Consider the following 144,179-nt stretch of genomic DNA (forward strand, 5'->3'; position numbering starts at 1 on the left):
ATATGAACTAAGGCAATATCCAAATCGCAGGGGGGGCGTAATATTTGTTAAAGGCAAAATATGTATCAAACCATTCTAAAATAAAGTATTGTGTTGCTGCAGAATGCTTGTCATTATTTGTGCCTCAATTCGGAGCGCACAGACATTTACTATGGAAAGTTTAGATTCGATTATTTTTTCCATGTCCTTTTTATTCCAGTAAGCACTAAGTGGTATACATTCAGGGAATTCAGAATAAAACTAATATGCAACCAATCAAAAAATGCAAATGTATGCATACCTATATAAACACATGTGTACGCTATGCACACATACACGCGCAGATATGTGTGTTGCTAAGACGGCCGCCTTAACTGCAAGGTGCTGTGGGAAACCCTGTAACGTCGATATATAGACATATATGACATAGCCATGACAGCAAGAAAAGTAAGGGAGACAGAGATATGAGTAGTAGGGAGGAAAGAGGAGAGAAGGCCGATGAAGAAAAAAAAATGCAAATGTATAGAGTATATATGTATAGAGTGTATAGAGGACATAGAAGAGGAGGGTGAAAAGAAAGAAGTGCTTCAGGAGCCAATTATGGGGAGGAGAGGAAAGGAATGAAGGAGGGGAAGAGAAAAGGAAGGTAAGAAGGACAAAAAGAAAATGGGGCAGACAGGACAGCAAGATGAGGATTTAGAGAAGACAAAAGAAGAAAAACTGAGATTCAAAGCAAGAAAAGGGCGTGTGTCCTCGGCTGAAAGGCTGTGTGTCTGTCCAAACAGACTGAAATAGAAGCAGTCATTACTGCCTGTACTGCTGTGACTGTTAACTGACCGACCGACCGACTGACTGTCTGATAGATAGTCTGACTGTCTGATAGATAGTCTGTCTGATAGATAGTCTGTCTGATAGATAGTCTGTCTGATAGACTGACGACTGTCTGGTAGATTGTCTGACTGTCTGATAGATTGTCTGTCTGATAGATTGACGACTGTCTGATAGATAGTCTGTCTGATAGATAGTCTGTCTGATAGACTGACGACTGTCTGGTAGATTGTCTGACTGTCTGATAGATTGTCTGTCTGATAGATTGACGACTGTCTGATAGATAGTCTGTCTGATAGACTGACGACTGTCTGATAGATAGTCTGACTGTCTGATAGATAGTCTGTCTGATAGATAGTCTGTCTGATAGATAGTCTGTCTGATAGATAGTCTGTCTGGTAGATTGTCTGACTGTCTGATAGATAGTCTGTCTGTCTGATAGATTGACTGACTGTCTGATAGATAGTCTGACTGTCTGATAGATAGTCTGACTGTCTGATAGATAGTCTGTCTGATAGATAGTCTGACTGTCTGATAGATAGTCTGTCTGATAGATAGACTGTCTGATAGATAGTCTGTCTGATAGATAGTCTGTCTGATAGACTGACGACTGTCTGGTAGATTGTCTGACTGTCTGATAGATTGTCTGTCTGATAGATTGACGACTGTCTGATAGATAGTCTGTCTGATAGATAGTCTGACTGTCTGATAGATAGTCTGTCTGATAGATAGTCTGACTGTCTGATAGTCTGTCTGATAGATAGTCTGACTGTCTGATAGATAGTCTGTCTGTCTGATAGATTGACTGACTGTCTGATAGATTGTCTGACTGTCTGATAGATAGTCTGTCTGATAGATAGACTGTCTGATAGATAGTCTGTCTGATAGACTGACGACTGTCTGGTAGATTGTCTGACTGTCTGATAGATTGTCTGTCTGATAGATTGACGACTGTCTGATAGATAGTCTGTCTGATAGATAGTCTGACTGTCTGATAGATAGTCTGTCTGATAGATAGTCTGACTGTCTGATAGTCTGTCTGATAGATAGTCTGACTGTCTGATAGATAGTCTGTCTGATAGATAGTCTGACTGTCTGATAGTCTGTCTGATAGATAGTCTGACTGTCTGATAGATAGTCTGTCTGATAGATAGTCTGTCTGATAGATAGTCTGACTGTCTGATAGTCTGTCTGATAGATAGTCTGACTGTCTGATAGATAGTCTGTCTGATAGATAGTCTGTCTGATAGATAGTCTGACTGTCTGATAGATAGTCTGACTGATAGATCGTCTGACTGTCTGATAGATTGTCTGACTGCCCCTCTCTTGCCGAGTGTCTGACTGACTTTCTGCTGTATTCATAATGCCCTGTGGTCAGTTAGCAGAGAGTCAGACTGCAGGGTGGAGCTGCCTTCACTGTAACCACACGCACGCACACACACACACACACACACACACACACACACACACACACACACACACACACACACACACACAATCTGAATCTGAACTGTTTCAAATGCAGGCAATGCAGTTTTGAACTATGTGTGTGTGTGTGTGTGTGTGTGTGTGTGTGTGTGTGTGTGTGTGTGTGTGTGTGTGTGTGTGTGTGGACAGAGAAGACATACTGATGTGTATAAAGTAACAGCTTTACACTCATATGGGCATCCACCGACACAAATCTATGGATTCTAAATATCAGCCTGCACATGCCAGCAGACTGCTGTAGTTTATGTGAGGACAGAATGGCAGCGGAGTGCCAGTAAATGCAGGGACATGATTATGTTGGGTGTCAACATTTGAGGAGAATGAAGCAACTGCGGTGAGCTGATCTTAAAGGTCCCATATTGCAAAAAGTGAGATTTTAGGTTCCGGGTTCTATATAAATACCGTGAAAGAATCAAAACGCTCAATCCCAAAAAGAAATGCACACAGACCGTATTCAGAAACTATGCCTTTAAACGAGCAACTATACTATATATAGGTAGAAAGTGCCGTTACAGTCATTCCCCGGCTGCAGCGCCGAGAGCACAGATGCGGAAATCCTGTAAATGCTGACCAATCAGAGCCAACTGGGCTTTTTTGGGAGGGAGGCTTAAAGAGACAGGCGCTAAAACGGAGCGTTTCAGACAGCGCATGAATAAAGGTATATTCAGACAGACAGTAAGAAAAAAAGCATGTAAACATGTTCTAATAGAAACACAAAATATATAATAAGTATGAAACTGAAAATGAGCATAATACGGGGCCTTCACTGCATGCTTTTACTGTATGTCTTAGAGTAACGTTCCCCGATGACGTCCTTAAGGCTGAAACACATAGGCATGTTTTAATAATTTACCACCCAAGAGATATTAAAGGCTTTTTTTCATTACCCTCTTGATTGCCTCAGATTCCTTCTAATCTACAATAGGATCCCCAAACTGAAGAGCACCAGAGGGACACCTTCTACACAATGTTTTGAAGTAAATTTGATGGATCTGAAGTGAATTTTTAGGGATGAATTTTAACTGAACTAAACTGAGCATGATTTGAGTTAAACTGTACTGTACAGTAGCAGCCACTTTGATGTTGCTCTGTTGTCGACTTTGCACTTCCTCTCAGGTTGTAAAACCTGAATACACAGCTGTGTGTCATCACACACAGCAAGACGGCGCGTGTGTGTGTGTGTGTGTGTGTGTGTGTGTGTGTGTGTGTGTGTGAGAGAGAGAGAAAGAGGGAGGGAGGATGAAAAGGATAGCCTACCTGCTGCTTTCTCATTACTGCCTTTGAGATCCTCAGCAATGGTTAAACGTGTGTGTGTGTGTGTGTGTGTGTGTGTGTGTGTGTGTGTGTGTGTGTGTATATATATATATATATATATATATGTGTGTGTGTGTGTGTGTGTGTGTGTCTGTGTGTCTGTGTGCGTGTAATGGGCTCTTTATGAACGGAAGCTATTGGCTTTTTGAAGTTTTACGCTGTGTGTGTGTGCATGTGTGTGTGTGTGTGTGCGTGTGTGTGTGTGTGTGTGTGTGTGTATGAAGGGGCCTCCTGCTAATAGTCATTTACTGCAAGTGTGTGTATGGTAGGAATGGGAGGTTTACACCTAACTATCGTGTTCCACCTGGCTGTGTATGTCTGTCTGTGTATGTGTGTGTGTGTGTGTGTGTGTGTGTGTGTGTGTGTGTGTGTGTGTGCTTGTGTGTGTGTTCAGTGCTCCTGACCACCTGTTAATTGGCCATTCTGGGCCTGCTGTGACATCAACTTCCACAATAAACACACAACAAAGGAATAAGATATTAGCCTCAGTAGAAAGATTGTAAATTCCTTTCATTTAAAATGTGTTGTGCATCATTTGAACACACTGGCCACACGGCCATGACACAGAGCTGGATTTAAATGAGCAAAAAATCTCTTTTACTTCAAACACCAGAAGAAATTATTATATTTTAGTTACAATTTAAACAGCAAAGGTCACATGTGATCAATGTTCATACGTAGATCTGTTATTAAGTTCAACATGACTTATACAGTCCAGGCATTGTACGTTGTTCATTGTTGCTTATATAGATATAGGTACATACTAGTTCTATGTTTATTTTAATCTTTGTTCAGCTTTGTTGTTCTCAATTCCAGCAGTATATCTTTTTCTGTCTTCTTGAAAATTGCTCTTGGAACTGTGTAGTAGAGGGGGAAGAAGTATTGGCAGTAGAGGGGGAAAAAGTAGCAGAGCAGGGAGTTGTGTCTTGTCACACACCTCATGCTTTGGCTAAACTGCGTGTGTAGGCTGCGCACACACGGCGCAAGATTTTGAGTCACAGGCGAGACGGTGAGCTTTTGCTTTGGGATTGTTGTTGTTTCTTCACCTTTTTGGAGCCGGCACAGCTCTGTGAAAACGTCTGCTGTCAGCTGTTATCAGAGGACACAGGTGAAAGGAAGCAAGAAAAAAAAACAGAAATTCTTAAAGTGATCATTTTATTCCTTTTGCCTTTTCCCCTTTCCTTTATTGTGTTATCTATCTTTTTTGTGCACATTATAGGTTTACAAAGTGAAAAGTCCACCTCAAAGGGACTTACCATCTCCAACAGAAAACACTGTTCACAAACTGCTCCAAACAGCTCTATTGTAGTCCAGCCTTTACTTCCGTGATGAACGTGCGACACTTTGTAACACACGTTATAATGCTCGCCTAGCTGCTAGCGTGGCACGCCCTCATACTCTGCTTCTGACTGGCTAGTAGTCCTTACCTAGCTACTGCGCATGTGCGACTCCCAACAAAGATGGAACAGAAGTGAGATGCCTCACTCTGTAGCTAAAACAGAGAGCTCAACACACAGGGTGAAAAGAGGAGCTGCAGCAATGAGCAGTACGACAAATATATGGTGTTTTTTGAAAATTAAACCATGTAAACCTATTCTGATATAACCTCTAAATACAATTATGAACCTGAAAATGAGCATAATCTGAGCACTTTAAAACCAAACTGACAATACGCTCATTGACAGTCATTAAGTCATGTCCTGTATATTGGAAGTTTAATTTAAAAGAAATATAGAAAGTTTCGGATCCATTTTCTGTGTAAAAGGGCCGCGTAACACACCTTGCGTAAAAACATAAATAGAAGACGGTCCTATTTTTTACGCCTGTAGAGCGGACCTCCACGGTGGATGTGCATCACTGACGCGCTGCTCTCGTGCCCGGTGTAGCCAGTTTCATTGATTATAGTGAAAGCGTAGTGTTGGATGGTCCACGCCGCATACGTTACGCGTGCATTGTAGCCGTGCAATGTAGCCGGCCCGTCAGAGCCAACACAGTCTCACTCCCATCGCGTGAAAAAACGACGCTTGGTCAGGAGCCTTTGGCGTTTGTTATTGACGCAAAAAGTCTCCTTTAGCATCACATTTAGACGCTCTGGGTCGGGACCCTTGGCATCACTGTTTGATGCTCTCAGGACTCGCGTCTAGCCCTTTGGCGTCATATTTAGACGCGCTTGGTCGGGACTCTTGGCGTCACTTTTTGACGCTCTGGGTCGGGATGTACGTTTAACTGACATGCGACACAAGAACGGGACAGTTAGGGTTAGGAAAAGATCGTGGGTGGAGTTACAAAATGTACGTTTCAGTGACAGGCGGGAAAAGAACGGGACACCAACCCCCGGTCTCCTGGGTGAAAGTCCTGTGTTGTTTGATCATCCACCCCTCCCAACCAACCTCCTTACGCACATTTTTAGTCTTCCATACTACTCACTACACTTGTCCCTCTTAATACTACAACATCTTACTCTTTCAGGTCAAGGTGTTGCTCTACCTGGTACGTTCCATGCAGATGCTAAAGGGTGATTTTTGCGTCAGTATGTGACGCTGAGAGACACCGACCAAGCGTCAGTATTTTGCCCGTTGGGAGCGAGAACGGGTTGTCAGAGTTGTTGTATTTGTCGCAATAGAGGTTCCGTGAAACAGACCAGTGACAGACATAATAAACGCTATAGAAAGACTGCAAATTGGCCTTTATGATGTAATACATTATTTCAGTGGGTATGGGTGTGTGTAAAGGGGCCAAAATGCAGGCCTGTGGGCCAGACTGACTAAACTCTACTGCCACCTGCCACCTAATGGAAATTACAACTGAGAGAGAGAGAGACAGAGAGGGAGTCAGAATCAGTTTAATCTCAAACAACATTATAAAAGAATTTCCTGAGTTGATAGATAGATAGAGAGAGAGGGAGGCAGCGTTGAGATGAATGGCTGGAACAGTCCACAGTCTTCTTCTGTCTCTCTCCTCTCTCTCCGCCAATAAAAGAGATAATTGAAGGCCTCGCTCTGGTTTGGGAAGCAAAAGGAGGGACGGACGAAGAACGAGACGCAGCGATCGAGAGCAAAGAAGAAAGAGAGAGAGAGAGAGAGAGAGAGAGAGAGGGAAGCCACGTCCACATGTACTGTATGACTCACTCTCCTTCCCTCCCCCTGCTCTATAACTCTTCCTCTATGACACTCAACCACTCTCTCTCTCTCTCTGTCAATGAGGTCAAACTGAACTCAGAGCTGCACTGATTTCCACCCAGAAAATACTTCCTACTTCACACTTGGTACCATTTAGTGATAGTACTACTGATGGCAGTAATAGCAGTATCAATATTCCCTGCGATAGTAGTTTTAGTAGCATTCAGAATCAGTATCGACAGCATGACTTTTAGCAGCAGTAATTGTATCAGCACTTTAGTAAAATGTGGCTAAATATCAGGGACATGAGATGCCCCCGAGCAAGGCCAGGGGCGGAGCCAGACGTTGTAAACATTCAGAGCTTAAAGCTGGGGGGGGGGGTCTGGGGGCATGCTCCATTTACGGCAGCTGTATGCACTAATTTGTTTAAGCCATTTGATAAAAGAATGCCTAAAAATCTGTACATCATTTGGAAAAAAGCATAATAATTGCCAAGGAAAAGAATCATCCTGTAGAGCCTACATCCTGTTTTGTATCTAATTGTTCTCCATCTGTCTTCATCATTCTGAAAAAAAGAACACCACAAATGTTTAAATGTGTATTCAAAAAGTGTAATTATAATGGCTGTAACTGACCCCACACAGAGTGACACAAGGTACACTTCTTGCTTTTGGAAACATCGGAACCAATGTCTGTATGTGTTTTAATCACTTTGGTCTTATGAAATTCAACTCATATAACTCATAACACTGTATTCTTGTGTTTTACTTATTTTATACTGATATGGACCTGTGTGTCTGAAATAAAGGTGCATTGACTAATTTTCACTCCTGACACCTAAAAAAATGCTGCCTTTCTTTAAATAATTGTTCATTTCTTATACTGCACTGTAACTTTCTTTTCTCATATTTTATCTGTTTTTAACTGCTCTTTAATGTTTTATGTAAATCACTTTGAACTGCCCTGTTGCTGAAGTGTGCTGTACAAATAAAGCTGCCTTGCCTTGCCTAAAACAAGGCAAGAATTGTCTGATGTTACTAGTTTTAAGTTGCATAACAGGGTAGAGTAGGAATTCGGCGTAAACAGCATTACTGATCTTGAAACATATCTTTTGTATAGTTTACAGAATGAATGCCGAGGTTTCTTCAGCAACAGAACGTTTGCTCCATTGATTTACCGGTCTGAGGGGAAATGACACAAATAATAATAATAATAATAATAATAATATTTGAATAACCTAAAAGATTCGGTGGCTTTCGAGAAAAAGAAACCACTGCTTGACTTTAAAACCTCAGTTGACTGAGGGGTAGTCTTGCATAGCCAGACCTTCCTCCACAGCGCTGCGGAGGAGGGTCTGGCTAGTCCACACAGCATTCCGGGATGGGAGAAAAAGGTGCTCTCCCCCAATGTTTGGGAGCGGTAGACGGGACTCATATTGAAATAAAACAGCCAGCCGTCAACGCCATGGACTACATAAACAGGAAGGGCAAGTTTCCCCTGAATGTCCAAGCTGCATGCGACCACAAATACAGGTAGGCTTAATCAAGGTGTTTAAGCTCTCTTGCGCGCTCTTTCTATATCCCATGTATGTTTCACTGTATTGTCATTGTATAAAATTGTAAAGCACTTAGAATTAAAAGATGCTATTTGCTTGCCTTACAGATTCATGGATGTGGATATAAAATGGCCTGGAAGTGTCCACGATGCGCGTGTCTTCGCCAATTCCAAAGTGAACACCTACTTTAAGACTGGGAAGATACCTTCACTCAAAAAGCAGATAGTGGATGGAGAGGAGTCCATATCTATCTTTCTGTTGGGGGACCCTGCCTACCCCATTCTCCCTTACCTTATGAACGATGGACATAAATCTCCACGACCTGCCAAGTGCTATTTACGCTTGCTTGGTCCTCCACAACTACTGTGAGGCCTGTAACGACACTGTGGATCACCATGTTGAGCAAGAAGCCATACAGCGTGACAGGGATCTGCAGCCTCCCACCCAGACAAACAGCTATCTGACCGACTGTAATGAGGGAACCAAATATAGCATCCCAGTGGAGAAACACATTTTAAATTTTAACAACTGTGTGATCACAGAGAGTGACACTGTTAAAAACCTAGGTGTCACCTTTGACAAAACTTTAACTTTCCGTCTCTTCCTGTCAATGCTATCAATGCATGATGCAGAAATACTAATTCATGCATTTGTCTCATCAAGACTCGATTACTGCAACGCACTGTTCTCAGCCCTCCCTGCCTGTACGACTAAAAGTCTCCAGCTCGTACAAAATGCGGCAGCCCGAGTCTTGACTAAGACAAAAAAATGTAGCCACATTTCATCAGTTCTGGCTGCGCTACACTGGTTACCTGTGCAAACCAGGGCTGATTTTAAGGTTCTTCTATTGACATATAAAGCCTTAAAGGGACTTGCGCCTGCCTACTTAAGTGAGCTACTTACACCATAAATCCCAAAACGCCACCTTCGTTTTATGGATGCTGGTCTTCTGATCGTTCCAAATATAAAAAAAAGATCAGCTGGTCACCGGGCCTTTGCCTTTCGCGCACCCTCCCTCTGGAATGGTCTCCCATCCAACGTTAGGGAGGCAGGCTCAGTGGATATTTTTAAATCAAGACTTAAAACATTTCTTTATTCAAAGTATTATGGACATGTTTAAAATCCATAACTTTTGAACCATTTTTTTTTTTTATTTTTTCGTTGTCTTATTTCATGTCTTAACAATTTTAACCTGTGATATTCCATTTATATTCCTTTTTGTGTTGTTGATTTTATATTTTATATTTAATTCCGCCTTTTATATTGATTAATTTGTAAATTTTCAGTTTCTGTTGTGAAGTGTTCTGAGACCATGGTCCATGGTGATAATTCACTATAAATAACAATAAATTGAATTGAAATTGGAAGTGGAAAGAGAGTGAGGAGAACCCTCACCAAATACCTTGACCCTTAATGGCCTATGGACTAGACTCTGCACGTGTGGACAGTGACCAAGGTAGCTGACTACTGGCTGTACGTTCTCTACAGCAAGGTGAGCAATGGGTCCATGAGGACTCCGTACTTCATACAGATCAGTATACCTACTGTGTAGTCACATACAGCACAGCATTGTTAAAATGACTTTTTGATTCAACTAACAAGCCACTTGTATTCCTTCAGTTATTAGTCCACTTGATTAGTCCACATGAACAGTGTTTAATCTCAGGTGAGTTTCAACATCTGCTTGTTCAGGCTGCAAACTTGTTCTTTACTTTTTTTTTAATTGCAATAGACAACAATAAAAAAACAACAATGCAATGAATAATAAAGTGCCATATTAACTAAAGCACGGGGTCTCAACTTTTTTTTGCCCAGTGGTTGAGAAAGAATGAACTTAAGTGCTTAAACAGTAGGCAGGTTCTGCACAAAAACAATGTAACAAAATGTAAACAAACTTAATATAACTATGTCTATGAACTCAAAGTTTTCCTACAAAGACACAAGTTCAGTTTCTTCCTCATCGGAGTGTTCCCCCAGACAGACAGTGCAGGGCCCATTGGCTGTGCTGTGTACAAATGTGCAGGGCCCATGGGTGCTGGTGTGTGTGAATGTGCGAGGGCCATGGGCTGTGCTGTGTATGAATGTGCAGGGCCCATGGGTGGTGGTGTGTACGGATGTGCGGGGGCCATGGGCTGTGCTGTGTATGAATGTGCAGGGCCCATGGGTGGTGGTGTGTACGGATGTGCGGGGGCCATGGGCTGTGCTGTGTATGAATGTGCAGGGCCCATGGGTGGTGCTGTGTTGTAGTGGTCAGGTGGGGCACGGTTTGCTTGTGGCTGAGATGTCAAGTGTCTCACAAAGACATCAAAACTATGGCTTATTCTAATTTGAGCCTCTGCAATTGTGTCCAGCCTATTGCTGTTGCTCCTTTCAGCCTTATCCATGATATCTACAATCTTCCTCTTTATGTCGAGGTCTGCATTGAATCCACCTGAAGTTTGTGTCTGGAGCCTTTCACTTCTATGGCCATCGAGGCTTGCCTTGTAAAACACCGAGGGAAAGTATTAACATTCATTAGCTGATGATATCTTTGGTATTGACAATGATAAATCGTATGGCATGGTCAGTGGTGTAGTCTAATGTATTGCAGTGGGTATACTGTACTGTATATGTATGGACCTATATATATATATATATATATATATATATATATATATATATAGAAAATTATAGATATATAGAAAATTTTCAGCGTCAAAGACTTTATTTCCTGCATGCTGACACACTTTTATATTTATTTATTTACGGAGGAAATATCTTTTTATTTACAAAAAAATACAGATGACAAAATTATAATGGAAAGTATGTTGTTACATGTCATTGGGCATTTTTAAGTAGGTACATGGAAATCCTGGAGCTTTCTTAGTGGGTATACTGCGTATAGCTGCGTATCACGTAGACTACACCACTAGGCATGGTGTATGTAGGCTTAATGAACAAAAACATACCTGAAGTAGATTTCTCCACTTCGGGACTGAAGTCTGAGGGCTGACAATTGATTCTTTTGTGTTCGGCAGATCAGACGATATGATGCTCGCGTTTGACTCACTACTAGTCTCCACGGTGTCGTTCACTTCTGATGTTTCAACACCAGCCTCTATTGTTGTGGTGGCTGGCGACCCACCCCATATTTCGTTACATAAATCAAAATATAGAGTGATTACTCGCCCATGGCCACTCCGCCGTTGGGTATCCACAGCCTGTCTATACTTGGTCCGGATGGCTTTCAGCTTTGATGATATCTGACTTCTACAGATAGCGTCTTTCTCGTGTGGATGTGACGTCCCTCCAGGTACAGGATACCGCTGAAGAAATTCGGTCTGTATGTCTGTATATTTTGACTGGCAGGACTCCCAGTCCACACCCTGTTGGGTCTTTGTGGCTTTGTAATTTAAGGTTGTTTGGACCAATAACTCCACCTCCTTGTCTGTCCAGACAAAATAGTCAGCTTTTGTTGTTGCTGGAGTGCATACTACATTGAATTTCACACACTTTTGCGTCACCACGTGCATGCAGATTTCCCCCCCCCCAAAACGCTTGTCTAAACACAGAATAAAAAGTGAGAACGCAACGCCACTTTTGCGTTTTTCTCTTCAGATCGTTTCCGTGTAAACATAGCCATAGTCTAGCTGTCTGGATTTACCCTGCAGAGATCTGAGAAAAGGTTACCCATAGTCCTCATAAATCGCCTGGAGTTTAAAATGCCAACACAAAGAAAGAGGAAGGTAACGAATATCCGGCCTAAATGAGGGACATCCGGCCGAATTTCCGGCGGCACCTGAACAATCCCGGAAGTGGATCTTCGACTTTCAAGGGGCAGCCCTGTTTGAAACCTTCTGGTTTGTAAAACACAGTGTAAAATAAGACCCAGACCTTATTGGGTTCCTACAGGTTCAGGAAATGGGAAGCTCCAGGTTACGGGTCGTTAAGTTCTCAGAGTGGAAAAGAGCTAAATGTTTCATCTGGCGCCATCACTTTGTCAAAATTTGAATCTGTCTAATACTATTGACAATACTTAATGACATTCCCATCAGCCTCAGTCTCAACTTGTACGGGTGATTTGTGGTCATTTGCAAATGTTAACATACATGCTAAACATCAGCATGTTGGCATTGTTATTGTGAGCAGGCAAGCATGCTGACCATTTAGCTCGAAGCACCACTGTGTCTGAGTGCAGCCTCACAGAGCTGCTAGCATAGCTGTAGACCTTTAGCCTCGTTTAATAGAGCTCGACAGTGTGGTTCCAGAAGTAAAAATCCCATTTGTTTTCTCCATAAGGATTTGGATTATCAGTCATAATGTCTAAACCATCCGAGGAACACTGACCACGAGCTGCGACGTTGTGAAAGGAAAATTTCTGCCCCTGTGGAAGCCACACGTCTGTATGAAGTCAACCTTGTTTTAAGAAAAGAAATGTTTTATTCATGATCCTGTGGAGAAATACTACACTACACACAATCCCAAGCGTAACAGCGACGTCTCTCATTGGTAGAGATCGATGTTACCATGGAAATGTTTAGCGCACTCGCAAGCGGCTAGAGCAAGCTTCTACCACAAGTCTATGATTATTTTTGTACACAGTCTTGTACCTTTGCCCTTGTTTTGCTTTTATTGCCGTTTGTTCACGATTCATCTCGTAGTTGGTTGGCTTGGTTCCAGGCTTAAAACTCTTAATATAAGCATTTAATGAAACGCCATTGGAGATATTGAACGGGGAAAATAACTTGCGGAACCAGAGCCGTTAAAAGAGTGGGCGGTCACTGTTGAGCTCTACGTAACAATAAAATGACATGCTATCTCAGTAAGATGTAATAAAGTAATTTGGCCCTTATGGCTGAAATCTCTCTTCCTATCTCTTTCTTTTTCTCTGATGCAGTTCATGTTTCAGAAACCTGCACAGTTGACTGGTGAGTGATGCTGTAGAGTTTGGTGTAAATCACAGACAGACAGACAGACCGTCAGATGAACGGACGGGCGGACTGTCAAGGAGACAGACAGATAGACAGAACGTCAGACAGACGGACGGACGGATGGACGGGCGGATGGACAGTTAGACAGGCAAACAGGCAGACAGACGGGGCAGAGTCATACCTGCCAACACTCCCGTTTTTTCCCAGGTTTCTCCCGTTTTTTTTTTTAGCCCTATCTCCCGGACCCCTCCTGGTTTGTTATTTAACTCCCGTAATTTGCATGGCCCAAACTCCTTTATAAATAATCGGACCAATATGTTTGTCTAATGTTGACCAGTTGCCAGATCTTGTATGAAACGCATCCTATTCACATAATCCACACATCATATACAATTTTCAATCTGTCTGTCACCTCAACCTGGCAACCAACCTTTGCGGAAAGTTCAGACCCGAAAGCGAGCCGATAAAAATGGCAGGTGAAGGCGGTGTTAGTAGGGTACAGTACACTTAACAGTACCCCTCCCCCAGCCAAGGTCGGTCCGCCTTGCCCCCACACAAATCTCCCGGACTTTGAAAAACAAATGTTGGCAGGTATGGGCCGAGTCTTCCGACGTCAGGAGAGGGAGACCCTCTGGTCACAATGCAACATCACAGGAACACCCATCTGCAGCCAATCACAGGCTCGCAATAAATGCTTAGAATGTTTATACATTAGCAGGGCGTGTTGGCTCAGCTGTGGAGAGCGAGGCTGACCTTAAGTATTGTGGCAATCGTCCAAACAAAGTTTCTTTCTGCCGAGAGAAAGGGGGACACGGGACATGAAAGATAGAAAGAAAGAAAGAGAGAAAGATAAGAGAATGAAAATAAAATAAGAAGTGAAGTCTTGAATAAAGGATGCGTTGGATTAAAAAGAGGAGAGGAGGAGGCCAGCTGAGAGTGAACAAACGGAAAAACCAGACCGAGGCGTGACTCAGTACAGCCGGAGAAAAAGAGAGAGAGGAATGTTTAGCACACTTTATGTCTCTCTGTTGCACTTTCTCTGTTCCCCAACATGCAAAGAATATCAAACCCATCCCCCCCTCTCCTGACACACACACACACACACACACACACACACACACACACACACACACACGGAGCAGACAGGCTCAGGATGGAAACTATGAGCACAGTGCTGCTGCCAGACAGCAGAGAGAGAAATGATCCACAGAAGGAAAATATCCAGTAATGCTCTTACTCAGGTTATTCAACTCTATTCTATGTTTGATTCAATAAAGGGAAGCATGGACAATCACAGAATGAACGTTAACGTGAGATTTTGATTCGAATGCGGTAGCAGTATAGTGAGATTTTGAAGACACCCGTATGCATGGCTACACATCCAGACAACACCCCACCCCAGGGCTGACACAACTCCTGGCACAATATCATAATGATAATGACAAGGTGGTGTTAATTAGCATTAAACGCTAGCATGCAATTAACTCCCTCTCTCTTTCATTCAAGTTGAGTCTGGTGATATCAGACTGCGTTGTCAGACAGTGTCTCTGCTTGCCATTATCCTGCACTGAATAACAAATCTGGTGAAAACCGACAAACAGTCATAAGGCACGTTTTAGGCATGTTTGTCCTCATTGGACTTCGGAAAACTTGCCATCACTGCAAAGAGGTAGTTAGCAGTGTGTGCCCAAATGTTACCGCGAATAATGCCGGCTTTTCAAGCGATTCCACCGTCGCAGACAAATTTCTAATATCGGAATGAAATCCCGAGAGTCTTGCTAGAGTTGGGCCGCGCTCCCGTCGTCTCAATCGTTTGGTGTGAGGTGTTCATAAAACTCACTCCGAGTCGTCTTAAGTCTTTTTTCCCCGACTTGACGTTCCGACAAAAATCTAAAGTGTTTGATATAATCATACATTTTAAGTCTCGGTAGCAAAATCTTATAGTCTGTGATTAAAAACGCAGTGACTTTATGACAGATTGTCTTTAGATGTGAGATGGTGTCAGACTTTAGTCTTTTCAAAGTATTTTCAGAGTCTTCTAGTGAATGGTAGGCATAATGTGTGCACTGTTCTTACACACACATTTTTGCAAGCACTCCAGGGAGCCATTCAACTTCCACATGGCTGCAAAGTACAGTGGCTATAGTCCCAGAACACACGAGTACTGTCTTGTATGGTCAGAGATTAAGTGCAACGGTGTAACTCCATGCATTGCTAATATACAGCTCAGTACTGCAAGGCCACAGACACGATCAGCTACGATTCCCACTGTTCCTCTATGACGGAGACACAAAATGAAGATCTGCAATCCCTCCGAATATGATCTGCATCGCTGTTGACTCTGTATTGCCACTGTGTATCTGTGTGACAGAAAGAGCTAATTAGACTTGTGTGTGTGTGTGTGTGTGTGTGTGTGTGCGCGTGTGTGTTAATGACGTGTCATAACCTCCTGCTGTCCTCCATTTCCTGTGTAGTAAATCCACAGCCTCCAGTCTCCCATCACACCTGTGTCTCTGTGTGTGTGTGTGTGTGTGTGTGTGTGTGTGTGTGTGTGTGTGTGTGTGTGTGTGTGTGTGTGTGTGTGTATCTTCACCTCATGGTGCGCTCAGGCGCCATTTGCATGCATTTAAAAAGGCAATCCTGCTGTGTGCTGACTCAAGAGGTGATGTTGAATGTGGGTTTAACTGATTAGGCTAGGCTAACCAGGCACGCAGACCAAAAACAAAAATAAGTACAGAAAAAGAAGAAAAAAAAACACGGAGGACTGCAACAATTGGAGCGTTTTGTTTCAACTACCAGTGACAAGATTTTGATCCATGGACCATCATTATGTTATGGGCCCCGTAAACTGGCTGCAAACTGTCGTAAAAAAACCCACTTAAGATGCATATTCCCAATGCGCTGTATACATGTCTAAAGAAGGCCTATAACACCCCGAATAATACCGGCATATCCCATGTCTTAATCCAGAAAAGGCCTTATTCAGAATATGCTGTTTACATGACCTGTATCAAATTTGGAATATTGTCGTATTCGGAATAAAAGTGCAATATTTGTGTGCACGTAAACATACTCACTGATAACAATGTGAGCCAGACCACGTCCAAATGAAGTCTGACTAATTCTGGTTGAAATGCATTTTGTGTACTGTATATTCACACCTACATTAACATGTGTTAACACCTTTCATCAGAATACAGCTAACCCTAACCCAGAGCCTATAGCTTTCCAGCGCCCGGCCCCGCGGCTCCGTTAGCTAATGTTGTTCCCTGGCTGCTAGCCAGACCCACAGGCCAGGAAAAGGAAGAGACACAGCACACCGGGCATGGCAACATTTAGCCTATCTACGCTAGCTCTGCGGTTACACACCTACTGTACCTTTCCAAACAAACAGCGGTTAGGAGATAAGACTCTTCTACACACACACACACACACACACACACACACACACACACACACACACACACGTATCTTGTCAATCAGCAGTGAGGAGATAACAGTAAAACCATGAGGTAACCTCTTTTGCTAGCATAACTGATGAGTGATTATAATATCCAGGGTGCCATTTGTGAAAAAGCAAAAGGGGAGGGAGTTTTTTGATCATGCACAACGAAACAAAATCTGCCAGAATGAAATCCCCCTTTCAATACCGTGGATATAGTGTCACTCGGCCAGCCATGCCAAAACACTTATTTATGAACTTTAATATCCAATGGGAAATGATTGCAAAATAAAATAGCACAACGTGGCGTCAACATAAAACACAGCGCTTTCCACCCGGAGAGTGGAGTTGTTTTTTGGTTCCTAAACTTAACTGTCATCGCCAAATGACGCTCACCTTTTCTAGCTAAACTCCACTATCACGTCCCCCGAAAGACCGTCATCTGGCGGTGCCTGTAGCCGGCTCACAGTCACCTATTGGCAGCTAAACAACTGCCGCTGGTAGCGGGCGTCCCGGAGCTCTGTCGCGGCTAAATACAACCGGCAACTGCCACTAGGATTTTATCGTTCTATGGCGCTATAGACTGTTCACGTTACAGCGCTTTAGTTGAAAATACTTGAAATAGCTTGATCGCTTTGAGGGCGAGGATACATTTTCTCCCCACTGGGGATAATAAATAATTCAGCAGAGGCAGGGATATGTAGACCAGAAATGGGGGAAATCCCACGTATCCCCCCCCCCGGAAAATTGCACCTTGATGATATCATCTGCCAAAAAAGTGTGTCTTTTAGATTGTATTGTATTGTTTGCTATACATGAATCATTGTGTTGGATTAAATCCCCTTCGTTATACTCTTTAGATAAAAAAGCACTTTTGCTTTGTCTCAGTGCAACACTCCATATATGACATCGACAGTCGTTTGTTTCCTACCTTTTAAAAGGTCCAGTTTGTTCATTATCAAAATCTGTGCTGCCCGTTCACAAACTTGTCCTTTTCATGAATATTTACCACCACCATCAATTCCAAGTATTCCTTCTTGGCTTTGAAATTTTACACCGCATTTGCATGAACTGGAGTAGACGCACAATATTAATGCACCATCTTGAAATACATTAGCCGGTAAGACATACAGCACATAGTGCACATGGACATGATAAACTCACAGGTGCTGCTAATGCTGCTAATGGGTATCCTGGCCCCGGCAAGTTTGAAGAAGGAAACATGGAGGACCACACGTATTCAAAATCCAAATTTCAGGAACAGGAGTCTTCTTCTTTGCCCAGAAAAAGAAAAAGAATATTGAAAAGAGAAAGAGACCGGGGTTTTGAAGCGTGAAGGCTACCGTAGCTGTAATACGTACTTTGAACTGCGTGGCGTGAGAGAGTTGATTGTGATATATGATCTCAACGCTAGATGGGAGAAATTCCTACACATTGGACCTTTAATGCGACCCACAGGAGCATTTCATAAAAAACAGCCCCTTGCAGTGGCGGAAATATGTCCGTATATCTTAAACCAGAGAACGTCAGTCGGGGTATTGAATGTAAAGGTCGCAGTTTTAAACACGTCGTGAAAGAGTAACCAGTTTGGTTATGTTTAGGAACAAAAACTACTCAGTTAAGAGAAAGTTTTAGAAAAAGATCGTGGTTACTTCACTTCCGGTTACGCTTGTGACGCTGAACGTGACGTTCGTGAATGTGAAATAAAACTAGCCACGGTCACAGTTTGGTTACGTTTAGGCACAAACACTATTCTGTTAAGTTTAGAATAAGACCGTGGTTTGGGTTAAAATCAGACGTTACTTCACTTCCTAAAGTGAACTTTAGGAAACTTACGGCCACTAGAGGGCGCCGCCATGAGACAAGTCAATACAGGTCGTAATTGCTGCTTGAACAAACGACCTATGGGAGCGTTTTTCCGGGGTAGACAGGGGTCTCCCATATCCATAGTATGTGAAAGTATTGTCAAAGAAACACTGATCTCGGGTCATTTCCTCCGCTCTCCCTGAGTGTATTCTGTGCAACATTAGCTCACTCTCTGTAGCCAGCACAGAGCAACACAAAAGCATTTACTTTGTTCATTTCTTTTTTTCTCAAAGAGTTTGTTTGTAGAACATCTGGAATCATTCAGCCCTGTGTTGCCACGGTTACGACCAGGAGATGGACAAAGTGGCAGTGTAAATCCGCCTCTGTCCCCGGGATGAGAAAAAAGGCATGATGGGAAAAGCTAAGAGCACTCCAGACTGGGGTGGTCCTGGCTAGAAAAGAGTAAAAGGATGTCATGACTGAAGGAGTGCGTGTATATATATATATATATATATATATATATATGTGTGTTTGTGTGTGTGTCTAAAAACTTCCACATGGGAGCAGAGGTCACTCTGAGAGACATCACTGCTCATCCCCTGGAAGAGTTCAAAGGTCAGGGGCGGTAAAGTGTTGGTGTGGGGTGGGTGGTAGTGGGGTGGGGGGTGGGTTGGTGAAACAGTTGCTCAGTCTGACAAGATAAGAGCTTTCCCAGCTGCCTCAGCTCCAGGCTAACACTGGCTTACTGGTGTCTGTTTTATCACCCCTAGAGTACCAGATGGGCGGGGCTTTGCTGCATAAAGTGGTTCGCATGGCATCGGGTGAGCTGTCAATAACCACTACACGTTCTCTGTTTACTTTTACCTGAATTTTCATAAAGAGTTTGACTTTGGTTCTGCTCTTACCGTGCACGGCAGCTGGATCCTCGCCAGCGGTGGAAGAGGTATTCAGATCCTTTACTTTACTTAAGGAAAAGTACAGATACTACACTCTAAAAATACTCTGTCACAAGTAAAAGTCCTGCATTGAAAATGTTACTTAAGTAAACGTATGTAAGTATCACCAGGAAAATGTACTTAAAGTATTAAAAGTAAAAGTACTCAATGCAGAAAACTACTCACATTTTGGAAACTGGAAGCGATCAAAACTGTTCTGTCAATTAACTAAGTGTTTAATGGTCTAATCATTTCAGCTGGACTTGTAGACCTGTATATTGTTGGGTAGTTTAATTTATAATAGAACATTATATTTAATAATAGTGTTTTGTGTGCAAAAATCCTAATTTGTAAAGTAACTAGTAAACAAAGCTGATGAATGTAGTGGAGTGAGAAGTACAATATTTCTCTCTGAAATGTAGCGGAGTAGAAGTAGAAAGTGGCATGAAAAGAAAAAGACTCAAGTAAAGTTTAAGTACCTCAGATTTTTACTTAAGTACAGTACTTGAGTAAATGTACTTAGTTACATTCCACCCCTGATCCTCGCGATATCATGAGATCACGCGGGAATCGCGGGATCACTTATCACGCGAAAACTAATCTTGTCCGGCTTGAAGTAGTCTCACATTGCCAGACCTATCTCCACAGCGCTGTGGAGTAAGGTCTGGCTACACCACACAAACATTCTGGGATAGGAGGAAAGAAACGCTCTGGGTTGTTTGCATGTCTTTGAACCAATCAAAATCGTCTTGAGCGGCGCTAAGCTCCGGACGCAACGACGGTGGCTCTGCAATATAGTCTCGGGATGGAACTTGTTTTGGTGAAACATTTGCACCCAGTAAAAGAAAACGCCACATACAATATTAAATGAAGTTAACTGTTCAGACAATACAATAACGTGAGCTATTTAAATTAGCTGGATACATGGTTAAACCTCATTTGCTCTTACCAGTGTATCTCCGTGTGTACTTCGTCCACAGCAATCCCACCAATAGGTCCCAAAACTTCCCAGTTAGAGAGGAAATACCGTAAACATATTCTTTGTTAATTGTTCAATCATTCCCCGAAAGAACCAAGCAGGCCTGCCTTGTTCATGATCCAAATTTTCTTCAGAACTTGCCATTTTCAGCGTGTAGCTTGCTAGTTCGGAGTTTGTTGTAGTTTACTGAAGAGAACGGAGTTAGACACAACCACACATCGCCGGAACATCCGGCGGCGCTTGATGTTGATCCAGGCTAGGCTTTAAAGCAGCCATATTATGCTCATTTTCAGGTTCATAATTGTATTTTAAGGTTGTACCAGAATAGGTTTACATGGTTTAATTTTCAGTGCTCTCTCTCACTGCTGCAGCTCCTCTTTTCAGCTGGTCTCTGTTTTAGCTACAGAGTGAGACCTCTTTTCTTCTTCTTCTTCTGTACTATCTTTGATTGCACTTGCACATGCGCAGTAGCTCAGATGTAGATCATGTCAGCTAGCTAGCTCCATAGACAGTAAAAGAAAGGCTGTTTCTACAACTTCGGTCAGTTACAAGGCAGGATTAGCTGGGAGACTTCTAAATGAGGGTGCACATGGAAGTAGTTCTTTTATAGATTATGGTGAACTTGTGTGTGTTGTAGCAGTGCTTTGCTATTGAGAACGAGGTAGCATGCTAGCGCTAGCATGCTAGCGTTAGCATTAACGCTAACTACGAGCTAATGGTTGCGGTTAGCCTGCTGGTTTCGACTTGTGACGTCACAAGCCGTGCCGATTTTGAACAGCTCACCCAGAGACTGAAGGCAGGACACATTCAGAAACCGTATCTCACTCTAAACAGCATGGGTGGATTTTTTTCAAAGTTTGTATGTGTGTGGAAGCACCAGAGACACAACATAACACCCCAAATCCCAGAAAAAGTGATTTTTTCATAATATGGGCACTTTAAGTAATGCGTTTGTTTCCGAACAGCAGCAAACCGAACCAATCAGCATCCAGTGAGGAGCTACTGTTAGCTGTGGATGTCCCTTTTTTTCGGCCGGATGTCCGTCACCTTCCTCTTTTTTTCTTTGTGTTGGCATTTTAAACTCCAGTTGATTTCTGAGGACTATGGTTAACTGCTCCTCAGATCTCTGCAGGGTAAATCCAGACAGCTAGCTAGACTATCTGTCCAATCTGAGTTTTCTGTTGCACGACTAAAACTACTTTTGAACGTACACACGTTCCACCAAAACAAGTTCCTTACCGAGGCTATTTGGCAGAGGCACCGTGGCTCCGTCCGGCGCTTAACACTGCCCAAGACAATTGTGATAGGTTTAAAGAAATGCCAATAAACCAGAGGAAGTTTCTCTTCCATCACGGAATGCTGTGTGGACTAGCCAGACCTTCCTCCACAGCGCTGTGGAGGAAGGTCTGGCAACGCTAGACTAAGGTGTGTGTGACAGCCGGCGACTGTTCGTTTAAAACAACAATGGCGGACATGATGGACAAATGGTTTATCCTATCACCTGCAAGGTATTTTTTTAAGTGCCTGCCCTTTTCAGTTTCCAATGCCAGCTTCTAAGATGGTTCTGTGTAACAAACCATCTGGGGCGTCAGTTTACTTTAACCCCACCTGAGCCCGAAACCTTTCAAAATCACTACAACCACTTTGGACACATTATAAATGGATTGGGCTTGGGTCTGGCTATGAGATGGCACTCTGTCTGTCCATATGGGCCAGTGTAACGTAAATCCCTGCCTCCTGTGGGTCCTACATGTGTTTTGTCCATCATTGCCTAAGACCGCGCCTCATTGGCTGAGAGGTCAGCGACCCTACCAGCCTGTGAAAACACACAGTAAAGAGGAAAGTCAAGGTATGGATCCTCTCATCCATTGTAATGTTGAACATCGTCATCTCCTTCACACTACGCCCCAGCTCTTCGCACACAAGCAGCAAAGGGGAACTACATTTCCCAGAAGTCCTTCCTCTGATGCGGAACAAAGGAAACAAAGGATTGACGGGCTGGGAGAATTACAACTCCTGGCCCGTCACATGATGCCCTCTGGCCCAAAAAGACTTTTCTTATGGACTTATGTGGTGAGAGAGACGTCTGTATATCAGTGGATACATTTACATACATAACAGCATTACACCCCCCGCGAAATGACTCATTTCACTGCCAAAAATGGATCCATTCGGTACGATAACATCAAGTCTAGAAGAGTCGCACGATTAAATTATTTAATCCCCTTCAAGTTAGCGGAGCAGTAGTCTATATCAACAACATTTCATTTCCAGGATTGTTCAGGTGGTGCGGGCAATTCCGCCGGATGTCCCCAATTTTCGTCCAGATGTCCGTTACGTTCCGCTTTCTTTGTGTTGGCATTTCAAACTCCGTTTGATTTATGAGGACTATGGTTAACTGCTCCTCAGATCTCTGCAGGGTAAATCCAGACAGCTAGCTAGACTATCTGTCCAATCTGAGTTTTCTGTTGCACGACTAAAACAACCTCTGAACCTACACATGTTCCACCAAAACAAGTTTCTTCCCGAGGCTATTTTGCAAAGGCGATTGTGATTGGTTTAAAGAAATGCCAATAAACCAGAGCACGTTTTTCTCCCATCCCGGAATGCTGTGTGGACTAGCCGGACGGAGGAAGGTCTGGCAACGCGAGACTAGCTGAGCGCTAAACCGGAAGTAGCCGACTCGTCCAACAGAGGGCTCTAGTGCGCCTGCTCTATGGGCGGAAGTAGTGCCGATCATCCGGGTAATTTTTGGGTCCATGATGGCTTCATGCGCCACTGAGCAACTCTCAGTTCCAGGCCTTTCTGTGTGGAGTTTGCATGTTCTCTCCGTGTTTGCGTGGGTTTCCTCTTCTTCCTTTCCATAAAGACATGCATGCTAGGTAATTAGGACTACAGTTGAAAATTAGCCGACTGGCTAACACTGGCGCATTTACAGAAATGTTGATTAAAATGATTAATTAAAAAAAAAGGGGCTAAAAGCATGACCGAGGCACACTCGTCTTCATCACGTTCATTGATGTGAAAAAGCATTCAAAGCTTTGAAGGAGCAAACCTGGTCAGAACTACTTGAATTACATTATTAATTAGACTATTAATGGTACGGGACTGGACACAATATATCAGTAATTTTGATGTTGATGACCACACTAAACTCAAACCCAGAATGCTCGTAATTTCCCAACTCCAGGTTGGCTTGCGGAGGTAAAGTGAGGTGATGGCCGGCCCTGCCCATACAGCTCTCAGAATAAACTCCTCACTCTCAGTCTATTTCCAGCCCTCTTTATTTCTTCTCTTCCTCTGTCTTCGTGTCTGCCGTCTTTACATTTTCTCTTTTCTTTCTGCTCCGACTCTTTACTTCGCTTTTAACTCAACACATCTGCCTCTCAGAGAGGAAAGTGATGTACTCATTAGTGCTGGGACGATATGCGTTTGTCCCGATTCTATTCTTTTACGATACATGTGTACCGATTTGATTTGTCTATTCTCATCTCTTCTCACTCTGTTTCGTTACCTCTGTTGACCTCTCTATCTGTCTGTGTGTCAGTGAAGGAGAGGGAGAGAGAGAAAGAGGCAGGCTGCCCATCCTCGACGTGGCAGGGTGACGTTGCAGAACCCCAACAAAAAACTGAGAGAGAGAGAGAGAGTATGAGACAGAGTAGGAGGAGGCAGTTTCCTTTTACCTCAGTGTCTATTAAACATTGCTCCGTGGACTTGGAATCATCTTCAGAGCATTGTATATTTTAACAACCTTAGTCTCCTTGGGGAAAAAAACCATGTTACAGTAAAAGTCTGTGTAACTGAGAAATGCCGCTTGGTGATTGCAATTCCTTTCTGTTGTTTTATTTCTATTCAAACTGTAACTGGTGTGCTGTCTTGGCCAGGTCTCACTCAGAAAATAGATTTATTCCACCTCAAAGGACTTCCTGGTTAAATATAGGTAATATAAATACATAAACATTTAGACAGAGTGGCCCTGTAACACTCACGTACAACACGTATCAAAGTTTTTTTCAATAAACTATGGAACGGAGAAAGAAAGAAAGAAGTGTGCTTTGTGAATCACCTTTTTAGTTGTGTGTGTGTAGTTGTTTTAGTTAGTGTGTGTGTGTGTGTGTGTGTCTCTGTCTGTCTGTATGTGTCTGTGTGTGTATGTGTCTGTCTGTATGTGTCTGTGTGTGTATGTGTCTGTCTGTCTGTCTGTGTGTGTGTCTGTCTGTCTGTCTGTGTGTGTGTGTGTGTATGTGTCTGTCTGTCTGTGTGTGTGTGTGTGTGTGTGTGTGTGTGTGTGTGTATGTGTGTGTGTGTGTGTGTGTGTGTGTGTGTGTGTGTGTGTGTGTGTGTGTGTGTGTATGTGTCTGTCTGTCTGTGTGTGTATCTGTCTGTCTGTCTGTGTGTGTGTGTGTGTGTATCTGTCTGTCTGTCTGTGTGTGTGTGTGTGTGTGTGTGTGTGTGTGTGTGTGTGTATCTGTCTGTCTGTGTATGTGTGTGTGTGTGTGTGTATCTGTCTGTCTGTGTATGTGTGTGTGTGTGTGTGTGTGTATCTGTCTGTCTGTCTGTGTGTGTGTGTGTGTGTGTGTGTGTGTGTGTGTGTGTGTATCTGTCTGTCTGTCTGTGTGTGTGTATCTGTCTGTCTGTGTGTGTGTGTGTGTGTGTGTGTGTGTGTATCTGTCTGTCTGTCTGTGTGTGTGTATCTGTCTGTCTGTCTGTGTGTGTGTATCTGTCTGTCTGTGTGTGTGTGTGTGTGTGTGTGTGTGTGTGTGTGTGTGTGTATCTGTCTGTCTGTCTGTGTGTGTGTGTGAGAGAGAGAGAGAGAGAGAGAGAGAGAACAACACACGTTAGAATATAACCAAATACATTCAATCAGAAACCAGGTTAAACGTAGCAACATACATCTCTTTAACACACTTTAAGAATATCAGTAAGGAATTAAGCATGTATACGTCATATCCGTTATTAAAAAGAAATCCTTTTGTCATCAAGGAAAGGCTAAGATACGCTGCTTTTAAAACCCAGTCATGGGTTCATCTCCTTTGTCCTGCACAACCACTAAAAGCTCCTAACCCATGTGACCAGTTAATCCCCTTCCATCATGATGTAGCTATACACACGGTTACAAAAAAGTCCGTAGAAATACGGGCTAATATACTGTGTTAATATGAAGGAATTTTGTCTAATCATTTTTCACAGGTGTGTTTTCCGTATTTTGATTTATAGAGGATATACTGTAAATGTACAGAATTTTCCATTTTTGGATGAACACAAATGTCCGTACATTTAACGGAAAAGGTACCGGTAAATTTCGGCCAGGTTTTTCTACGGATTTCTTTCTTACAGTGCATGCTGAAATTTAGCCCATGTAAACCAGAAGTAAAAAAAAAAATAAATAAATAAAAAAAAATTTAAAAAAATGGTGCAATCCCACAGGAAAAATGGACTTCAGAGTGTGACCAAAACAACATTGACAGTGTTACTTACAGACGTAAGACACCCACCCAACTGTGTTTGGTCAACACTGTCACATTTTATCATTTCCTTTTCCTCTGTTTATTTCCTGAGATAAGTCCAAGTCTGAGATTTGACTCGTCGAAGCTGAACAGGAGAGCAGTTTAGTGACTTTGCTTTTGGCTTTGGGAAAACTTGAGATGGGGAAATTATAAGTACTGATAAATACAAATGTCTCTCAGCCAGGGGCGATTCCTAATTCAGAACTTTATAGGTGCCTGGCACCCTTTGAACGTCATTTTCTTTTAATGTTATTTTACTGTGCTAACTGTGCATTTTAACATAATTTTGGACCATCGTGGTAGGGGAAAACACTGAATGTTATAACTAGAAAGACATCAATCATTCTGAGAAAACTTCCTTGAATGCTGAGCCATAGGGCCACTACTACAAAGGTGAGGTGGTATTACAAATTAATTGGATATCCATCTATGGAAAAGCAGATATTTCCAAAAACTTTTGAAAACTTATGCAATTTTGACTAATGTCTCATAAGCACTATCTAGGCCAGTGGTTCCCAACCTAAGGGGGGGAATGCTCCTAAGGGGGGCGGCAAAGATCACAGGGGGGGCGCAAGTCTTTATCTGGCTTGAGGTAAAAAAAAAAAAAATATTTGCACATGTTAAACAAATTATGATAATACACTAGAATATATAATGTATACAAAAGTCTGTATAAAAACTATATATTTTTGTTCTCACTTAAACTTGTAGGCAAGCTACTTAGTAGGTCAAACCTCCAGGACCTCTTAACCTGGGACCCTTGCTGTCATCAGGTCAGCTGCTAGCTGCTATCATCCTCGTTTTTCCTGCCGCCACGGCATCACTATTTTATGAACGAAACATGGCGGAGAAACGTAAAAGTGCTGATAACTCCTATGTCTTAAAAAAGAAAGTAAGGGAAAGTTACCTCAACTTCGGTTTCGGAGGGGCGGGGCTCAGCTTTTCTTAGACATAAGCAGGGGGGGGCGCCAAGGAAAAAAGGTTGGGAACCACTGATCTAGGCATTAGATCCTGGATTTAGTTTCACGATGCTGGGATATTTCCTAGAGCAGAACTATAGCGACAATAGATGGCGGTACTGTAAAACTCTGCCCCGGCTGCAATTTGCCATTAAACAGAAGAATAAGACACTACCCTGTCAAAATGTACACACTACACAAGTGAGTACATAGTGTACACAGTGGACTACATGTTAGTCTACTCATGGAAGTATCCGAATTGAGACACACTGAAAGAAAATGATGGCCCTATCTTGCACCCGGCGCAGCGCAAAGCCCGACGCAAGTGTCTTTGCCAGTTTAAGACCGTCGCAGTTGTCAATTTCCCGTCCAGCGCCCACGTCGTTTAAATAGCAAATGCACCTGCGCCCATCCGTGCGCGTTGCTGGTCTTACAGGGAGGTGTGTTCAGGTGCATTCTTGGCGTATTGCTTTCCTGAGGCAGCGGAAAGTGATCGCGCCATTGACCAACAAAAACCTGGTCTAAAGTCAATAGCGCAGCATTTCATTGTTATTTTAACAGCAGATTAGTAAAATGCGCCTAGGCTCATGCACAGCGCGCATACTATGCCTGTTACACACACACACAGGGAAGCGCAGCAGCACACAAACATGCAAAAGATTAAAAACAAAAATATTACAATGGGAAATAGTTTTGGCATAGTGCTCGTGCCATATATGATCTGCTGGCGCGCTTTCACTTCACGTACGAAAAAAAATCTCTCCTTCCTGCTTAGTAAATCCTCCATCATAATAGCAATGAGCCAAGGTACAAAAGCGCCTGGCTTTTAAAGGGAATGGGAGATGGCATTCTGATTGGTTTATTGCATGTTACGCCCAAAACACACCTATGATTAAGTAAGACACTAAGTACAACCCTTTTGAACCACGCGCCTGGCGCACGGACCCTTTTTTCCACCGTTAAACTAGCAAAAGTGGATTTGTACACGCCTTACACGCACCTGCGCCATGCGCTTCACGCCGTGCACTTAGATCGTTAAAATAGGGACCTAAAGTCATGCTAGCAACTCTTGAAGCTGTATGTGGTGCTTAAAGACCCTAGACAGGCTCCAGTATGTCCAGAACTCTGCTGCCAGGGCCCTCACCCACACCAAGACGTGGCAGCACATCGCCCCAACCCTCATCCACCTTCACTGGCTCCCAATTAAGTCCCGCATCACATATGAAATCCTCCTTCTCACCTACAAATCCCTCCATTCCCTGGCCCCACAGTACCTCTCCGACCTCCTCCATCCATACAGACGCTGGTCTGCTCTCCATTTCCCACACCAGACTGTACCTTCGTTGATAGAGCCTTTAGTGTTGCAGCCCCATCCCTCTGGAACACCCTCCCTGCAGATATCCGAAATGCTACATCCCTGGACATATTTTTTAAAAAAATCCTGTTTACCACAGCCTACAACCTCCTTTAGCTTAGCCACAGTAATTCTGTAAAGTTATTATTATTATTATTATTATTATTATTATTATTAAAGCTAAATGCCAATGTCACCATGCTACCCAATGGTCACAATGACACTGCTAACATGCTGATGTTAAGCAGGCACTAATGTTCACCATCTTAATTTAGCATGTTAACGTGCTAACATTGGCTAATTAGCAGTGAACACAAAGTACGGCTGAGGCTGATGGGAATGCCTTTAGTTTTGCAGGTGTTGTGGTCATAAACCAAAGTATTGGACAAATTGAGTTTTGATCTGATCAGTGCACGTGATGAAATGTGAAGGGATCACCAAAGTTTTTAGGATTCGTCCTCCGGGGGGACCGTACATTTTTAAGTCCAAAGTTTCATAGCAATGCTGCTAGCATGGCTAACAAATGATGCTGCAGTTGGTGATGATCATGGATGTCTTAAGAGAACCCATTCCTATTCTTTCTCTCCTCTGTTGCACCCATATAGGGCTTCATAACATTTTTAATTCACTGATGAAGAATAAGTATGTACTGAAAAGTAAGAAACGGAGACATTTCTCAAGGTTGAAATGGCACACCTCGATTTAGTAAATTGCCAGTTTGAAACCACCACGTAGTTATTATGAACTTAGGACACCCCTTACACAAAAAACATTAGCAGTGGATTTGTAGCCCTGTAGGTAAGTGCTGTAAATATATATTAAAAAAAAACAGGGATAATTCAGCTTACTGAGCTGAGCCGAGAAAGACGAGGAGAGTAACACAAGAGATGACAGGAAAAACAGAGGGAGAGAGAGTGTGGGTCAAATGTTGGGAAAGTAATTCCTCCCTCTCCCTCTCCCTCTCTCCCTCTCTCTCTCTCTCTCTCTCTCTCTCTCCGTGGCAGTTTAATCTAAGCAGTATGTGTGTGTCTGACACATGAGGGGAGGAGACGGAGAAAGAGAGAGAGAGAGACTGAGGGGGAGAAAGAGAGAGAGGGTTTGCATTCTTTTCCATTGAGGTCAATGTTTTACAAAGCCTATTGACCACTGCCTGCAGAGTCTGTGTCTGTGTGCACGTGTGTGTGTGTGTGTGTGTGTGTGTGTGTGTGTGTGTGTGTGTGTGTGTGTGTGTGTTGACATATGAGAAATAAGTCATTTGATCTGCAGCATCATCAACAATCAGATCGAGGCGCCTTTTTACTTTTACTAAAAACTGTTGGACTCTCTTCCGTTCCGTTCTCTAAATGACGTGTCGGCATCGTCCCACGATTATGACATCACAGCCAGATGTTCTTGAAGTGTTTGGTCTGTGATGCGTTTCATCCTCACTTTCTGTCAGTGCTAATAATAACACTAATCACACGTAATATCAGTTATGTGTAGTAATGGTTTAACTCAAATAAAAAAAAAAATAAATAAAAAAACGCTTAAAGATATTTTGTAAATGGATTTTTATCTGATTTATGAAGGATTTCAAAGACTTTTAGTGATGTTTTATGCGTTTCTTTTGCTCTTTGTTGATTTCCGTGCACTCGCTTCACTCGGTCTTTCGCCTCCCCTCGATTTTGTTCCTCCACCTTTCATCTTCCCCTCCCTCTGTCGTTTTTCTCCTCCTCAAATGTCCCACTTTACTCAGATCCAGGTCCTCACTCTGTTTTTTTATTTATTTATGATTGTTCCTCCTCTCTATCCACAAGCCACACTGGCTGCTCTCTTTTGCTTGCTTTTCTCCAACACTTTTCCTTCTGTCCTTCCTTCCGTCCTGTTTTCTATCTGTCATTTTGCCTCTTTCCTTTTGTCCGCGACCAATCTTTTCCACCCTCTTTCTTTTTTTGTCTTTTGCTCTCCCTCCGCTGTATTTCTGCCTTTTCCATTTTCCCTCTCCCTCTCTCCTCCGCCTTTGTTTCCATCCTGTCACCATCGACCTCTCAACGCATTCTCACCAACCGGTTCGTATGATATCGTAAGAAAACGTACGCACAAAAGTATGTAAGTATCATCAGGAAAATGTATTACAAGTAAAAGTACACAAAGCAGAAAAATCCTCCAATTGTAGAACGTGTAAAGGATCCAAACAGCTGTGTGTTTAATGGTCTGATCATCTCAGCTGGACTTGTAGGCTGTTATTTTGTTGGCTAATTTCATTTATAATAAAAACATCAGATTTTATAAACTACATGTGTTTTGTGTGCAAAAATCTTAATGTGTAAAGTAACTAAAGCTGTCAGATGAATGTAGTGGAGTAAAAAGTACAATATTTGTATCTGAAATGTAGCGGAGTAGGAGTAGACTCTAAGAAATAAATAACAAATAAGTTCTGGCAGCTCATTACCGGGACGTTGTCCCGTAATTTAAAACGGAAATTTTGTGTTAAGCTACAGTAAAAATACAGATCATTTTCTGTTTGTTTTTTAAAGTTCTCTCATACTATCAATCTTTAATTCATTATAAGCTTTTTTTAAATGCTTTTCAATGCTTTTTTGTGACGCTCACTAATCCAAGTGTTGGATACCAATTTGCCATATTGGTGTTGTGAATATAGCTCACTACGTTAACAAGCATTAGTTATATCCAACACAAATTCAAATATGTAACACATGACCAACCCAAACAACATTTTAACCCTTCTGTTGTCCTCGGGTCAAATTTGACCCGTTTTCAAAGTTTCTATATCAGAAATATGGGTTTCTTTCAACCAAATTACCCAAAAATAACATGGATGGTTCCATAAAACGCTCTTTGCAACTGAAATTAAGGATCAGATCACTGATTTGGGGTGTTTTATTTAATTTTATAGCATTATCCTGACTAAACTATGACAAATTATTAGCCATCAACATACGTTCCTCTGATCTTAAATATTAGTCAAAATGATTCATTATTTCAGCTTTTTTCTAACACAATAATTACACACGATCATTTCATATAAATGAGGCTCATGAATTCCAAAAAGAAGTGTAAAACTAGTGTTAATAAGTTGGTGTTAGTTGTGTATATACTGGTGGTAATGGAAAGAAAGTGCCGAAAACGTCAAAATAAGTGAGAAAAACGTCAGAAAAAATCTTAAAAAAGGCTTAATTTTGACCCAGGAGTACAACTCAAGGGTTAATCTACTATACATCTACTGAAACATGCATGTGGTTCATTTTCCCACACAATTTCTAACCGCTGAAATCTGAACTGTAAATGACGTTCTATGGACATTTTCTGTTAAAATACACAGTCATACAACTGTTAATACACGGCTATTTCTGAGAGTTTATAAAGTGGCATGAATAGAAAAGACTCAAGTTAAGTACAAGTACTTGAAATGTTTTACTTTAGGACAGAACTTGAGTAAATGTACTTAGTTACGTTCAACCGCTGAATGTACATTTGTCCCCTTCAAAAAATATGAAGGACAACCCATGTCCTATAGGGCTGTCGCTGGTTCATGACTGGTCACCGCAGCGTGATGTCAGGTTGTGTTTCTCCAAAAGTTGAATCCGTCTCAATTTTAATGCAGCATTGAAGGAAAAACAAAAAGTGAATATTCGAATCCCAAAAATTGAAAATCGAATACCTACCCAACGAACGAATATTCGTATTCTATAGCCTGATACTCGGATCCAGCCCTACTTCGTACCAGTAAATTTCTGTTTTACAACGATTTCAGACACAGGAAATGAAGTGCATGACGCTCAAAAAGTTCTGGGGGGGAGGACCGGTTATAATGTGCCCCCCCCCCTCCGCCCAATGTTGAAACAAAACCTACACCCTCGTGCACAACTAATAGTGTGATGATTATGGAATTACGGCGACTTAAGACCAGTCAAGTGACATCTCCAACCTCCACTTTGACCTCAATCGGGGAAAAAAATGCAAATAGTCAAGAACCATACAAAAATTTGACTAAAATATCATAGGCAAATGAAAGAAATAATAATAAAAAAAACTAATTCTTCATTTCTATTTTTTTTGTAACCTTAAATAATCTAACCAAATGAGTAAAATGTGACTGTTAATGATTAATAATTTAATTAATATGTATTTAGTCTCGCATTGCCAGAAACTTCTCCACAGCGCTGCAGAGGAAGGGTCTGGCTAGTCCACACAGCATTCCGGGATGGGAGAAAAAAACGTTTATTGGCATTTCATTAAACCAATCACAATCGTCTTGGGCGGTGCTAAGTGCCGGACGGAGCCACGGTGCCGCTGCAAAATAGCCTCGGGAAGGAACTTGTTTTGGTGGAACGTGTGTACGTTCAAAGGTTGTTTTAGTCGTGCAACAGAAAACTCAGATTGGACAGACAGTCTAGCTAGCTGTCTGGATTTACACACACCCACACACACACACACACACACACACACACTATTTTTATCAGTAGCCCTGTAATTTGCCTCCATGTGGTCAGTGTGGATGGAACATGAAGAGTTAACATCTCTGTAAACGACTCCTCTCTGCTCTGGTTTCTCTCACCACTCCCTAACATGAGTTACAGTCCACCGCAGCAGTGTGTGTGTGTGTGTGTGTGTGTGTGTGTGTGTGTGCGTGTGCGTGTGCGTGTGTGTGTGTGTGTGTGTGTGTGTGTGTGTGTGCGCACGTGTGCGTCTCCAGTCCCTTTTTCCTCTCAGCTGGATTTGAAGAGCTGTTGGAATCAGCTGTAGTGCATTTATTTCATTTTCAGAGATGGAAGGAGAACCAAACTGCAGACTGCTATTTTTGCTCAGACAGTTGATGTGCAGAGCTACTTTAGCTCCCAGTGTTACGTTAGCATTAGCTCACTTGTTTCATTAAGTACACTTTTGTTCTGTGTGGGTAGTTTGCTGACGTGTGACTGTAGTTAATGATTTTGTCCCTCATCTGCCTTTTTTCCGTTTCTCTCCTTCTTTCCTTCACGGTTCCTTTCTGGCATGGGCTTCTTTTTCCTCATGTCTCCTGTTACTGCAGTCTGCATATTCACTTTGTGTCCTCCCTCTCTTTCTCTCTCTACACGCCTTAATCTCTCGCACACATGACGTCGCATATTTCCTTTTGTCCTTCTCTCCCTTCTTGCTTCCTTTGTTTACTTTGCCTGAAGTTCTGCAGTCCCGATTCTGTCCCCTCTCTCTCTCTCTTTGTTGGGTAATACAAAAACAGTCTTCCTATTACCATTTCACAACATGAACTATAAGAAGTCAATTAGCACAGGCCTTAAAACAGAAAAGGTTGAGAGTGGAGCTGCTGGACTATGGGTAAATCAGATGAAAAACTAAACTAACACGTGTTTATTGGGTAAAGCAGTAGCATGGATCCAACCTCCATCAAATGCTAAAATGTTGATGATTTTTTTTGTGTCTAAACGCTCTCAACTCTCGACAGCTAAGCTGACCACCGAGACAATCTGCTGGAACCTGTGTGCCTTGGACAAAAAAATAATTATACTCTTTCAAACACATTCCTCAACTATAGGCATCACCTGTCCTGTTAAAACACTTCAAATGACATGTTTCTCCACATCCCCTAAAAGAACCCTCTAAATCTCCCCCCCCCCCCCCTCCTCTCTGTCTCTCTCTCATCGTACCACCTGTGTGCTCTGAAGCAGGTGTTTCCCATGATGCCATATGGTCTGTAATATGTGACATTATGGAAGCAGAAGGGAGAAATATGTGAGGTTTTATGATCACGCCCCTGTTATTTTCTTATGATTAGAGGTTTGCCTACTGGAAACGGAGTGTGTGTGTGTGTGTGTGTGTGTGTGTGTGTGTGTGTGTGAGGAGGCATCATCACACACAGGCATTAAAGGTGAGGAAAGCGGAAGCTAGTTTTGTTTATTCCATCGTAGTCTATATATATAGTCACCGGAAATTCCGCCGGGTGTCACTCTTTTTAGGCCAGATTTCCGTCACCTTCCACTTTCTTTGTGTTGGCGTTCTAAACTCCGGTTGCTTCTCAGATCTCTGCAGTGTAAATCCAGACAGCTAGCTAGACTATCCGTGCAGTCTGAGTTTTCTGTTGCACGACTAAAACAACCGTTGAACGTACACACGTTCCACCAAAACAAGTTCCTTCCCGAGGCTATTTTTGCAGCGGCACCGCTGCGCCATCCGGCGCAAAGCGACGACGCCAAAGGCGATTGTGATTGGTTTAAAGAAATGCCAATAAACCAGAGCACGTTTTTCTCCCATCCCGGAATGCTGTCTGACTAGCCAAACCCTCCTCCGCACCGCTGTGGAGGAAGGTCTGGCAAAGCGAGACTAGCTCCATTGTGAATTTCAATCTGTCAGACGAATCAGTCAACTAATTCGAATGTAATGCCACATCCGCGGCAATATTCTACGCTCTCGGTACCTCTTTGGCGTCAACTCGCCTGGTCAGGACCCCTTGGTGTCACTTATGGAGGGTGGGGTTGAAAAATGTATGTTTAATGTGACACGCAAGACAACAATGGGACACGAACCACGCTCTCCTGGGTGAAAGTCCTGTGTTGTTTGTTTGACCCATCCTCTTTCGTTTGGCGTCATTTTTCAACATGCAGGGTAAATCCACTTAGTTAGGGTTAGGTCCGGGTCTGGGTTAGGAAAAGAGCGTGGGTGGGGGTTAAAAATATATGTTTAAGTGACATGCGGGACAATAACCGGACACGAACCCCGCTCTCCAGCCCAGTGCGTTCCATACAGACGCTGAAGGGTGAGTTCTGCGTCGGTATCTGACTCTGAGAGCCAGTGACCAAGCGTCAGTATTTGACGAGTTGGGAATGAGAACGGGCTGTACAGATGCAGAGATGTCACAAGGTCAACCCGAACACACACACACACACACACACACACACACACACACACAGGGTATACTGCACCTTTCCTCCAAACCATCAACTCCAATCTACCTAAATTCCTCTTGAATTTGGAACAATGTGTGGAACTGAAATTTGACTTTGTTGGATTTGTTACATTGGACTCACTGTATCATTACAACCTTCCATTATCCAGTATCTGCTGCTTACACAGGGCCATGTCACAGTGGCAGCAGATATCCTTCTCCCTAGAAGTGCTTCCTCTCTTCTTGGGGCACATGTGTCAAACTCCCGGCCCGCGGGCCAAACCCTGCTCATCGCAAAGTTTGATCCGACCCGCATATCAATTTAGGATCACACTAAATATTGGCCCGCCTACTTGTGCACCAAACCAAAAAAAAAGAAAAAGGAAACTGTTGCAAAGCAGAATTTGGCAGATTTGCCAAATTTGATTCTCATAAATCCCCACACAACCGGAGAGTTTGCATATATTCAGGCCTGTGAAACAGTGAGTCGGCTGTGTGGTGGCCTACTTTTAAAAATGTAATCATTGTTTTTGCTTGATTTGCTAAATTCTATGATGGCTAAGAAAGTTTATTTCCTGACTATTTTTTAGGGTTTTATGTCGACCAAAATGTATGGTAGAAGATGCAATAATACAGTCAAAAAAAAAAAAAATGTTTTTGGAAATAAAAGCATGTCAATACTCTACAGTATATGTCTGGTCCTCGATGTGATTCTCATATACCAGATGTTAGCAGGCCTAATGGGGTCTGCAAGCCCTCCAGCATGTTCTGGCTCTGCCCTCATGGTCTCCTCTCAGTTGGACAGGAAAGCATCCTAATTATATGCCCCCCCACCACCTGAATCGGCTGCTTTCAACATGAAGGAGCAGCAGTACGACTCGGAGCTCCCTCTGGATGTCCAAACTCCTCAAACTGTCCCTAGGGATACATTTACATTGATACGTTTTGGTTTTTAAGCAGAGTTGTACGGTGGCTGAAAGGGGCAAACGCACTGCAACTAAAAAAAAAAAACACGCAAATAGACAAAACACAAGCAAATTAAGAAAACATTTTCATTGATTTGACAACACATGCGCAGCATTTAGCAAACGCGCTGCAAATACACACAACACAGCCAAATATGAAAACACGCAGCAAATACAGAAACAATGCCAAATGAAAAGCACACAAACCCCGAAAACAAATGCAACAGAAAAACACTGCATCCAGTTTACACAACGGAAGTTCTCCAGGGCTCGGGGAGGGAACAGCTTGATCTTTGACCCCGCGGAGAGACAGAGACAGAGAGAGAGAGAGAGAGAGAGAGAGAGATGAGGTTTGTTTTGGAAACGGGAAGAAAAGAGTAGCAGAGGCGACATAAAAAGGTGCATATTCATTTTTACGTTTGGTCTTTTACAGTATTATAAAAGAGCACTGACTTCTACAAGTGCTTGCTAGCTAAGACTAGTTAGCCCATATATGTTACTGAAAAGTAGAACACTTATTAAAAATCTAATGAAAAAATTAGCTTCCGTTGTGTAGACTGGATGCAGCATTTTTCTGTTGCATTTGTTTTCGGGGTTTGTGTGCTTTTCATTTGGCATAGTTTCTGTATTTGCTGCGCGTTTTCATATTTGGTTGTGTTGTGTGTATTTGCAGCATGTTTGCTAAATGCTGCGCATGTGTTGTCAAATTAATGAAGATGTATCTTAATTTGCTTGTGTTTTGTCTATTTGCATGTGTTTTCTTAAGTTGCAGTGTGTTGGTCCCTTTCGGCCACCGTAGCTTTGAGCCAAAAGCGAACTCGGTACACACTCCGTGTGCTTTTAGCTCCAGTAGAAGGAGTGATCTGCGTTTAAACTAACACGCTCAAACTGCATATCTCATCAACATTCTTGTATACTGGGCTACTATATACTGCCATGGTAACGTTAGTAGCTAAGTCTCAGAGAACCAGACGTCATGACCCAATCAGGCAGCAAAACATTGGCGTCAGTGTCGGTGTTGCCAAAGGTCTTCGTGTGAGACTGCAACACAACCCCGCAGATTCCAAACCAAAACCGGGTCAAAAGTGTTTCCAAATGTCTCCGGTTTGGAGGCTCTGAAAAGCCAGAGCAGGGGGAATGAGAGGCGTAAACGTAGCAAAAGATATTCGTTTTTAAACCAAAACGTAGCAATGTAAATGTAGCCTAAGAGTACTTTTCAATCAAAAGGTTCCAGAAACTATGGAACTAAATCCAGGAACTAGACTAGCAATAAACGTTTATGCATTACTGCTTTTGTACTGTGTGGCTTAGACAAAGTCATCCCGTTCTTTACGTTCTCCGATGTTTAAATCTGATGTTTTTTGTGAATGAATGATAAGTAGAACTGCAGAGTTGGAAGAGGAGACTGAAAACCCCCAGAATGCTAGTATTGGAGTATTGCTCATTTGCCCCTCTTTTTGCAGTTTGTTATAGTTCTTTCAGAATAAAAGCTCCAACAGTAAAGCTTTGGTGTGCTACAGTAGTTAGAGGAAGGGAGAGGGAGGGCTGGGAATAGTAGTGTGTAATCACGCCTCAACATTTTCCTCCATCCACCGTGGCGTCCAGGCCACTCAGACTGCTATAAATACACAACAAATTAGAGACTCCCAATGTGTGCGTGTGTGCGTGTGTGTGTGTGTGTGTGTGAGTGTGTGTGAACTAATGCGTCTGCGAACTGACCACTGCGCTCTTCCTTTCCTACTTTCTGTCTCTCTATAATAGCCCATATCCTTCTCTTTACTCTTCCTCAGATGTACAGTCCGATGAAAATATCTGTTTTTTTCCCTCTGAAATCTAAAGAAATGGCAGAGATGTGTGGCATTCATTCAAAGCTGCAAAAAAAAACAAACCATGAATTTCTTTTTCATTCTGAAATGACGTGGCTGCCCTGCAGTGGTGGAATGTAACTAAGTACATTTACTAACTAAACTTACTTTAAGTAAGTACTGTACTTAAGTACATATTTAAGGTACTTGTACTTGACTTGAGTCTTTGCTTTTCATGCCACTTTTTACTTCTACTCCGCCACATTTCAGAGAGAAATATACTTTACTTACATCTTTATAAATACTATTTAAGTACATTTTTATCCCCAACTTGTACATACGTTTGTACATTTCTTTGTACAAGTGGATTGTACTTTTTGAATATTTGTTCTTGTATTCTATCCTATTTTTTTATGTCCTGTATGTTCTGTATGTGTGCTGTGTGTCTGCTATGTTGCTGCTGTAGCACTGCAATTTCCCAGTTTGGGATCAAAAAGTCTAATCTAATCAGATTTTTCTGCATTGAGTACTTTTGCTTTTAATAATTTGAGTACATTTTCCTAACGATACTTAGAAACGTTTCCTTAAGTAGCCTTTTCAATGCAGGACTTACACAGACTTAACAGAGTATTTTTGCAGTGTGGTACTAGTACAGGATCGGGATACTTCTTCCACCGCTGCTGCCGTGTCGACCCTTCATTGAGGAATAAAACTCACAGCGTCCCTCAGCACATAGCTTCCTTCTTTTCCACGCCACCTTTGCTCAACTTTTAACATACCTTTGTGTTTGGCAGCAGGTGTGATGGGGCGTTTAAAAGCCTCCAACCTTTTCATTTAGAGGCAGCGTGAAGAGAGAAGGGACACTGTGTGTTTTTACGCAGCCGCTCGTTATACTGTTAACATTACTACCACTGGTGCTCTTCTGAAACTTCGCTAAAACACTGTAACTTGGTTCAAAAACAGCTGTCAAGCTATGTTCTTTTCATTCCTGGCTGCATGTTATACTGTAGTTTGGTGTGTAGTTTCTTTAGCCTGTGGGTATGTGGCCAGTCCCATACTACATGACATTAGGGGTGCATGATGTGAGGAAAATATGCCATAGCGTTGTTCAATATCTGTTGGATATTGATATTACTTGTGATAAATAAACTGATATTTGAAGTGTACGCAGTTCTGCATCTCTGCTGCTTTGAGTATTCGGCTTACATCTAAGAAATTGCTTGTCGGATTTGAAACAAATTAAAGGAAAATATCTTTCTTCTTATTCTTTCATTGAACATTGAACGGAACACAAAAGGAAGCACTAAAAAAAGAATGACAGTTACATTTTAATGTGTGGTTTTCTACTGATATTTTCTTTCAACTAACACAAAAAATCTCGACGGTCTTTCAAGATATGTCGCAGCCCTTCGCGATGCGTTTATTGTGGCAGTAGGAGGTTGGGGGATCTGTAACTATCTCGGGAGGTCCCGGGACACGTATGCATGTATTTATAGAAAGCGACTAAAAACATCGAAACAATTGTCTAAAAAAAGAAAAACGATAAAAGAGACAAAAATTTCAAAAGGCGACAAATGTTGGAAAATGTGCCAAAGACTTCGGAAAAAAAAACTACAAAAGGCCACAAAAACGTCGAAAAATGTGTCAAAAAAATACTCAAAAAAGGCCACAAAAACCATTCACCATTTCCCACAACCCCAAACCCTCCGAAGGGTGGCTAGCATAGACTGTATAAAATATGGACAAAGTCTCGGTGAGTCTCAGGTTTTTGAAGAACCAAAAGCTCAAAGTGGGCGGTTCCCGGTGGCCAATTTATGCCACAGGGTTATATCGACGCCGTGGCTACGTACGTGGGTACGTATAGATACCGACCCTATGCCGTAGCTTGACGTGCACCTCTCGAAAAATTTAACTGCACGTCGCTCGGCAACATGAAATCAAGGAGAGGCTCTCCTTGATTTCATGTCTCTCTGAGAGGGTTAACATTTCCTGCTACAGATGTCCCACCGTGGTCAGAAAGCACAGGGGAGACACAATGTTTCTCATTATATGCCTCTAGAGTCCGAGTACTCTACGGAAGCTAATTGCTGTCACTCTCTCACTCGCTCTACCGCACACTCCCCACCCACACACACATACACACACGCCGGCCTTGCTATTCTCTCAAAGACACTCTTAAAGAAGTATAAACTTCAGCCCACTCATGTAGGCTACGGCCAAAGCTCTGCGTGGAGCCTCCGTAGAACTATAAATCAGCCTTAACTCCCAGCTGATCCAAAAATGGGCAAAGAGGTGGAGCGGGCTGAAAGAAGCCTACACACTATGCTCGCCTCCTGTGACAGCACCCACCTCACTCAAAGTTATGCATTCCCTTAAGTATGCATAACTTTAAGCCTTGATATCATTTAATGCGTAACAACCTATAGTTGTCATGAAGGGGGAACTTAGCTATAGAGAGCAAACCTATTTGGTTGAAAAATAATTAAACCTGTCTCCCTTCGGCCATTTCTTTCCAAAACACTTGAGTGCGCTGTCTTTACCCAACTCTCTGCATATCTCCACCAGAACAAATCTTCCCGACCAGTCTGGATTCAAGGGACGCCACCCAACAACAAAAAACGATAAAAGACTGAAGTCGGGACATTGGCTCTCTATACAGCTTGTTGATGCAAGGCATTCTGGGATATGTGAGTTGCGCTGAACATCACAAATAGATGATACACAGCAATTTAAGAAGATATCGTTTTTCTTTATATCACCGCTACGGCTGCCGTTCTGTTAACGTTAGCACTAATGATCCATTAAAATACACTGGAACTGATTACTACTGCAGTGTACATGCTCGGGGTGTGTGTGTGTGTGTGTGTGTGTGTGTGTGTGTGTGTGTCTGGTGTCGCTCGCGGCAGCAGGTTTTTTACACAGCAAAAAGATCAAGGAGAAGAAGCAGTGAGCATGGTGGGATGCCTGATGCGTTTACTGCTTCCTTAGAAACCAGAACCTCTTATTGGGCTGTTACTGTGTGTTTGTGTAAAGTCAGCGAGAGAGAGAGAGAGAGAGAGAGAAAAAGACGCCAGCATCACATTAACTCCCCTAAATGTGCTTCTAACTACTTCTATTAACCTTATATTCTTCCTCCCATCCTCATGTCCACTTATCCCTTCTTGTTCTTCATTTCTTTCCTATGTTATCAAAGTATCTTTGTTTCCTCTGCTGACACTCCATCTTGTTTCTTGCTGGCTATGTATACTATGTGATAGTGATGTTGCTGTGATCTCAGAACTTTGAAATTACTTTGAGTACAATTGTATCAACTTAAATAGCCAAAGCTCTGAAAATATGACCCCGACTTTCTCCTAACTTTAGAAGTGCACTACTCAATATTTTTAGATTAACAAGAGATCAAATGAGTAATGTGTAATGTGAAAGGGATCACTAGTAGTGATCAACACAGAGAATAGTCACCCAAATCTAGAGGAGGAGGAGGAGGAGACCAAAACAGAGTTGCATGAGGGTGAGTATTGGAAATAATATCGTCGGGGGGGGGGGGGCAATAAATACAATCCCAAGTTAATGCTAATGTAACGTCAAATCTTAGATGCAATGGCTACAACATCGATGAAAAGTAGATTGAAACAACATCAGCGTCAGATTGCCTGTCGAGGCTTTGTAGACACCAGTTCAGCTTCTACAACTCCAACATCAGTATATAAGATTGAAAAAAAACGCACACCAAGGGTTGTGGTGAGGTGCCTATCACTGGAGGTAGACTTGAAAATAAGAGCGAAGTATCGCACATTCTGGCTCCACGTGCATATTTCTATTTATCCGTTTCGGCCCTCAGGCCAGATTGTTGATTTGAAGAAGGCCTGAGGGCCGAAACATCGTCAGAATAAATAGAGATGTGCATTTTTTTTTTTTCTTTGGGCGCTTTTACGCGTATAGTTCGGTGGACGCGGTGCGATTCGGGGGTGAAGTTGTAACATTGTTGCATTTTTCATTTGGTTCGGTTTGCGTTCACGCTTTGTCAAACGCAGCAAACACTGTAAACACACGTGACATGGGGAGGGAGATTCAATAATCTAACCAATCACAAGAGACTTTTTGTCCGAGCCGGCTAACTTCCGGTTTAGCCCTATGCTAACTTGATTGGGATAAAATTGTGTGGATCTCTTAGACTTTCCAAATGTTATGGATCGGACTATTCCACGAACAATCCAGGAGGTCGCTTTAAATGGACCAAACGACGTAGGTGGCAAAGAAACCATATTTTTCAAAACTCCAACATCAGACCATGCCACAAAGTCAGAAGACAGCCATCTTTGAATGCAGCTCAGTAGTACCTGGGCCAACACACACTCACAAACACACACACACATCAAGCTGAAAGATCAGCAGCTACCTGGTTGCCACGCTGGCACCCCCAAACTCCTAAATGTCTTTATGTAGGCGTTTTAAAATGGCCCCCCTCTGGCGGTTTCCAGTATGACATCGGGGGGCCACAGGTCACCTCTTCCTCTCCTTTCTTCTCCTCTTTTCATGTCCCTCTTTCTCTCCCTCTGAGCAATTTTTAAATAGTCCTTCTTTCCATATTAGCTGCTTTGAAAGCCTATTAACTAACCCTCCCACTCCTGCACACCTCTAAACCCACTGCTGTTTTCTGTTAGCACTTAGCCACGTTAGCAGGGGGGGTTATGGATGAACAGGCTGTAGGGACTAAGAGGAGGAACTGCTTGGATTGGACCTGCACCTTTTTGAAGTTTTATGGTGGTGTTTTAATTTGGATTTCTGGGGGCTTTACGTTACAAAAGTTTATAGCCGCCTCTTTGTGCCTCGCACTTTGTTTTTCTCCTCGTCAGGAAGCTGTCTTTTCCACTTTAGCCAAAGAGCCGGCGTTCAAAAGCCAACCCCGCTTCCATGTTTATTAGAGTTTGGCTTCGAAAAATCATATCATGCTGCAATTATCTGACACAATGTGTGTTTGTCTCAGTTACGCTACGTTGCAGGTTAGCAGATGTTCAGACTGTAATACTCCTTTAAAACAGCACTGTGTTGCAGCACTTTGTTGCTTTATTGGGTCAAACTTTGAGCCTGGTTCTGTTTTTGCCAGACGATCCTGTATTTGTTTTACCACGGTGTCAATGCGGTGCCTCTATTGAAATGAATGGTGTAGCAGCATATTGCTAACATTAACCTGAACACGGCTTCACTCCTCCCACCAATCCAGTTCTGTACATTTTGCGACAGCATATGTGAAAGAGCGTTAACAACCTACAACGTAAGTGCATGGGTCTGTTGCAGAAAATAGGAAATAAGTGCTGAAAGAGAAACTGGACACGAGACTGGAGCATCAGTCAACAACCAAAAGGCTTCACAATCATCATCATCATCATCATCATCATCCCAATTTTAAAATATAGCTGCAAAAATAAAACGATTTAAACTCAATTCACCGGATTTTACATTGTGTTTTAGAAATGTTGTGTGCTGAACTTGCCTGATAGACAGAATTGTGAACTAGTTACTGTTAATGAACGGAGTGTTCAGTTCTTCACATCTTCAGTCTGACATTGCCTTCACTCTAACCGATTTCCATGGGAGAGGCAGATTCGATGATTTAACCAATCACAAGAGACTTCTTGTCCGAGCCAGCTAACTTCCAGTTTAGCCCTATGCTACCTTGATTGGGAAAAAAAATTGTGCGGCTCTCTTAGACTTTCCAAATGTTATGTGTTTTGTCCTTCAGGGCCACCGTACTCATCTGTATCGTATGAAGCTACAGCCAGCAACTGGTTAGCTTAGCTTGGACTTAGAAACCCTAACGCTCACTAATTGACATCTCATTTGTTTAATCTGTACAATAATTGAAGTGAAAAAAGGTCACGTTGTTATTGTACTATTTATTATATATAATATTTCATTTTGATGACAAGACTTCACAAAGTCACCGTTGTGATCTGTCTCTTCGTTGTTTCTGCTTTTCAAACTTTGATTTTCGGCACCTAATGTTAAGCTAGCCCTTCTCAAAATTCCTTTGCTACGGCAAAAAAAAAAAACTTCGAGCTAGCATGCTACACGCTGAAAATGTTTTGAAGTCAATTTGAATGGTGCAACAAGGCAGGCCTGCTTGGTTCTTTGGGGGAATGATTGTAAAGATTTACAGAGAATATGTTTAGGGCATTTCCTCTCTAACTGGGACATTTTGGAAGCGAATGGCGGAGATTTGCTGAGGACGAAGTACACGGAGATACACTGGTAAGAGCCAATGAGGTTTAACCATGTATCCAGCTAATTTAAATAGTTCACGTTACTGTATTGTGTCAACAGTTAACTTCATTTAATGTTGTATGTGGTGTTTTCTTTTGCGGGGTGCAAATGTTCCACCAAAACAAGTTCCTTCCCCGAGGCTATTTAGCAGAGCCACCGTCGCTGCGTCAGGAGCTTAGCGCAGCCCAAGACGATTGTGATTGGTTAAAAGACATGCAAACAACCTAGATCATTTTTTTCTCCTATGGCATAATGCGTCTGTGGTGTAGCCAGACTTTACTCCACAGTTGTTAAATCACATTGTCTCGTTTTTTTTCTATTTCTACACAATACAGATGTGACCTTTGCTGGCACAGAGCCGTGTTGAGTAATGGAAGTAATGGAAGCCCGAGTGATGGTGAATGTAAACTCCCGTGCTATAAACAACTGCACCAAAACAGACATATAAAAAAAGCCAGCCGCTCCATAATAATATAATATTCTGAAGTAGCCAAACTTACTGTACCTACACTCCCTCCTGCAGCACTGGTTTCCATCTCTGTTGCTTCAGGTAATCCACATTCATACCAACAGCAGGCTTGTTGTTCTGTGTTGGTTAGTTCCATAGATTCGTTATCCATGTCTATCTCTTCATCCTCCTCTTTCTCATTTTGTTCTTCCTCTTCCTCATATTCCTCACTGTCCTGTCTTTCTCTCTTATATACTGTCTTTGGTCTTTCTCCCTGGTGTGCTGGCTCAGATGTGTCGCTAACATGCTAGCAGTATTAGCGCTAATGCTAGCTGAAGCTGCACTTGATTTTAAAAACAAATCAGTCAGTTTGCAGTATTTTTCAACATCAGCCAACAGTGCTCTCTTATATTTCTCTCTCTTTTTCTCTGCCCCCCCGCCTTTTGTCAACAGTATAGCTTCCAACTTCCAATTTTCAACTTCCAACAACCACTCTGAGGCAGACAGTATATAAAGATGCAGACACGGTCTACTCGATTCTGTCTTGAAATTCCCAGAAGGCATTGCTTCATTTTAACTTTTGCAAACAAATATTCAAATAAAAGAAATGCAGGTAGATTTGTTTTATTTCAAATCATGCACGTTTACGTTTTTGAACATCTGATCTGAATAAGTCATTTTGCTACAAAATAATAGACACTAATGTAAAAGTTCGTGACTGTAGAGGGTAACCATGACTGTGATATCGAGAGACTCATATGTGGTATATATAATGATCAGATTACGTTATTACTAGACGTGAATGATTCCGGCAAATTTGAATATCGTATGGCCATAGGGCGTTATTATTGATGCTTGAAAGAGGGCCGAGAGAAATTATATGGGCCGCTGTTTACAATTAAGTGGCCGCATGGCTGTGACAATCATGCGCCTCTCTGATTGGCCGGCCGGCCCAAACGCCAGATTACCAGTCCGTCACTGAATGGAAGTAATGAGTACTGTAACTATATTATTTTGCTGTTAATTAGTAAAATAAGGGAATACTTTTTTAATGAGTAATTGATTATGGTTTTCAAGTAACTTGCCCAATACTGATGATAACCTGTGTTATTTAGTGAAAGGTTGTTGTTGTTGTTTATCAGCCAGTTTAATACATTGTACTTAAAATTAGTGTTCCTGGTTTATACCATCAAAACTACTAGAGTTTGCTGGGATGCTAATCATCTAAGCTGCCTTGATGCTTAATCATTGTTCTTCCTCTCTGGTAGACAGTCCAGTATGTTGACTTGCACACACACATTCAGCAGCTGGCAAAGAAGCCCAGCATGTTTAGAAAAGTCCTGAACTCAGTCTTTAATGTTTGACATAGATGTACTAGGATGGCTCCTGGCTCAGAATGGGCCTTTAGGGGGGGGACACTTGGGGGGGTCTGGGGGTCCTCCCTCGGGAAATTTGGAGCGTCAAAGACTTCATTTGCTGCATTCTGATACGTTTTAATGCACCACTGTATTGTGAAAACGATTTTATTGATGTATTGTTAGGTGTTTCGTGATTTTCCTTTGGTGCTGGCTGTGGCACGAAAAACCCTGCATGCTGATTTTTGAACTGAAAAGTGCTACCTGACATCCTTTTATTTTTGTACATGGTTGTTCATAGTTTTAAGCCTGTGGGATTGGATAAAAACCATAATTTCCTCATGAAGATTATATTAAAGAGGTTTGCAATGGAAACAGCTAGACGTTTTGAGAGGAAAATCCTCAGAAAAGAAGCCTAGGAGCTGCAGCAGATGACGGCCTGGGCCCTGCTGCAGCCACTGCTGGGTGGAGCTCAGATATCGACCAATCACAGCCAAACTGACGGGCCATGATTGGTCAATTCCGTGGTTGGTAGGTTCCACACTATTGGTTGCTGTGGCACTAAGACATTGGAGCTGCTGGAATCGGAGTTAGCTGATGAGATCTGCAGAAGAAGACACACACACACACACACACACACACACACACACACACACACACACACAATGTATTACTCATCACTGCCTACACACTGTAACAGTTTTGTGGCCTGGTTTCCTCTCTGTTGCTTTCTCTGTCTTTATCTATGGCTGTCCCTCTAATCTTCACTGTTTATTCTTCCTTATCAGAGATTTTCCTTCCGACAGAAATGGTGCGTGGTCACAATAACCAAGGCCCATAAAGCTCATTGTTGTAATGTTAGGAAAGTTCTGACGGACCTGGGCCTCTTTTAGGACACCGTAATCTTCTCTGACATGCACTTTCCCTTCCTATAATAGTTGAATGTAGGGTGTGATTTCTGCATTTGGAAAGTGTTTCTTCTTTGTATATTTGACTTTTCCCATACCTTTCCCATATTGGACAAAAAGTCATATTTAAGCGTTGTGCAGTGTGTTTATGAAGTGTGGTGTTGGGGTCTGGGTGGTAAAAGGGTGTGTGAGGTTTTAACTCTTATTGAACCTCAGCCAAGTGTTTTAGTCTCCTAATCTTAGCTATACTTAGTTTTTTTCCAACTGCTTACACACAAAATCTTTTCATGTCACACGATTTTTGAAACCTCTCACTCAAAGTGCAAAATTACCAGAGGTGGGACAAAGTCATTGTTATGCAAGTCACAAGTAAGTCTCAAGTCTTTGCCCTCGAGTCCCGAGTCAAGTCGAGTCAAAGATGAGGCAAGTCCCGAGTCGAGTCACAAGTCAAAGCCAACAAGTCTCAAGTCGAGTCCAAAGTCCTACCATTTTAGTTTCGAGTCATTTCAAGTCATTTCAGTTTCAGTGTATGCAATATTAAGAATATTTTCACTGCTTCAAAAGTCATAAGAAAGCCCTTTCTCTCAAGAAACTGAAGTCATATGCTTTATAGCAGTGGTTTTCAAAGTGGGGACGGGGACCCCTGGGTGCCGCGAGGGGGTGCTAGGGGGGCCATGGCAAGTTGGCATGAAAAGTATAGCAAAACAAAATAATTGAATAAATTAAATAACTAAAGTAAACCAAATTAAACCAAAAATAAGCTAAACAATATTCCCATTAGTTAAGAACTGTACTATACACTATAACTATAATAATCTATTGCATCTCTGAACATTACTACTATAATCGTTATTATTTTATTTTATTACATGGCTTGGTTGAATTCCAATGTAGAATGCGGTCTGTTATTTCTTGATAACAGACCGTTGCCATGAAAAACAGAGCGTTGCTATGGACGCAGTTCGGTTTAGCGGAAGCAATACAATCGTTTTTAAATCAATAAACTCCTTTTTAAATCAATATTTTGTGTCAAAGTATTTATTTGGTAGGTAGCCATGTAATAAGCGGGATAATGTATAGCGAGGCGGTAGTTATAGCGAATACAACCTGATATGAAAAGGGAAGGCTAATGGTGGATCTACTGTGACTGTGTTATGGTAACGTTACTTTAAAACGGACGTTGACATGATGTTGGCGAGGTTTTCCATCTGAGTGTGCTACACTCATGTACCTCATATAATCAGGGTTCAAAAATCCCTATTTTTGTAAGCATGAACCAGCAAGGGAGACGTGCGTTTACTGTGTCGTTGAGACAGTAAATATGCAGCAGCTAGTATGTTACGGTACATACATCCGATAAGGTGCTTAGCATTCGTTCAAAACTTACCTTTCTTTGTGCAACTTCAGGTGTCAAAGTTGGACGTTGTGGCAGCTCCGTCTGTAATCTTGTAACCCGCATGTTTTGCAAATTGCAACTCTTTTTTTGTCGACTACCTCGTAATTTTTATAGCCAAACGAAACTATCTTCGGTATCATTTTGCCAACTGGCGCGTTGTTGCTTGTGCTTCATTGGTTGTCTTGCAATGTGCCTGCTTAGATGCTGTCGAATCAAAACAACGTGGGACTACAGTGATTGGATGTCGTGCAGGCAGCGCGTGTGCTCTCTGCATGCATACAGGTGGTGCACATTTTTTTCACAGATGCAGATAAACTGAGAGCGGCGCGGCCGTGTGAACATTTTCTTCCCCAGTGGGAAGTAGCAAGTCTTCTCGAGTCAAAAGGTGCAAGTCCAAGTGAAGTCACGAGTCATTGATGTTAAAGTCCAAGTCGAGTTGCAAGTCTTTGTACATTTTGTCAAGTCGAGTCTGAAGTCATCAAATTCATGACTCGAGTCTGACTCGAGTCCAAGTCACATGACTCGAGTCCACACCTCTGAAAATTACACAGCAAATCTCCAAAACCATAAGCTATTTCTCAGCCTTTCACTCAGTTTTCAATTGCATAAAACATTACACACAATTCTCTACCTAAGACACAAAAATCTAACAGGAAGTGACTTTCCTTTTCTAAACACACCCAATCAAAATGCTACACTTATTTACCAGGGCGCACACACTCTCCTCACATGTGCAAACACATTATGTCATAACTGAACACTAACCAATCACTGCTTTAGTATATGCCTATACATAGGTCAAAGGTATTACCTGTTTTGAACAATGGATGCCAACAATAGACAGAGAGCAAGGGGAGTAGGAGGGAGAGACAGGGGACAACAACGAGGAGGAGGAGGAGGAGGAGGGAAGAAGAGGAAGAAGGAGAGCCATCTCTGATGAGATCAGGGCCACACTTATTCATCATGTGATCAACCACAGATTGACCAATGGGAGAAGCCCATCTTGAGTAGCTTTACAGTGGCGTCCATACTGCATGCAACTATCTAATTACTATTTCAGCATTAAAAATCAATCAGACTTTGTTTTGCACAAAGTGCATACAATCCCCCCCCCCCCCCACCCCGACACACAAGCACGCACAAACACACAAATATTTTCTGTTTTACTGTAACTTTTCAACCACTTTCAGCAGATGACTTTCTCTCTAGAACATTGTAAATGTAGATATAAGCCTATGAAAGACAAAAGAGCTTTAGATTTAGAACAACAGTGTGTACATGGTATATCCAAAAAGTTACTATTATGAAAAAAGTGTTTGCCATTTGATGCAAATGCTTCATTTTGAGATGTGTTTATGATATTTTGAATGCAGAGTTTCATTGTGAAGGAGATGTGAGGCATTTTGCATTTTGTGTGTGCAGTTTTGGGAATTGTGTGTAGAGTTTTGAAAAAAGGAGACATAGTTTTGAAAATGTGTGTAAGCAGTTGGAAAAAACTGTATACAATACTTTAACGGTCCCATATTGTAAAAAAAAAAAAAGAGATTTCAATGTCTTTTTTTAAAAATTTTATAAAGCAGGTCGGGTTGCTATATAAATACTGTGAAAAGTATTAAAACGCTCAAGCCACAGAGAAATGCACACAGTCTGTATATAGAAACTGTGCCTGTAAACGAGCCGTCAGGTCTTCCGTACGGTTGTGATGTCACACAAAAAAAAGTGCTGCTAAAGTGCCGTTACAGTCATTCCCCGGCTGCATTGATGGTGCAGAGACACAGAGTGCAGATGTGGAAAACCCCGAAACACTGACCAATCAGAGCAGACTGGGCTTTTTCGGGGGGGCTTTTAAGAGACAAAACGCCCAAACGGAGCATTTCAGACAGAGGATGAATACAGGTACATTCAGACAGACAGTATGAGAAAAATAACATCAACACATGTAAACATGTTCTAGCAGAAATACAAGTATGAACCTCAAAATGAGCATGATATGGGGCCTTTAACCATGCTGTGGGCAGATATTACAGGGAAAAAGGCATTAATAAAATTAAATTGAATAGTTTGACCTTTGCTTTCTTAGCGAGAGTTAGATGGCAAGATTGATGAACTCACAAGATTGTTGCACAATTAGTCACACACACACACACACACACACACACACTTAAGGTTATGAGGTTACAAAGAAATGCCTGAGGTTTTTAAACCATGCACATTTCCAGGGGACTTGTAATTTCTGCAAGTTGACGTACAACAACCTGTACAGATGCTTCGATTTCATCCAAACTTGATGCTCTGGCACGAGAGTGTGATGTCCCCATTCTTTATCCCGCCTGCAAAGCTCTGATTGGCCCAGTAGTTTTATTCAAGTGCTGTCAGTAGGCACAACATCAGACCTATTTGAATGGCTGAAGAAAAATCAAAGTTATGGGCAGCGATTCAAAGGTCTGGAACCGGTCTGTCTGTGAAACACTAACAAAGAGTTACACGTACCGGTTTTGCACTAATCTTCTTGTTTTGGCTGTATTGACCAAAAATCTAAATGACATAACTATGCAGTGATCAACACTTACAGTAGTACGGTCAGTGGAGGCCTTTCATTTCCCCAACACCAGTGGTGGAAGATCCTTTATTTCCGTAAAAGTACTAATACCACACTGTAAAAAAACTACTCTGTTACAAGTTAAAGTCCTGCATTGAAAATGTCACTTAAATAAAAGTATGTAAGCATCATAAGGAAAACGTACTTAAAGTATTAAAAGTGAAAGTACTCAATGTAGAAAAATCCTCCCATTTTAGAAACTGGAAACGATACAAACCCTAACCCTAACCCTAACCCTTGGGCAATTTGCCCAACACTTACCGATAGATCCTAAAAACCTCTCTTTAAATACGTTTTGATCACGTCTTCTCTTATTTTTGAGAGGTTAAATGTGTGTCTGTGACTGTAACAATGGAAAGCAATGGTAATAGTACTGTCTCTAGTTGAACTTTTACCAGTACCTGTGATCACAGCAGCTCTGCTCTGACAGACAGAACTGGCGTGGCGCCTCCTGGTGGTCACATTGGGTGACTGCACTCCTACAACCAGAACTCCCATTCACACACACAGACCCTGGATCCCTGCAGCCGCTCCGAGAAGCTGCTCTACTGGTGCTGCTACTACTGGTGTTACTGGGTGGACTGGTTTGGGACAGGAAACGGGAGGACAACATCACTGGGTTACTCGCTTAACGTGAGCAATCACCGTATGTGGGGAAACAAAACACGGCAGGTTTGGGGTGTTTCGGGGGGGGGGGGAGGGTCTGCTGAGGGTAGAACGGTGGAGCGAGCAGGGAGGGGAGGGGAGGGGGGCGTGGTTTTCAAGAGGAAGGGCGGGGTTAAAGAAAAAGGAAGGAGGTGTCCTGTTTCCTGACGGAAGGCAAAAGGAGGCAAGACAAAACACTCCAAGATGCTGTCTCTCTCACACACACACACACACACACACACACACACACCCTCAGCAAACAGAAGTCATTATCACAGACTGGCTCAGGAGATGTGACGAGGAGGGACTACAAGCGAGATTTACTTAAAAAAACTAACCATTTTCAAACTAAGGTTAACACAAAACAAACATTGGAGCGGATGCAGCAATGAAAGCAGCACGTGGATGTGTCATGTGTGCTGTGGTGGTGTTGAAGGTGCAAAACCAAAAGACATCGCTTGCAGGGCGGATTGGCAGCCGTTTGCACAGGTAACACGGCCACACAAGCCCATTTGGTGAGCCACAGATGAATGAGCCGTCTAGGGATGTATACTCCTCCTCGTCCCCACTGCTGTACTGCGCATGCGGGAGACACACACACATACACACACACACACACACACACACACACACACACACAGAGAGAGCTTCATTGATTTATAGTTAGATACTAATTATTTCAAAATAAATGAATAGGGTCCCCAAAGCTAACTATTGCTCCAGGGATTAATCCGGCCCCGTCTGTGACACTAAGACCCAAACCTACTATAGTAGCATATTATCACACACATTCGCAATTACCCACTATTTGGGCTCCCCGAGAAAAGAAACTGAATTACACCTGCACTCATGCACTGATTTCACAGACTTGCATATCAAGCTGACATGCAGGATTCACTTCACTGTTGTGCTTTGCTATGGCTGCAATGGCAGTCAACCCTAACGCAGTGCATTTGTTGCTTCTGTGTTTTAACTGTAATATACTGTATCTATTTGTGACACTCATGACAAATATAATTATATTTTTTTTTTGTGTGTGCTTCAAGCAGAGTTCACTTTGTTCACTTCACTCTCAGACCAAGACCAACACACAGGACACAGCATGATAGTTTGTGTTAAAACGTGTGTGTGTGTGTGTGTGTGTGTGTGTGTGTGTGTGTGTGTGTGTGTGTGTGTGTCTGACAGAGAGCAAAAAAATAAGGAAAGAGGAAAAAAAGAAAGTAAAGGAAAGCAGAAAGCGATATATCTTCTGCTCCGAACACATCACCCATGTTGTCAACCACAGACAGCCAATCAGGGAGGACCTGCCCTGCCTTTGGCTCCACCCACCTCACCCAGAGCTTCACACGCATGCACATCTGGTCTGCTGATGTTGCTCGCAGATCCACATCAATGGCAGGGAAACTTTTTTTAGTCAGAGCTCCCCACTCCGGTCGATGGCCCCGCCCCCTCTGAATTCAACCCTGAGAGACTGTCCAGACCAGCAGAGAGAGAGAAAACACACACACACACACACACACACACACACACACAGACAGACACACAGACAGACACACACACCTCCTCCCTCTGTCTCCTTGAAATGGAAAAATCAGATTCACCATCAGGTCATACCAGGAAATGAACGCGAGCTGGTTTTGGTGCGTCTTTCCTTAAAGTCTTCACTGCAACTACATGTAAACTCTCACAAAGTAATTTCAGAGCTACGGACGCTGCAGGACTTGAAAAATAAAAGTCACCACATATAGCTTTCCTCTCAAAGCTTCATTAATTATTTGTTGGCAACTCAGGGCAGCGCAACAAGCAGTTGTCTATCTACACATGCAGTGGACACAGAGCAACGTTATCATTCATTTGAAGATGGTCCCCAGACGAATGCAAATGTAATATTGCTGGACAGTTAAGTGTACACTGAGTTTATTAGAGATGCTGGAAAAAAAAAAGAAGCTTTGAAGACAATCTCACATAGCGGCCAAACGGTGGATTTGCAACTTCTGTGTCTGTTAAAGGATGCCCTATGGCCCAAAAAGACTTTTCCCTATAGACTTAGATGGGGAAAGAGATGTCTGTAAATCAGTGGATAAATTTTTTTGAGCATCCGACCCCCGCCGAAATGACTCAGAATTTGATCCATTCGGTCCGATTACATTTGGAAAGTCTAGAAGAGCCCCACTGTTAAATTATTTAATCCCCATTCAAGTTAGCGGAGAGAGAGTCTATATCGACAACGTTTCATTCACGGGATAGTTCCGGTGTCTGAGGTCTCGCCAGATGTCCCTCATTTTCAGCCGGATGTCCCATTACCTTCTGCTTTCTTTGTGTTGGCACTCTAAACGCCGGTCGATTCGGGAAACATCCTACGAGCTAGAACCGGCAATCAAATTATGTTTATCTTTTTTTTTTGGAGTAAAAATGTCATCACACACTCGACAGCCATTTTAATTCCAGAGCTCGCCTCCCTACATGCACATGTACCACCAAAACAAGTTACTTCCCGAGGCTATTCTGCAGAGGAACCGTACCTGCGTCCGGCCACGCGTCCGGCACTTAGGTCTGGCAATGCGAGACTAGCGGAGCGACAAATCAGACGTATCCGGCTCGAAATGTCTCTTGTGTGCCTGCTCTACGGGCCCCATAATGCGGAAGCAGCGCCGATCATCCGGGTAATTTTACCTACGGAAGTTGAACTTTTTTGGCTCTATGCACCACTGAGCAAATCTCACCATCTCATACAGTATGAATAAACGGCCCGGGGCTCTGCCTCGAACACTGCATCCAGGTCTTATTATACATCCATGGACTATATGCCTACGCTTCAATGTGTGTAGCAAACTGAATAACCTAAAATATTCAATGCTGAGTACATACTGTATCCACCAGCACCATCACCTCTCCACCTCCTTAAAAACAGTTCATTTCAAAATGCAAACAGACAAACAAAAAAGCCTGTACAGTATATTAGTCTGTACCGAACCAAAGAGTGGAGGCTGATGTACACACCCCCTCCCTCCCTCCCTCTTCCTTTCTCACAGGGTGTGTCTTTTCACCCCAAGCGAGGACTCCCCTGGAATGTGGGATGAAGGGAGGCAGCCAAATGGCATTACAGGCATTTAATGTGTTTCTATTGTTGTGTACTTTATTAGACCGTGTGTGTGTGTGTGTGTGTGTGTGTGTGTGTGTGTGTGTGTGTGTGTGTGTTTTCATGTGTCTAGGCAGCAAAAAAAGGCTTTAAGCCAACATCTAAACACTAAACAAATACACAGGCAAACATATGACAAAAAGCTATAGATATAGTCAAGCAGCATTCTGATTTCTAACCTGCTGAAAACAGCCAGCCCATCATCCAACTGGAAAGGTTGAGTCATCATTCCTACAAGATCCCAAAATCAGTGGTGGGAGAGGTATTCAGAAAAGTAGCAATAGAAGTCCTGCATTCAACATGTTTCTAAAGTAAAAGTATGTATTAGTAGCACCATTTCCTTATGAAGTGGCATGACATGGACATACTTAAGTACTAGTTACTATACAGTACACTAGTAAATGTACCGCATGTGTTGGCCCAAACAATGTAACATGTTATACCAGCGTTACAGTATGTTAGAGGTTAAATAAATGTCCGTAGTACGACCAGTTTCACACTCTTATTTTAAACAGGGCATTCAACAAACTGCAGAGGTTGTCAATAATCAAAAATCAATGATGACACCAGTGTTGTAATGTAACAAAGTACAAATACTGTACTTAAAGGTCCTATGACACGCTGCATTTTGGATGATTTTATATAGGCCTCAGTGGTCCCCTAATACTGTATCTGAAGTCTCTTATATATAGGCCTTAGTGGTCCCCTAATACTGTATCTGAAGTCTCTTTTATATAGACCTTAGTGGTCCCCTAATACTGTATCTGAAGTCTCTTTTATATAGGCCTTAGTGGTCCCCTAATACTGTATCTGAAGTCTCTTTTATATAGGCCTTAGTGGTCCCCTAATACTGTATCTGAAGTCTCTTTTATATAGACCTTAGTGGTCCCCTAATACTGTATCTGAAGTCTCTTTTATATAGACCTTAGTGGTCCCCTAATACTGTATCTGAAGTCTCTTATATAGACCTTAGTGGTCCCCTAATACTGTATCTGAAGTCTCTTTCATATAGGCCTTAGTGGTCCCCTAATACTGTATCTGAAGTCTCTTTCATATAGGCCTTAGTGGTCCCCTAATTCTGTATCTGAAGTCTCTTTTATATAGGTCTTAGTGGTCCCCTAATACTGTATCTGAAGTCTCTTTTATATAGGTCTTAGTGGTCCCCTAATACTGTATCTGAAGTCTCTTTTATATAGGCCTTAGTGGTCCCCTAATACTGTATCTGAAGTCTCTTTTATATAGACCTTAGTGGTACACTAATACTGTATCTGAAGTCTCTTTTATATAGGTCTTAGTGGTCCCCTAATACTGTATCTGAAGTCTCTTATATAGACCTTAGTGGTCCCCTAATACTGTATCTGAAGTCTCTTTCATATAGGCCTTAGTGGTCCCCTAATACTGTATCTGAAGTCTCTTTCATATAGGCCTTAGTGGTCCCCTAATTCTGTATCTGAAGTCTCTTTTATATAGGTCTTAGTGGTCCCCTAATACTGTATCTGAAGTCTCTTTTATATAGGTCTTAGTGGTCCCCTAATACTGTATCTGAAGTCTCTTTTATATAGGCCTTAGTGGTCCCCTAATACTGTATCTGAAGTCTCTTTTATATAGACCTTAGTGGTACACTAATACTGTATCTGAAGTCTCTTTTATATAGGTCTTAGTGGTCCCCTAATACTGTATCTGAAGTCTCTTTCATATAGGCCTTAGTGGTCCCCTAATACTGTATCTGAAGTCTCTTTTATATAGGTCTTAGTGGTCCCCTAATACTGTATCTGAAGTCTCTTTTATATAGACCTTAGTGGTCCCCTAATACTGTATCTGAAGTCTCTTTTATATAGGTCTTAGTGGTCCCCTAATACTGTATCTGAAGTCTCTTTCCCGAAATTCAGCCTTGGTGCAGAATTACAGCCACTAGAGCCAGTCCCAGAATGAACTTTCCTTAGGATGTGCCATTTCTGTGTCTGTAGCTTTCAATGCTATTGAGGAGGAGAGAGGGGAGAGGGGAGAGGGGAGAGGGGGGGGGGGGCAAGGTGGAGGGTGGGGGTGTGGCCTTGACCAACTGCCATGCTTTGCTTGTTTTCAAGCCATGATGTGTCTCTCTTTCTCATGGGTGGGCCAAATTCTCTGGGCAGGCAAAGCAGAGAAAGGGGAGGTAACCTTTCCCTTTCCCACCACTACTTTTCCTAAATAAAATGTATACTTTTACTCTGATATATTTCCCCCAAACATCTTCGTTACTCGCTACTTGTGAGAAATGTTTTCTTACGTTGGAGTGAAGTTTCTGTTTGCCTCTATGTTGATGTCAGACTTTGAGTGTGATATTTAAAAAGGTTTGGAAACCCTGACTATTATGCTTCACTATAAACGGAAGCCACAATAAAGTTCATAATCAATGTTTTTCTAATAATTAAGTACATTTAATATCAGAAAATGACTTACAGTGCTCAGCATAAATGAGTACACCCATGCTAAATTTGACTAAAAAGAGGAATAAAGAAAATCATTTTTTGGAAATTGATCTTAATGCCTTAATTAAAAAAATGAGGAAAAATCCAACCTTTAAGGACACCAATTTTCTTTGTGAATGAATAATGTATCATAAATAAATAAATGTTCTTCCTAAAAATACAGGGGGCATAAGTAAGTTCACCCCTATGTTAAATTCCCATAGAGGCAGATTTTTATTTTTAAAGGCCAGTTATTTCATGGATCCAGGATACTATGCATCCTGATAAAGTTCCCTTGGCCTTTGGAATTAAAATAGCCCCACATCATCACATCCCCTTCACCATACCTAGAGATTGGCATGGGGTACTTTCCATAAAATCATCTCTCAATGCAAATCAAACCAGCTATTAGGCTAACTGAAATAAAACCATGCCAATCTCTAGGTATGGTGAAGGGGATGTGATGATGTGGGGCTATTTTAATTCCAAAGGCCAAGGGAACTTTATCAGGATGCATAGTATCCTGGATCCATGAAATAACTGGCCTCTATAAATACAAATCTGCCTGATTCTATGGGAATTTAACATAGGGGTGTACTTACTTATGTCCCCTGTACTTTAAGGAAGAACATTTATTTATTTACGCTACATTATTCATTCACAAAGAAAATTGGTGTCCTTAAAGGTTGGATTATACATAATTTTTTAATTAAGGCATTAAGTTCAATTTCCAAAAGATGATTTTTTATTCCTCTTTTTAGTCAAATTTAGCATGGGTGTACTCATTTATACTGTGCACTGTAAGTTCAGTAAAGACGTCGTGACCGATAAGAACCAATCAGGCGGCGAAACGTTGGCGTCCAGACTGAACTCAAGAAGTGGTGTATGTATGACACGCCAATTTGTATGCCATTTTGGCGTGTTATCAAGACGCATAATCGCTTTTTAGCGTGTTTATCAACGCCGTTTGGCCTCCATTGACTTACATTACCTTGCAATTGCGTGTCAATTTACGCCGTAGCGAGTAGTATGAAAGCCCGAAAATCTGCATAGGGAGGTTGGTTGGGGTGGTGGATGGGTCAAACAACACAGGACTTTCACCCAAGAGACCGGGGATTGGTCTTGCGTGTCACGTTTCCTAAACCAAACCGTTGCTTCCTTCTTTTCCTAAACTCAACCCAGTTATTGTTTTCCTAAACCCAACCATCCCGTTCTTCTTTTCCTAAACCCAACCCCGTTATCGTTTTCCTAAACCCAACCAAAAAGCAATTATGTCTGCGCCTTGATAATACGCCAAAATGGCATACGAATTGGCATGTCATACATACGCCACTTATTGAGATCAGTCTGCTGTATAGAGCGTAGACATACATGCGGATAGCTCAAAATGCGTACAGATAACACGCCACTTGGCTTTAGAAAGTGACGTGTATGTTTACGCGAAGTCATGATGTCACGTTGTGGCGTCAGTGTCGGTGTTGCCAAAGGTCTCCGTTTGTGGCCATTCAGACTGCAACATAACCCCGCCGATTCCAAACCAAAACCGGGTCAGGAGGGTTTTCAAATTTCTCCGGTGTAGGGGCTCGGAAAAGCCAGAGCAGTGTGAATGCAAGGTGTAAACATAGCAAAAGATATTTGTTTTTTAACCAAAACGTAGCAATGTAAATGGAGCCTGAGCGCCTTTCTCCTCCTCTCTCTCTCTCTTTCCATATGTGTGCATTCATGTCCCATTAATGCATGCTAACTAACTTAGCTTCTTCCCCTGAAGGCTTTCTCGGCCTGCAGATTTCCCTGGATTGTGGTGGCACGTGGATCGTGGTTGCAGCTGCTGCAGTTGTCCTGCTCGAAGGCCACTGTTGCTACTGTTATAATTATTCATTGTTCTATTGTCTTTACTTGTGCTACTGCATAGTTGTCAGTGTTCATTGTGCCATTACGTAATACCCACTGCTATAATTAGTCATATTTCGGTATTTTTTGTAGTGAGGCATTTCTCTCTCCCTCTAGTTTCCTCTATGTCCTGCCTCTCTCAGTCAGCCTGTCTGTGCCTGCCTCCAGCATACCTCAAGTTCCAGCCCCTTTCTTCGAACAGTTTCCCCCTCTTTCCCTTCTTTCCTCTCTTTCTCCGAGCTTCTTTTCTTCCTGAAGGTGTTTCTTTTTTCTTGTCCTTTCTGTCCTGGCTTCATTCACTTCAGGAGGGAGTTACAATTATTGTATAACGCTACAACTCTCTATGACCACCCAAGCTTTAAACACACACAAACACCTGTAGGCCCATTATTATTAACAACAATAATAATAATAATAATAATAATAATAATAATAATAATAATAAGAAGAAGAAGAAGAAGAAGAAGAAGAACTAGTATTTATATAGCGCCTTTCATAAAACCCAAGGACACTTTACAGAATTACTGTGGCTAAGCCAAGGGAGGTTGTAGGCTGTGATAAACAGGTGGTGTTTCAGGAGTTTTTTTTTTAAAAATATGTCCAGGGATGTAGCATTTCGGATACCTGCAGGGAGGGTGTTCCAGACGGATGGGGCTGCAACACTAAAGGCTCTGTCTCTGAAGGTACAGAGTCCGGTGTGGGGAATGGAGAGCAGGCCAGTGTCTGAGGACCGCAGGTTTCGGGGTGGGGTGTATGGATGGAGGAGGTCGGAGAGGTACTGTGGGGCCAGGGAATGGAGGGATTTGTAGGTGAGAAGGAGGATTTCATATGTGATGCGGGACTTAATTGGGAGCCAGTGAAGGTGGATGAGGGTTGGGGCGATGTGCTGCCACGTCTTGGTTGTGGGAGGACCCTGGCGGCAGAGTTAATTAAGTTACACTGGTTTGAACTCTGCCTATACAAACACATAGAGACAAGCCTGGACAGGCACGCTGCTGTGGATATAGGATTACATACATGTAAACATTTGTGCAGGACATCCAGACACACAAATTAATAATAGAAATAGGTAATTCTAAACACAGAGAACAGTTCAAGTCCACAGAGTGGCTTAGTCATGCATGCCCACATCACAATAAAAGCGTACGACTTAGGCGACAAGTCCTTGAAACCATACATACCGCATAGGTCCTTTGTTCATTTGGCCCACAGGAGCGTTTCACACAGGGCTAACGTTGTGAAACGGTCACAGTTTAGAGAATAAGACGCCACACAATATCAAAAGAAGTGAACTGTTCACACAATACAGTAACGTGAGCTATGTAAATTAGCTGGATACATGGTTAAACCTCATTGGCTCTTACCAGTGTACTGCTGTATGTTTTTTGTCCACAGCAATCCCACCAATAGGTCCCAAAACGTCCCAGTTAGAGAGGAAATGTCGTAAACACATTCTTTGCAAATCTTTACAATCATTCCCCAAAAGAACCAAGCAGACCTGACTTGTTGCACGATCCAAATTTTCTTCAAAACCTGCCATTTTCAGCGTGTAGCTTGCTAGCTCGGAGGTTGTTGCCGTTTTCCGAAGCTAACAGAGTTTGAGAACGGCGGAACACAGAGTGTAAGCGGAGAGGCAAAGGCTGACATCAGGCGTGTGATGTCAGGCTTTATCCTGGAAATTCAGTTGATCCAGAATAGTACAAAACAAAACTGCTTGACAACCTCTGCACTGTACATATCACAGTAGCATTGATCCTGGTTGCCTGTCAAAACCAGTAATTACGTATCCTGTTTATTAGGAAAAGCATCTAAACATGTGAACCTTAAATTATTTTTAGCTCACTTTGCATACACAAAGAAGAAAGTAAGTAAAGAGAATCTCACAACTTTTACATACAAAGCAACAAAAAAAAAATATATAATGGTTTTTAACACTCGTTTACGTGATGAATAATAACTAAAGTAACGTAGACTCACTGTATTCAGGACACTTCGCAGTAGGCACAGTAAAAGTCCCATAAGATATCAATGTGTGAAAAGATAAGCCTTATTGGTTTGACCTGTCTATGGAGACAGGTCTTACACACATACTAAAGTTTGATTGACACATTTTGGGCAAATCATTCAGAAGAAATCTTGAAAAAAAATGTCCGTAGAGACGGTGTCCGGATTACCGAGAGGGCTCACGGTATTCCGGACGGCTGGGAATTTCACGTCGGACAAAATGCCTCTGTAAATGTGTGTATCCCTTCAAAAAGTTTAAATATTTGCAAAAACTAACTCATAAATATTCGACGAGGCCTTAAGAACGCTTCTGTCATTTTGATGGTGGGTTATCATGCTTCGAACCAGTACTTTGCGATCTTAAGTCTTCCCCTTCTGCCTGTCGTCCTGGGCGAAAACCCTCCCCTCGCCATTTTCTGAACGCTCATGGGCGCACTTTGTAAACTCACGTTGATTTCTCCTCAACGGTTGGCTCTGGAAACTGGAGGTTGGTCAGAGTCGGAAGAGGAGACAAGGATGACATATGTATGTATATGTTGCCTATAAAATTAAGTATTTATTTATTGAATTTGCAGGAAAAAAAAGCCAAGCGTGCGGAATACCGTGATGCGTCGGAAGTGTCCGGAATACAGTGAGCCTACGTTAAGCCTACAGTCAACAATAAACCGCAAGCTTCTCAAGACACGGTGGCTTCACCTGCTCTTTATTCTGCCGGTAAAGTGAATGGTGTTATAACCGAAAGCGTCAGCCCTGGAGGGAACTTCTCCCCTGTGCTTCCCGACTGTGGTCTGGAAGCCCAAAACAGGAAAGGTGTAACACACACTTCACTTGTTGTACAGGACATTTTCCAACCACACTGGCAACAAGTAAGGGAAAATGGTGCCTGTGTTGTGTACGCATCACCAGCAGGTGTGGCCTTCACATTATAGGGGAGCAGACTGCAGTAGGGGTTTCAAAACAAAGATAGTCAATACTGTTATGGTTGCTAAGCTAACCTTGGCTCGTGCTCCTAGGGACCCACATGCTAAAGGCTAGCCAAGCAGATAACATCAATCAACTGTCTCCTTTCCCTGCGTTTGACTTGAGGGTGAGTGTGACTCTTCCCTACGTCTGAGAGTGGTTGTGCTGTGTTTGTGACTCACCCCGCTACTTCTTGCCCGCGCCCCGAAAAGGCCGGCTCGCTCCAATGTCTCTCAGCTGAGGTCCCTGTTTTTGTTCAGTTCTTTACAAATCGTTGTGGGAATAACACCAGCTTCAGTTTTCTTTTGTTTTAAACAGTGTGTCTCCTTCTTCTTCTTCTTCTTCTTCTTCTTCTTCTTGGAGGATTCCGGCAGTGTCGACTCTGCTAAGCGTATTACTGCCCTCCACAGGTCAATGTTTGAACTAGATTCTTGCATACAGTCCTGCATCATGCAGGAATAAAATAACTGCCTTGGATATCAGTTTGATGTTTCTCACTGGGTCCAAACAAAGATGAAACAGATAAAAAGCCTCAACTCCAAGTCCTGTCAGTCTAACAAACGATTTCTGACCTGTACTTTTTACATTCTGGGAAAACGTGCTTCACTGTCTCAAGACTTCCACATTCACACAAGCCAGAAACATGTTACCAATGACCTCTTCCAGCGTGTCAGCCTGCAGCTTGTTGGGCTTAATTGCATCAAACACCACAGCCCTCATATGGGCACATGTTAGTCTGACCCTGTCAATCAGGCTGTAACCACACCTACTCCCTAACAGGCATGAGGTCTGTCACAATGTGGAATAGCTAGCCAACTATAGTCTTAGTGGAGGCACCCAACAAGGCCAGTTTTAAAAGACTACTTAGAAAACACTTAAAGTGCTCATATTATGCTCATTTTATATCAGAATAGGTCTATACAGTTACATTTTCCAAAAACACCATGTTTTTGTTGTACTGCACATTGCTGCAGCTCCTCTTTTCACCCTGTGTGTTGAGCTCTCTGTTTTAGCTACAGAGTGAGACATCTCACTTATGTTCCATCTTTGTTGGGAGATGCACATGCGCAGTAGCTAGGTAAGGACTACTAGCCAGTCAGAAGCAGAGTATGAGGGCGTGCCACACTAGCAGCTAGGCGAGCATAGTGATGGGCGAATGAAGCCTTGTGAAGCTTCTTCCTGATTGTATCGCAAAATGATCCGAAGCATCAAAGCATCAAAAACAACACAGTGACATCTGGTGGTCAGTCAGAAATGACAGCGGCTATGAACTCAACACATTCGAACAAAGCTACAACATGAACATAGGAGAGACAGAATGGACACATGCATATGGCATGACATGACTGAACTTGAATTAAATGACATGAACATGACTGAATTAAAAATATAAAGCCTATGTTTGAATATAACAATATAAATTACTGTGATCAGGATTTGAATGTAAGTATGTTTAATTAGGCTAAATATGGATTCAATAAACTGCAGCAACAATTCCATCTTCTACCGCTACGTAGAATTATGTACAGGTGTAGGTCAGTAGGCTAATTTCCATTAAAAGGCTAATCAAATAAATTGCAAGCCACACTCAAACCCCGCGATGTTCCAGTGAATTCTAACGGCCGTTGGTAAGCACGCAGCGACATGAATCCATGAATCCATGAATCCAGCCAACCCTTCCGGAGTTTCAGTGACGTTCGAAGCTTCGGACGTCATCAGTCACGTGCTTATTTCAATTCGATACAAGCTCCAACACTGCTTCGAACCAGTGTGCTTTGCGGGAGTGATACAAGCTTCGGTGCCTCGGTGTCAAACGTCCCATCACTAGGCGAGCAGTATAACATGTGTTTAAAAAGTGATGCACGTTTGTCACTGAAGTAAAGGCTACAATAGAGCTGTTTGGAGCAGCTGTTCTGGAACAGTGTTTTCTGTTGGAGATGGTAATGTTACACCAGCAGCGAATAGTGGACCCAAATGCAGAGAGGAGGCAGGCAGGTCAGAGAAGGTTTGAGCGCTGGGGTTTATTTAATCAAAAACAAGGAAAATGCGAACCGAGATAGTCCCCAAAAAAGCAAGGGCAAAAACTACTATACAAAAAATATAAAACACAAGGAAATGACAACCAAAAAACCTCAAGAGTCTCCAAAAAACCGGGAACAGATAAAAAAAGGAAATCCAGGGAGTAACAAACTAGAATTGACTGACGCAGGGAGGTAAAGCACACACAAACTGACCAGACGAAGACGCAAAACGATCTGACAAGAGACAGAGCAAACACAGGGGCTAAATAAACTAGGTAACGAGCAAACACAGGACAGGTGACACCAGGGCTGGGGAACAGGTGGAGCACATTAGACAATCACACAGGCGGGAAAACACAGGAAGCAAAACTAGACATGACAAGACAGAAAACAGACTATCAAAATAAAACAGGAAACAGAACATAAACAGGGAAATGCACAACAGGGAACAGAAAAATACACAACAAAATATACACAGACCACAATACACAACACAGGATACATTTACAAGACAGGGAACAGAAAAATACACAATAAATATACAAAAACAGGAAACATACAGAAAACTACAAACAGGCAACATAAATAGAACAAAATATAAAGCAAAATACTGAAACCATAACAGAAATGTCCAAAACCACAACAGGTAAGTCCCTTTGGGGTGGACTTTGGGCTTTTTCACTTTGTAAACCGATTACACGCACAAAAAAGATATATAACACTACAAAAGAAAGGGAAAGAAACAAAAAGCATAATATGATCACTTTAAACAATAACTAAACATTATTGAATCTGATGGACTGTAATTGTCGGAATGTGATGTTATTCTATTTGTCACAAATTTACACAACATGTACACGCTGACAAGTACACCAGGAGATGGACCCACAAATGCACGACTCAGGTGAGTAAAGTTCAATGGCTTTATTAGAATCCTAATAAAACTTACAGGTGACAGTGTCCCAGAAGTGACACGTAAAGGGAAATCCAAAACCAGGCAGCAGTCAAAATCCAAGGGAAACAGGAACACAGGAAAAAACGCACACAAGGAAGTTGTGCTCTGTGTGTGATCTTGCGAGATCTCGCGGGGTAGCAGCCGAGAGGAGTTTCCATCAGGCAAGTGTTATTAAAACATACTTCTGGTGTAGTTACAAACTTTCTAATGCCTCGTTTTATAAGTACATAAACTGTTTGTACTACTGTAGAAGTTTGGTATCATTCCGGGCATTATTAGTGGGGTAATTTACAAGATACAAACATGGATCCATTAGTGCCTGCACTAAGCTAACCAGCTGATAACACTAACTCGACCAACGTTATAACAAGGGAAAAAAGCTTATGGGGGGTTGTTTGGCTCGAGGTCAAGGTGCAAAGCAGCCTAGGGTGAAATTACTCCGAACCATCACTTTAAGTATAGTAGCGAAGTATTTGTACTTTGTTACAGTACAACACTGTTGATAACTTTTAAGGCTGTAATTGGCCTTGTATGGTAAGTGTGGTGCTACATTGCCCTTTAACGAGAATATAACTTTGTCTGATGGTTATGACTTTCAGAACTAGCAAATATAGAACAGAGGAGAGGAGATTGGGCATCCCCCTCTAGTGACCTACATGTTTTAGCCATTTTAGCCTTCACTGATAGTCAATGTGGACAGGCATCATGGGGAGACAGCTGGGGACATTGGAATAACACGTCTTAAAGGCTACGCTACCAGGACACCCTGCCCTGACAAATATATTTTACCCTTTTGTAATATTAATATTTTCTTTTTTACACACATATTGTTTAAAAAAGCATGAATGTCAAGGCCTCTATGTTTTGCTCTAACAACATTATAAAAAAAAAAAATTGATGTCTTCCTTACATGAAGCCTGATCATTGGTCATGAATGAACATATACAGTATAATGCTTTTTTTTTTTTTTTTTTTTGCAAGAATGATAAACAATTTAGCATTATTAATGGGTCTGAGGTTTGTAAGATATGAAACTCCCCAGACCAGATCATCTGGAACTGGTTTGCTTCCTGTTCCTTTTTGGAGCTTCATGGAGTTACACTCATCCATATTTGTGGGGCAAATCACCAGAGCAACATTTTTTAACAGGTTTAAAAAGAAAATTGTTCTCCTTGCTTTTTATTGGTGTAGTTTCTTTGTCTTTATTTCTTATTCTTGCTTTGTATATGCGTGAATGTTAGTTTCTTACAAAATCATTTCTTTTATTCTTTGTGAACAGTGTTTAAAAAATGAATTATTACAAGCCATTTGTGTTGTGATGTCTTGTGATATGTTTCATGGCTGGGATTTCTATTGTGTGTGTGGCAGTGCTGGAAGAAGTATTCAGATCCTTTACTTAAGTAAAAGTACTAATACCACACTGTAGAAAATACTCTGTCACAAGTGAAAGTCCTGCATTGAAGATGTTTCTTAAGTAAAAGTCTGTAAGTATCATCAGGAAAATGTACGTTACGTATTAAAAGTAAAAGTAATCAATGCAGAAAAATCCTCTCCATTTTAGAAAGTGGAAACGATCCGAACAGTTGTGTGTTTAATGGTCTAATCATTTCAGCTGGACTTGTAGGCCGTTATATTGTTGGCTAGTTTAATTTATAATAAAATATCAGATTTTATAAACTATGTGCAAAAGCCTAATTTGTGAAGTAACTAAAGCTGTCAGATTAAAGCTATAGTGCGTAGTTTCTGTCTCCCCCATGAGGAATTCAAAAGTAATGACAACAAAACTGTTGTTGCATTCACATGACACAAGCCCCCCCCCCTCCACGCAGTTGCTTTTAGCCAAGGAGGACAGAAAAACATGATGGACTCTTCAGAAGAGGTCATTATCTTCACTCGAGCGTGCGAAAGTCACCGGACAACACAATCTTCTGAACATAGCCATACTTAGAAATACAGAGAGAGTTGTGTGGAGCTGATAGACATAATTAGCTTTGTAGCAACTCACTTGGCAATGGCTTGAGTGTAACGGACATTCATAAAGTTATGCACTAGAGCTTTAATGCAGTGGAGTAAAAAATACAATAATTCCCTCTGAAATGTAGCAGTGTAAAAGTAGAGTAGAAGTAGAAAGGGGCACAAGTACAGGTACAAGTACCTCAAATTTGTACTTAAGTACCGTACTTAAGTAAATGCAGTTAGTTACATTCCATCACTGCTTTTTGGACCTAAACAAAGTCAAGTGAGCATGTCTCTGAGTGGGTGTATCTTTAAAGATGGGTCTTGCAGCTGGATCTCTCTCAGTCACCCTCAATGTACAGCTCCCTCTAGTGGATCATTGCATACACCAATTGGTTTTCCACGTGTACTGTTTTCTCCAGCCGTGAAGCAGAAAGCAGCGGAGTTGGCAAACTAGCCTTGCATTATGGGAGCTCCCAGCATGGCGTGGGCCACACTCTGACCAATCAGGTCACTTGGCTGAAGCTCGGCAATGTTTTAACTGGATGTGTTGTTGACCTCAGCCATCTAAAGCCATCCAACACCAGACCAGTCTCATGTAATTCTATGTTGCAGTAATCACACCCACAGGGAAGTCTACTTTCAGTATCGTGGTTTTCCCACATGGCTGAGTTTTAACTCTTAACTATGTCTTTCTAGCTTTATTCTACATCCAAACCAAAGTAGGCAAATGCACACGCACACACACACACACACACACACACACACACACACACACACACACAGTTTCTTAGTTGCTTTTCAGGATCATGTCTTTTACTCTCTTTGCACTTCACAAGAGTGGGGACCATTAATCCTATCCATGCTCTAAAAGGAGATCTCAGTGATACAGTACAGCATTATAAATACAAAAGATTGGCCCACAAAACTCAAGTTCAACGTCTTGCTCAGAATTCAAAATGGATTCTTAAATCGAAGCAGAGCTTTGTTTCTCCTTTGAAACCACAGAAAACACACTATACAATCCACCATACGGTGCCATTCGAGTCATACAAGATAGCCATCACACTTACCACTGAGTTGTATGAAAAGGTTGGATGGTCATCATTGGCATTTAGAAGCCATTGTTATACCCATGTCTTCATTTATAAGACCTTGCTATCTAAGACGCTGAAACACTTTATTTAAGTTCAGAGCTGATTACCATGACACCAGATCACAGGATATGTTGGGTTTAAATGTATCTTATTCCAACACTGAACTGGGGAACCACTGGTAGAATAAGCCCCTTACTACTGGAATGAGCTGCAATACAACTTAGAGAGTATATTTTCTAATGATATTTAGATATCAGTGATTGTTTAAATTACTGTGGCTGTGTGTGATGGATGGTTGTTTTGGGTGAATGAATTTTCAGATTGTGTTCTTGTGTATATGTAATTTAACTATCTAACTGTGCTCTAAAGATCTACTCGCATGGGTCTAGTATTACCGGGACTTCATATGGTTAAGAAATTACCTTATTACCATTATCCCCCGGATATGATGATGTCAAGGCTCTGTCTAAACTTTTCTTTATAATTGCCAACACCACCCAATATGACCCCAAATCATCACAATGCCAATGCAATTTTTACGAATTATTAGAGGTCTCCAGGTAATACTATTGCGGATATAGGGCTCAATTCAGATGTGGTAGAAAAGCACGCTTATCTCCAGAGATTTGTGGAAAATTCCCAGATTCAGGCAGAGTCAGGACCAGAAGGATGGCCACGGGGCCTACAGGCCCCAACCAGAGTCAGAAGGTAAAAGGTAGTTGGCTTATTAGTATCAAAACCTCTGCATTAAAATGTGTTGTTGGAAAGTCAATCAAACAACTACAAAGAGACGCAAAATGACTACAAAGAGACACAAAATGACTACACAGAGAAACAAAATGACTGCAAAGAGACTACAAAGAAAAAACAAAATGACTACAAAGAGAAACAAAAATATCACAAATACGCAAAATGATTACAAAGAGACGCAAAATGAGTAAAAAGAGAAACAAAATGACCACAAGAGACACAAATGACTACAAATAGAAACAAAAATATCACAGAGGGATGCAAAACGACTACAAAGAAAAACAAAATGACTACAAAGAGAAACAAAACTACAAAGAGATGAAAAAATGACCATAAGGAGACACAAATGATCACAAAGAGAAAAGGAAATGACTACATTGAGACATAAAAGGACTACAAAGAGATGCAAAATGACTAAAAAAAGAGACGTTAAAATTAGAGAAAAATAACACAATTACAAAGACAAACAAAACTACTACATAGAGACATACTGTAAAACGACTACAAAAAGAAGCAAAATGACTGCAAAGACAAATGACGAAAGAAAGTTTAAAACGTTGTTAAATGATAATTTGTTGAATATAAGTCTGAACACATTTTTACTCATTTACCAGATGAGGCCCCTTCTCCAAACTGAGCCCCAGTCTGGCCCTGCATTGTATACAAGCACACATTTTCTCTTCTCACAGTAAATAACACATGGTGGTTAAAGGTTAAGTCCAGTGTGTTCTGCAGTGATCTGAGAGGATTTCATTCCCTGCAGGCAAACAGAAAAGTAGTGTCTCGAAGCTGCAGGTGAACTAAGTAAAGTGTGTCTCATCCCACTGATGGATGATTTGCTGAAGCATCATAGCATCCCCTGGCGGCCATGTTGGAACATTACCATATGGTTCCACATGCCCTAAAAAAAAGTCACACAGCTCTAACACAAAGGGAAGGTTGATCATGATGGACCAATTTAGATTTAGGTACATAATGCTTACTAACAAAATGATTACATGCGCTATGGAATATTTATTAAACTATACTTACATTTCAAAATATATAAATTGAAATATAATGTCACAGCATGACTTTGCAAATGTATTTTATTTTGGATTTTTTTTTTATTCATTTACAGCTGTAATGTCTTTGTTCCACGTGCTGTACAAAAGGTAAACCCAGCAAACTCATGGGGAGAATAAAACAGAATATAAATATATGCCCCATTCTAACTATATGTACATTTTTATGACTGATGACATGATTTCTGAAACCCTAACCCTGACCTTTTGCACCTAATAAAAGATGATGTTGTTGTGAAATCTTACAGTAATCACAGAATTAAAACTGGAAAGGAAGAAGTAGACTTTCTTAAAGAATGACATTCATTGGAGAAGTTATGTTCAAGGCTTCTTGTAACAGATGAAGTTCCTTTTCCACATGCAGTCCATGGTCTCAAACTGTGTGGTGCCGTTCTTTACCAGGATGCCACAGCTTGTCTGAGTCTGGCAACTTTTAATATTCTGGTACTGCACTTGTTCTCCTCCCACCCACAGCCACTGGCCAGCCAGGTAACGCAGGCCCGTCCACACCTAGCAACAGTTAGCAGAGGGATGCAAACATAGAGGAGGAGTTGCTCAATAACACAAATGCACAACAGGTCCTCCAAACCATACAATGATATGGGTCGTTTGTTCCCTACCCCCTATTGCGACCCACAGGAGCGTTTTAATATAACAGCGCCCCTAGCGGAGGCGAGAATACTACCGTATATTTAAACCAGAGAACGTCGGGCGCGGTCTTAGACGTAAAGGTCGCAAATTTAAACACGTCTTTGACGTTGTGAAATGATCGCAGTTTGGTTATATTTAGGCACCAAAATCACTTAGTTAAGTTAAGAAAAGGTTGTGGTTTGGGTTTAAATCAGACGTTACTTCACTTTGGGTTACACGTGACGCTGAAAGTGAAGTTCGTAAAGTTAAAATAAAACTTGCCACGGCTGCTGTTTGGTTCTGTTTAGGCAGCAAAACTTCCTAGTTAAGATTAGAAAAAGATTGTGGTTTGGGTTCAAATCAAACCTTACTTCACTTCCTGATTGTTATGCACGTGATGCGGAACATGACCTTCGCCAAGTTAAAAAAAAATAATAATCACCGTTTACTTTTACTTTCAATCAAGACTCAAACCCAGTCCTGTGTTTGTTTGAACCATCCACCACCCCAACATACCTTATGATGTGGACATTTTGGTGCTCTTTAGTTCATCGCATTACTTCCTGCTTTGCTCCCGTCATAATTACCACTAGAGGGCGCTGTTATTAGAAATGTAAATATAGGTCGAAATTTTTTGCTTGTACAAACGACATCTGGGAGCGTTTTTCGGTGAAGGACATATCTAGAAAAGCGCCCTACCTCATTAGTGGTAGCATCTTGTGCCTTCTCTCGTGCGTAGACGTGGTCATCTGAAGTGAGAAGGGTGGCCAGGTCATATCGGTAGTTCTGGTAAACAGTGGCTGGCTGACTCGAGTCCACCGCCTCCAGAGTCCGGCAGTGCTTTAATGCCTGCTCCCACGTCTTGTTCTCCTTCACCAGAACCAGCGTCTCGTTGTTACACATCACACTGTGGGAGATCTCACAATGATCGCTCTCCCATTGTTGTACCTTGCTGTACTTAAAAGCACAGTCCTCACCATCTTTTGGTTCATCTGCAAGAATAGTAAGAGTAGGTACAGTAGGGTCAAGTGACTGGATTCCCATTACAAATATAGTAGTACTAGTCAGAACAAAAACTACTAAGAATGTAAATTTTTACATTTCCCCCCGACTAAGAAAATGATTGCAAAACCGTCTCCTCAATATAAGTTGCTACAATTGACTTAGCCATTAAACACTACAAGTGCATAAATGATTTAATGTGGTCATATATAGTGCTTTTATTAAAACACTTCATATGTTAATGGATGAACATTGTTTTTGGATATCAAGTACCAAAAGCAAGTGCCAAAATGAAAATGTGTCCTGTACTGAATCATGGTATGTATGTATATCAAATAAATAAATATAAATCCACAAATATTACCATCGGTAATGGTGTGGTGAAAATGATCAGACATTATTTCTAAAATCATTTTTTAGTTACTGTTCTAAAAGCCTGATAGCAAGGGCTGGGACGATATACTTTTGCCCCGATTCGATTCTTTCACGATACATGGCTGCCATTTGGATTTGTATCGCGATTTTCATTCATTGCGATTCATTAGTACTGAGTGTTGCGATTTTCTTTTCCTTCTTTAACAAGAGACACTATATAAGGGGTGTCAAACTCAGCTTCACTAAGGGCCACACTGGAAAATAAGAATCACATCAAGGGCCAGACCTGTTTACTTATTGATATGCTTTTATTTAATCGAAAAAGTCAAATATCTTTCACTGTATTATTGCATGTGTCATATAGTCTTCTCACGTACACTTTGGTCAACATAAAGTCCTAAAGAAGTCAGGAAAAAGTTCCTTAGCCATCATAGAAAAAAATGGAAAAATTACAAAAACGTCAGAAGAGTGACAACGTCGGAAAAAGTTAGAAATCGTCAAAAAAAAAAGATGTCAGAAAAAGCGACAAAAACTAGGTGGGCCAAAATGTATTGTGAACCTAAATTCATATGCGGGCCGGATCATAATCTGCGAAGGGCCGGATTTGGTCCACGGGCCTTGAGTTTGACACGTGCACTATATCGTGAGACATTTCTAAAAAGTAATTGTTTTCTAAGAAGGATGCACAGTCAGTCAGTCAGTCTGACATTTATTTCAGTTGTGACAAGGAATATAAGATGGATTTTCTGCATTTTCTGCTTTCGCTCTGTATAGCTGGAAACGGAGATGATGTCGTCGCCGGCGGCGGTACCGTATAAACGTTAAAGATTTAGGTCAATCATTGGTTTAAAAAAGGAAGAAGAAAAAAAATCACCATTCTAAGAAAAAAGAATCGGTTCTAAAATCGTCACAAAAATATCACGATACATAGGGTTTTCGATTTTACTCCCCACCCCCTATTACGTTCTAGCCCTGCTTACTGATTTCCCAGCTGGTGAAGTCGGCTATCTCGTCTCTTCTGGACCATTTCCACTTAGAGGTTGAATTCTCTCGGTACAGACCGATCCATCCCTGGCCACTGACAAAGTTCAGATTCTCTTTTTCACTGCTGATGGTGACCAGGTCTAAGTTTTGTCTTCTGCAGAAGGCCTGTGCCTCTTTCCAGGACGACGGGAAACTGTAATGAATGAAGTTGCTAGGTCTCAGGTTGGACACCCCAGGAGCAGGAAAGTGCAGCAACAGGGCCACTAGAATGCAGATCTTCCTCATGATGTTATACACAGGAAGGATTCCATATACCTGCAGTCAAATGCAGATTTCTTTTTAACATTTCATTAGATGAAATATGCAACAACAAAATGTTAATCAACTAATGGGGCTGGCTTGTAACTTTTTTTAATAATTCTTTTTACTTGACAGAAGCTCATTTAACTTGAACTACTTTGTACCAAAGACATATTCCCTCTAAACTGTTAATAATCAGGTCTTTGCTACGACATTCCCTTTTAAAAGGGTTGCTTTTGAGTATATTTTCGGTTTCTACAGCAGCACTCACCTCGGACGATGGCAGCAGGGAAGCCAGCTTTGAATCTCTGGGTTTTCAGGTACTGATGTTTCACAGTCGAGTCCATTAAATACTCATTTCACAGACTGACAGCACCAATCACAGCCCAGATAGATTCTGACTTGACCAATCAGAGCTATGTGCAAAACCTAGCTGATTTGCAGAGAAATCCTGCCACCCATGGCATTCACAAGGTCGCACGACATCCTCTCCGTCTCCGTCTCTTCCTGTCTCCCAGCTGAGTCTCGTCTCCCAGCTGAGTTCCAGCATCCATGCAAAGCAGAGCTTAGCATATCCTTGTGTTTGGTCCTTAGTCCTTACATTATGGTACAGTGAGGAAAATAAGTATTTGAACACCCTGCTATTTTGCAAGTTCTCCCACTTACAAATCATGGAGGGGTCTGAAATTGTCATCGTAGGTGCATGTCCACTGTGAGAGACATAATCTAAAAAAAAAAATCCAGGAATCACAATGTATGATTTTTTAACTATTTATTTGTATGATACAGCTGCAAATAAGTATTTGAACACCTGAGAAAATCAATGTTAATATTTGGTACAGTAGCCTTTGTTTGCAATTACAGAGGTCAAACGTTTCCTGTAGTTTTTTACCAGGTTTGCACACACTGCAGGAGGGATTTTGGCCCACTCCTCCACACAGATCTTCTCTAGATCAGTCAGGTTTCTGGGCTGTCGCTGAGAAACAGAGTTTGAGCTCCCTCCAAAGATTCTCTATTGGGTTTAGGTCTGGAGACTGGCTAGGCCACGCCAGAACCTTGATATGCTTCTTACAGAGTCACTCCTTGGTTATCCTGGCTGTGTGCTTCGGGTCATTGTCATGTTGGAAGACCCAGCCTCGACCCATCTTCAATGCTCTAACTGAGGGAAGGAGGTTGTTCCCCAAAATCTCGCAATACATGGCCCCGGTCATCCTCTCCTTAATACAGTGCAGTCGCCCTGTCCCATGTGCAGAAAAACACCCCCAAAGCATGATGCTACCACCCCCATGCTTCACAGTAGGGATGGTGTTCTTGGGATGGTACTCATCATTCTTCTTCCTCCAAACACAGTTAGTGGAATTATGACCAAAAAGTTCTATTTTGGTCTCATCTGACCACATGACTTTCTCCCATGACTCCTCTGGATCATCCAAATGGTCATTGGCAAACTTAAGACGGGCCTTGACATGTGCTGGTTTAAGCAGGGGAACCTTCCGTGCCATGCATGATTTCAAACCATGTATTACCAACAGTAACCTTGGAAACGGTGGTCCCAGCTCTTTTCAGGTCATTGACCAGCTCCTCCCGTGTAGTTCTGGGCTGATTTCTCACCTTTCTTAGGATCATTGAGACCCCACGAGGTGAGATCTTGCATGGAGCCCCAGTCCGAGGGAGATTGACAGTCATGTTTAGCTTCTTCCATTTTCTAATGATTGCTCCAACAGTGGACCTTTTTTCACCAAGCTGCTTGGCAATTTCCCCATAGCCCTTTCCAGCCTTGTGGAGGTGTACAATTTTGTCTCTAGTGTCTTTGGACAGCTCTTTGGTCTTGGCCATGTTAGTAGTTGGATTCTTACTGATTGTATGGGGTGGACAGGTGTCTTTATGCAGCTAATGACCTCAAACAGGTGCATCTAATTTAGGATAATAAATGGAGTGGAGGTGGACATTTTAAAGGCAGACTAACAGGTCTTTGAGGGTCAGAATTCTAGCTGATAGACAGGTGTTCAAATACTTATTTGCAGCTGTATCATACAAATAAATAGTTAAAAAATCATATATTGTGATTTCTGGATATTTTTTTTTAGATTATGTCTCTCACAGTGGACATGCACCTACGATGACAATTTCAGACCCCTCCATGATTTCTAAGTGGGAGAACTTGCAAAATAGCAGGGTGTTCAAATACTTATTTTCCTCACTGTATTTGTTGTATAACAACAAATACCATAATGTAAGGACTGTAAGCACACTTGGAAACCAATGGAATACCTGGGGCCTCATTTCTAAAATATCAGATTTGCGCCAAAAGTGGCATACGGACGAAACATAGGACGTGCGTACACAGAAAAATTCTGATTATAAAACCATGCGCATGCACCTCCTATGCCAGTTTCCCATTACAAATCACAATCAACTCTAAATGTGGCGCAGCTTTTGTGGCTTCATCTCACGCCCATAGTTGTCTATAAATTAGTCTACATCCACGACGTTCCTCTTCCGGGATTGCTCCGTTGCCGCCGGAAATTCCGCCGGATGTCACTCATTTCGGCCAGATGTCCGTTACCTTCCTCTTTCTTTGTCTTGGCGTTCTAAACTCCGGTGGATTTATGAGGACTATGGTTAACTGCTCCTCAGATCAGAAAACATAAGGGCTCCGGGCATAGAGATCCAACAGGACAGCTCGAGGAAAGTCGAAACCGGCTCGTAAGCCACTCGTCCTTGTTTGCCAGCCAGTCTTCTTGCTGCCTGTCTCCATTTGCCACATCTTCCAACAGTGCAAAGCCAGCAATTGTAGGATTGCAGGATAGGGTTGTTTTGAATTTCTTTAAACCAATCACAATGGTCTTGGGCGGCGCCAAGTTCCGATCGCAGTGACGGTGGCTCTGCAAAATAGTCTCTGGAAGGAACTTGTTTTGGTGGAACATTTGCACCCCGCAAAAGAAAACACCACATACAATATTAAATGAAGTATGTTGACACAATACAGTAACGTGAGCTTTTTAAATCAGCTGGATACATGGTTAAACATAATTAGCTCTTACCAGTGCCTCGCCGTGTGTACTTCTTCCTTAGCAATCTCACCAATCGTTCCCAAAATGTCCCAGTTAGAGAGGAAATGCCGTAAACGTATAGTTTGTAAATCTTGGCAATGATTTTGCGAAGGAACCAAGCAGGCCTGCCTTGTAGCGCGAATCAAATACTTTTTGTATTTGATTCGCGCTTAAAAATCTTAAATCCCCACTTTCTTCCCCAGTCCGTTCTTCTTCTTCTTCTTTTGGCTTTCCGGCAGACTAGAAGCCTTGCGGCATATTGCTGCCTCTCACAGGACAGTTTAAGTAACAATCGAAAGTATTGTCAAATTCAGTGAAATAAAAAAAAAAAAAAAAAGAAGAAGATAATTCAGTGTAGTCCCGTTGCAGAGATATAATCCACGACAGGTTCCACTATCTCATGTTGATATTCAGGAGGATTTAGTAAGGATCTCAATGTCATGTTCTGTATTCCCAAGTAACATAGCGCAGTGAACAACTTTTCTCTTTCATTATTGTATTGAAGACAATCCAAAAGTACATGTTGCTGTTTGCAGGTTCTACAAAGTCCATCCTCATGCTTGCCCATCATTGCTAGATCCCATGCAAGTCCACAATGCCCAAGTCTCAGCCTTGTCATTATTACGGAGTGTCTTCTTTCTTTGCCCAAATAGCACTGCTCTGCCTGTACCCTATTTTGAATTGAAAAATAATGACGACCCCTCTTTTCCTTTTCCCACTGCCTTTGCCACACTGCTGTAACATTTTTCTTAATGACAGACCGGCATTCAGATATCCCAACACATACACTTAAATCTTTTCAGTGCCATTTTAGCTACCTTATCTGCTATCTCATTCTCATCTACTCCAACATGGGCAGGCACCCACAGAAATCCCACCAATCCTCCAGCTTTCTCGATCTTAAACAACAGAGCCATGACTTCCAAGGTCTGGCCTGGCTACAAAATTACGAATCCCACTAGCGATATTACGAATCCCACTATGGCCACGCCAAGACCCGCCCTACGAAGCTGCTCGATTGGTTGGGGTTAGGCATTTCACCTCGAGTGGTTAAGGTTAGGGGATTGGTCAGGGGATAGGACCTGTACATGTAAGCATGGACACCTGGCCAATAGTAGTGTGTGAATGCTATTGAAGGGCGGGTCTTGGCGTGGCCACAATGGGAAAAAAGAAATATCGCGACCTGGCTACGCAATTGCTTCATATCAGTGTTTTTGGCAGCACTTCCTCCACCTACTGTAGTGCCTAAATTATAGCTATTAGCTTTGTTGTATAAACCGACACCCCCTCAGACAGTTGTTTGAGCTGTGCAATGTCAAGTTGAGGAATATAAAAAGCAAAGCCTGACTTCCCTGTTTCAGGATCTTGAGATCCATCTGTGTAAATCTGAAGATATGTCTCCCAATGCGTACCCAGCCTTTGTTTCACCAACCCCGGCTATACACTACTGTCAAGATGTTTTATATTTTCCAATATACTGAAGTCCATTTCTCGGGTAGGCAGCATCCATGGAGGTATAACTGCCCAGTACACTTGCGGGGCCACACATGCCTCTCCCAGTCCCAGCTTCTCCACCTTTTTGCTGATGTTAAACAAAAAACACTCTTTCTTCCTTTTCCCTGATGCCCACTCCCAAGCATTATTCAGAACTGCTTTTGCTGGGTGGTCTTCTTTACATCCCCACTATTTAACAACATACTGCATTGCCAGTTTCTCTCATCTAATTGACAATGGCACCCCCCCCCATCTCAACCAGTAAAGCTGGGACTGGGGTTGAACGAAGGGCCCCACAACATAATCTCATAGCCTTGGCCTGAATTACATCCAATTTCTTTAAGTGTGATTCAGCTGCTGTTCCATAACATATACAGCCATAGTCTAATCCTGACCTTATCATTGCTCTGTAAATCATTAGTAGTGAATCCCTGTCAGCACCCCATGTACTACCTGAGAGGGAACGCATTACATTAATCACTTCCTCACACTTATTAACAACATTATTGATTTGTTTTCCCCATGTTAGCTTCTCATCAAAGTGCACTCCCAAGCATTTGAAGTCCTTAACCCTTTCAATTGCATGTCCATACATAAATAGACCTTTACATTCACTTTTCTTGTTACCAATTATTACATGTTTTGATTTATCCACTGAGATTTTAAATCCCCACTTTTCACCCCAGCTAGTTACCTTTCCCCAGTCCGTTATTTTATTTAACGCCTCTTGTAATTTCTCTGTTATGTGTTTCTTCCCTTTTTTCTCTCCAAACGGTTCCATCATCTGCAAACAAGGAGAAAGGAATGCTTGATTGTAGAATGGGAGTCAGCTGGTGAAGCTCCACTCAGTACCGACACACCTGACTCTGCTTGAGTAATCACAGCCACACACACACACACACACACACACTGAGAGAGAGAGGGAATGGTTAAGCAGAGGCAGAGGCCATGGAAACAATAATTTGTTAGTCTAATCTTTTTTATCTTATTTGATTTAATTCTCCACCCCAGTCATCAAAGTTGCCTATTCTCCAAATAAGTTCAAATATATAATGAAGTCATTGTTGTCGTTAGATGTTACTGTTTGCGACATTTTCATTAAAGGAGACCTATTATGCTTTTCTGTATTTTCTGTCACATCTATAATTTTTACAGGTCTGATGTTCATAGTGAACATGGACGAAGCTTCAAATAATGAGGTTAACATATTTGATATGATATAAATCCCTGTGAGCCAAAACCTCCGATTTCCCACTGTTCTGAACGCTCCGGTTTCAACAGTTTTAACTACTCTCGGCTCTGTATGATGTCATACCGAGCCGGTTTTCTATATAGAGGCAAAGTCCCTCCCCTTCCCGGTGGACCTCATTGGACATTAATTCGGGGGGAAAAAAAGTATGGTAGTGAACGGGAAGAGACTAATTATTTTTTGATCCTGTTTGAATTGAGCCATGAATCCCAGGTTTGTCACACGCCCGCCCGCCGCAAGAGTTGTATTGTGTTGAACTTTTCCCTACGCGAGCGACGCGCCGTGCAAATCAATGAACAAGAGACTGATTTTTCTGTTTGTGAGTTCCCTAAAATATAAAACAATTTTCTTAACAGTTATCAGGACATCAACAGCACGAGACTGGATTTATCGGGTAACGTCAGTAATTATGACTATGCTAATTTAGCTAACTTTAGCTATTAACAATAACAGTCCGTGGTAAGGAAAGACTAGTATTGTCATTGTTTGTTATAAATCGACCTGTGATTAGGGATATATGATACCACGGTCAGCTGATCTCATTCAGTTGTACGGCAGGAATACAGTAGTGCACAGAAATCCCCATGGTTACTGAGCATTGATCGCCTGGCGTTTAATCGCGGAGCGTTGTCCTTCACGTGAGGAGCGTAGTAGACCCTGTGGATTCATGCGACTATGCAAGCGAAGTGTTGCTCCTTGTGTGAAAAGCCCTTTAGGAGCCCGATGTTAATTTCTCCCCAATTTGGGATTATATTCCTGCTTGAACATGTCCGTTCTAGTAGAAACACAAAATACAAGTATGAAAAAGTGTATTTTCTTTTGTTCCTACAGTGAAGGTAGGTCTATTAATACTCCAACTGTATTTGACGCTAAATTCAACCAATTACAGATATAAAGCAACACCACAAACCAATGGCCGTGTCCTGTCTGAGGCTCACGAGGTGGTTTCGTTCTAATGACATACCAGATGACTTGGTAAGCTAACTTGGCTAACGTTACGTTAACTTCAACCAGTGGGCATTATTCTGTACAAAATATGACACTGATGTAATGCGGCTTGGACGCTCTCTGCTTTGACGTGTCATGCTGCGTCCATGCTCCATGTATTTCTGCCGTACCTTTCCAATTCTGATGAAGCGTACAACCACTTCTCTAAACTTCGTCTAATCCAAAAATCGGAGTCCCAAACAGGGCTCTGTGATTGTCAGACGGTCTAAACGAGGTACTACCATGTCAGCAGAGCAACAACGTAATGCACAGCAGACTATAGGAAAGGTAGATTTTTTTCTTTAAATGTTTGTTCTATTTTAATATTTTTGAAGACTAAACAGAAAAAGGTGGGGATAGTTTCATTGTTTAGGCAGCAACCTGAAGAAAACAAACATACCCAGCAACACGGTGCAGGGCATGGAGAAATATATTATTTCAGACGGAACGAGATCGGCAAATGAAGTTAGCAGACAATTAGCATGGACTCTACAGGACAATATTCATAACCTGGATTAATTCTTTTGAAAAACCCTTGTCATCCTTTTGATCTGTGGACACTTACAGACTAGAGGAATATAAATAAACTAGGAATGGACGGGGATTGAGTGTTTAGGACAGCCTACAGGTAGGGAAGCGTCATCATTTTGTCCTTTTTTTCTTATTCTTTTTTCAATAGTATGAGCACTAAGATCATGAATAATGCGTTGGTGCTTATGATTTAAATAAAATGAACTTAATGATTGAATTGCAGAGAATTTTACCAACCAAACGATGTAAAGCATTAGCCTGGTCCTACCAGACTCCGGTACATTTCATTTGTACAGAGAGTCTGGCCACTCTCCATTGACAAGTGTTAACTTCCTTGAAGGCGGGTACTCTGTTGAAGTTTAAAACTATTGGATCTGCCCAGAGCCACTCTGGATCTGCCATAACCAATCGCTAATGTTTGGTCGTGACGTCGGCTTAGCATCGCTAGCGTTAGCCTTAGCCAACTCCTTCACCACTAACGGAGTGGGCTGGAAAATCTAACTTTTCCCGAACCCCGTGGGGAGGAGGACCACAACATCATGGCTACCAATAAAACTCACCAAATATTGTTCTTGCTCGGGCTTTAACTTCTGGATATTCGGCAGCATTGCCACAACTGACCGAATGGCTTCGCTCGCATCTTTCTCCGCTGCCATTACGGAACTACAACTCAAACTAGCGCACGACCTCAACGTCATCGTTCTCAGCCACTCCCTCTGTTCGCTGATTGGCCCGGTAAAGATTTGACCGGAAAAAAAACGGCGACCCGGTGGATTTTAACAGGTTAAATTACCACTTCAGTCTCGTAATATTACAACTTTCTCCAACTCTCAGATATCACAGATGGGATGAGTAATATTTTGATTGTGCAGAAAGTTTTTAACATGAGCAGACATTTTTGCAGAAACACATATGGGCTGTTGCGGTGTCCAGGATTAGATAAATTAATTAAAATGAATTAATGCATCATTGAGTTGAACAGGTATCGCATGCACATTTAAAGAACAAATTGACAAAAGAAAGGGAAGAGTAAATAATGCCTAAATGTTGGTTGACTCATCAGGTATAGCATTAAATGAGAAAAGTTGATCTACAGGAGAATAAATACTTAAAGGTATACGCAATGCCTGACAGCCTTACTGCATTGTCTCCCATTATATATATACTGTATATTTTTTAATTGTCACCTGTGTGTTTTCCTTTACATAAATTAAGACATTTCCACCATAAACGGATGCAGAAAAAGGCAGAAATTGGGGTTCGGGAAAAGTCTGATTTTCCAGCTCGCTCCGTTAGTGGTGAAGGAGTTGGCTAAGGCGAATGCTAGCGATGCTAAGCCGACGTCACGACCAAACGTTAGCGATTGGTTATGGCAGATCCAGAGTGGCTCTGGGCAGATCCAGAGTGGCTCTGGGCAGATCCAATAGTTTTAAACTTCAACAGAGTACCCGTCTTCAAGGAAGTTAACACTTGTCAATGGAGAGTGGCCAGACTCTCTGTACTAATGAAATGTACCGGAGTCTGGTAGGACCAGGCTAGGCAAAAACAAGAACTCACACCACTATTACAAATGAAAAATATAACTTATTGAGCTTTGCATTTTTTTGTTTATGATATCCTCTGTACTCACTGGTTTTGCATTAAATGTGTTCACCAATTGGGACAGGTGTGTGAAATTATGTTTATTGGAATGGGCTCTCTGAAGCGGAGTGTGCGGATAAGCACTGGTTATTATTTACAACATATTAACAATTGTATTCCATTTTATTATTCTCTAACTATTGAGTGACTGGAATTGAGTTTTTAAACTAAAATGTACCAGATATACGTGCCCATAACACAGGTTTGAATGTTGGTTCTAACACACCCACGCATTCAAATGCCTCCACAACCTCAGTAACCAGACAAACCATTGTATTTGATTAACAAATGTCTTTTCAATCACACACTCACCTTGAAAAGACTACTCTATAAATGCAGTTTAATGTTTTATGTAAATCCATCAACCCCAGCTTCATGAAGTAGGATTTACCTAATTTCACCCATGAAAGTGCATTTTGTAAAGGTTAAACTCCCAACTAAAAGAGAATGACAAAAGCCAATGTAAAGTATATTTGCCTGTATTTAAGTAAAATAATATTTTTGGAATATTTGGATACATTTACAAGTAAACGTGCCGTAAAATAAAATGTATATTGGTGTCAGTTTTTTTTTCTTCCTGTTTCATTTCTATCTATGGTTTATAGAGCCTCTGCAAGGGGGGCTGCGCTGCTGAGAGTTTATTAGTGTAATGTGGCGTTGCCCTTGACAATGAAACATCAGTTTGTCACGTTCAGCCATGTTTTATTATTTATGTTTGGCGTTGCACAACTGGAATGTTTGTAGGTCGGATTATGGACATTTTAAATTGGTAAATCCCCACCTCCAACTTTGACTGGAATGCAGCCGAAGTTCACTTTAGTAAAAATACAATGTTTGACAGGGGCTATCTGCTCAAACCAAGCTGGCATCACAGCTGTTGGCTAGTCATTCATACATAAATTACAAAATATATTTGGGATTCCTTCGGTCAGCATTCATAAATATCAAGATTCATTCAATTCCATTATCAGTGTGCCGCAATTCCAGTCAATTAGAACATTGGAGTACTTTGTTTTTCTCACAATATTTATTTATTTCTAATTTTAACAATTATTCTTCATTCCATCACACCACACATATACTCTGCCAAAAAGTAGTAACACTTCAAATGTTTGAAAAGGTTTCGCTGTTATTTCCACCACAGAGACCATTGGTGAGAATTAATCTGAAGATCAGATATTTAACCCTCCTGTTGTCCTCGGGTCAAATTTGACCCATTTTTTTCCAAAAAGTTTCTATATCACAAATGTGGGTTTCTTTCATCCAAATTTTCAAAAAATAATAACGTGGATGGTTCGCTACAGCGCTCTTCACAAGTAAAATTAATGATCAGTTCACTACTTTCATTGAATGTGGGTGTTTTATTCAATTTTCATTTTCATTTGAAGAAAAGAATTGATAAAAGAACATTGAAAAAAGTGACAAAAATGTTGGACAAAATCAAAATCTTCAAAAGCACAGAAAAAAAAAAAAAAAAAAGAATCGACCAATAACTTGGGAAAAGTGACAAAACGTCAGAAAAAGTGACAAAAATGTCAGAAAAAGTGACAAAAACGTGGCAAAAAAAGGAACAAATGTCAAAAAAAAAAAAAAAAAAAACGGGAAAAGTGACAAAATTTTAAATTTTGACCCAGGAAAACAAAAGGTTTTATGGCCGACAGGAAGACAACACAAGAGTTGCTTAATGGATTAGATATCAATTTGTTCAATCAAGAATTGACCCATGTACTGTATATTTGTAAAAGGCTGTTGTACCAGGTACATACTGTACTGTACTGCTGACATGAGAGATACCATTGAATTGCAAGATTTGTAAATTGTAAATGTTTGGTGCAAAGTTTTTTTCAGTAACAAACTGTATTGCCATTATATGTGAAATGCTTGCCTGTAGACAAATTTCATGTGTGCATGTTCTGAAGATCTGCTGTGCACTACCTAAATGACTTTCTAGGTTACCCTAGCAGTTCCTTTGAATGAATTCATTGGAAATGGACCAAATCAACAATGTCTCTATTTTCACTATAATTAGTGCCAATGTACATCTTTTTTAAGTTAAAGTGAATTTATTAGGAAATGATGGACCTTCCACAATATGTCGAGGAAACGCTTTACTCAAACTAGGTTTATATTAATCCAGAAAATAGCTCAGAGCAATAATTTCGACAAAAGATTTTTTTTTGTATATGTATTTCCAAACAGAAAAGAAGCAATGAAAACATTTGTAATTTCCTTATATATAAACTGGAGTGGCAAGTTGTATGTAATGCCTCGATTCTACAGCATGGTTCAGCTCGACCCGACTCACTTTTGGTACCAGGTGTTTTTCTCAAATTTTGTTTTCTTTGAGATCCTGGATCCTTTCATCGGAAACCAAACAGAGGAACGTCTGCACTTCGTCAATTGACCCCGGCGTTTTTTGCAGGCTGCCAGTTATTTTATTTTTTTTTTAAATCTGGGCCGAGTTACTCAAGAAATTGTGGTCGCTATTGACGTTAGCTTGGCTATTTAAAAAATGGCGGGATTGTGGAGGATGTCCCGTGTCTCTTTGACCAATCAATGGTCTGCAGTGTTTCACACTGTCTGCTCGCTTGGAACGTCAACCGAGGTGGTACCAGATACTATCCACTAAAAAAAATAGAGAATCATATATCTCGTGATTTTTTAAATTTATTATTTTCCCCACAATCAATATTATTGATTATGATTCACCTAAGTATTTTCTGTTTATACGGTACTGCTGACGGCGACTACATCATATCCGTTTCCAGCAAAACTGACGGAAAGCAGAAAATGCACAGAATCCATGTTATGTTTTTCTTTATAAATAAAATAAATGTCAAACTGACTGACATGTGACGTGCATTCTTCTTAGAAAACGATTATGTGTCATGATATGTTGTCCCTAGAGGTGTATTATTCAACTTTTCTTTTTGTTAAAAAAGGAAAAGAAAATCGCAACGCTCAATACTAGTGAAATCGCAATACATGAAAATTGCAATACAAATCAAATCTGCACCCATGTATCGTGAAAGAATGGAATCGGGACAAACGCATATTGGCCCCGGCCCCACTATCCACAGCTTTTTCCAAATGGAAATCCCCCAACAACAACAACAACAAAAATCAAGTTGAAATGAAATGGAAATGTGTCTTTAGTATGAGAAGCTCAGCAGACATGCCTCATCACATGCCAGTGCGATGTCACCATACAGTCTATGCATCTACTCTACGGTAAGTCCAGGACAGTTCATGGTCGGTGCCATCAGGAGTTGGCGCCGGTCCGCGGCCCTCTGATGATGTGGACCTTGGCTTCTTCATCCAGCTCGTCCATGATTCTCTCCTGTTTGACGGACAGGATGGTGTAGCTGACTGAACAAGTGTAGGTCAAAGGAAAGCACCATAACAAACTGTTAACAGCGCATTACGTGGTGGTGGCACGGAATGTGTGAAAATTCCGTGTGGCCACCACGGAAAACAAAGCCAATGTAAAGTCAATGAGAACATGACGTAGCATTAAGAGCAACTACGGTAGCGAGTATTATGTAAGGCCGAAAAGTAAGGAGATTGGTTGGGGTGGTGGATGGGTCAAAACACAGGACTTTCACCCAGGAGACCGGGGATCGTGTCCCGCATGTCACGTTTCCTAAAGTCGCTTTCTTCTTTTCCTAAACCCAACCGTCCCATTCTTCCCACGTGTCACCGAACCGTAAGCACACCCATGACCTTTTCCTTAACTTAAGGGGCCGTGTTTATTTAACGGAATTCTTCCGTGGGCCCATCACGGAATTTTCGGCAATCCGTGTTCATTTCATGGAATTCTTCCGTGGGCCCATCACGGAATTTTCGGTGATCCGTGTTCATTTCATGGAATTCTTCCGTGGGCCCATCACGGATTGTTTTGCGATTCCGTGAAACTGCCACAGATTTTGAGTTAAGGGGCCGTGTTCATTTCACGGAATTCTGTGAGATCAGGTTGCATGTACAGTATCTTATTGTGAGTTTTTTTTTCTGGGGAGCCAAAAAATGAAAATGTGCATTAATATTCTTAAACGAACTGGCACAGGGCTTGAATGACATCGGTGCCTGAGCTGGACATGTGGACGCAGATGCAATACACAGAGGACATTTCGCCAAAAAATATTTTGGTAGCTGAGGATGCAGCTGGCTGATAGCAACTAGGGCTTCACAATATACAGTATGTTTGTCATCGCAATATCTACTGGCGCGATAAGCACATCGGGAAAGTCTGCGACATATCGATAAGGACACTCGAGAGATTTTTTTGAGTTAGTTGAGAGGAAGTATCAGTACAAAACTACTCTTTAAAATGTAACTGTCACTCTTTTTTTTTTTTTTTTTTTAGTGCTGCCTTTTATACTCAATTCAATGTTTAAAATATGGAAATCAGGCGTTCATTTTGGCAGGCTTTGCAGCCTGCATTCACACAATTCTGCATTGGATGCCAGGCAGAATGGGGCTAGTGCGTTTGGGCAGCGGCGGTGGGGGCCGCATGAGGGGAGCTGAAAAAAACTGCAGCGAAAAGTTAAAATTGGAGAAAAGCAACTCAATGTCACGCTGAGGTGGCCAATCGTGTAACCGGCGATCAGAGTTGTCACTTGTCAGTCCGTTGGTCAGGTGGTGTGAGAGTCCCGTCTAGGAAACAGGAAATATCACCGTCTCTATCGCCGCCACAAGAAAGTTTTAAAAACACCAAACGCAAGAACCGAACAGCTGAATGTTTCGAGAACAAATTGTCTTCCTTATTCTCTTTTGGAATTAAGACGTTATGATGTTTGGATATGGGCCTTTGCAGGTGACAATAAAGCAGTTGTCGTGTCCTCTTGAGTTTGATTTGAAAGGAATGTTGTGTGATATTCTGGGTTTCTTAGAGTCAACAAATCCCATCAAAAGTCCAAAATCAATTGACTGACTTGATCCTAATTACAAGTATTGTGTAAAGAGTTCCTTCAGTACCATGAACACTTATTTTTCTCGTACACCGTCCTGCTGCCACAGATGTTCAATGTGGATTAAACCGCGGCTGAAAATAGTCCCCGATAAATGCAACATTTGCTAAAGCCTTTAGTGCACAACTGTTTGAGGACATTATTGAGCCTTTTTTGGAAATTAAACTATACATTTGTGACCAGGTTTTAAACATGCATGTCTTCAGTGGGCATGAACGGACTTGGGGCTGAGAATCGGAAAGTATCAGTTAGGACTAACACATTATTGGTCATTTCATGGGATTTGTTGACAGTAAGAAAAATATATTGAGTAAAACCATCCTTCAAAATCAAACTGCTTTGGCAGATATCACGTCACACTTTCAATTTCAGCTGTTCATATTAAAGTTAAAAAAAGTAAGAGCAAAGCAATGCTGTTTTTGAATCAATAAGGGGTTATTATTCTCTGTATATTATTATGGGCATGGGCTATACTCTGGCACCCTCTGGTGACAAAAAGTTATAATGCAAAGACGTGAATTTGATGTTTAGATTCGACCACATTAAACATTTAATTGACTCAATTCCAAAAATAACAAAAGAAAAATTCTTGATTATAGATTTAATTATGTTCCAATATACAGGGCAAGCTGAGAACAGTTACATTCCTGGTGTTTGATGAGAACTTCACAAATCTGCCCTGTTATAGAATGAACTCATTTAACTTTGTTGTTTTTGAGAGGACTTTATTCTCTATTTCAAGGGTTTTCAATAGGTGAGGCGAGGCTCCCATGGGGGGCCCCAAAGAGCCACAGGGGAGGCGCGACACGCGAAGAAAAAATAACTCTGTATGCATCTCTATTGATATCGGTAATTATGCGTGCGTGTATTAGCTTTAAAATGCATCGTTTGCTTGTCCCAAGTCAACAGAAGTCCGCATTAAGATAGGAGACAGGACCCAGCAACAAACGTAGGAAATGTGATCCTGAGTTAAAGTTAGATTTCACCTGGTCGGGGTCCGAGGCTGCACCTCTGCTGCAGTGGGACGGAGACTGGGAGAAATGTCCATCACGCGTTCATGGTTGTCTGTGGAGAGCGAGTTCCCCCAGATCTCCACTAAGACTATGAAAGTCCTAATCCCCTTCACCTCCACCTACTTGTGTGAGTGATGGTTTGCCGCACTGACCCTGATTAAAAACAAATACAGATCAAGGCTGCAGGTGGAGGACGACTTGCGTTTATTTCTCTCTGCAGCCCCGCATCCAACACCTCTGTGCATCAAAAGCACGGCCTCACTGTTCCCACTGACAGACGCGGCGTTAGCTGATTTTGCCGGGGCTTCAGCCCCGAATGATGAGCTCAACCCCGCATGTATTTTGAAAAGCTGAAAAACCGGATGTTGCTTAGTGTCCACTCTCGCTGTAAAAAGCTGTGCAGCTTCAGGTTTATAAAGGATGTGTCGCGTTTGAGCTCCGTGTATTTCTACTGTAGTTTCGGGTTTCACCCTTCGATGTAGAGCAGCGTTCAGCCACTTCCCTAAACTTTCCCTCATTCAGAGACCAGAGACCCAAACGGGGAGGGTCTGTCAGGAGGTCTGAGATCTACCATATCAGCAGAGCAATCACGTAATGCACAGCAGACTATTGTGCAGGTGAATTATTTTCTGAAATATAGTGACTTTATTCTTGTAATAGCCTATTATCACTTTATTTTTCTCAAAATATCACGGCTCCTCCAAACCTCAGAGAACACAGATGGGATAAGATCTATTTTGAATGTACACAAAGTTTTGAACATGAATCAGAAATCATGCTCAAACACATCTGAAATATTACAGTCCAGGGGTTTATTAATTCATTAAAATGAATTAGTGTATCATTGAGGTGAATAATTGTCATATGCACATGTAAGGAGGTTACTTCCTCAACAAAAGACGCAAAAGAGGAGGGAGAAGTAAATGATGCTAGGCTACATGTGTGCTGACTCAGAAAAAGGTAGAAATAGGTGCACAAAAATTCACCAGAATGCAGGAAATGAAGTGTTTAATGCTGAAACCGGCAGACCCCCCCACATCATTACACATGTTAAGCATGTTTTGTTGACTTGTGGATAGGCCCACTGATTTTATGATGAATGATTTTAAAAGTAGCCTCAATTAGACCTGCATGAAGTTGGAAATGATCGCAAAGAATCGTTTATGAATGCACTTTTTAAAAAGTTGTGGAAATAAAAATGTCTTCAAATACAATATTAAAAAATATTTACATTTTATCAGTTGTTATTTAAACTCAAACACACAAAAGATGGCATTTACTGCAGAGGGGTGTGTGGGTTAGGGCAGGCGGACGGGATTTTGGGGAAGGGGGGGCTCGGCTGTCCTTACCTACTCTAAGGGGAGGCTCACATTCACCCAATTTGAAAACCCCTGCTCTATTTCCTTTTCATTGCTTCGGCGAGTAACGGGTGCTTTTCAGTATTAATACATACTACTATAATACATGTACGTCACAAACGTTATATCTTTTGAGTGAGTTAAAGTTAGCATGAAATACCAATGCTTTAACTCCCTTGACCATCCAGTAACGTTAGACATAACATGACGATGTAGTTTAAGTACAGCTAAGAGAAATTATTTTAACATTTTTCTTATATCATTTGAGCCGCTGAATGAAGGACACAGTTCATATATTTTGTGTTACGTCAATTAGTTAGCTTACATGCTAACTATCTGACCAGAAAGTGCAGTGAAGGATACACAAGCCGACCACAAACGTTCCGATAGCCAGGCCGGTCAGCAGGTTCCGGCTGCGGATCCGCGATGCGTTTTGCTTCCAGTAGTCGAGCTCCTGTCGTCGGCGGAGGAGTTGTTTCTCCGCCGCGGTCAGTAGAGGTTTTGCGGATCCTTCTGCGCCTAGCTCCGCCATGACTTGTTTGGATAATCCGCTGCTTGAAGTTACATGAACCGGAATGATTCTTCTTCTTAAAAAAGAAGAAAAGAAAAGAAAAGAGCATACCGATACCGCCACCTACTGTATCGGAGTGTGAATACTGATTGTATAACGTTAGGCATCCTAGGCTACTCCTCCTAGCTCATTTTTAGCTCAGCATGGTCTCCTGTGGTTGTATTGTATAGGCCTTCTCATATGTTGTCTGTAAAACTGAAAGCTGTTATTGTATTCATATTTCAGTAGCCTGGACTGGGCTGACAGTAGCGATATGGCTTTTGTGAAGAAAAATATATAATTTTTGTTGTTGATTGCTGTCTTAAACTGTACAAGAATCGACTGGATGTCGTTGTTCTATCAATTGGGATTCATTTGAATAAAAAAATTCAAATTCACAGTCATATTTAAATGAAATATCAGATATGGTTTTGCTTCTAAAAACATAGCCAATAGCATCATGGTGGTGCTCAGAGTCAAGTGAGGGGAAATCTGGCTGAGACGTGATACTATTGATTAATTGAGTTATTTTCGGGTCAAGTTAAGCCTTGTGTTTTGTAGACATTGGCTGCTCTGATTTCCTTAAAACCCAATATGTAGCCTATAATGGTATTTAAGTGATGACTTTTTCTCTGCACCACACAAACTGTGCTTGAACATTTATCAAAGGTGACACAATATGGAAATCCCCATAAAGCACTGATATAAAAACAAGCAGGAGCATAGCACCAAATTCCAGAACCTGTAGGCTACTTAGGCACTCTTTATGGGCCCCTCCCCACCCTTGCAAACAAGGAAATATGTCATGTTTTATGGACTAGGCTATAGTATGAACAAATTATTCATTTGGTTTGCAGACAAAAAATGTACAGTATGTTCCAGTGACAAGTTACGCGAACGCTCAGATGTTATCATCACAGTAAGCTACGTTGTGTTAGCTAATGTAGTTGCTAGCTTAGATAGCCCATTGCTAATAGTCTACCTGAGAATACGGTCCAACGTCTCTCTTTATCTCGGCGATCCAATGGAGGCGAGTGTCCGCATTTCTCGGAAACCGATGGAAAGACCACCACAATTTTCTCGTCTTTGGTAGGAGTTACAGCCTGGTACACAACAGTAGGGCTGAACGATTCATCGTTTTCAAATCGATATCAAGAATGGAAAGAACGCCAGTAGCTAATCGTGAAGACCGCGATTAATCAAATGTGCAATATTTAGTCGAATGTTTGATTTAACATTTTTTATTCCTCTTTTGATTATTATATTTACTGTTCTTTCACAAGATAAATGCTGGAATAATGTTACATATCAGAGATGGTTTACAGAAATGTCCTATTTTCAGTGGATTTTTCATTTACTTTTTATTACTTTATTTAACTTGATCGTAGAAGGTGCAATATGTAACTAAAAAGAAAACGCAAATCGATTCGTGATCGCAATATCTGGCAGAAAAATCACTATTACTTTTTTTCCCCACATCGATCAGCCCTACACAACAGTATGCCTTGATAGACATATATGGGCTGAAATATGTGCCACCAGAAACTGAATTTGAATCATTTATATTTGAATTTGAATTGCTAAACTTGAATCATTGCATTGAAAAACTGAATCTGAATAGTATAATTTGAAATTGAATTTATTTGTTTGGAACTGAAGTCTAATACAATTTGATCCTCGCTGAAAATTCAACTCTCTATATATCTTCACATTCAGTTCTCACAATTCAATTTCAAGTTACTGTGACAGACATCCGGGTAGTTGAAGGATGAAGGAAGAGCAATCGAGTGCAGATCGATAGAGTTCAGTGGCGCAGATACACAGGACTCCTCTTCGGCAGTTGTTTTAAGCCGCTACAAAAAAAGAAAATGACAAATTCATATCAGTCTGTATAAAAAGTTGTAACGTTAAGTACAATTATTATTTTCTCTTTAAAGTTGCAGTTTTTTTTTTTTTTTTTTAAATTAATACAAAGCAAAGTGAACGGGAAAAAAAAACAAGTATTTTGTTTCACTTTCTTCTCTTCCGGATGGAGACGAAGGGCTCAATCACTGTTGAGCTCAAAATCAATCAATCAAAAGAACTTTATTTTTCCCGTGAGGGAACTTCGTTTGTGGTCAGGCACATTCAAACACAACATCCAACAATACATAGTCCATATTAATCATACCAGAGAATAAATAAATGCTAAATACTAAAAGAATACTAAAATACTAAAAGACACACTACACACACACAGCAGCCAAAACCACCTGTCGCCACAGCAGCGCCAGTGCAACTATAATGCCAGATCTACCTACTGTATGGCTGGCTACAACCATCTGCAACATCATCAACGGCTGCACTTAAAGTCTCTTGGGGTCATATGGGACTCGGTTGTTCTCCATACTGCATCATGTACTATATTTTTTCTGTTTTGTTATATTAGTAGGCTACAGACAACACTAAGTATCATTACTTAATCACAGTATATATTATTCTGGTGTACACTGTTGACATGACTCCATGCTATTGATTATACGTCACTTTAGCTTGCCACTACCTCATAACTTTGCCTTAATTGCTCTTGTATGGTTCATTTATCTTCTACTAGTTGCATTATGCTCATTTTCAGGTTCATAATTGTATTTAGAGGTTATATCAGAATAGGTTTACATGATTTAACTTAAAAAAAAACCCCACCATATTTATGTTGTACTGCACATTGCTGCAGCTCCTCTTTTCACCCTGTGTGTTGAGCTCTCTGTTTTAGCTACAGAGTGAGACATCTCACTTCTGTTCCATCTTTGTTGGGAGTCGCACATGCTCAGTAGCTAGGTAAGGACCACTAGCCAGTCAGAAGCAGAGTATGAGGGAGTGCCACGCTAGCAGCTAGGCGAGCATTATAACGTGTGTTACAAAGTGACGCACGTTTGTGAACAGTGTTTTCTGTTGGAGATGGTAAGTCCGTTTGGGGTGGACTTTGGGCTTTTTCACTTTGTAAATCCATTAGATGCACAAAAAGATATATAACACAAGAAAGGAAAGGGGGAAAAAGCCAAAAAGCATAATATGAGCACTTTAATTATTCTTAATTTGTGTTGCAATCCCTGCATTTCCCCCTCTTTTCAACAATCGGCTTATCTTTATTTTAGTTTATTTCATGACCCTGCTCACAAACTCACCTGTACATGGGTCATCTGTTTTTCAATATCAATGTTCCTGTTACAGTAAATCCTACAGGCAAAGTGTACTGCTTCACAGGAGTATGAACCATTCGCTTTTTAGGTTTTGTGTTAAATATTGTGCAGTTTGTTATGAATTACTCATTACTTATTTTGACAAGGTAATTAAAGCCATTTAACAACCTGCAAGTCTCAGCTCTGGTAAATTTAATTGTACCGTTTTTTTTGTTTTTTTTTTATAAAAAGGTTACAGGGCATGAAAAACCTATTTGTCTTGATCAGGGTTTTAGTTTGTAAAAAATATGAACATGGCTTTAATAATATGTATCATATTGCTCTGAAAAAACTACAATGATTTAAGAAATATCAGTGATTCTTATCAACATTTATTGAATGATTGTATATGTCGGCAGACATTACAGGCACCTATTCATGTAAGCAGAGAAAACAATGGTCTGTTCTCTCTTTTGTCACTTGGATTATGCAGGTGATGGTGCAGAAACAGGGATGAAGTCCTTGTAGATCTCCAGCAACTCTCTTTGTATAGTGTGCTCCCTATTTATGACAAATTCATAGACATCAACACATAAGATATTAGGTGTACATAGTTTTTTTTTTTTAACATAATTACTGTTGCGGCTGTAAGCAGTCCAACAAAGTGCTGCCGCGAGGGACTGAACACAGAGATGCATAAACGCACTGTGACACGCTCGAGATTGTATTGCAATGATTTATTCCTCCACACGTAAAATACAACTAGTACTGCAGTTACCAAATGTAAAGTTACTTTGTGAGTCGAAATAAGTGCGGCGGTCAACAGAAAGTGTTCGCTCCCAGGCTCACCCCCTCTCTGTCCAAGCCCAAAAAACCCAGGTGAACAGGTGAAGCAAACAAATATATAATGTTATCACTTCCGCTCAAACCGCGATGAAAACGCCCACTACCTACAATATAAGTGCGCGATATAATAATCAATAAATAACATAAATGAGACCATAAACAACATGCAATATGTGGCTCTTCCAATTACTAATCTCTTACCTTCTCTGCTTTCGTTTTTGTGGACATCAGTGATTTTCTCTCCCGGGCCTGGTTGTACACCCTGTGAATTTATGCAAGATAAAGAAATGATAAGTGTATGTAACTTGATATGTGTGTAGTTGTAGTATTTGAATTACAATTACATTATTATCAGACTTACCAAAGATCTTGGTTCGTGCCACTGCTGCCTGCCCTCTGCACACAGGTGAGTACACGGGGAACCAAGGGGAGTTTGAGTTGGGAGTTATGTGCTGACTGGAACAACACAGTGGCTGTACAGCACTGGTCCAGGCACACAGCGCAACTGTGTTTCAGCTCAACAGGGGGTACTGCCGTCCCACATGGAAGAAGAGAAACAGAAATAAAATACTTATTTTCTGTACAGTTTACTTTCTATTGATTTCATCACGGTACAAAATAAATAACTGCTATTTTAAATAGTGGTGTATTATACTAGTGAAATTGTACTTTTTATACAGACCGATATGAATTTTATAAATGTCATACTAATGTTATAAGAATTTAGAGCAATATCTGAAAAACACACAACAGTGAGCCGGGGTGAAATTAGTTTAATGTGAAACGTCTGCCTAAATTAGCTCTCCAACATACCCTGAAACTTTACACGGCGCTATTGAAGGTAACGCCCGCGAAAACCGACGAATGTCAAACATTAAACTAACTTCACCCCAGTCAACAGTGATGCAAAAACTAACGCAAACAATCCAGTTTCTTGTGTTCTATTAGTTATGTTAAGGTTTAGGTTTTACTATTGGCTCTAACATGTCTGAAATTAGCCAAATCCACAGGAACATGGTTAACCAAACGAGAAAAAAAAATACAAAGTGGGGTCATTAAATACACTCATACTGTCCACCATCTGTCGTTCAATCTAGCTAAACTCTATAAAGAAAATGTTATTTGTTTACGGACATTAAGCTAAACTATATGCTAGCACCATATGCTATGTGCTTAATTTATATGTTACTCACCCTCGTAGTTGTGGACGTAACTCGATATGACCCACGTCAAGCCTTTCTCCCGTTTCCCGGTGGGTGCAGGTGGAAGTGCGTTGACCATTCTGTGCACACTGTTGACATATATAGCTACTTATCATAAAGGATTGGACGGCAGGGGTAAATAAACTCGGTTACAGAGTAGCCGCCCACAGGGGACTCTCTAAAGTAAAGCGAACGCACCCTCCACGGGGCAGGGATCATTTCATTGGTCAACACTACACTCGGCATTCTATTGGTTGGTGAATTTTGACAGGGTTGTAACACAAAAAAAAAAAAAAAATCAGAGAGCGCAGGAAAAATGAGGCGGGTATGGCTGCAGCCTGGAGCGTCCCATGTCAAGCCGTCCCGTCTCATGCCGAGGCGTGTCCAACGGTGAGTTCAGAGGGTCAAAAATACGAAATCTAATTATTTTCCAGATGGAGATACGGGTAAGTTCATGGGCGTCAGATTGGTTTGAAATGTGTTGGTGACAGAGACGCAAATTTGGAAGTACATTTCCAGAAGTGCTGGGTACAATGACGCATTATTTTTTTTTTTCTCTTTCGAGCAGGTCATGTTTGAAAGACGCTGTCCTGTAGCTAATGAATAAAAACGTGGTTTAATGTACGTAAACAATGATTACCAAATGTCTCTCTCATATTGCTCCTCATAACCACTGAAAACTGTCAAAAAATCCAACCCAAAGTGCAATTATTAAGGAAGTTATCTGACATCTGACGCGTTTCTGCTTCACATTTTCAGCAGGGCAGCAGAGCGGCTGTGGGTTGACTCCCCACGGTTCTCATAAGTCATAAGGTGAAAAAGCTTAACGTGGTTTAATGTACCTAAACAACGATCAATCATCACCACATTTCTGGTTAGATTTTTTGACAGTTTTCAGTGGTTATGAGCAATATGAGAGAGACATTTGGTAATCATAGGTAAAAGCTTTTTCCTCCCATAGGCGCCAATGAAGAAGAAAATGTTAATGTGAGAACTTAATCGTTGGATTTCGGTTTAGTTCTTTTGACAGGCTTAAGTGTTCATTATAAGATATGGCCATGAGAAATTTGGTGATGATTGATCGTTGTTTAGGTACACCGTACATTAAACCACGTTAAGCTTTTTCACGTTAAGCAGAATGTCCCGAGAGAGAGAGAGAGAGAGAGAGAGAGAGAGAGAGAGAGATGGTTGGGAGGGGGGGAGATTTTTTTTGCATCTGTCGCTCAAGAATTATATGTGTTATGGACTTTTTTTTTAACTAAATTGAGCTAGAGGTTTTCAAAAAAAAGTGGTGGGTACAAAATGACTCATGACGAAATCTGGTAGGTAGGCCTACCCACTGTCCCCACACCGAAATCGACGCCTATGGCACGTTTGTTGCAATCAATTGAAAAACGTTTAAACTGTAAAGTTTAAAGTAACAATTTTAGCCATACATATAGTTTGCTGATTTCTGGATGTTATTGTTGTGTCCCTGATGTTAACGTACATTTGATGAAACCTGCATCAGCGTTGGTTGACATTTGTTAGCGAATATTATAACTCTATACCTAGAGCAATTTATGGTTGCAGACAAATATGGTTTCTTTGTGTGATTTTCCTTAAGGTACACTCAGTGTCTTAAAAAAAATAAAGTATTAAAGTAGTAAACGCCAGCTTTTTAAAAAAAAATAAAGTATTAAAGTAGTAAACGCCAGCTTTTATTTTGAAAAGTAGAAGCTCGGTGACGGCACCAGGCGGGACGGCATGAGACAGGACGGCATGAGATGGGACGCTCCAGGCTGCAGCCATACAGTCTTGGGAAAAATCCGAGAGGAGAAGATTTGCAAGTGCACAGAAGCAGCCAGAGTGCGAGGAGAAGGGCAAAAGCTGAGAGCAGGAAATCTGTCCAAGCAACCACATATCTGAGTCCAAGCAGAAAGTCTGAGCAGAAGCAGAGCAAATCCAAGCATGAGCAGTGACTATTCGAGTGTGAGAGCAAGGTTTTGAGGGAAAGTATTACAAAATCTGAAGGTAAAATCAATGAGAAATGCTCTCAAATTGAAATAATGCGCTCTTGAATAAAGACAGGAATAAAACTCCATATCATACAGGCCCTGCATTTAACTGTGAGCAGTATTACTCTCCCTATCCCAGAGGGGATGACATTGTAAGGAGATTCATACAGAGGGAGACTTTAGGCCCTATCTTACACCCGGCACAGCGCAAAGCCCGACGTCTTTGCCAGTTTAAGACCGACGCAGTTGTCAATTTCCCGTCCAGCGCCCACGTCGTTAAAATAGCAAATGCACCTGCGCTCATCTGTGCTGGTCTTACAGGGAGGTGTGTTCAGGTGCATTCTTGGCATATTGCTATCTTGAGGCAGCGGGAAGTGATCGCGCCATTGACCAACAACAACCTGGTCTAAAGTCAATAGCGCAGCATTTCATTGTTATTTTAACAGCGAATTACTAAAATGCGCCTAGGCGAACATCCAATTTCCACTGGATGTGTAACGGCTGCGGATCCGCTCCGGAACGGCGGCGGAGTCATTAGGTTTCCATTAAAGTCAATGTGTGTGTTTCCACTGACTGCAGAACGGCTGCGTTCCGACTTCGTCCCAGCTCCGGCGGTCCACAGCCCTCCGGAGCAGATACGCAGAGCTTCTATTTTTGCCGGACGCCGGAGAGCTCCGCAGCAACTCAGCACACGGCAGATAGCGCGGGACAGGAAGTCGAGCACAGAAACAAAATAAAAATCCGGTTCATTTTCAAAATAAAATACACCGTGCTCACGGCAGATCATATTTCCCTGCACTACACCTTGAAAACACAGCACAGAGTTGTTTCCCCTCTACTCCTCTGGATGGAAACAAACTGTTGTTGGTTTTGTGGTTCTATTCTACGTGAATTTGCGAGATCTAGCGGGTCCTCGTGACAGCTGTCAGTCATGGCTGCAGCCGTGCCGCAACAAATCCGGACCTAGTGGGTATTGACGGACGGCCAGCCCCTAAAGCATCCCCTACTTTATCGTCAATTTTAAAATAAATGGGACTGTCATTTACTAAATGAACTCCATGCTTTATTGAAGAAGACTTGAAAGTAGCGATTGAGGCCATGAACTCATTACGAAAATGTTTACTGAGGTAATAAATCAAGTGAGAAGTAGAGTCATTTTCTCATAGACTGGAAACAGACTTCCTTATGCTAACAGAGCAGTCGCCCCTGCTGGAAAACCGGATGCTTTGTCCATTAATATTAACAGTCAATGGTTTTCGTGTGGTTTGAGCACTTATACATGGTTTGGATAGCTAAACAGAAGTAAGACCAAAACCAAATTTCTCCAAGGCCTGGAATATAACTTTGTGTTCGACTGTGTCAAATGCTTTACAGAAATCTAGAAACAGAATAAAACTGTCAATAAGGTCAAATACAAGCCTGATGTTATTAACAATATGCCTACTTTTCATGAAGCCAATTTGAGTTTCGTCAATAATATGTTCCAGCACACATTTTAATCTTTTAGGACATTCAAGACATCCTTGATCATGTGGATAGGTATTTTGAGTCAATTTCGCTGTTTGTTTTTTTTCGAGAAAATAAAGGGTTGTCTTAACATTAACTTCCAAAAGCCCAGAAGAAACCAAGGCAGAACACCGTAACACCAGTTACTGCTCTTTGACTTGTTTTGGAACGCTCAAATTGAGTTAGGGTACAGGGTAGCAATAAGTAGATGGCTATAAGTAATTGTAAATCATGAGAAATATATGCCATGATCACTATGGAATTATTTTTGTGTCTTTAATACCAAGCAAAACGTCTCAAGTATCAAACAAAAATCACTAACTCAAGCAAAAAAATTGTCACCTCAAAGGTAAAACTTAAAACTTGCAAACAAAACATTTGTGTAGTCGTAAACTATTGGTCTTATATTTGTTTGATATTATGTCCTTTTGTTTTCAGTTCCCTCTGCTTCTTTCTCAGTGATCAGTCTTTTGATCTCTCCATCACGTTTGCAGTTCTGCTCCCAGCTTTCTCATTTGCGCTTCCCTAGTCTTTGCTTGCGATTCTGACACAAAGCTGTCGCGTGGGCGGGTCTTACAGGGGTGCGTCCCCATTGGCTGATGCGTATTTGGAGTATTTTTGAGTGACAGCTCTGTGCCTGCCGGCCCCCTGACGTTTCAGTGCAGTTAACTTAAGAGATTTGGGATGCCACACAAACCACTCCACAGCGGATTCCTACAAGATTAATAAAATGTAAGTATTGATCATATATATTGTCTGTGATGTACTTTGCAAGCATGGTTACTAGACGTTTGTTGTTTCGTTGTGTTAAGTTACTAATTAGCTAGTGAAGCTGTTAACTTAGCATTTAACGTTAGCTAACTGCTAACGTATTGATTATCGTCTTCTCTCTGTAGAATAATGAAACATTGTGGGACGTGCAGGACCCCGAGCAGAGCAGAGCTACGATGCTGTCCCAGGTAACGTTAGCTAGGTCAGTAACGTAGCTATATCTGATAATACACAATGCTAGGGTATTGGTTAAGTAGTACAATGTAGAAGCTGTGCATATAATGTATTCCTATCTAGAGGTTGACACATACATTAGATAATGTTCCATCTGTACACACTGTTTCTTTTTGTATTGCACTGCTGCAAGATGGCAGATAATTGACATATTTTTTGTATATTTTAACAATGTAAATTTCAACAATATTTAGAATGAATGCATATTGTTACTATTATCCAAACAATGTACTTTAACTAACACACTTTGCTAAGTGATCATTATTGTTTTTTAGTGATGTGCATGGCTGATGAAGCTCGGGTCCTGCTGGCTGCCCTGGACCACCTTGGCAGATTACCCAAGGGAAAAGCAGATGGATCATTTGAGTAAATTCAACATGAAGCCATATTGTACTTTACACATGTAGTCAGCACGGAGGTAGGAATCTAGAAAGTGTGATCAATAATATTCCAGAAATAAGTGTTCCAGTAGTGATTATGAAAGCTAGAAAAATGTTCCTAGAGTGCAAAATTAAAATTATTTATTATTGAGCTAAATTCAAAAAAAAAATTTCATCTAATAAGGTACTTCAAGCTTTACAATAAGTCAAGGAAGTGAAGGACTACAGCCACATCCCAGCCCTTCAAAGAGGCTGTCGTCCAGACTGGAGCGGTGGGCCATCAGTGAGCTCAGGAGACCAGATGATCCCAGGCGTCCAGGAGTTGTGTGTGATATTCCTGCACCACCCTCAGAAGTGTTGTTGCAGACACAAGTCAGCAGAGAAATACAGCTTCCTTAGGTGAAACTGAATATGTGAAATATATACATAACCCTATTACTCAGTATGTTTGTGTATTGTTGGTGATGAAAAACTGATCCTGACCTGTGATGTACTGCAAATAATGACTGACACTGAGTTCCAGCTTCTTCTACCATCGGGGCCCCAGCCAAATACGTTCAAATATCCATTATGTATGTGAAGTTTTATATTGGACTAAAAATAAAGCATTATAATAGTCTCAACCTTATGTCCTGTATTATATAATGAACCAAACTGACAAGGGTGAATGTAAAAAAGTGTTTTAATATATTATGTGCATTTTAAAATATAATTACAGTAAAACAATGTAAACACAAATTAAATTACAGGACAGTATACTGTATATATTGATATACAATGGACTTAGAAACTACAAGTACACAAATGAAAATAAACTTAAGAAAAAGGTTATTGTAAGTGTTAATTGAGTATCTCAGTAAAATATGATCAATACATACTCTATCGGTCTATACCCTGGCTGTTAGAAGCCTTAGCAAACAGTGTTTTCTCCACAGAGAGACTGAAGGCTCCTCTCCCTCTGCTGCTACCACGTCCTCCTGGTTGGACTGCCTGCTGCCTGATGTGAGCTGTGATAGAAAATTATAACAAAGTTCCTTACACAAATCAAATGGTAACAAAGTTCTTATTGATAACTGCGGCTTCTAAGATTGGGTGATTTACAATTAAAATAACTTGCTTTTAAGTAGCCATTAGCAACAGGCTTTAAAAACAATATGAACACTTTCCTTATGCTGACCTGCTTGCAAATGCAACAGAATACATGTAATTAGAGTTAGGATAGCCAGTTTTGTCATAACTAGGAAAGTACAGATGAACATTCTTGTTGTCTTGTAATGTCATCCTCTTGGTGTAAATGTAGCTACCATTACTGAGTTTCTTTTTATGCTATGCTATGCTATGCTATGCTATAATAATGCACATATCTATAAAGATGAACCAGTTAGGCACAGCTAACACTGCATATGTACTGTATGTGTCAACCTCTAGATAGGAATACATTATATGCACAGCTTCTACATTGTACTACTTAACCAATACCCTAGCATTGTGTATTATCAGATATAGCTACGTTACTGACCTAGCTAACGTTACCTGGGACAGCATCGTAGCTCTGCTCTGCTCGGGGTCCTGCACGTCCCACAATGTTTCATTATTCTACAGAGAGAAGACGATAATCAATACGTTAGCAGTTAGCTAACGTTAAATGCTAAGTTAACAGCTTCACTAGCTAATTAGTAACTTAACACAACGAAACAACAAACGTCTAGTAACCATGCTTGCAAAGTACATCACAGACAATATATATGATCAATACTTACATTTTATTAATCTTGTAGGAATCCGCTGTGGAGTGGTTTGTGTGTCATCCAAAATCTCTTAAGTTAACTGCACTGAAACGTCAGGGGGCCGGCAGGCACAGAGCTGTCACTCAAAAATACTCCAAATACGCATTAGCCAATGGGGACGCACCCCTGTAAGACCCGCCCACGCGACAGCTTTGTGTCAGAATCGCAAGCAAAGACTAGGGAAGCGCAAACGAGAAAGCTGGGAGCAGAACTGCAAACGTGATGGAGAGATCAAAAGACTGATCACTGAGAAAGAAGCAGAGGGAACTGAAAACAAAAGGACATAATATCAAACAAATATAAGACCAATAGTTTACGACTACACAAATGTTTTGTTTGCAAGTTTTAAGTTTTACCTTTGAGGTGACAATTTTTTTGCTTGAGTTAGTGATTTTTGTTTGATACTTGAGACGTTTTGCTTGGTATTAAAGACACAAAAATAATTCCATAGATCACTACCTTTTATACATGTGTTACTATAATGATATTGTGAATAGTGATCAGCAACCAAATATTGATAATGTGGAAGTTAGTGCCTTTTGCCTTGGCGTGACATCTCACTTTTTGCAGCCAGTACAAAGGCATAGTGCAGTAACTTCAAAATAGAGGTCAAAAGTCAAAAAGTCTAGATTTTTTATGTAGATAAGTTTCATTACTAAAACATATAATTGCCAGATTCCTAGTGTCCCACCTACTATTCAATTGGCTGGACAACTAAAAAACTTTAAAGTCATTTTTATCAGTTCCACACTCTAGTGAGTTATGGTCTTTTGCCTTTGTAGGGCAGCCTAGCGCTAAAATTCGGTATACCGGTTTGGTGCAGTGTTAGGCTTGATATACTTTCATCTCATTCATCTAAAATACATGTTTGATGCTTTCATATATCAACACTTTCACTAACGTTAGGTTGGAGAGCTAATTTACCTGTTGGCCCACAGACTAAAGAAAAGGACATCACCCAAACTAGCAGTCAGGCCTAGTCATTGGAAACCAGATGTGGGCCAAAAGAAACTAGTGAGTCTGGGGCCACAAATGGCATAGAAAGAGTTGTAGTAGAGTAAGGTATACAATCTAGAATCTTTTATTAACATGAACAATGGGTTGTGTTGGGTTCAATACACCTCTGGCTTTAATAAAAGAGCACAGTAGCTCATACAGTACATAACACTGAGACTCACATTTGTAAACAAGCTGGGATTCAGACAAACTATACAAATAGCAATCCATGCAAACCTTATTAATATATCTTTATATGAGAGAACATTTTATAAAGCACCCAAGGATAATACACACAATAAAGAAAAAGATTAAATAAAGACATAAATATATAGATAAGAGAGAAAAAAAAGATTTCTAATTAAAAACTTAACTTAAAATTGCATTCATACAGGCCCTGCATTTAACTTTAAGCAGCAATTCTCTGGTTTATTGGTATTAAAAGAGTCTCTCCCTATCCCAGAGGGGGCGACATTGTAAGGAGATTCATAAATAGGGAGACTGTTCAGACCTGGTTTTACCATCCAGAATCAGAACGGATTAAACTATTTATTTGAATAACTGCAGGGAAATATGTAACCCAATGTCCTCTTGTAGTCGTCTATCCATATCTGACACACTTTAGGTGGTTTTTGAAAAAGTGAAGCTGCAGTTTGAACTCCACGTCACTGTTTCCAGGGTTTCTAAAACGGGCGTAGTGAGCCTTGTCCTTGTCGTTGCCCGTTTTGGGCTGATGGTCAATGGACACATGGTCACACGTGGCGACCAGCAACGAGCCCAGGCCATCCATAAAGAACTCTGGAGTCAGAAACAGACATTTGGCCTTTAACACCTGCTTGTATCATGCCAACTAAAACTGAAAGTGTGTGGACTAACTGCCACTTGGACTCTAAACTCTGTCTGGGACTAGACCTACCTGAGTGCGCTACCCTCTGGAGCTTAGGGTCAAATCCCACCCTCTGGACGGCATCTGTGCGAGCCAGGAAGAAGTTGACCACCCCACTGGCCAGAAAGCATCGTGGGTAACCAGGAAGTGATTGGAACTTCCCTTGAGACTTCCTGTACAAGCAGCCACCTTCCATTTCCTCTCCTTCCTCATAGAGAAGAGAGAAATAAAACTGGTTCCCTTGTACTGTCCCACCTAGCTGATGAGAACAAAGAGACAAGAGAACTGGTCATAAACTGGCTACCAGTCCATTGTGTACCTGTCTCTTGCCAAATACATGCTGGGAAAGTTTTCTGTTGACAGATGTAGTGGTTGTAAAAAAAAAAAAAAAAAAGAAAAAAAAAAGTGCATAGGAGGAGAAATAGTACATTTTATTTTTAGAGAGTCCTTATTCAGAAATATCAAGCACAATTGATCAAATCAACAAAGAAATGCAGAGAGGATTCATAAGTAAATTTGGCGATGAGCAGAAACCTCAAGCATGCAAAGTGAGTAAACTTAAAGGACAGGGATTGTGTAGGATTTAGGGGGCATGATTGGCAGAAGTCGAATATAATATTAAGAAGTATGTTTTATTTAGTGTATAACACCTGAAAATAAGATTCGTTGAGTTTTTGTTACCCTAGAATGAGCAGTTTATATCTACATACGGTGCGGAGTCCGCCGTGTTGCACTGCCATGTTTCTACAGTAGCCCAGAACGGACAAACCAAACACTGGCCCAGATGGGGCAATTTGTATTTTTGCATCGGCCACCATAGTTGTAACACACACTTGAAGTTCCAGTTGGTTGCAATCCGCAACCCTAGCAACACTAGATGCAGGACCACTGACAGGAGGTACACCTTGTCAGTTACCCCAGTCCCTGGGTGCCTAAAAGGACCCTGTGACCTTTTAAGAATAATCTACCGGGGTGGCATTTGGAGATGATCTTGTCCTGGGCACGAGCAAGACACACATCAGCCCTGGCTACATGTCACTAAATCCTACACACTGAACCTTTAAAGCTATAGGAACTCCATTGAGTACTAGTTATCTGTGGACACAGAGCCAACCCACATCAGACCCAGGAAAAGGCAGCAAAGGCCCTGAGAAGGACCATTCATAGGGTTAGGGTGTAAAAGACAAATACAGTAGCCTATTTCCCAAAGAGTGGTCCATGGACCACGGGTAAAACTTCATGTTTTTAATTTGAAATTCAAAACAGTGTTTCTCAAACCGTCTGCAAGCAAATCCAAAGCCTAACAGTGAGGAGCAAAGATGCTGTTGTGGAGCCAGATATGTTTGGTATTGCTATGTGTCCCCTGGTGGTTGTTCTGTGAACTGTCCCTTTAACGAAGAAAACAGGAAGTGCTTTACTGCAGCCACGTTACTGCCATTATATATAGGAATGGACCAACAGATCCCGTTGCTCTGGACGGAGACCAGTGAAGGCCTTTAGAAGCACTTTTCTGGTGAGCGCTGAGCGTTACTGCGCAGCCTCCAACTGAGAGAGACGACGTAAATGTGACGTGAGCAACCTGTCTGAAAGTTTAAGTCTTCTGGTAGCTGTGCCAAGAGAAATCTCAGTCATTCCCAATCTTGCAGAGATGGAGAGCGTAGGTATATGTAAGGAGATAACATGGACACAGGCTAATTATTGCTAACTAAAATGCTAGTTAACATTAGTAATTCAACTTAAACAGCTAATGTAAGTTGAAACTGCCTGCGAGCTTCTCCTGTACTATACGGTAATTCCTTTACTATGCGACAGTAAGTTGCGTGGTTATGACACAATCGTTAGCCTATTTTTATAAAAACGTCTGCTACGGAGCCATAACGTGAGGTACAAGGTAATGGAGCCTTTTATACATTGTCGTGTTTCTTTAGAAATAAACAATGGACAAATAGAGTCTTTAAATGCTTCAGATGTGAAGTTATTCGCTGTCAAAGTGACGTCAAAATGAATGGCAGTCAATGGGATGCTAACGGGTGGTGATCGCTTTGTAGCATCAAAATGGCGCCATAGGAGGTTCGAGCTCTGAAGCGAAGCTTACCCCCCTGGTTACTGCTGGCTACAATCTTTTGCCATCCTCGCCTTCACAGTTTATAAATGGCATCATCTGAAAGTTATATTGTTTATTATCATAAAAGAGACATGTAGCCTATGCACCATTATTTGTTTGAAAATGTACTGTGATTAGAAAGTTACGTCTTTTCTAAGTTAGCTAATGTGGTCGACTTTATTCTCTGTTATTTAGTACAGTCAAATTGGATATGTCTGTTGTACGGGCATAGCAAATGGTTTTGCTTTGTGTTAATACTTAACCTTTTATCGTAATTTGTTCATTGTCCACAGTTTTACACTTAAACCTGATTAAACTGCCAAAATCAACACATCAGCCTGTTCCTTGGAGCTAGAAGAGAGTGTTTAGCTGTCTATATAGCTGAGCATACATTCTTGGGGACAACACTTAGCCAGGACCGAACTGCATAAAGATAAACCATTATGACAAACTGTGAAGAGACAATGCATAACCATCTACGAGAATCCACGGGACCTACAAGTTTATCCCTCACTAAATAAAAACACAACAACATAAAGCATTTTCCTGTGGACTGGAGACATCCACCTGTCCTATATGACAATGCCAGACCCAAACCCTGACAATATTAATATTCAAGACCTGGATGTCAAGTCAGAATATGCTGCATGCACACGAGCAGCCTTTGCAAAGCGCCAAATAGAGAATGCAAATTGAGAAAGCACTCATAGAGGCCACATTCAATGCGCCAACAGAAGAGTGTGACGCTAAGGCAGCTGTAGAGACAGCTGCAGATTTAGAAAGCCAGTCACACTCTATCATCAAAGCTGTTAACACAGCATATTTACAGTCAACGTTGCTGCCAATCGGTCTCTCTTTGGTCTTTACAAGCTTATTTGTACTTGTGTGAGTTCAGTGCCAGGTGAAGTGGCAACACGCCAAACCAAATCTTGCTCACGGCCTCTGAAAGTCTGGGGCCCTGTGTGAACACCTGACTACAGAAATAACACTTAAATCATTTTACTTGAAAATAATCAACATAAGCTGACCGCTCAGACATCATTCTCATTCTTACCACGTCCAGTTCTGGGACCGCCTCCATCACCTCCACCAGCTTCTCTATCTTTGTGTTCTCCGTGAACAAAAAGTCATCGTCCACCCACAGGAAGTACTTGGTGGTTACCTGGGAGACGGCCAGATTCCTGCCAGCAAACCAGCCCTGAGGAAGAAAAAACAACGTTCATCTTTGGAATCTTTTAAAACCTGTAAATCAGTGATCGTCAACTGGCGGCCCGCGGGCCAGATCCGGCCCGCCAAAGCTTTTAGTCTGGCCCGCAGAACAATCACAGGATTCAGAAAATGTAAAGAGGAAAAAATGCGTTCTGTTATTTAGCATTTCAAGCATTTACAGCAGGTAACATTACACAGGTAGAGCACAAACCCAGCCCCTGTATTTGCATCTCTATTCACATGCCGGGAATTTGTAGATGCCTGTGCTCCACACACACAGCTGAGCTGAGATGTGTGTGCGTTAAAACACGCAGTCAATACTTATCAATGCACTCACCTGTACAGACAGGCATAAACATGTAGAAAGCGATATTTCAATCTGCTCTGTCTGCTCAGTCCACCGCGCTGTTTTATGCGAACACAGCTCTACTCTGCAAATAGAGAATTTTTACAAACAAGCTAAAACAAAAGCTGTCTGTTTGTAATCTAACTGTTTAACTTAGTTTGCTGGGAATCTTGAAATTTGGACAAATTCTTATAAATTTAACTGCTGGCTGAACGAGCCATCCTCTCCGCTGGAACGGTAAACCTATGGATGTATTAAGACCAAAACATATACATGTGGCTACTTAATATGCACGTGAATGACCCGACCATTATGTTTGCGTTCTTCATTCTTGATGATGATGCTGGTTGTATTATTTTGCAACAAAATCAGTTTCATTGCAAATGGGCATAGGTGACGAATGCATAGCCTGCTTATCTGTCCATTCATCATGAAAGCTGGGCTTTTCCACATCAACTTCTCGCTTCAGCCTGTTTGACAGTGACATTCTTACCTGACAACAGTCGTTTCTTCCTGCAAACATTTTCCAGCAATCAGGACGCTGCATACTACAACCATGTTTCCTAATCACAGACTTTAACCATCACTCCTCAGTGAAATGCCTCCTAGTCTGAGATCTTTTTCTACTTAAAGAGCTAGTTATCAGTATGGAGCATTTCGAACAAAAATAGGCGTATTAGGAAGTCCGGCCCCCAGAGTGTCTGCTTAGAAAAATTCTGGCCCTTGGAAAAATGTAGTTGATGACCCCTGCTGTAAATGTTCATTTTAGGTGACAAGTACAATACAATGCAGAGCATTAAAGTGCTCATATGATGCTCATTTATGGTTCATAATTGTAATTTGAGATTGTATCAGAATAGGTTTACATGGTTTAATTTTCAAAAAACATATTTTTATTGTGTGTGTGTGTGTGTGTGTGTGTGTGTGTGTGTGTGTGTACCTGTGCTGGAGGCATTAAGTACTGCCGGATGTGTTCTCCAGTAATGTGCTCTGGTTCAAAGCTGTCATCTGCGATGATGACTTCTATGTTGCTATAGAAACGCCGGATGCTACTCAACAACAACTTGAGTTGTGGGTAGCGCAGAAATGTCTTTGTGGCGATGGTGACGTGAGAGTTGATATCTGACAGACAGAAGTAGGCAAAGAGTTATTTCAAGAAAATACACATGAAGACATTATGATTAGAGTACATGAACTTGCTAGCTGCTTTCTTTTTTTAACAGGAGATTAACATGTGTTGGTATAGATTCATCAGTGAATAACAGGTATAATACAGATCAGTGTTGTTTGATGATTATTTTTAAAAAAATCCTCGATTTACAAATCAATTTACAAATGTGCAGATACACTATAAAAGAAAGTCCAAAGCTGTTTACCACAGACTTTAAAACTAGGAAGGAAGTAGCACCGTGGCGTTCATTTTGAAGCCTCAAGTTTGGCAATTTGGCTGTCGCCATCTTGGTTTTTTAAAACCAAACGTGATGATTTTTTTGAAGAGAGGGTGGAGCTGGGGAGGATGATATTTTAGTGATTGCCAGTGTTGTTTATGGTTGCAATGGTGCTGCGCTAAGCTAAATGCTAAAGAAGGAAGTTGCCAATTTTCAACCCTTCTGAAGCGAGTCATCCAATGGACCTCCGGGTACTGGAGCCATTCATCTGCATGTACAGCAGTACACAGAAAAACGGCAAACTTTCCCTTAGGTCACCAGCTAACGATAGCACTAGCTAGCCAGCTTGGTTGGCAGAACGCTGAACAAGGCATTTTTCGGCGACCAAGATGTTAAAATTAATTTTGATGAAATGATACACACAGTGAGAGGGTCTAAGTTTAGGATAAAAACATGGGCAACACCCATAAACAAGTTGACGGCTGTTTTAATGTACACAGTGCCATGGTTAGCATAGCTAAGCCTCTGTCCTGATTGACAGGTCAGCTGGTAACCACGCCCTAAAGCATCCCCTGCTTTATCGTCAATTTTAAAACAAATGGGACCGTCATTTACAAAAATGAACATGCTGTGTTGAAGAAGACTTGAAACTAGTGACTGAATTAGGTTAATTTTGCCGTATCCTTTATTACAAGCTGAAAAGCTCTTTTTGCAACCAATGGAGTCGCCCCCTGCTGGCAATTAGATAGAATGCAGGTTTAAGGCACTTAAGCTTGGATGCACTTTTCAGACCCAGAAGCTTCTGCCATTATTTTTTCAGTTTTTGCTGTTTACCCCAAACCACGTCAGTTTCATCATTCTTCTTGCTGTATCTTTTATACAGAAGGTTGATTTTAAATTTGACTAGTCGTTTATCTTATGAAAATCACCTGCTGTGACATCAAACTGATTAATGCTTCATTGGTTCAACCCACAGAGCATAGAAGCAGCACTTTCCTGCCATTGATAATAATTAAATGTAAACTTAATTTTTATCCACCAGACTCCATGTTGAGTGCACTCCTACCTGTCCCCATGTCGTGCAGCACTGGCAGCTGAGGCTGTTTGATGGTAATGGGAAACACAGCTTCGTGGTTTTCAAACTGGAAGGATGCTAAGTACAGAAAAGGACAGCTAAGCAGTGGCTTACTCGTCACACACTAGTTATTTATGACATTTAGGAAACAAAGTGGGCTTAAATTAAGCTGCATTTCATTAATTCTAGTAAACACACACAGAAACACACATGCATGCCTGTACAACACATTGACAACTTCAATAATTGTTTTTCATTACATTAACCATATCAGGACTTGCGTCATTTCAACAGGTTCTCACACTCATCTCGTAAAATACGGACGTTGGTCAGGTGCCTTTGTCGTTCTTATTGACGCTAAAAGTCTCCTTTAGCGCTATAAGTAAATGCTCTTGGTCGGGACTATTGCCGTCCCTTTAGCGTTATAAGTAAACGCGCTTGGTCGGGACTATTGCCGTCCCTTTAGCACTATAAGTAAACGCTCTTGGTCGGGACTATTGCCGTCCCTTTAGCGCTATAAGTAAACGCTCTTGGTCGGGACTATTGCCGTCCCTTTAGCGCTATAAGTAAACGCACTTGGTCGGGACTATTGCCGTCCCTTTAGCGTTATAAGTAAACGCGCTTGGTCGGGACTATTGCCGTCCCTTTAGCACTATAAGTAAACGCTCTTGGTCGGGACTATTGCCGTCCCTTTAGCGCTATAAGTAAACGCTCTTGGTCGGGACTATTGCCGTCCCTTTAGCGCTATAAGTAAACGCACTTGGTCGGGACTATTGCCGTCCCTTTAGCGTTATAAGTAAACGCGCTTGGTCGGGACTATTGCCGTCCCTTTTGACGCAGTTATGTTAAGGAAAAGGTCGTGGGTGGGCTTACGGTTCCGTGACACGCGGAAACAACGGGATGGTTATGTTTAGGAAAGGGTCGTGGGTGGGTGTACGGTTCTGTGACACGCGGGAGGAAAATAAAAAGCGACTATAGCAAGCGTGACAAGCGGGATGCGAACCCCGTTCTCCTGGGTGAAAGTCCTGTGTTTGTTTGACCCATCCACCACCCCAACCAACCTCCATATGCGGAAATTCGCCCAATCTAACTGCTGCTCTCCCCAGTGCGTTACACAAATACGCTGAAAGACGCCTTTTTCGTCACATCAGACGCTGACAGCCACTGTCCAAACGTCCTTATTTTACGAGTTCGGAATGAGAACGGGTTGGTCATTTTGTGCATTTCATTTCTGCAATGACAGTATTTTTCACATAAAGATTCTGTTTTCTAGCTCAGTTCCGATTTCTTAGATGCATACCGAGGTCTCCAGTGTGTATATGGTAGACAGTGCTGGTGTAGATCACTTTAGCCAGCGCGTCGTTGAGGATCACCAGGCTGCTAGACTCCATAATCAGTCTAGTCCCACCACCACCTGTCAATTTGTTTTGCCAAAACATAAATAGATTTTAACAATGATTACTGTGATACTTTAATTAGTTGATAAGTGCAATATAAAATGTAGTTTGTTTAAATCCTCAAGTAGCTATACTTTGCTAGGGATGCACCGATACCCAAATGTAAGTACAAGTATTACATACCGATATTATACCATTACAGTTCTAACAACATCCTAACTGACGTTTTGTTTCATCAGATGTTCCTCACTTTCTGACACATTCAGTGGATTTAACTACCACACAACATACAACTGTAGCAGAATAACTGAAATATGTTATCATATGTGAGTGCTGTCAGTGAGGACTGACCCCTAGATACCAACTAGCACGGCTGGGCTGCGTTCTGCCAACGCTGCGGCCCCCGCCAGCAATTTCTGCCACTCAAGACAATGCTTGTGATTCCACCAACACATTGTAAAAGTGTTCCAAAAGCTGCTCTCCACTCTGCTCCACTACAAATACGCACCAGGTTTATTTCTGATGGAGTTGTTGGGCGTTCACCAGGCCGGGCAGGGAGTGGAGGGGCTAGCATCCAGTCAATTTTCTAATTAAACACCCTTTGCCACAAATATTTGATCCGTGTCTTCCATAACCGGACTAAATGGAAGACACCATTTAACTATGTAGACTACTTACTTTTATGGTAGAAGCACAAATACCCAGGAAATATTACCAAAACAATGGAATCTGCGAGTTGGGCAAGCAAAACAATCTGCTTCTGACACGCTCCCATGTGTTATGGAGCATGGTGGCTGACCGAATAAAACTATGACGTAGCCAGTGTATCTGCGCCTGGTGAAATTTCTGGGTTGGCCTTTTTCGGAACAGTGAGAGGCAGTCACCTTCTGCAGGTCCAGCATCACCAACTCTTTGGCCTCTGTAGCACTGATGTTTGAGAAAAAAATATCTTTATACACCTTTTACATAGAGTACAGTTGCCATGCAGTAGAGATTTCTCACTTGATGGCTGCAGTTTATGTTCTGTAAGAGCCAATTTGAGCTCAGGGGATCAATAGGAAGCAATATTTGGTTGGTCAGGTGTTCTTAGTCTGGGTCGATGGCAGTTCATTTCCAGGATAAACGCGCCAGATGTTCCAGCGAGGTGTGTTGCTGTTGTCTAACTCTGTTCGCTTTGGGAAACAACAATAAACTAAATTAAGTTTGAAAGAAAATTTGGATCGTTCAACAAGGCAGGGACCGATTGGCAGGGATTTGCTAAGGACAAAATGCACACGGCGATGCACTGGTAAGAGTAAATTACGTTTAACCATGCATCCAGCTAATTTAAATAGCTCACGTTACTGTATTGTGTGAAGAGTTAACTTCATTCCATATTGTATCTGGCGTTTTCTTTTGCAGGGTGCAAATGTTCCACCAAAACAAGTTCCTTCCTGAGACCATTTTGCAGAGCCACCATATCTGCGAGTGGAGCTTAGCGCCTCCCAAACCGATTGTGATTGGTTTAGATAAATACAAACAACCCAGAGTGTTTTTTTTCTCCTATCCTGGAATGTTTGTGTGGTAGAGCCCGATCTAACTCTGCAGCGCTGTGGAGATAGGTCTGGCAATGGCAGACTAGTTGTTCTACTCGGAAGCACAGACAGACAGTTTTTTGACAACACCATTACAGACTGCACAAACACACATACCCATACACGCCATGTACATGTACGCCATATTCAACTTATTTTTCATCTAATTGACCTACAAGGTAAAAAAGCGCGTCAACTATTCAACCCATGGTACCTCAGGGACTTAAAGCTTGGGCTTAGCCCCTCATCTGTCAAAAGTTTCGAAAGCACGGTCACAGCAGGAATCACATCTGATGCCAATGTCTTTCAGGCAGGAGTAGGCTAAAGCTCATTTATTTAAACAAATCAGACTTAGTCACATCTATTCAGAACTCCTACAACTACAACATATATGAAGTTAGTTCTGATATCGAAATCTCACCTTGGACCTTCACACCTTCAGCTAGATTCTCCGTAGTCAGGACCCCTTTGGACACATTCAAGGACACCTAGAGTAGACACACCAGAGTAAATCTTCTATTGTCTACATTCATTTCAAATAATGATTTGAATCCTGTCCAGGAAAATTGTGACTTTGTACAAGGATCCTATCCTTCTTTTCTATCTTCCTCGGTTTTTGAGTGTAGCTATCTTTAGGCTGGCTTGCTCACCAGCTACGGAAAATTCCTCTGATTGCTAGAAGTAGCATGCAGTGGTCAGTCAATAGATCTGACCAGGATTCTCCAGCCTAGGTTCTTATGTTAATTTAAGGACATTTAGCTTGAAGCTTGGTTGGTCTATAGCTAACTGCTGGCAAATTGTTGGAGGCTCCAATTGCTTGGATTTCCTGGCTTTGCTTCCTAAAAACAGGTGGAATTAGCCTAAAATCGTGAAATGGTGTATCAAAAAGAAAATCTTCATATTTTACCATTTCATGAAATTTGTAAAGAAAGTTAATGAAATCTATACTAAAGATAATTCTTGGAACGTAATATTTTTGTTTGCAAAACAAAACTATGCAAGTAGCCTGAAGCAAGAAGTTCAGTTTGGGCACATAGACTGTAAAAATAATGGACGTAACATTGGTGATGTCACCCATTGGTTTGTGGAATGCCGTTTTGAAGCCTCAAGTTTGCATTTTGGTCATCGCCATCTTGGTATTTTAGAGCCAGAAGTAACCATATTTGGACAAAAGTTCGGAGCTGGGGAGAATGACCCAAAGCCATTGTTGTGTATGGTTTCAATGGCGCTGCGCTATGCTAAATGCTAAAGAGGGAGAGTTGACAATTTTCAACCCTTCTGAAGCGAGTCATCCGGCAGAGGCGAATGAACGCGACATCCGAATACTGGTGCCATTCATATGCAAACCACTAAGAGCTGGTTGAAAATCGGTAGACTTTCTCTTAAGTTACTAGCTAGCTAGCTTTGGTTGGGAGAAAGCTGAACAAGACAGTTTTAGCCGACCAAAATGTTCCAATCAGCTTTGATGAAGTGAAAACTCACAGAGAGCATGGGCAACACCCAAAAACAAGTTCACGGCTATTTTAATGTACACAGGGCCATGGTTAGCATTGCTAAGCCTCTGTCCTGATTGACAGGTTGTTTTGTAGCCAAACCCCTAAAGGGTTACAGACTTCTTTTTGCAACCAGTGGAGTCGCCCCCTGCTGGAAAGTGGATAGAATACAGGTTTAAGGGACTTAACGCATTGGGTTCACTTTTTAGGCACGGAAGTTACTGCTTTTTTGGGCACCAGGCTATTAGTATAATTTTTTTGGAATATATCATTACATTTTTATTCATTTCCCAAGATGGAAGAAGGCCAGTCCCACACCACCACCACACAATCAGAGAATCAGAGAAAGCAAGGAGAGCGCTGTGCTGTCTGCGCACAGCTAGCACAGGCTGCAAGAACAAGGTGAGCAGCTACACCACAGACCTCAACGTCAGGGCGCATTGGTCAAGACATTTTGAAAGCCAATAGTAATTGCGTAGTCTCATTCACAGTCAAACTCTACCATATATTCATCACCGTTTCCTTCTGGCTTTTCAGGGAAAGTGTTTTCCTGACATTATGACAAGAATAAAAATATGGAGAAAATAATACTTGAAAAAAAAAAAAAATGAAAACAAGTCAAATTCAAAATGAAATGAATAAAAATCAGCTTTCAAAATCAAATACAAAAGCAACAATTGCAGCGGTTTCAGGACCTGTACCCCATAGTTGCAGTGAAATTTCTGCCCCCATTTCCAAGGTTAACAGCAAGATGGCTGCTGTACAATGATGTTAAATGTCATGATGTCATGTCATGCTATAGTAATATCAGCACCAAGCAAAGACATTATTTCTATAAAAACAGATTATATTTAAAGTTATTTAAATGTGACTTTAAAATGACACAATGTTGCCTTCTTTATTATATAGTATTACTTTCTCTATGTTTTATCTTCAAATGTGTTAAAGTATATTAAGTAGGGCTGTCAAAATAACGCGTTAATTTCGATTAATTAATCTGAGAAAAAATAACGCAGATTAATCCATTCCATATTGACGTTTGACCCGGAGCCGTTCTAGCCACCATTGAACTGTAAAATGAAGGAGGGAGACGAGAATGTGCTGCCTGGATCATTGACTGGAACATTTACTTTTAATCTTCTTCCTGCCAACCCTGGCTACCGAAATCTGGTACCACTGATATGTCTGCGATTCTCTCTGATGCTCTGAAACAGACGATACAGGCAACACAAACACCGCTGCATGTGACGCTAGTTAACACTATACTCAACAGCAGCTAACGTTAGCCTACCGCTAGCTAGTAGCTGGATTAAACACGGTTAAAATGCTGACAGCTAACGCTAAACGGTGTAAAGTTTGACTGTGTTTTACTGTAGAGGATTCAACACCGGTATGTAACAATCTGCAGCTGCCGTCGGAGAAACAACACAGATGGTGCGTTCAATTAAACTGGTAAACTACAGTCTTGTGGTGCATTTGAAGTTATTGTAAATGTCCTTTTCCAATCTGGTGGTTGTTTTTGTCGTTCAACAGCAATTTACTAGTGAAATAAGTTATTGTTATTGTTATACATTATTATTAAATCATTTCATTTTGACCATATGGCCTTAGCAATAAACAAGCCGTTCTTTAATGTCACCAACTGTTGTTTAGTAGGCCTACCCTTTGTTTCTTTTCTTTTTTTACTTTCTTAAAAAGTATCGGTTCAGGCCCCGTTAATTATGTATGTATAATATTAATTTCGATTAATTAATCACAGAGTATGTAATTAATTAGATTACATTTTTTAATCGATTGATAGCCCTAATATTAAGTATATCTAATACATGATAAATCTTTAATTTTTTTAAACATTCAGCAGCCATCTTGTATCAACCAGCCACACACTACCATTCTACCAAATTGATCTGCGTGAGATTGACCAGCCGATTTGTTGCATCACATGTGGGATGGGATCACACCAACCTTGTAGCTGCTTCTTTGTCCCGCATGCAGTGCTAAACCTGAAATCAAAATCACCTCATGCTTTCATACTTTAACAGGACACATCTCCAGCTTTGGAACTTCTACCTGTTAAACTACTAAAAATCCCCAAGCAGCTGTTCTATGGTAACTCTGTCCTGAAAATAAACTCTGTGTGTCAGGATCAGGAACACACCTTTCATATTGCTAAGTCAACTCATTTGCTGTGGTATTGTTTGTTGGTTATTACTACTCTCAGTAGTTTGATTGGGTTTTACTTTGCGTTTTAAGATACACTATGACAGTTCATTTCACCAGATATTCCAGCCATGTTTCATTTATGGCTTGACTAAATCCCCTAAATTCTGGTTGCTTAGACACATTTTGGTCCCAACAGATTTAGCTCCCTGAGTGCATTATTTTTCACTGTATTTTTCCATGACCCACCCAAACCAACCCAACATTTTACAACTTGCTATTGCTATAATTAGCTATAAGTAATTAATTGACTTCAAGTGTAGCAAACCTGGTATGGGAGTGGTGGTCAAAGGTCGTACTGTAAAACCCTGGATAGGATACTGCAGAGGAGAGTTTGGCAAAGCAATCAGCAGTCTAGATAATACAGATGTAGTCCTGTGGGGGTGGGGGTGAAGAGGAGGTAAGGTCATAAAACAGCTGTGACCCATCAGAAACTGTGCACATCGTCATCGTCTGCCCGTGTGTGGTAGACAATGGAGGGCGAAGAAGAGCGTCTACACAAACGGCGTAAACATTAATACATTACATCCACGGGTTACAGCTGTATGATTATACGCAGTTTGTTATTGCTTCCTAAGGAGAAGAGAGTAAACCGCTCGTGACCATATTAACCACAGTGCGACCAAAATTTGAGACTGAATTTTACATCCAGTCGCACATGTGCGACCAGTAAATTTGCCCCCCCCACTTTTTTTCTTTTTTTTCTTTTTTTTCTTACACCTTAAGCCTGGTTCACACAGCAGGATAATTAGGCCGATTTTAGCCCCGATTCACCCCTTCTGACAATCTTAAGGATGCTCCGATTATCGTAAAATAATCTGATCAGATATTCCTGCCGTGTGTGGTGTGTTAAGACTGCTCTCGTCTGCTCGGAAGGACGTCGGGACCGCTCCGATCTCAAATCGGGGATATAAATTGGGAAACGAGCACGCAGCCTGTGGACTGTGGCGTGTAGCCAATCAGAAAGCGAGGTGACGAGGCGGCGAGGAAAGCACCGGGAAACAAAATCAAAACAGCCGGCAGCATGGCGCACCAGAAAGTCCGGTGGACGTCGGAGATAAGTATAGCAAGTATAGTCCATGCCCGCGTTGTCTCCACTTCTTTGACCATCGCCTTTTCTTTTGATAACGTTTTTTTTCGGTTAAAAACAAACTACAAATTATCGCCACTGCATCCTCTTCGTCTGCCATGATTGTTTACTCTGAAGTCACGTTTGATCTCGAGGGATTTTGCAAGATTTCCCGTCTGACCTGGGAATGCTCGGGAGTCAAATTTTGCCGTGTGCTGCGCACCACACACTGTACGACCAAAACTGTTAGACCCGTGATTTTTTATCGCCGTGTGTGGGGTCTCTCAGGATTGGAAAATCGGCCGACAATTTTAAAATCGTCCCGTGTGAACCAGGCTTTAAACGTGGAAGCGGCGCGTCAATGAATCCGGAATCTGTGGCAGGCCAATGAGTGTGAGAAGGATAGGGAATGGACACTGTAAGTGGTTAATGTGTGGAGGGGGAGGGTCCTAGAGATAATCAAGCGCGTAAACGTCTGTGGGAAGGAGACAGATATCACAACCTGCTACGTGCGTCCGAACAATGAGCAAGCAAACTATTGACTTGTTCTTCCGACCTGCGGCTAGCGTGCTAGTGCCAGAGTCTACAGTGTCACAGTCAGATGATGATTCAGAGTCAGTGGTTTGTGTGGCGAAAAAGGCCCGAACCCACAATTTTCGGGAAGACTGGCCGCGAGAATTTACTTGGTTGAGGTACTGTAAGGAGACGAACTCCATGAACTGCGAATGTTGCAGTCGCTACCCCAGAACTGCAGGGAACACGAAGTTTGCCGACAGTGCGGGCACTTCGCAGTTTAAACACAATACACTAGTTAAACACAATCTTAGCCTCAAGCATAGAGTATGCCGTGACATGTTAAAGGTGCTCTAAGCGATGTCACGCGTTTTTAGGCTACAAAATGTTTTGTCACATACAGCAAACATCTCCTCACTATCCGCGAGCTGCCTGTCCCCTGAACACAAACGGCAGCAAAAACAAACTGCTCCAACCTGCACCCAAAACATACACAAACAGTGTTCCAGCGTTTCAGCCAATAACCGACAAGAAGGATTTTGGAGGTGGGGGTTGAGGGGGTAGCATTTCGTGGCCACAAATTAGTATATTGTGGCAACAAATTAGCATTTTGTGGCCACAAATTAGTATTTCGTGGCCACAAAGTAGCATTTCGTGGCCACAAATTAGTATATTGTGGCAACAAATTAGCATTTTGTGGCCACATATTAGTATTTCGTGGCCACAAATTAGTATTTCGTGGCCACAATATTTTTTTTTTCCGGATGTCATGTCTGTGGCTCCGTATATTTGTGCCAACCCGTAATTGTCAGGCTTTCTGCCAAATGTCACTTTTGTGGAAGCAAACTAACAAGCATGTAGCAACGGTAGCATTTTACCATGCAGCTCATCGATAACAACCTACTGAGGGGACAATATCTTGGTTACAACAAAGGAATACTGGGGTAATATGTTTCACTTACAAAAGGTAATAACCTTGTAAAATTTTTGTATAAAAAACTAAAATAACGGGTATCACTGGGTATTCATTTCTGTTCTAGGTTATTCATAAAACTTGAGGGTATTAATGGGGAAAAACATCTCAAGGTGACAGAACATCTAAGTAAGAACATGGTAAAAAAAAAAAATATGGTAACAATAGGGTAATCTGCTCACAATGATCATATTTTTTATCAGGCTATGGTCTCTCAGTAATGATTGGGGGTACTGTACAACCCTTAATAAATAATTAAATATTTAAATAATGACACCAATACATGCATTCATTTATCTATCCATCCATCCACTACCTGGCTTTGTGTTGTTGGAGCTCCTTAGCTCGCCGTTTGGCCATCTTCTCATACTGATCCTTGGGGATGTGATCTTTGAGCAGCACTGAGCCGCCAGGACAGGTGCATGGACCAGGTGGGGGAAGATGACTCTGGAGTGACAAGCTGGAAGTGTGGGGGGGGATAATATGGAAGTTCGGAAGGATCACAATTCTGTTCTCTTCTTTGTCATGTTATCACTTAAGAACAAGCACAATGTTCAACATTGCTTTAGGGCAACGCACAGAATTACTGTATCTTAGGCTTAGTCCACACGTACACAGGTGTTATTTTTTTTTTTTAAGCGTAGCTTTTTCTATGCGTTTTGGCCTTTTGTCGTCACACAAGCTTTTTAGGTCACTGTAAACGGAGCTTTTGGTAAAATCCGGCTAGGGTGAAGATTTGTAGAAACACTGTTTTTGTGTTGTCGTGTGAACAGGGAAAACTGAGTTTTTGGTTTAACGTCAAGAGTGTGCACCGTTATTTCCTTTTGTGAGGCATTTCAAATGGGGCGACATGTCTTGCAATGGCAGACCTGGCCAAAATAGTACTGGTAACTAGGGGGAGCGCTAAGTGGAACAGCTTGATTTTTTGACCCGAGAGAGAGAGAGAGAGAGAGAGAGAGAGAGAGAGAGAGAGAGAGAGAGAGAGAGAGAGAGAGAGAGAGCACACGTTCAATCTCCGAACGGTGTGAAACTGCTTTGAGATTACAGACTGTAAATATTAAGTCTATGTTTGAGATATGTTTTCTGTTTGGTGGGTGTGTCTCTACTTTATTGGCTCAGGTCACAGGTGATACTCAAACAGCAGAGACGTGTCTGTAAACTCGTGGTAATAAAAAGGCAGAGCGCTCTCTCCCCGTGGGGTCGGAAATCAAGCTGTTCCACTTAGCACTCCCTCTAGAGGTCTGGAGAACTTCCGTTGTGTAATCTGGATGCAGCGTTTTTTTTTGTTGCATTTGTTTTCGGGGATTGCATGCTTTTCTTTTTGCATCGTTTCTGTTTTCGGAGTTTGTGTGGTTTCTTTTTGCATCGTTTGTGTATTTGCAGTGCGTTTGTGTATTTGGTTGTGTTGGGTGTATTTGCAGCGTGTTTGCTAAATGCTGGGCATGTGTTGTCAAATTAATGAAGGTGTTTTCTTAATTTGCTCGTGTTTTGTCTATTTGCGTGTGTTTCATTAAGTTACAGTGCGTTTGCCCCTGTCGGCCACCGTAGTTTTAGTCGTGCAACAGAAAACTCAGACAGACAGAGTTTAAAATGTCTAGAGTTTAGAGAACACAAAGGAAGTCCAAGTTAAACGGATATCCAGCCTAAATGAGAGAAATCCGGAGGAATTTGAATCTCTGAAGTGGAACGTCAAGGATATAGACTAGATGGCCGCCTACCAAGAGCCATGTTCAATCTGAGTTTTCTGCCTGTTAAAAGTAGGTTTTTCCTCACCGCTGTCGCACTTGCTTAAGAAAATGGCCTTTTTATCTCCTTTTCTTCATTTAGGAGTTTGGAGCAAGGGATGTGGAATTTACATGTAGGCCGAAACCCTCTGTTTGAAAGACCACATGGTCTCTGAGTCTTTTGTCTCTGAGTACAAGATCAGTTTATGCACATTTGTTTGAAAAAAAAATGATTGAAGTGTGATTTTTTGCGAGGATCTGTACCAAACAAAGATTTTTTTCTTTAGTCTGTAGGATACAATTTGTAGGCCGGGACGTCTCTGCAGCACCGCAATACTTTATTTTAGAATGGTTTGACACATATGCGCACCTGCGATTTGGATACTGCACTAGTTCATATTGCAATTTCGATAAAATTGCGATTAATTGTGCAGCCCTACTTAAAATGAGTCACGTAAAACTACTAAAATAAGAACATAATGTGATGTCACAGACTCACAGACAGTCACGGACGAAGGTCTGTAAAACTTTGATTACTTTAACAATGACGGTTTGACGTTTAGTTTCACAAGGGACACCTATGAAAGTGCTTAGTGGAAGTCCTGTGTTTGTTTGCCTTCTTACACACATTTTTGCATTCTTATACTTTGGATACATGCTGTCAACACAGTTGCTGTTTTAATTAGGGAAACTAAAGGACAACCTACAAAGCAGCACACACACACACACACACACACACACAGAGTGGGCTTTACCTCTTTTGTATAGTGGGAATCTCTTGTCTTAGCTCTCCAGAACGGTAATGGAGTATCATGAAATATAATATCGGCAGGATGATCACACACACAACAGCAGCCCTCATTAGTATTTTGGTAATCACAGCCTTCTGAAGAGATAGACACACACAGGTTTTGGCTCATAATTCCTGAAATGTAAGCAACCAAGCTAATTTAATCGAGTCTCTAGACTTAGACTTAGAAAACTGTAATGTCCCCGAGAGGCAACTTGTTGTACAGTACAGACATATTAACACATAACCACAACACAAACATTGAACAAGACATCTACAGCACTATTTATTTAACACATACAGTACATACACACATGAATAAATAGAATACAATAAAAGGAGTATGTTGCACTTCCCTAAAAGGCCTAATTTCATAAATAAATTAAACTACTGCACAGTACTTCACCTACAGTATATTCCTCCTCCAGTTATACCCCTCCCCACGTCTTATTTAATTGGGTTATTGCCGTGGTCTTTGTTTGATAAACAAATGGTACATAGTATGTGGGTGTGACACTGAGGCAAACCATAACTGAACCAAACTGTCCGATTAAAGACATGTTATGCGTGTAACAGTGGCCGTTTCCCATAGACATGGTTAAACACTTTCCGTGAATTAATTATGAAATATCTGATATAAAATATATACACTTCCGTTTCCCCTCTACAAAACACTGACAGTTGAAACGTATCAAAGACAAAAGCAAACATGGAACCTTTGTCTAACACCAAGAAATAAAGTCCGCCAAACAAATCTGGAAAAATAAACCGGACACTCCTAACATTTGTGTCAAACATGTTTTTGTTTAATTTGTTTGACATGTTCTTGCTTTGTAAAGTAAATGGACAAATAAAAGAAAAGAAAATACTAATCGCCAGTTGCCTAATTATTTCTACTCTGAATACAGTACAACATGTAACATTTTGTTTACATTTAAAATGGATTACATGTAAACAGAAAATAGAGAAAGAAGAAGCAAAAACAGTAGGCTAGCATTACAGGATCAAATCAATCAAGAGTTTATGATGTCAGTACTATGAACGCATTCTAAATCACTATGGATGAATATTAGGAAACCATGAGCAGCAGTTATTGTTAAGACCACGCAGAAATACAGAGAAAATGTCACCATGAGAACCAAAAACATCATAGTTTATGTTACAGAAAGATGAATGAGTACTTACCATGTTCTCTTCTTGAGGCTCTACTCTTAGCTGTTGTACCCAGGGCAATGGTGATTATGACAGATGACACATAAAGCTTGACAAACCTGTTTGACTCGCTCTTAAAAAACACAAGAAACTGCAGGCACTAACCACACGCAAACAACGCCCGCTCAACCTCACAGTCCCATTGTTACTAAGCAGAAAGAGCCGCCCCAACAGATGATAGGCTGTGTGTGTGTGTGTGTGTGTGTGTGTGTGTGTGTGTGTGTGTGTGTGTGAAATGACGTTAACAAAAAATACATAAATTGTTGTGGTTAACATAAAGCGTCCATGTTTATTATATGCAAGTTTTCTCCAAAATTATACCGGAGCATACAAGTGAAATTAACTTCCTTCTTCGCTACGCCCATCCCACAAAGGAGTACAAGCCTCTGCACACATTGGAGCTCATTCTCCCCAGATACAATGATCCGTCATTTCATATTTCTTCAGTTGGCAGCTCAGCCTGCCTGTGTAAACATCGATCTGAAGGCTCCACCAACAGGCCAAAACCTAAACTGACCCTGACCTTCGCCTTCTGACCAGCAGATTATATATAGAACATATTAACTGCTGAATGGAAACTGATTGGTAAGAAAATATCTCAAATATATACAGAAAAGGACAAGGGCCATGTGAAAATGTATTTGAGTTCTGAGTTTAAAGTCAGAATTCTGAGAGAAAAAAAGTCAAGTGCTCTGACTTTAAACTCAGAATTCGGAGTGTTTTTTCTTAAAGTCAGAATATGACAATTCACCATGACGTCACAACAATAATAGACGTTCTTCCGGGTGGCAAAAGCCGAAGCGTTCCTATGGCAACGCTAGTAAATTGCTTGGAAGGGAGACCCACCGTCGGCAGTAGCCTAATCTACATTTCAACAGGTAAGTTGATTCAAAAACACACGTGGTGGAAATTCAGACATAGTTAACATGATCATTATGGGACTGATTAACTAATTCCGGAGATAGCAATAAATGAAATGCCTAACCTTGGTCATAGTAGATGTAGCGCTAGTCTACTACCATCATTTTTAAATGAGCCTCAGCCTACTCTTGAGTAGTTCTTTTAGTGACTGTTGCTGTTTGACTTACAATATGTTAGGCTACGGTAGATGGTCTATTTCCCTGTTATCCAACTAAAAAGCCTATGATTGTTTTCTGTTGCTCGGATCGGATGGCACAGACGTGAGCTTTTGACGGTGAAATGGATAGGGCGCTGTAGCCTAGCGCTACTCAGCACTCAAACTAAACTCGCGGTGATGGTGAAACCAATGTGGTGCACACACAACTATGTTTTGCTTTTCCTATTTCTTCCATTGACATTTGATCAGTAGCCTACATGGCACTAGAAGTTCGGTCTCTTCCTTGTATAATACTTTTACTTCAGGCAGCGACTGGCAATGAGTCTGATCTTCAAAAGAGACCTTAAGTTTACTAATATTAGTCTCGAATTTCCCCAGCTGAAGATAATTATGCTCTGCTATGATTTTGTAGATGGACAGTTTTGAGATTACATGAAGCAGAGTTGAAGAGCAAGCAGGGTTGGCAGCAGAAAGGTAAACGTTGGATGAATCATATCATTTAGCGGATCATTAAGATTTCCTCTTAGCAGTTTTAATATTGGTTGTTTGCACATTCTTCCAGTCACTCTGCAATTTAACAGAACCACGTTTTTTTTTTTTTATATTGAACACTAGGGACCTGACAGAGCAAAGCAGAATAGAGAAGTGACTGCAATGAGAGGGAGCCCAAAGACAGGCAGGAGCATCCAGTCCAGACAGAAAGAAGGCAGGCAGTTGCTTTCAGAGACAGACTGAGGGAGAGACAGAAAGTTTTCACGAAATATGTCTAATCTTTCTGCATATCTTCTTCAGTTGGACAAATGTGATTCCAATAGGTACACTGGTAAACTGAAACTCTCGTTTGAAGATCAGATTCTGTCTTTGCCAGATCCATACAATCTAGATGATGGCTGGTATGCTGCTGATGCTAATAAATTGCCCCTGTTCGAGTATCTTGACCTTTTTAACTACCTGATTAATACTCCAGGCCCTTGTGCAGGTGAGGCTTTGCGAGCCTATAAGTCACTAGAGGCTTATAACTATTTTGTTTGTGATCATGCACCAAAACATCAAGCAGCATGATCTATCAGAAACAACTAACAATTGACAATCTGTCTCAAGCAACTGTTGCTCAGTCCCAGTCACACCTTTGGAGTGCTCAGAGAAGAGGAAGAGTGACTGCCAGCAACATCCACAGGGTCATCAAACGCAAAGCAGATGGAGCTTCAGCTGTAAGGACCATCATGCAGTATGATACCAAGAGCATCTCCCACATCCCCTCAGTAAAATGGGGTACTGAGCACAAAGACACTGCAAGAGACGAGTTTTATCAACACATGACAACAGTACACACAAACTTTGATTTGTAACGCACAGGCCTTGTCATCTGCCAGCCTTACCCATTCCTTGCAGCATCACCTGATGGGCTCTCAACATGTGACTGTCATGGAGACGCAGTTCTGGAAATGAAATGCCCTTTCAAATACAAGGACTTGTGCTCTATTGACATCCTACAAATCCAAGATCCAACTTTTTGCTTAGATACTCATGGTAATCTGAAGAAGGCACACCAGTATTATGATCAGGTACAAACACAAATGCTAGTGACCAACTGTACCGAGTGCAACTTTGTTATTTGGACAGAGCCTGGCCTCGTCATCGTCAATGTGTCACGAGATGAAGATCGTATCACTAATTTGTTGCGCTAAACTAAAGTGTTTGTTGAAACACACCTTATCCCAGAACTCCTTAAGAAGACAATGGAAACAAGGCAGGATGATGTAGTCACTTGCACTTGCAGCAGACCCAAGTTTGGAAGGACCATAATCTGCTCTAATGAAAACTGCAGTGTGAAAATGTACCACTACAGTTGTGTAGGCATCAAAAGAAAGACAAAACAGTGGCTTTGTGGCAGATGTAGATAATGCAGACATGAATATGTACAGCACTAACACTTTTTCAATGTAAATCATATTTTTCTCATCTAGTAAATATTGTAATTATCTTTTTTTTTTATTATTGTGCTTTCATTACATGTTTTAAATAGAAAGTAGACTGTTAGCTCAACTTGTGCTGAAAAGAAAAAAAGAGACAACACTTACCTAAGAAATGTTTATTGAATGTTGCAAAAATCTTTGTGTACCTCTATGCTCCACGAATGAATAATACCTTACTAGTTATGTTAGGAGAGGTGCTGTTTATCCAGTTGTGTATTAGGCAAGTTCTAGGTATGGCATTAAGGGGGGAAGAACATGACAATGAAACCAAGTAAAATTGTATACAAAGATAACGGACATTTATTAAAGATGTGCGTACATATTTATCTTAAAAGAGAAAAAAAGAAAGAATAACAATAAGATGAATACAGTAATAAATCAAATAATCCAAACATAAATCAGTGAAGTACACAACAAAGTTAAGGAGCAAAGGGTTTTGATTCAAAGATGGATATATACTGGTAAAGGAGCTAGTAGCCAAATTATTTCTTTGTTTTTCAACATCAGTAATTCAGAGTATCATGCTCTACTGTAGTACTGCTTGGCTAAGTAGCCTATCAGTTAAAAATAAAACAAAGCTATTCAATCAGATTAAAATTTGTTCAAAGATTATAGGACTACCTGTAGAACACTCAGGAGGCTCATAATAATAGTATGCTTAGAAAAAGAAAGAAGATTTAGAAATTTAGAAATATTTCAAATGACTCTTCACATGTCTTGCACAGTGAATATTCTGCCTTGAAAACAGATGCTTTAGAGTTCATTCTTTTAATCGCATCAGATTTAAAAACTCTTTCATACATCAATCTATCCTATTGTTAAACCAGCTACATTAAATCTAGTGCAATACTTATTTCAGGGATATACGTCTCCAAGACATTGTCTGTGTGTATGTTTATGTCATTTTCTGTTGTTATACATGTTTTCTTTGTTTTTCCTATTTGGAAGTTTATGTCATTTGAGGTAATGTATCATGTATGTCTGTTGGTGTTGTTGATCTCATGTATGTTTGTATGTATGTGTATGTCCTCCTTTTTCTATGCGAGCCACCCAGGGATGCACAAAGAATTTCAGCCTTGGCTGACAATAAAGTTGTATCGTGTATCGTGGTCCAGGGTCAGGAAAAGGGCAGCAAAAATCTCTGCAGACCCCTCACATCCCGGTCACAAACTGTTCACCCTCCTTCCCTCTGGTAGGAGATACAGGGCACTGTTCGCCAAAACCAGCCGACACAAAGACTGTTTCTTTCCCCAAGCAGTCACTCTGTTGAACGCTCAGAAATAGCCCCCACCCCTACACTAAACAAAGTCAATCATCACTGTTCTGATCATCTACGGTCAGTGTATGTTTTGGTCATTCGATTTTCATTTCATAAACGGGTATTAAAAAACAAAAAAAACCGAGTGGTTATTTGATTTTCGTTTTAAAAAACAAAATTGAAAATTGAAATACAAAGCATTTTTCCTTTTCATGGTCAAAAACGGATGAGCGAAATTTAAAAAATGATTTGATTTTCATTTTCTATTTCATACAACAAAACATATAATCACTAAAAAACAGAAACGAAAAAAGGCCTGTTTTTTCATATTCTCAGACCGGATGTTGTCGCAAAAGGACCAATGAGACTGGTGCCGCCGTGTAGTGAAAAGAGGCTGCTTCACGTGTAACGCTCATCTAGCTAGCGTGACACACATTTCTGTTCAAACTAAAACTTGTTACTTGCTACGTTAGATAGACATGGACCAGTACATAGTTTTCAGGAACAATAAACAAGTGTGCCTCAGGGAAGAAGGAAGTGCCTGTTTTTTTATATTCTCAGACCGGATGTTTTCATACGGCAAGAACATTTGCGCGAAAACACTATAATTGCTGGTGTTACGTTACCAGTGTTGCCTTTAGCCCACGCTAAAATGGCTTTGGATCCATACTCTGATGTGATTTTAGACATGGCGAAACAAGGCATGTCATCTGCAGAAATCTCTGCACGCATACATCAGGAAAGTGGGGGCGCAAGAGGATTTTCTGCAAGAAATGTGAGGAGAATTTGTGCTGAAAATGGCTCAAGCTTGATGGGACTCCCAGATGCACATTCGGAGTTGGAAGTGGCAAAAGCTATAACCGAGGTATGAACCTGCTATATTTTCCTTTTGCTACTGATTTGTGTGTGTGTGTGTGTGTGTGTGTGTGTGTGTGTGTGTGTGTGTGTGTGTGTGTGTGTGTGTGTGCGTGCGCATGCGTGCGTGTGTGTGTGTGTGTGTGTGTGTGTGTGTGTGTGTGTGTGTGTGTGTGAGTGAGAGAGATAGATGGAGAGAGTGATTGAAAAACGAAGAGTACTTGCATACACATAAACAGCACTCATAAATCCCATCAAAAGAACACCCACATGCATACTGCATTGTCTATTTTCATGATAAACATATCAGCTAATATGATTGTGGAATATGAAAATCATGTTAATTTGTTATTTTCTAGATGGGACCCACATATGGAAGAAGGATGTTAAAGGGGTATCTCGCCATGAAAGGAGTGCATGCTGCTGAGACACAAATTGGATCAGTGCTCAGAACTATACATCAGCCTTACCATGAAGCAAGACGTCAGGTATGTTACAGTCTCATTTGGACCAAAATGAAAAACTTACTATGTACGTTTTAGCCATTGATGGCTTCAGCAAAAAGGTTGTTGGTCATTCTACAATGCCTATAAAAAACAACCTTGCCATTTATGAAGATGTTTTCAGGTAATACCCAATGTTCTTTGCGGGCACTAAAGGTTATGTCATTTCTTCAAGACTGTTTGTTGGCAATTTTATATCAACATCATGATATGAGACTATAAATGGTCTGGGACTTTGGATATCATAATAACCATGATATGACATAAGTGCAGTCTATTTTTGGTTTTAAAGGCTGCTTTACAGTAAGAGCATGGTTCAATCACACACATTTTTCACTAGTCATTTACCTTAAACCCACCTATCAAATTAAATTATGCCTTTCAGAAATTGGAGAGAAAAGAGAGGCTGCAAATAATGTAACAAAATAACAAATATTGCTCCCAAATAAATTAGACTATCCCTTAAATAGTTGTAAAATATTGCATACACATAGCTAGTGCATTTAGTCAATATGACTAAATGATAATTGCTGGACATCTACATTGTTATTATAGTGTGAATAAGTGATTTGGATAATGAAGCTTGAAAAGTTGCACAAATTAAAACCCCCTCTTCCATCCAATAGGCCTGCTGTACTTACCTATGGGATGTCGGACCAGGTGCGAGTAGATCATGGAAAGGATTTTATTTGACCCTCTTCATGCAGGAGCTGCTGTCATCTCATCGCCACAATCAGGAGAGAAGACCTTATTTACAGACTTCATCCACAAGGGTACAGTTCAATAGTTTGTGTGGTTGCTTCAGCAACACACTACTTGTACTGCATGCATGATTTTATGAGTACTATTGAGTTTGCTTTAGCAGCAAATTCTAAATTTTAGGGTAAACATAGCATTAACTTTGGCCAAGAACAGCTTTCTTTTTAAATCTGGTTACAGCTCAACACTAAACTTACTTACTTGATGAGCGTTGTTTTTTGTGTGAGTCCATTTGGGTAAAGGTTCCTGGTAAAACTAAATTGACTAGATCAGCGGTCAATTTGCATGCCCAGTTAGGTGGACAGTATGACAGCTGAGTTGGTAAATTTACAGATTTCAATTTGCATAATAACCATATTTTACGCAATAGGACTTAACATACTGTATATATATTTTTCTTTAACCCACTAAAACAAATTGACTAATGACGAATCGTTTTTTAGAACTATGTAGTTGAACGAGTCTGGCCTGAGGTGAACAATCGTGTCACTTATCCACTGAAGACAGCCCTTCTGCAGTTGATGGATCAAGAGGAACTAGACATGGAAGACAACCTTGTGAGATACTGTGTGTCCAACCTGACTGGCCAGTTGTGCCAGTCTTACAAGAACGGTTGAGTCATGGAATGCTCACAGAATTCCAGGTAATATAAACCAGTGTTGCGAAGATTAACATAATTACAACAGACATTCACAAGTTTTAAGACTAACAGTATGTTCTTTTATTTTACAGGTAAAGGTATAACTTTAAGCAACTTTAGTGCTTAAAAAATGTCTTTGTTTTTGTATCATTACATCATGAGCTGTTACAAAAAGGTTTGCATCAGATGCAGTTAATTGTTGTGGATGAGACACAGCTGATCTTGGGTAGAGAATGTAAAAAATGATGTGTATTTGGAAATCTCAAATTCTGTCACACAAAATAAAATGGATCCAGAATTATCTTTCATGTGGGACAATATCTATTGCATACTTACTCATACAAACAACACAGCAGAATCCTTGCTTGATGGTCTGTAGCTGTGTATGATTCAGGATGACTCTCTGAGTGGCAGCCAGGTTGGTGAGCTCTCCGATTGCTGCAGTGATATCTGGTAGGCTCTGGGATGCCAGTACAAGCTCTTCTAATTTCTCAGTGACCTCTCCAATGCCTGCAGCTTCGTCATCTTTTCGGCTGTTACAAGGGAAAAAAAGTTAATAAATATGTACTGGTTGTGTTTTAGCAGCTTTGGTAACGGTGGTGGGGTGGAAGCCTAACCTTTTGTTTGAAGAAGTTAGAAAAGGGGAAAGAAACAAACAACTTAATAACAAAAGCAAGGGTTTTATTCATGAATGTAGCTTGGCCAAGTCAGGGCAGCTACTAATGTAATTCATCTGTTCAAAACAAGACTCTTGTCTAACAAAAGGAAATAATCAGACTGTTAATGGAAACAATACAGAGCAGCGCCTCCTGCTGCTATGGAGATGTATTACGTTTCGCGCACGCTGACTGATCAGTCCGACTGGCTTTTCTGCCGACGGTCGGCCGTCTGGTTGGTGTGTCAGGGCCCTTATGGACTAGACGCAGCCCAGCTGGCGCGTACAAATGTGACGTCATGGGATCGCAGTGACTATTTATACCCGCGCTGGTGGTCGCGACACTAGTTGCAGTCTTCTCCTGAACAGAGGTGGCGCTAATGAGCAAAGGCTACAGACGTTGCTCTTTCTACGGACTAGAAGAAGAAGAAAAAGGTAAACAACGGCAGAACTGACAGCAGCATTGACGTCAATGCTTCGATTTGATTCGATGACCTGCTTTGTCGGATCAAGCCTTTCATTCACCATAAAATAACTCATCTTAACCTAGTAAGTTTACAAGAGAGACTTGCAGTCACTGTGAGAGTCCTGGCATCCGGTTGTCGGCGAACCCGTTCAGGCCTCCCGTTTCCGCTTTGTCGCGCGCCACTGAAAAAAAAAAAAAGCCGTGCGCGACAGCTGTGTCTAGTGTAAAACACGATTAAGGCGTTTGCGCCTGCTTTAGAAAGTTAACTAGTCGCAAGTTTGCGGTAAAATGCAGTTGGGTTGTCGAGGTCAAAACACTATATGTAGCAGCTTTGAATCAAATAAACGTATTATACATAATGTTATGTCATGTTTTACTCTTACACTGAATGTTTGCTGCTTCAATCCAGATGTGTATTTAAAAGTTTTCCGCGACTGAAAAAGGCACGTGTTGAGGATGAGGACCAGCCTGAACCGGAGGTATCAGTCGACCAGTGGAATTAGTTATGTTATTAATTTGTTTACAATATGTTCAGGATTCAACCAGTGAAAGACAGGGTCAGGGAGAGAAAGAGATAGATTTGTTAGGTATTGAAGCCCCCCCCTCCCCATTTGATTTGATTGAAAACTTTAATAGGACTGACAAATAAGAAAGCCACATTGACTTACAACCTCTTTAATGTAAATTCCATGCGTCCCTTTTTCATGTATGTATGTATGTATGCATTTAATGTTTTCAATGTGTATGTGTATCTGTACTTGAATAATAAAGTTTTTTGAAGACAAAAAAAACATGAGTTGTCGGCGAGGTGAGCTTACGGACTGTCTGCTTGCCCTAATTGCATTTTAATATACTACATTTATACACCAAACCTACAGTAGGCCTAGCTAGGCTACGTGCAGAACATTGTATGTTATTTCAGAAGTGAAAGAATGGCTTTTGTTGTTGATTTGCTTTACCCTGAGCTCGAGGAGAGACTTCACTCGCTCGTCTGAATCAGATCCACTCATATAGCCGGCGGATTTGCGTGACAACTCATGAATCACCGAAAACTCATGAATCCCCGACAACTAACGAGCCCTCGTTGACTCATGAATCCCATGGTCTGCGAGCATCCGGCTCTGAGTCTGCGGGTCAGGACTGTCTCTCTGCTCACTCAGGCACTTGAGTTGACTTGTGGAGTTGCTGTTGCCTACAAAATTGTAAGTTATAAAGCTTGTTGCAGCTAAGATGGCTAGCATAGTAGAAGCTAATGTTGCAAGAGGTTTGTGTGTGGCGCTGTTATCATTTTAGATTGAATTGTAGTAGGACTCAACTGAACCGGGTTAATGATACTAGAGACTCGCGATCTGTGCTAAGCTAGGCTAGCGGTGGGCGCGTCAGTTACGACCAGTGTTGGGAGTAACGCGTTACAAAAGTAACGCAATTACAGTAATGTATTCCTTTTTGCTGTAACGCAGTAATATAACGCATTACTAATTAAATTTCGGTAATATTATACTCGTTACAGTCTCAGTAACGCGAGTTACAACGCATTTTAACGCAACATTTAGTGGTGCGTTTTTTTTAAGAATTCACCAACACCGCGACACATTTCTTCACAGGAAAAAAAAAAGCCGTATTATTTTCCTGTCGCTGTATTCGATGGTTGAGATGACTGCAGAGACAGATACATTTGCGAGATGGATATTATTTTCAGGAGTTATTACGCTGCGTTGAAGTGAGCTGTCCTGTTTCTGTTCCCGTGGTCAGAGCCAGAACCAGAGACGGTACGGACAGCATGTATGTCCCAACAGGTGACGGTACGTCAGCGGCTGACAGATATAAACATGTCGGGAATTAATGTTGAGGCTTGCTACACGTAAATATCATTGCATTTTATCAGCCGTGGAGAGTAACTATGCCTGTAGTGGAATGGCTTCGAATGACGACCAAAAACGCTTGTCTTTTACTGTGACCATTTACTGTTCAATATGTTGCAGTTTTACAAACAAGAAAGTGAACAACTTGAGCCTGACGGACATGTTGCATCTCAGTAAGCTAGCAAGAGAGTAGGCTACACAACAGACAACGTCCGTGTAGCCTACTTCAAAATAAAAGCACTTCCTGTGACGGTTCGCAGTAAAACTAAATTTGTCATGGACAGCTGTCCTGGGAGTGTTTGTTTTGTCTGTTTTTCCCTCTCCCCTTCTTGTTTTTTCTCTGTTTGTGTGTCTGTCTGGATGAGGAGCGGAATCTGGGTCAAGGGGCGTGGCCAGGCGAGCGACCTACCTGCACGGCAGCTGGCTGTTCTCCATCGCCGCCGCTCAGCTGTGACGGATTCACTTGATTGCGGCTGCAGCCTTTTATTCCGGTTGGAATCTGCATTCGGCGCCAGATCGTTTTGTTTACCAAAGTGGTAACTTGGCTCTCAGCAATCTCCTCGTGTTATTCTAATGTGCAATCTTAGCCTGTGTTTGTTCCTCGAGCTCTGTACTCACCTGCTCCCTTTGTTCAACTCCAGATTGCAGCAACTCCTGCTCGCCGTTTGCCGCAGCCCTCGCCTCGCAGCCGTGCCACCATTCTCCTGGATTCCCGTGAGCCTGCTACAGCTCCTCGCCCCTCTGCAGTGCTACCCTCAGCCTGGATCCCTGTGAGCATTTGGACACGACGTCCTTCTTCGTCCGCTGCTATCCGGACCTCATCGCCAGCCCAGCTAGCTGACCTTCCTTTGTTGTCCTGTTATCTCAGATTAAAGACTCTATAAACTTTCCACTTGAGTTCATGTTTGTGTGCCTCTGTGTTCTGGGTCTCAGACAAAGCCATAACAAAATTACTGTTAAATAAGGTTGTGTAGGCTACCTTTTCACAAATCAGCTGTAAATCAAGTACTGTAAATAATGTAAATAGTGAGTTTTAATCACACTATAATTGAACATTTCCTTTAGAGTGTTTTAAACTAAACAACATGAATTTCTTATTCAAGTGCTATAAACAAACATTTTACAACAATGCCGTACTTTTAATTGAGTATTTTCATTTTCTCCTAATTGCCTATTATACGTTTTACTTATCTATGTTTTTATAGCTTTAGTTACTTTGCATATTTATATTAATTATACAAAATATGAATAATCTATGATGTATTAAAGTGGATTCACAAGCTAGCTGCCAAATCAAACTTCCCCTGTTATTTTGGTAAAAGTAACTCAAAAGTAATGCAAAAGTAGTGTAACGCATTACAATTCAGAGACAGTAATATTGTAATATAACTAATTACTCTCAAATGACAGTAACTAGTAATCTATAATGTATTACATTTTGGAAGTAACTTGCCCAACACTGGTTACGACACGCACGGAGATGAGAAGGGTATGTACGGACTTATTTAACTCTGGGGGATACGGTGAATAAGAAAAAGTCCCAATAACGGGACTCACGGTGTGTTCCTTTAAGATTACCTGAGTCGCCTCCTTTTTTTACCCTGCAACTCCTGGAACGCACAGCAAGAATCTTTCGTACATTCTGTTTCCAGTAGTGTGACCCTTTTGGAATAGTTGTGGAAACCAGGAAAAAAACATTACAACTTAGGTAGATGGTTCAATCATGAGTAATGATGTATCATCTAATCTTCGAGAAACTAAACGAGAAACTAAATGTCACCCACCGGTTGTTCCTTCAGACTCCAAAATAGCATTACCCTGTGCATCAGTCAGTACCATAGGGTCATAGCTTCCAATGGCATCTTGTACTTTTCCTATGATCCCCTGAAGATTAGCCTCACATTCCAAAAACCTGACCACCACCATTCTGCTGGGAATCAACCTCCCACCAACGACCTCAGCCAGGTACAGTGATCTGGAAGAATATTAAAATAATTGATATGACACACACAGGTCATTTATAAATCTGGCAATGGTTAATGGTCTTGTGTATTTTGTTATCAACAATAACCATATTGCCACTTAGCAGAGTCAGGGGGAAAATTAATGTACATAATGTAAATGAAATGCAAAAGTACTATTAAATGTTATTACACAACAGCTACAAAGGAGACAAAGAATGGCAACTGTAGTTGATATGAGCATATCATCAAATGTTAACTTTGGGTGTTTTGTAATGAAATTACAATTACATTTTTATTCATTTCCTATCCTGTCACCTAATTAGTACATTTTAAAATATTAAATCATATCACCGTTATTTAACAACCAATTTAGGACATTACCTTTGAAATGTTTTAGTGACTGCTCTGGGGGTGGCTGAGGCAGTTGAACTCGCAGTAGTCAACGGTGTTCGCATGAATGCAAAACGTTGGCCCGTGCGGCCAACGTTAGTTGAAGCTGATGAGGCGTCCTCGTCCTCACCGTGAACCTCATAATGACCTCTTGCAGTAAGGTTGAATGAGCTGAACACGCCAGATGCTCCCGGAAACAATGCCACATTTGCATCGTTAGTCAGGTAAAGACTATGAGTTGAGACCTGTTAAGAAAGTGTACATTACACAACCACTCAGTGCATTTTCTTCAGTGAATGCTGAGAGTAAAACTTCTCCAAATTCTAAATGTCTAAATTACGTTATAAATTAGGCTAACGGTTAACGGTCGGAACAGCTCGTCTCAAGGGTCAGGTTAACAGGCTACCCTCAGAGACTGATGCCCTAGAGAACATACGTATTTTTTTTTTACCTGAAATATGCGACTAAGTTTCTCTGCAGTCATGTCTTCTTCCCTGAGGCACACTCGTTTATTGTTCCTGAAAACTATGTACTGGTCCATGTCTATCTAACGTAGCAAGTAACAAGTTTTAGTTTGAACAGAAATGTGTGTCACGCTAGCTAGATGAGCGTTACACGTGAAGCAGCGTCTTTTCACTACACGGCGGCACCAGTCTCATTGGTCCTTTTGCGACAACATCCGGTCTGAGAATATGAAAAAACAGGACTTTTTTCGTTTCTGTTTTCTAGTGATTATATGTTTTGTTGTATGAAATAGAAAATGAAAATCAAATCATTTTTTAAATTTCGCTCATCCGTTTTTGACCATGAAAAGGAAAAATGCTTTGTATTTCAATTTTCAATTTTGTTTTTTAAAACGAAAATCAAATAATCACTCGTTTTTTTGTTTTTTAATACCTGTCCATGAAATGAAAATCAAATGACCAAAACATACACTGACCATCTACCTCATGTCTATTTCAATCCTACAATTACAATATTGTTATTAATATATTACCATTGCACTGATCTGCCTTGCACTGTATTCATATCTACATCCTATAATCCCAGACTATACAGACTGATATTGCACTATTCCTTCCCTCTCTTTTGTATATTTCTTTTGTAAAATTGTAAATTCTATTGTATTGTTATACAGTACACTTAACAGTATTTTTTATATTTCTTACTTTAAGATTAACCGGAGTCAAATTCCTTGTTTGTTTATGCAATCCTGGCCAATTAAGCTGATTCTGATCTTTTCACAAGAGTAATCACAAGAGATTCCATCTTATCAATTTGTTAAAGAGTGAGAGGAAAGTAATCACAGTCCGGTAGTAGTATTATTTAATAAGTAACAACAGACTTATAACAGACGGTCAATATGTCACTGGAGAGAGGAGCAAGGGTCAGAGGGAGCGTGTTTTTCAGAATTCTAAAGATCTTGATCCGTTCAATAGCTCGCTCCACATGAATACGCAATGCTGAAAGTTGGCGGGCCCTCTCAACATCACACCCAGGTAGCTGCTTTCTCCCCTTCAAGAATGGAGGCATGACCAGTGTGGCACCAAGCCTAGCCAGGTGGTCACCTATCAGAAAACCTCTATGTGCCATCACCGGATTGCCTGGATGAATGTTACTGTAAAAGCCATTCTTACCACTGATCTCTTTATCTGATATCCTCCCTCCCCGCATTTTGGAAATAAATGATATTGAGCCATAGGGTGTGATACCTATCGAGCCTTAAGAGTATTATGGTGTTTATAATTCGACCAGGTCTGGGCTCTAGCCCTGAGATTGAATGGCCTGTCAATGATAACTACGCATTTCTTAAACCTCTTCTTGAACTTCTGTGGCATGTTCTTCCGAAGAACCTCTGCAGATGGCCAGGAGATTAAAAATTGGAGACGCTTTGCAAGGACAGGTATGACTTCGTTGATAACATTTGAAACCCATGCAGAGGACACACCAAACCGGAAACCAAGGTCTAAATGGGCAAGTCCATGTCGGAGCTTCATCAAAGTTAAATGAAGTTGATTCTCCTTGGAGATAACCCTTCTTTCTTTAATAAGTGGTGCAATTAAGTTCAAAATCCAAATAAACACAGCAAAAGATGGCAGTCCAAAATAAAATGAAAAGAATTTCTGTTTGCGCTTAATTTGACTAGCTGCATCATTCTCTGTGACAATGAAATTTTCTGAAGAGATGGACAATTTTGACAGCTTGTCTTTGTAAGAGTCTCTCTCTAAACACAACCTATGTACCTCTTGCTGTAGCATTTCACACATATGACATTGTCCCCCATTGTCTTGGTTGTCCCCTTCTTCTTCCTGGTTGTCTTCTATGTCAGAAACAATCTCTGGTTCTGGTCCTGGTCCAGCTGCAGAATAAGCTGTCTCCTTTTCACTGCTCGATGGTACCGACCCTGTTTATCTGCTGCTCTCTTAGCAGATGCGGTTGGATCGGTTAACTCAGGTCCCAGGTGTTGTGAAGGAGCAAAGTCAGGGTGGTCGGGGTCGGGGTTCGGACAACCTGCATAATAAACAAAGACATAGACCATTTAAGTATGTGATCTTAAGTGACTATATTTTACCAAATGTTACTTTTATGTTAATTTTGGACACTGGAGAGCTCAAGTCAGGCCTAACAAAGCAAACTTTACAACACAAACACTGCTGTTTGTTAGCCTGGGCCTAGACCTTAATTGTAGAAAATGTCCCCTCTATAATGTAGGCTATAACATTTCATTTTAATGGAGTAGGGCAGTTCACGTTTCATCCTTTAAAAACTGCACAGAACAGCAGACTTAGGACAAAAGGGGGCGCTGCTGTTCAGTAAAAGCTTGCAGTCTTCTTTTCAGTGTAAACAAACACTTGACGAAACGTTAGTCAAAATTTTGTTTGCTTGCACTACATTCAAAAAGATTGCAAGCTTTCAGTGTGTTACAGCTCCTACTGTTGCCCTTACATTTACACATTTAACGTGACCTTGTACGGTGTCAGTTGGAAAGCATATCGATGGAGCCAAGTCATGACGGTGACAGCTAGTTCTAAGCCATCAGCTGTGTAGCTGTGGGTGTTTCTTTACAGCTGGACAAACGCTACCTAGCATTAGCACTGCCAAAACTAGAGCTGACGTTAGCTAGCAGGCTAGCCATTATGTTTTGCTAGATTACTCAAAGACAACCAAACCAAATATTTTATACATTACCTGTGAGAAAATGTCTTCCACAAACACGATGATGGAGGTTTGGTTCCAAGTCTGCCCCGTTAGAAATGGCTACTCCGCCACCAGGCAGTCTTGCTATCTTCTCTGTAACACTACTTTTGACAACGTCCAGTCACTTTAACCTCCTCACCCACAGGTTCCCCTGGATAAATGTACTTTTTTCTGAAGGAAATCGATAAAACCCTACACCTTGTGATGTATATCTGGCGGCGCAACCCCAAACACAACACGTTTTCATCATTGTTTCAACTTTGATCAACAACAATGTTTTTAACTATGTAACTGTTTACAGTAGCCGGCTGGATCTCTTCAGTTGGTCAGTAGAAGCCGCTCGCGTTCTGCCACCCGGAAGTATCTTGGTGCCTATTGTTTACAAACATTCTGAAATGCCGTACAGAGCTCAACAGTCCCGCCCACAGCGGGTTCCGGAAGTAAAAATGCAATGTAATTTCTCCATTGACAATTGGAGTATTTAAAGCCATAAAATCGTAACCGTCGATGGTAGATTTAAAACCAGCTACGACATGACTAAGCGATTATATATGCTCATATAGATGCCAAAAGTTCATGGGGCACCAACCTTGTTTTGAGATAAATGTCTTTTATTCGCAGTGTCTTGGATAAGTACTCCATTACCTACAATCCTGAACAATCCCACAGTGATGCGGGAGGAGGGGCAGCTGCTGGGAGCTGCCTGCATGATCCGTCATGCGCATGCCCAAGATGATAATCCTGTTTTATGAGGATTTACGACACTGCACGAATCACGATCTGTTCCACGCTTCTGCCGTTAGCCTCCACCAGGAAGCTAATTAGTTTAGCTAACAGCTAATTCGGCTAACCGCTAGCTGACAGCTTGATTCAGTCTAAAATGACGTTAACTCAAACTAAACACTGGGTAAAGCAGGCTACAGCTGACGTAACAGCTGTTATATATTTTAACTAGTGCTGTCAGTTAAACACGTTAATGGCGTTAACGCAAACCCATTTTAACACCGTAAATTTTTTTATTGCGAGATTAAAGTTCTTTTTGGCCTAGCAAACTTTGTAGACCTGGTGCTAATACGGCACAGGTGCCTTAACGACCATTATCTACCGGACCGAATAGCAACGCGGATTTCGGTGCCTTATTTAGGTGCCACTTAAATGCCTGCGCTTCTCTCTGATGCTCCGAAAACGGACGTTAGAGGGAGCTGAAACATCGCCGGATGGTACGCTAGTCAACAGCAGCTGCTAACGTTAACCTACTGTTAGCTAGCAGCTGGAGTAAACACGGTTAAAATGCTGACAGCTCAACGGTGTAAAGTGTGACTGTATTTCACTGTAGAGGATTCTAACACCAGACTGTAGCTGCCGTTGTCTGAAAAACACAGACTCAGCCTTGCCAGCCTCGTGGTGCATTCAAAGTTATTGTAAAATACCCTTTTCCCATCCAGTGGTTGTTTTCGCCGTTTTGTGCTCCTTTTTTTGTTTTTGTTTTTTTAGGACAACTTATTATTGTTTTTTATATTTTTGAACATACAGACAAATACAATTGAACAAGTGACGTCATGAGAGGCTACACCACTCTCAGGGGGACAGCTCAAGTAGTGCGAGGACAAAGTTCAAACAAAACAAGGATTTTATTATAGTTCTTGGGAATTAACAAAAAAACAGCATTCCAACTTCACAAGTAGGATCCGGTTGATCTTCAAGGGTCAAAACTTCAAATAATGTCTCTTCTGGTTATTAAATCATAATCTTGATTCCCTCAGGTAAAAAAAAAAAAAAACAATCCTTTCAGCCTTACTTCAATCCAAGTTGCAGCCTGTGGCCAATCCAGCCTGGCCAGGCTTCCCTAGTGGCCGTGGCTTCAAAGGCATGCAGGTACGCCTCAACGTCATCGGTGACCCCCATCTTAGATATAAAGTCACTTGCCTTTATTGGGCGGGCATTTTGGTCAGCCATCCGTCTCTGCAACTGCAATTCCTCTGCCTTCAGAAAGTTGGCTCTCCTTTGCTCCTCCAAGAGAGCCGCGTTGGCTTGCATCTGGGCTTGCTGGCCAGCAACGAGGGCTTTCAAAATTTCCTCCATTTTAACTGGCGGGGGGCCTACGGCCAACTTGGAAAACTGGGTGATCAAACTTTCAGTATCCTCCTCTGACATGCACTATTAACGCTTGAGCTGCCCGCATCCTCCACCATATGTGACGTCATGAGAGGCTACACCGCTCTCAGGGGGACAGCTCAAGTAGTGCGAGGACAAAGTTCAAACAAAACAAGGATTTTATTATAGTTCTTGGGAATTAACAAAAAAACAGCATTCCAACTTCACAAGTAGGATCCGGTTGATCTTCAAGGGTCAAAACTTTAAATAATGTCTCTTCTGGTTATTAAATCATAATCTTGATTCCCTCAGGTAAAAAAAAACAATCCTTTCAGCCTTACTTCAATCCAAGTTGCAGCCTGTGGCCAATCCAGCCTGTAAGTCCTTCCAACGTCTGGTAAGTATTCCCCACCTTTCGTATTCCTCTTGGAAACAATACTGGAGCGGTCTCATCCTCTGCAGAGAGCACAGCTTGGAGTTTGTCTCTCCAAAGCCCACACACACACACACGAGTGTGTCTCTAGGCCTTAAAAAGCTCTTCAGCTCATCAGGATCTGATCGGTCTCAGCTGTGTGGGAATGTAGTGTCTTGAGGGGTGGAGTTCCCGGCTACACCAGCAGATGGAGCCACAGCTGTTTGTGATTGCAGCCATCTCAGAGGAATGTAACGTCCCTCCAGGACACAGCCTCTCGTGACATCACAATATATATATATATATATATTTTTTTTTTTATTTTTTTTTTTTTCGGTTCAGGCACCGTTTTGAAAGTATCGTATGATGTTGATAAGAGCATTAAAATGAGAAAAAATAATGGGACAAAAAGAAATCAAGGGACATTTAGAATAGAGAAAAATGTTTGATTAATTGCGATTAAGTGCGAGTTAACTATGACATTAATGCAATTAATCACGATTAAGTATTTTAATCGTTTGACAGCACTAATTTTAACGGTTATTTTCAGGTTTTATTTTGAGGGTCTTTTAAAGTTATTACATGCTGTCTCAGCTAGCGGTTAGCCGAATTAGCTGTTAGCTAAACTAACGTAGCTTATTTTATTCAGTGGTGCGCAGTGGTTTATGGGATGAGTAGTTCCTTCGCTCGATAATGAAAATATGTACACAGTCTTGTACCTTTGACTTTTTTTGGATTTTCTGTTCGTTTTTTCACTTGAAATGATATGTTGTATGCTTATGAGTCACATCGTAGCTGGTTAGCCTAAGGCATGGTCTAAAACTCTTTATATACGGATTTTTTCCAGACATCAATGGGAGAAATGAATGAGAAATTTACTTCCGGAACCCAAGGTCTCTCGGAGGAGGGGCTGGACTGTTGAGCTCTATTGGAACTAAGCAGAAAGAGCTGCCCCAACAGGTGATACGCAGAGTTGGATCGATTTCCGGTTCCCTCCTCCAAGGCCAATTTAAAAGAAGCTGACATTAGCAACCTGTGCCCCTATTTCTAACTTGTATTGCAAGCAGTATTGGGCAGTAGCGGTACCAGTTTAAAACCCTCCGAGTCTGAGCTTGTCGTATACGACAAGAAACGGCATCTCTGATTCATAACTTTATAACCATAATGAAAATAAACATACCGTCTGCTGATGTCTTTGGTGTCTTCGTAGCCCTTACAGAAGGTTTTGTATCCAGCCTGGAAATCCAGAGTTTTTCAGGGTCTTTGTGCAATAAATCCAAACTGTTACATCCAAGATTTATACACTTTATGTCCATAATTTATGAATTTACGGTCGTTTATCGCCGCTAACTCTGATGCCAAAAATATGCAGTATGCCAAAAATACCTGGATGTCATACTGATTCGGAGATGAAAAAATCTCCAGTATGCCTCGGACCAGTCTATCTCGCATACAGTATCCCACAATGCAAAGCGCCGCAACAATCACAACCATTGCCGTTGTAGACAACTGGAAACTTTTTACATTGTTTGTCTGCTATTTCATCACTAAATTCACTTCTGATACTTTTTTATGCGATGAATCAACTATGTAGAGCTTGAATATGGGCAGTTTTACGAAAACTGATGGCTAATTGCAAATTTGGTGTAACGTGTCGGAGTTCAGAAGCTCCACAGTCTGACGTGACAGCCGGCACTCGCCAGCACTCTCCGTCTTTGTTTAAACAACATTCAAAGATAGACAGTCAGAACAGAAATAAATAAAATATAAATATACATTATGCCAGGGGGATTGCACTTAAATAATAAATACAGTTTACAAAGATCTTATAGTGGGTACATAGATTGATGGTTTTAATAGCTTTTTTGTTTTTTGAATATTGAATTGATGAAATGTAATGTTTGAGTTCATTTTCAAATATTAAAAAAGATGGTTTGTGGTTGGTAAATTTAGACTTTTGAATATGAAATGTAGCGAGTAACAGTATCAAATTGATGATGTAGTATTTATTTGTCTTGATGGAAGCGTAAGAAAAGAACCCAAACAATACATGTTCATATGACAGGGATTCAAATTCATAGTTAATATGTGGGGAAATAAATGACATCTTGCTAAAAAATACAGGAGATAGAACAGGACCAAAATAGGTGACAGTTTAAAAAAGGAGCAGTCCACATTAATGTCATTTTTTTGTCTTTGTATAAATACATTGAAGGGATAAAATGAATCATTTTAAGAAAACACCTCTTTAACCTTATTTGTAATCAGATATTTCAAAGGTAAGCACCAGATTTTCTTCCAGTTCAAGGCTACTATTTTGACCCTTTGCAGCACCTTTACTTATCATCAAGCTGCCAGTTCCTTGTAACACATCCTGCTGCTGCAGGCTGCAGGCATGATGGAGAAAGACAGCAGCAATTAAATCCTGAATGGCGCTTTTTATTTTCCAAAACTCCCGGACGGCTCGTAGACAAGTCGAAAGCCATATGCACATTGTGTAAAGCCGAATTAAAATATCACCGAAGCACGTCAAGCTTGAGCTACTACCTACGAGCTAAGCATAGTAGTACAGTTAACGTGATGCTACCAGCTAGCATGCTACCCACTCAGGAGAGTGCTACTTGCCGACCTGTGGATGAAACCAAATCCCAAAAATGACTACAGTAATAGAAACGGGTGGCAACTAACTGCAGACCTGTCAGCATCGTAGAGGACTCGGGTCTTAAAGATGTACTACGGTTGACCTGTCTCGTTGCCGTCGAGGGGGACAGTAGCTTTCACAGATACACAGCCTGTACGACACGGAGAAAGCAGCCCAACTGGAACTGCTGCAAGGTGCTGCAAACGCTGTCTCATTAACCGGTGATCACTGGACGTCAGTGAGTAATCAACATTATTTAGGAGTTACTGCACACTATATTGACTCTAGTAAGGATAGGGCTTTTTAGTTTTTTAGTTAGGTACTTGGAGGAATTGTGCAATAATGACAGATTCACACATTTTTCTTTTGTTTACAGTAAATAAATAATTACAAATCTTAAAATCAAGTTCATAAAGTAACTTTCTTTGCATTCATTTGATTCCCAATCAAGACACACTGGAAAAAAATGCTTTTGATTGTTAATATGTACTTAAACTGTTCTGAAATGCAAAATAATAGAATTTTAATCATGTGATAAAATATGCGATCGTATATAATATAATATATAATCACGATTAACTATAGAACTTCAGCGATTAAAAAAAATGAATCGTTTGACAGCCCTATCTAAAATACATGTTTGATGCTTTCATATATCAACACTTTCACTAACGTTAGGTTGGAGAGCTAATTTACCGGTTGGCCCACAGACACCACCCAAACT

At 41.2% G+C, this 144,179-nt stretch overlaps 4 protein-coding genes and 5 long non-coding RNA genes across 11 annotated transcripts; 3 read left to right on the forward strand and 6 right to left on the reverse strand.

The window, feature by feature from the left end:
• The first annotated feature begins 22,611 nt into the window (after nucleotides 1-22,611).
• Nucleotides 22,612-50,113, forward strand: LOC118493751. The gene is made up of 4 exons (XR_004895741.1): nucleotides 22,612-22,642; nucleotides 34,092-34,177; nucleotides 45,148-45,155; nucleotides 50,104-50,113. It is a non-coding gene; the product is annotated as an uncharacterized LOC118493751 (long non-coding RNA).
• Nucleotides 27,238-37,143, reverse strand: LOC118493750. Its single transcript, XR_004895740.1, has 3 exons — nucleotides 36,950-37,143; nucleotides 33,392-33,394; nucleotides 27,238-27,250 (listed from the first exon to the last, which is right to left on the reverse strand). It is a non-coding gene; the product is annotated as an uncharacterized LOC118493750 (long non-coding RNA).
• Nucleotides 50,114-66,741: 16,628 nt separating the features above from the next.
• On the forward strand, nucleotides 66,742-79,616 carry LOC118493752. Its single transcript, XR_004895742.1, has 3 exons — nucleotides 66,742-66,752; nucleotides 66,814-66,893; nucleotides 79,606-79,616. It is a non-coding gene; the product is annotated as an uncharacterized LOC118493752 (long non-coding RNA).
• LOC116045083 (lymphocyte antigen 75-like) lies at nucleotides 69,883-73,615 on the reverse strand. The gene is made up of 4 exons (XM_031292598.2): nucleotides 73,283-73,615; nucleotides 72,708-73,026; nucleotides 71,050-71,342; nucleotides 69,883-70,230 (listed from the first exon to the last, which is right to left on the reverse strand). The coding sequence occupies exons 2-4, from the start codon at nucleotides 72,994-72,996 to the stop codon at nucleotides 70,042-70,044; spliced, it is 771 nt and encodes a 256-aa protein (XP_031148458.1). The 5' UTR covers nucleotides 72,997-73,026; nucleotides 73,283-73,615; the 3' UTR covers nucleotides 69,883-70,041.
• A 4,754-nt stretch (nucleotides 79,617-84,370) lies between the features above and the next one.
• On the reverse strand, nucleotides 84,371-89,919 carry LOC116045097 (cytochrome c oxidase assembly factor 3 homolog, mitochondrial). The gene is made up of 2 exons (XM_031292609.2): nucleotides 89,668-89,919; nucleotides 84,371-85,335 (listed from the first exon to the last, which is right to left on the reverse strand). The coding sequence occupies exons 1-2, from the start codon at nucleotides 89,834-89,836 to the stop codon at nucleotides 85,229-85,231; spliced, it is 276 nt and encodes a 91-aa protein (XP_031148469.1). The 5' UTR covers nucleotides 89,837-89,919; the 3' UTR covers nucleotides 84,371-85,228.
• A 13,046-nt stretch (nucleotides 89,920-102,965) lies between these two features.
• Nucleotides 102,966-122,810, reverse strand: LOC116045072 (beta-1,4 N-acetylgalactosaminyltransferase 2-like). Of its 3 annotated transcripts, XM_035994794.1 has the most exons (12): nucleotides 122,678-122,809; nucleotides 121,458-121,588; nucleotides 119,295-119,438; nucleotides 116,692-116,798; nucleotides 116,169-116,206; nucleotides 113,132-113,198; nucleotides 111,040-111,153; nucleotides 109,731-109,817; nucleotides 108,217-108,398; nucleotides 106,776-106,919; nucleotides 103,648-103,876; nucleotides 102,966-103,529 (listed from the first exon to the last, which is right to left on the reverse strand). In XM_035994794.1, the coding sequence occupies exons 1-12, from the start codon at nucleotides 122,678-122,680 to the stop codon at nucleotides 103,333-103,335; spliced, it is 1,443 nt and encodes a 480-aa protein (XP_035850687.1). In that variant the 5' UTR covers nucleotides 122,681-122,809; the 3' UTR covers nucleotides 102,966-103,332. The 3 variants fall into 3 exon arrangements, with proteins under 3 accessions (XP_035850687.1, XP_035850689.1, XP_035850691.1); XM_035994796.1 differs by lacking the exon at nucleotides 111,040-111,153 and having other exon boundaries at nucleotides 122,678-122,810; XM_035994798.1 differs by lacking the exon at nucleotides 119,295-119,438.
• Nucleotides 122,811-129,890: 7,080 nt separating this feature from the next.
• Nucleotides 129,891-135,758, reverse strand: LOC118493754. Its single transcript, XM_035994806.1, has 5 exons — nucleotides 135,562-135,758; nucleotides 135,102-135,355; nucleotides 134,541-134,731; nucleotides 134,335-134,418; nucleotides 129,891-130,306 (listed from the first exon to the last, which is right to left on the reverse strand). Exons 1-5 carry the CDS (start codon nucleotides 135,649-135,651, stop codon nucleotides 130,257-130,259), a joined length of 669 nt encoding a protein of 222 aa, XP_035850699.1. The 5' UTR covers nucleotides 135,652-135,758; the 3' UTR covers nucleotides 129,891-130,256.
• LOC116045076 lies at nucleotides 132,443-139,087 on the forward strand. Its single transcript, XR_004103848.2, has 3 exons — nucleotides 132,443-132,453; nucleotides 133,363-133,366; nucleotides 138,992-139,087. It is a non-coding gene; the product is annotated as an uncharacterized LOC116045076 (long non-coding RNA).
• Nucleotides 137,521-138,710, reverse strand: LOC116045074. Its single transcript, XR_004103846.2, has 2 exons — nucleotides 138,300-138,710; nucleotides 137,521-137,621 (listed from the first exon to the last, which is right to left on the reverse strand). It is a non-coding gene; the product is annotated as an uncharacterized LOC116045074 (long non-coding RNA).
• Nucleotides 139,088-144,179: the final 5,092 nt, after the last annotated feature.

Source organism: Sander lucioperca, chromosome 2 (assembly GCF_008315115.2).
Source record: "Sander lucioperca isolate FBNREF2018 chromosome 2, SLUC_FBN_1.2, whole genome shotgun sequence".
Taxonomy (NCBI): domain Eukaryota; kingdom Metazoa; phylum Chordata; class Actinopteri; order Perciformes; family Percidae; genus Sander; species Sander lucioperca.

Bases quoted from the DNA above. Each gene is read 5' to 3' on its own strand.
- LOC116045083 (XM_031292598.2), bottom strand. From the start codon at position 72,996: ATGAGGAAGATCTGCATTCTAGTGGCCCTGTTGCTGCACTTTCCTGCT. The intron at 71,343-72,707 runs GTAAGCAGGGCT...CTATTCTTGCAG, and splicing joins CTTCACCAGCTGGGAAATCA to ATGAACCAAAAGATGGTGAG. The intron at 70,231-71,049 runs GTAGGGCGCTTT...AACTGTTGCTAG, and splicing joins AAGATGCTACCACTAATGAG to GTGTGGACGGGCCTGCGTTA.
- LOC116045097 (XM_031292609.2), bottom strand. From the start codon at position 89,836: ATGGCGGAGCTAGGCGCAGAAGGATCCGCAAAACCTCTACTGACCGCG. The intron at 85,336-89,667 runs GTATCCTTCACT...ACACTTGTTCAG, and splicing joins AACGTTTGTGGTCGGCTTGT to TCAGCTACACCATCCTGTCC.
- LOC116045072 (XM_035994794.1), bottom strand. The intron at 111,154-113,131 runs GTGAGATTTCGA...ACAAATTGACAG, and splicing joins TGAAGGTGTGAAGGTCCAAG to GTGGTGGTGGGACTAGACTG. The intron at 103,530-103,647 runs GTAGGTCTAGTC...TTCTGACTCCAG, and splicing joins CCAGAGGGTAGCGCACTCAG to AGTTCTTTATGGATGGCCTG.
- LOC118493754 (XM_035994806.1), bottom strand. From the start codon at position 135,651: ATGGACCAGTACATAGTTTTCAGGAACAATAAACGAGTGTGCCTCAGG. The intron at 135,356-135,561 runs GTAAAAAAAAAA...CTTTCTTAACAG, and splicing joins AACTTAGTCGCATATTTCAG to GTCTCAACTCATAGTCTTTA. The intron at 134,419-134,540 runs GTGGGTGACATT...CTATTCCAAAAG, and splicing joins GGAGTCTGAAGGAACAACCG to GGTCACACTACTGGAAACAG.